The sequence below is a fragment of the Eublepharis macularius genome, chromosome 19 (genome assembly GCF_028583425.1).
Source record: "Eublepharis macularius isolate TG4126 chromosome 19, MPM_Emac_v1.0, whole genome shotgun sequence".
Classification (NCBI taxonomy): Eukaryota; Metazoa; Chordata; class Lepidosauria; order Squamata; family Eublepharidae; genus Eublepharis; species Eublepharis macularius.
In genome coordinates, this window is record NC_072808.1 from 2,856,196 (window position 1) to 2,978,091 (window position 121,896).

The following is a 121,896-nucleotide window of genomic DNA, read 5'->3' on the forward strand; positions in this document are numbered from 1 at the left end:
TATGGCCAAGGCAGACCTGACATTGTTAAATTTGGCAAGTTGATATACTGCGACATGACCTCAAAATGCATTAACATCACTCATTGTTTCCCAAGTAATTTTAGAAAATAAATGAAATCCAAAACTTTGAGTGTTATAAACCAAAATATCACCACATTTTATGTTGTTTTCCATTGCTATAGATTTCTGTATGGTTGGATTTCTGGAACATTAACAAATATCACTTTCCTTTTCTCTACAGGTTAGGCCATTCTACGTCTGTTAACATATGTAAGTAACTTATGCTGCAACTTTATATGTATATATTTGGGAATAAATCTCACTGGACATGCTGGGACTTATTGTTGAATAAATATGCAGGCTACATAAAATCCACATTATATTGTCATGAACACAGACTTATCAAGAGAAATGATACAATTAAGCATGACAGTGTTGTATAGTGGTTAGAGTGTCAGACTAGGATCTGGGAGACCCAAGTTTGAATCCCCACTCTGCCATTGAAACTCACTGGGTGATTTTGTGCCCATCACACACTCTCAGCCTGACCTACCTTACAGGGTTGTTGCAATGATAAAATGGAGGAAGAGGGACCACTGTAAGCAACCTTGGGTTCCTGTTGGGGAGAAAGCTGAAGTATAAATGAAGTAAATAAAGTAATTTTGTTACGTATGCTTAAAGTTAATTTAAATTGAATGTTAAGTAAAATGTGGACAAGTATACCTCTAGGCCTATCTTCTGACAAATGAAATAGCTATGAAATGGTGAACATAAGCATGGATACGATTAATGGAGTTGACTAACTCAGGGCCATTGCTCCAGAGCCACCTTACAACTTCCCGTTCTCCATCCCTTGAGAAGCAATGGGCAGAATAAACATACCTATTTCCCCTTATATCTCAGAAAGGAAAAAAGACTACACGCATATTTTTTTAAAACTCAAGTAATTCAGATAGGGCATATTCCTGAGGAAGCCATCCTCTCAAATGTCCCCCTGTAACTACCAGTCTACATGCTCAATGCTGAATTTCCCTCTTTGGGGCCTCAGACGCTTAAGTCTGAATAACAAAATATTTGTATTTCTTCTCTTACAGCTGTAACTGGCAGATATGATGGCAGAATTCGCGGAGATGGGTTTGGAGCGAGAGGAGATTCCAGAAATGGCAGCTTTCGCCACAGAGCTGGATTCAGTTCTAGGAGTGGAGGACACCTTTCGAGAAGCTCCACTGTTTCTGGTTTTGGGCACTCTGGTGAGGGTAGTTTCAGGCACAGGGGATTTACTTCCAGAAGTGGGGGTCATGCTTCAAACAGGGCACGCATTTCCTCTGCAGGTGATTCTCCAACCACCTCTAGGGAAATTTGCCGTACCTCTTCACGCGAAGCCTATGCCACTGACCCTACCAGAAGTGCCCCGGGTGCCGGTAGATCTACTGACTCCAGAGTCACCATCAGCAGAGATGGGAGTAGATGCCGGGTAGCGCATGAAGGGCGCTGCTCCATCATCAGATAAACTTCAGGCCCAGAGTGTTGTTTGGGGAGGGGGGCGTGTACTTCTGCTGGCTGATGAAAAGCAACTATCCATTATGCATCAGTACGATTGGTTAGGAAACCCATAAATGAGCGCTCTGCACATTCATTTCCTTTCAGGCTTTAGCATCTTTGCACATCTGCAGATACATTGATCTAGAACACCCTGACTGAATCTTCATTCCCCCTCTCCAATGCATTATGATTATGGGTGCAGGGAAGCCATGAGATAGGTTCTCCACCATGCCCAGCCATAACTTACAAGTTTTTAACATCCCATCATGAATATCCATAACTCTGCACCATGTCAGTGGACACAACGGGGACATGCACACGGGCATGCACACGGCAAACTTAGTGATGTTTTACCACATGATAAGAGCTTGAAAATGTTATGGTAGCACCCCTCCTCACACCGTGACCAGAATATACAGGCAAATTCTAAGCCGCATTACTTAAACAGTCCTTTGCAGAATCAAAGTACATGATGGGATTTCTGCTCAGCCTGTTTACGCCTCTTTAACTTGTTTTAAACTTTTAAAAGTATGCATTAGCCTAACACCTCTTGAATGAAAAAAAATGAAACCAATGTGACTTATTACAATGAGAAACTAAAGATGAGTTTATGAAGATTATTTACCCACCAGCACCTTTTAACCAGCCCCCTGAACTGACAACTAAAGCAAATTAAAGAATTGGAAAATGCAATTTCAAGGGCGACATGGGAGTTATAAATCTGTACTGGTGATTATGAACAAATGCAGAACTACAGAAACATTGTTTTTCCAAGTTAACTGCCATAGCATTCAGGGCTGTGATCATGGATACGTGGTTCCTATCATGCCCATGAGGTAGGCATTGAATCACCTTATCCCTAGATTAAAGGAGGGAGCTCCAGGCAAGTCCAGAATGCAGATCCCACAACCCACAATCCTTTTTGATAAAAAAAGTATGGTGAATGATGCTGGAGAACCAATCTGGTGCTATTGGCTGCTATAAAGACTCTGGTATTGGCTGCCTTTCTTTAACCCAGGCCCCTTGGGCCTTCCTCTTCACACCAAGCCTTCAGCTGGCTTGATTCTTGCCTTCCTGTCTCTAGAATAATCGTCTAGCCTTGGTTTCAAGTGCCCGATGGCTCAGCCCTCTCCTTGTGTTCCAATACTTCACTCCTGGTAGTGTTATTCCTGCTCCTATGCTTTGTGAAGTGCTTCGGGAACTAAATTTAATCATCTTTGCATGAAATGTCATTGACCTGTGATTATGGCATATGATGCAGCAACCCTTGCTGAAGCTGAGCAGGTCTAAATCTAGATAGTTTCTGGATGGGAGGGGCTACCTGGAAACCTTGTGAGTTCCCTGGAAGAAAGGCAAGAGGGGGATAGCTATATCTAATAACAAAGTCCTGGGCCCCTGCACAGGTAATGAAACCACTGCAATGTGGATTTTCTCCATCACTCCCCTATTAGAGGTATCCCCCTAAAAGAATCAGCCAGACAGTGTATGCATAGGTGGTAGAAGTCATAGCTTAGGACGACCCCTGGTGAGGTTTTCATGGCAAGAGACTAACAGGTGGTTTACCATTCCCTGCCTCTGCAACCCTATTCTTTGTTGGAGGTCTCCCATCCAATCACTAACCAAGGCCAACCCTGCTTAGCTCCTGAGATCTGACAAGATCAGGCTCACCTGGGCTCCAGGCCAGTGTGTCTATGCATAGGCCCCACAAAGAAACATGAAGCAGAGGCTACTACAGTAACCAAAATGGTGACATACCTCTCAAGGGTCTCTCTCTGGCGCCATTTTGGTTGCCTTAGCAACCCCAACAGACAGTGAGGCCTCTACCTTGTGTAAGTTGTGTTCTGTGAAAGGAACAGTTCAGTTCCCTCACTCAAGTTGTAGAGGTAGTTCAGGAGGATTGAGAGGGGAGGATGAAAGAAGTTAAAGGGAACAGGGGCCCTATAGGTTAGTGGGGAAGTGTGGGGGATGACAGAAAGGAGTCAAGCGCATAAAGGGAGTGCTGGGAGATGAGAAAGGTGGAAGGGGTACTCTTGAGGAAGGGGCAGGTGAGAATGATGCAGGGGAAAGGATAACAGGGTGATGGGTAGGGGAACAAGAAAGGTGGGGTCAGGGAGAGAGAAGAATCAGGAAAGCTGTGGTGGAGGGGCTTTTGTAGAGGGTGGATGAGGAATGATACGTGGTGATGGGCAGCGTGCAGAGAGAATAGGGGGATACAGTGTGGATGGTGACATGATAATCTGCGGTGGGCAGGAGGCAGTTTTAATTGTCACGGCTAACAAATTTTGACTCTTTAGCAGAGATACACTCACCCCTCTCCCTCTCCCTACACATTTATGCCACTCCTTTAAACTAATTTAATCGTCTCTGAATTTCACAAGAGTTATCAGTTAACCAAGATCATAAGTGTTTTGTGAAATTGATGTCAGTTGGTTATGTAGATACACCTCCCGTCTCTCTGCTGCAGCTGTCTGCCTTCTTCAGCCACAGGAGTTGCAATTGCTCAATCAGTTTCTGATCACCTGAACAAAGTACTTTGTATCTGATGTTTATTTCTGCTTTTCTGCTCAATATGCATGGAAGAAAGGTGTTTGATTTTTATGTATTTAAGCGGTTATTATTACCCCCACCTTTGCAAACCCATCACTTGTCGAATGTTTCTTCCCCCTTCCCTTGGTCTTGCAAATAAATAATAGCTGGAACTCATCTTGTGTCACGGACTCATTATTCAAGTGTGAGCTGGCTCAGGGCCAAGCTACACATGACGAATGACACTTGAACGGCAAGTGGATTGAGTGGAGGGCAAGTGAACAGGGAAGAATACACTTGCCGTTCAAGTGTCATTCGTCATGTGTAGCTTGGCCCTCAGTGTCAACCAAGTTTACAGGACTGGCTGTCCAAACTGCAGGATGCAACTGTATTTGTCAACCCATCTCTAGCAGTTTAGTATCAACTGAAATATGACAGTCATATAGAAACTAAGAGCCAAACCACAAGTGACGCCTGACACTAGTTGGACACTTGTCAGCTTCCCTCAAGTTTTGATGGGAAATGTAGGCATCCTGGTCTTGCAGCTTGGCTCTCCGACGGCTGTCCAACGGACTTTTCAACCATCACTTGTCCAACATTCCACCAAACTGCCTACATTTCCCATCAAAACTTGAGGGAAGCTGACAAGTGTCCAACTAATGTCAGGCATCACTTGCAGTTTGGCCCTAAGGCTATCATACTTTGGTCACATCATAAGAACAGAAGATTCTCTGGAAAAGTCAATAAAACTAGGAAAAGTGGAAGGCAGTAGGAAAAGAGGGAGAACTAAAACGAGATGGCTGGACTCAATAAAAGAAGCCACGTCCTCCAGTGTGCCGGATCTGAGCAAGTCTGTTAATGATAGGATGTTTTGGAGATCTTTCATTCATAGGGGCGCCATAGTTCGGAGGCGACTTGATGGCACATAACACACACATAGAAAAGTGCTTGGGGGGGAGGAGTGATATGTGAAAATTGAATATAGATACTGAGGATACTACTGCTTTGTTATTTTTATGGTTTGACAGTTATATGCTATTGATTTCACAAAATATTTTTTGTATTTGCCTACTTTAATGACTCTATCTAAAAAAGTGAATTTTGGAAAAAAAGAAATTTTCCTTCTGGTAAAAATGCTCACCCACGCAAGAGGCAGAACCAAGTTATTTTATCCCCCAGCTTTTCCACTGCAGCCTTTCAGCCCATGTGGCTAATCTTCCCTGTGGGTCCTGTAACTACAGTTTCCCAGAGTCAAAAATGGCTGCTGTGGGAGGAGGGAAGTCCAATGACTTAGACGTACCAGGTTGCCCTCTGGCAACCTCCAGTCATCACTGCTCCAGCCCCTGCCCTTGTTCAATGGAGCAGAGGGAGCAAAAATGGGGAAAGGGGGGCAATGGCATGGTGTCACACACAACTCTAGCAATTTCGTCAATCTCTATGGTAATAAACATAGAGTTTAGGGGAATTCCTAGAATGCTGTGCAGTGCTGTGACATAACTCCCCAGAAGTGACATCATTACATTGTGTGATTCTGTTTCACTCAAGTCTCAACCCCCCCTCCCCCAGTGCTTCTGCCCCCATAAGGCTTTTGGCTGGCAACACCAATACTTTCTGCACCAATACTTTCTGCTGACACATCACAGGATCCAACCCATTATTGCAAGTGTGAATAAAGATTGAAGCTGTTATAAGACAGTAATGTAATGGTTTAAACTAGCACCAGGGAGGCCCATGTTCACACGCCTACACTGCCACACACCTCACTGTGTGAGCTTGAGCCAGTTATGATTTCCTAGCTTAACCTACTTTACAGGGTTGTGGCGAGGATAAAATGGAGGAGGCAGAACTGTGCTGCCCTGAGCTCCTTTGGGGAAAGGGGGGATTAAAATGGAATAAATAAAATTATGTAGCGCATATAAATGGACAGTCAGAAAACTTCAAGAAAGATACCAATAGTTCACCCTCAACTTGGACAACTGGACAAAAGGCAACAATCTTGACCAAGATGGATGTAATTTTACAACAATGTTCATATATTACATGTTCTGTGTATAGAGTTATTGTACTATAATAGCAACCCTTACCTGGATAGCCCAGGTGAGCCTGATCTTATCAGATCTCAGAAGAGGTTGGTAATTGGATGGGAAACCTCCAACGAAGGTTGCAGAGGCAGGCAATGGCAAACCACCTCTGTTAGTTTCTTGCCATGAAAACTCTGCCAGAGGTCGCCGTAAGTCAGCTACGACTTGAGACATCACACACACACTACGATAGCAAACTATGAGATCAGTTTACAGACGCATCTAGGGGAAATATAGTACAAACACTAGAGACATTTACGCTGCCATTATTTTTACATAAAGTCCCATTGCTGCTTTTGAACCTGGGAATTTAAATAGAAACTCTATGGGGAAGCTTCGAAATAGAAAATTCTATCTCTTCCCCGCATCCCAATTATGCTGAACTGAGGGCCAAGCTACAAGTGACGAATGACACTTGAACAGCAAGTGTATTTCTCCCTGTTCACTTGCCCTCCACTCAATCCACTTGCTGTTCAAGTGTCATTCGTCACTTGTAGCTTGGCCCTCAGTTGAACAGTGGATCAAGAAGTCTCCAGTTTGTTTCCCTTGGACAATCCTTCTACTGCAACATTATTTTTTATTGACGCTTACAAAGTTCTCCCCTTCTGAATTTCTCCCTGGATTTTGGGATTCTGAATCACTTCAACTAGTTTTGGAGTAGCATTGATACTCAGGCCATCTTCCATTCATCTATTTCCTTCTTCTATTTCTGAAGTTTGTTTAGACCAAGAGCGAGCAGGCTTTAGGTTTCTGGGAGGTGTTTCAAGAGCCTTGGGAGCTTCCATTCATGAAATGGTGACTCAGTAGATGGAGGTAGTCACAAAATGACAATTCAATGGGTAGAGTGGTTTGGGTTTCTGAGCAAGTCTAAGATGCTTGGGTGTGGAAACCTTTCCAGGACCCGAAGGGGGGCCCAACCCAGGCTTCAAGCCTGTTACGATGATACTGCCCCTTTATGTCATTTCAGAAATGATGCTTCACTTTCACTTTTTATGAGATTGTATATATGAGGGATGACCCAGAGAAACAACGCATGTGTCCTAATCATATCATGTCATCAGCATTCTAACCCACACACCCTTTTTGCTTTTAAAATCGGACCTCTTCTCTTTCATTTCTATTTTAGAAGGCAGGTTGGCGTTTAAAGAGAGGGGTCTGTTGGGTTTAATTCCGAACCGGCTTAGATCAGCTCAAATGGAATTTAATGAAGTTGCAGTGGATTGTACCACCAAAGGAACAGGTTAGCACTGAAAAATAAAGCAATATTGGGACGGCCAAAGCATGTGACATTACTGTTTGCATGAAAACTTATTTATTGCAACAACCTAATTCCCCCACCCGATGTCGTACTGCGGCTTTTTCTTAAATATTCTATAGTTCTCTGAAGTAAAAATCCATTCTAATTTATTTCCTGGTTTCATTTCTAGATATAGAAATAATCGACATGTTGTGTTATAAGAATATAAAAATGAGGTCTGCTGGATCAGGCCAAAGATACACCTAAAGTCAGCATTCTGTCTTCTACTGTGGCCAGCCAGACGCTGCCAGCAAAGCATCTTGTAAGATTCACCATTCATTTGAGGCTCTTGCCAGTGGGCAGATGACAATGGACTGCTACGCAAGAAATGTAAGGTGCAATAAACAAGCACACGCAATAACAATAATAGAGTCAAGCAGGGATATTATGGCAGTACTTAGAATATGCATTGGCTAGCACCACCTAGTGCTAAGGGAGAAAGGTACACATCCCATAAGTTCCAAAATTAGGGCTGAAACGAACACGGAGGAAAAGGCCTTAAGCATACCTGGTTTGCTTACAGATCTTTAAACTGGAATTGACTTTCTCTTTTTCAACATTCCAAACTTATGGATTTTTAATTATTATTTAGGAATTTTTAGGAGTGTAAAAATATTAGATGGATTAGAGTTGTTGGGTCTCCCTGGCAAATGGCGGCGGGGGGGCGGGGGGTGCCCAGTATTTACTAGGCTTCTTTTTCCTCCTGGCTGGTCATGACAGCTTCACTTCCAGAAATGGGGCTGGAATCAGGCCTGCACAAAGTGCGCAGCGGGAGCACTCCTCGGTCCAGCAAGATGATATCACTTCCGCAAGCGATATAGGCTGATTCCGCACACGTTAGATAATGCACTTTCAATCCACTTTAGCAATCGCTTGGAAGTGGATTTTTTATTTCACACACGAAAAATTCAGTTCCAAATGATCTCTAAAGAGGATTGGAAGTCCATTATCCAACGTGTGCGGAATCAGCCATAGTGCAACTAGCAGGGAGTGTGTGTGCTGCACATTCCTCGAGTTGCCTGCTGGTGGCAGGTGATCACCATGTGGTTTGCCACCTCCTGCTAATCTTCAGCAATTGGTGGACAGAGGAGAAAACTGCTGACAGGCACCTGAGAACCCTAAATTGGATCTCTTGGATATGTTCCACTAATAGGTAGGGTTGCCCGGTGTCCAGTTTTCATCCGGACAGCCCAGTATTCCCCCCAAACAAGATACCTGGCCCCTCTCCTTTCCCCCTCTTCTTTTCCCCCCACCATGCAGCCGGCCTGGAGGAAAAAAACCAAAAATGTATCTCTTGAAGTTATTTCTAAAATTTAAAAATGAAGCTGCTGCAAAGACACTGGCTGCAACTTATCATTAAAAATTGCAAAATATATACCTTGTGATGGAGATGGGCAAATTCTTGTTTGAATTTAACTTATCGGCTCCAAAATCCCCTCCCCACCTCCCCGCAAGGAATAATTGTATAATTTGTATGCCATCGGGGAAACAGAATAAGTTAAGAAATCTTTCTCTCAAAAAAGTATCTGGAGCAGCATTTATGAAAGGTGGATTATGTATGAAAAATCCTTCAAATTCAGATTGATGACTGATGCACATGAACTTTGACAGATAACTCTCAGTTTTAATAGTGTCTGCTGGCTGGTTTTTGCTCACAAACCTGTTGGATAGGATGGTAATGCAAAGATTAGCATCTGATACATCAATGGGTATGTTTGCTTCTGGCTATCCTGTAGTGGGAAAATGCTTGCTTGAAAGAAAGTATAAATTGAAATTGAAAGGTAAATCCACTACCTTTGTATACCTGTGTGTATGGTGCAGTGCTACATTTTTGACATCAAAAAAGTGTGCCTCTTGTTCTACAGGTTCAGACGCCCAACAGCTGCGGCAGAGTCTCTAACATGGGTTCCAGCGCTTTTTATGATTGGTTTTGTATGTAGGAACAGGTGATAGACACCGGAGGTACCTGACAATTATACAGCAGGTAGTTGAGGCCTTAGCATTCCTGATCCAGTTGAAGCCATACGAGGTAAGGAGAGCATTCCTGCATTTTGCAGCAAGCCGATTGGGGCCCCAAATGAGCCAAATTGGGCCCATTTGGGGCTTAAATCAGCCTGCTGCAAAGCATGGGAGCACTCCTGGGCCCTGTGCGAGGATGTCACTTTTGAAAACACAGAATAAGGTACTACTGGGATCCCCCTTCCACCGGGAGGGTAAGGAGTAGAGAGGAGCACGAACAGCCATACTAAGCAAAAAAAGCCACGAACCGCCCAATCTGCTGTTCGAGAACAAACTGTTCCTGAGGCCCCATTCTAAATGAACAGGTGGTCGTTGCAAGCCTCGTTCGGTGCTGTTCGTCAAGCCGGACAGTCTGGCACCTGCAATCAGTTCCCTTGGCAACCAGAGGCAGGGATTGTCTGAACTCTGTCTGAACTCCTGCTGTTGCCCTGGAAACCCCAATCTAAGTCCAATTTAGCTTGATAGGCAGGTCTTCCTTCCAAGTGTGGCGCTCCAAATTTGTTACAAGACAGCAAAGACCATGGGGGCGGCAGGGGGCTCCCAGTTCTGGCTAGTCTTTGCAGACAGTGGAGAGGAAGAGACATTTTGATAGAGAGACAGGGAGAGTGCATTGGAGCTTGAATTTTCTTTGTGTGTGGTGGGATACCCCTTCAGGTTGTAGGGCTGCTGCCAGGCTCTGGGCCAAGCTATTATTTATTATTGGTACCTTTCCTGCTGCCTGCTCAGATAGGGTTTCTGGGAGTGGTGCAGTAGGGATTTTGACCAAACTTGGATGATGGCTGGAGGAGAGCCTGCTGGCCCCCACGAACATCCAATCATGAACATGTTCGAGAACAGGGTCATGTTCGTGGTTGTTCGTGAGTCCCTATTCGTGGATGGCAACGCACAACGAACATCATGGTCAGTTTTTTTTCTGTTCGTGCCCGTCTCTAGTAAGGAGACCTGTCAACCTCTAGTAGAAAGCCCATCCATCATGTCATCTGATATGAACATTATATTGGAGGCAAGCACCTTGACATTCAATAGCCTTATGCCAGTCCTGCTGTATGGAGCTCCCTCCATCAACATGAACTTTAGAACAGTGTCAAAAGCAACTCCAAGAGCACAAACAGATATGCATGCGCAGCAGCACTTTCAACTCAAGAGAACAGAAAAACTCAGATATACTTGAGTTCTAGATGTATGCATGAATTTCTGGATGAGGGCTCCCATAACTAATTGTATTGATGCTGATGAGTTAGAGGAGCAGTGGGGAATAAGTCATTAAATTATAATTATGCATTATTGTGATAGGTTATCCTAAGACAGAAAAGGCAAACCATGTTGCCGACGACTCAGTTTTTATCCGCACGCAGGCACACTCGTGGGGATAAAAACTGAGTCGTCGGCAATGGACTTACCTGGCTGCGAGAGCCCAGAGATGGAGTCCGTGCCCACAGACTCAGCCAGGGTGCAGAGAGAAGATGCCTGAGCATGTGCCACCACTGGAGCAGCCAGCAGAGCTGTGCTGGCCCCTCCTGGGGCTGGCACTGCTCTGCTTTGCCTGCCAGCCCAGGTGGCCACTGGAGCGGCCAGTGGAATTGCACCGGTCCCTCCTAGGCCTTGGCCAATGGTTCAGGTGCATGGAGGAGATGCACTGGCCCGAGCACCTGCCAGAGCAGCCAGCGGAGCCACAGCAACCTCAACCATCGGCCGGGGCACAGGAAGGAGATGTGTCAACCTGAGTGGCAGCCAGTGGAGCCATGCCAGTCCCTCCAGGACCTCAGCTGCCAACCCACACAGTGCCAGGGATGGTGCAGGCCACCCTGAGGGTGGCAGCAGATGAGGGAACAGCTGACCAAACCGCATCATCGCCACCCAAGCCACAGATACTGGCCTGAGCGGCAGCAGGGGCAGTGGGAGCCTCGGCATGGAGGGCCGAGCATGCAGCCAGGGCACTAGGTTTTCTAGAGTTCATTGTTTATACAATGGGCTTCATTGCTAGTGAATGTTATAATTGAGAGATGGATACATGTAAACAAGCAAGTAAGCAGAATGTAAGTTTTGTATTATAGCAAATATCTATAATTTTCAATAAGGAGCTCAAATGATACTCTCATTTGAACTACGTTGCTTGTCACATCGTATTGACGTTCCAATCAGTATCAACATTGCCCAATTTTTCTTTTTAAAAATTGACTTATACGAAACTCTGGAATAAATTCACTAAGCTATAATTAATTGAGAGAGAGAATTCTTCAAATGCATAATTTAAACCACACTTGGTCTGCAAACAAAGCATTTTTTAAAACAATTCCATTACCATTTCATTGGAGTTTTTTATGTTTACTTTGCTGTTTTGCAATGGTATTTATTGCTAGCAGGCAAAACCAAACCCCAAAAGAAGACCTCATATTACATTTTTGTCTGAATTAACCAAGCCCTGATATATAAAGCAGAAGTGTGAAGGTGCCATATCAGAGGGGACCCTTTCATTTTCTTCTGCTGCGCTAGTATTATCTCATCCAACTTCACTATGAGCCGACAACTGTATGTGGCAAACTCCATCCGTGGAAGAAGAAATTTCTCTTCTGCTTCAGATATATGTGGTCTATACAGATGTAGACCACAGGCCTCTGCCATATCTCAGCTGGGTGGAAGAAGCAGACTTGGTGGCTATAGCTCCAAAAGCCTCTTAAACATGGGTGGAAACAGAAGAATATCCTGTAGTGGAGGTTACCAGATTGGCGGTCAGCGCTATGGCAACATATATTATGGCAGTCCCAGGAACTACATTGATCTCCAAAAGTATCCTGGCATCTATCGAAATGACCCCTTCCATGGAGTCAACATCAACGAACACCTCTTAAAGCCACTCTGTGTAGGAGTTGACCCCGAGATCCAAAAAATTCGAATTCAGGAACGGGAACAAATGAAATCACTCAACACCCAGTTTGCCTGCTTCATCGACAAGGTTAGAGCTTGAATTGTTACACTCTTCTTCTCTCCTACAAAACGGCAGTAAAGACCACGAAATTGGATGAGTAGATTTGCACTATTCTTTGAGTGGAACACAAAAGAGAGAGAATGTCTCTCTCTTTTGTATTCCACTCTTCCTTAATTCTGGTTCAACTTGGAGAATTTCTATAATGAATTTTGAAACTGAGGGCCAAGCTACAAGTGACGAATGACACTTGAACGGCAAGTGGATTGAGTGGAGTGCAAGTGAACAGGGAGAAATACACTTGCCGTTCAAGTGTCATTAGTCACTTGTAGCTTGGCCCTGAGCTCACAAACTGCATGACGCCAATTTCAGTTCCGTCCGTTTACTGCCGTCTTTTTGTGCTTCCTCTGAATTAATGATGTGGATAGTATTTCTACCACTTTGGAATGCTCCAGTACATTTCCAAAAAGCACATGGAAAAGTATTTAGCATTTTACCATCCTGCTGCTGGGGTGGACTGACCCTTCGGCTTTTTGGGAAAGGTGCCGGTGGGCCAGCGCCTTATAAGCACAGCACTCCAGTTCACTTGAATTTAAACCACCAATCCTAAACACGGAAGTAAATTGCACGCATTGTTGGCTCCTATTTGATAGGCCTAGACTGTAAGTCCTGGGGGGGAGTTTTAACAGCCCCTTGGACTGCAGACTGCCCAGCTGAGAATACTAAAAATTGTGTATGCCATGCATCTTTCCCCCAATCCCATCCCCTGTTTGTGTGCCCAGATTTTTAGAATTTATTTATTTATTTGTTTCCTCCTTTGTTTCAGGTCAGAAGCCTGGAGCAGAAGAACAAAGTGCTGGTCACCAAATGGAATCTCCTGCAGGAGCAGAGGCCGCCAATGAGGAGAGATCTCCAACCGCTCTTTGAGAACTCCATCAGTGGCCTACGTAAACACCTGGATTTCTTGCGGAGCGAAAAGGCCCAGAGGGGCCCAGAGCTGCGGAATGTTCAGCAGTGCGTGGAGGAGTTTAAATGCAAGTAAGCATTAACCCTGCTTGATGTGGCACTGTTGCTGTTTTGCTTGAGGCTCTTTTCTGAAGTAGCTTTGATTGTTTAGAAGAATGGGCTGCTGCCTAAGCAGAAGAGAAACACACACATATTCTATTTTATCCCACTTTCCCTCGAGAGATGCTTAAACCTCACAAACAATCCTACGAAGTCGGTTAGGTTAAAAATGACTGGCCCAAAGTCACCCAGCAAATTCCATGGTCAAGCAGAGATTCGAATCTGGGGCTTCACAGGCTTGGTCCAGCATGCTAAGTACTGCCCTTACACCTGCTTTCACAGAAACCTGCTCATCCACATTTAGCCCATCTCTGGTCTTACATGGGAATAATGTATGTATAATTGCAGCCTAATTACATACTGTAGCCCTACAGTTATTATATATAATGACTACAGTCGATTTGGAAATGGTTAAGCCTCCAGGTGGGAGGTGGGGTGCACAAGTCCTCTAGCAAGAGGCTTGCAAGCAATAGCTGATGCAAAGGGGTTGCTACTTGGCAGAAGCACATACAAACACTGTGTGTGTACATTTACAAAAAATGTTGCAAAGTCACCCACAGGTCCTATGCAGTCTCGGGAAAGATGGGAAGGGTGGGGAGCAGGATAAGTAGTGAATGCAAATCTGCTTCCAGGCCCAACAAAATGTATTGGCAGGCATGGAAATTCTCAAGATTTTCTTTCTTGGAAAACTGCTGGGCTGCACTCCAGAGATTGCTCTTTATTTCAGTTGCATATTTACATGGAGATTTTTCTCCACAATGATGACCCAAAGCAGCAGACAGCAACACTCTCCTCTCCTTCATGTTATCTCCACGACACCCCTGTAAAGTAGGCTAGGCTGAGAGAGAGGGTTACTGGCCCAAGGACAATGAGCTTCCAGTCAGAATCAGGATTCGAACTTGGGTCTCCCAGACCTAAGTCCAACACACTAACCATGACATCACATTGGTGTATTGATGAAGAAGGAGTAATGTTTCATATTTTTAAATTGACCCCTCTAGCTGTCCCTTTAATATCAGTTTGACCTGAAAACAATTATTAGGAGATGTAGTTGAACTTTATGCCATGAAAATCTTCAACTGCCCGCTATTAGTAGAGAGAGCCCTCAAGTCAGAGTTGACTTATGGCGACCCCTGGTGGGGTTTTCATGGCAAGAGACTAACCTAGGTGGTTTGCCATGGCCTGCTTCTGCAACCCTGCTTAGCTTCTGAGATCTGACAAGATCAGGCTCACTTGGGCTATCCAGTCAGGGCCAACTGCCCATTACTAATCATAAAATTTCTATTAAAGGGCACCCCCCCCCCCCAGTTGGCAACCTTAAATGGAAGTTACTTCTTCAGTCCTGTTTGCTCCCTTTCCCCACCAGCTGCTGAGTGAATGGGACGACAGTGTCCAAAGCAATCCACTCTGTGCACCTTTGAAGCTATAAAGAGAGGGATCTGCACATTGCTGGATACAGTTCTGCACTTTCATAATCATTTGCTGTCTGGATAATAGTGCAATGTCCAAAGATGTGTAGCCCCCCTTAAACCTTTGGGATCTGGATTCAGGCAGCTCATTTATAGCACACTGTCTCTCTACCATATCCAAATAGGTATGAGGAGGTAATCAACCGGCGGACGGCAGCAGAGAACGACTTTGTTTTGCTTAAGAAGGTGAGATATTCAGGTTGCTGAAGGGAGATTTGTGTTGGCATCTCATAAAAGAGAACCTATGGGAAGGGTTCAACTATAATTAATATTAAAAAAGGATGTAGACAGGCTTACATTGAAATAAACCTTTGTGTTCATTTATGAGCACAGTATGCAACTTTTCTTTTCTGCTCACATTACATAAACACTTGTTTCCCCCCCCAACATTAAAGATTCACCTGCCCTTAGTTGTAATCACAAATGAAAACCTCTGTTTCTTTCACAAGCATGCTTGAAATGGTTGGAGAAGGTGAATGCAGCCCTTTAAACTCCTCGCCTGTGATATGGCAAGGTAGATTAACTGAACTATGTTCAGTAATTCATTCCATTCCACTGATTTCAAAGAAGTCTGCAGAGTGCATAGTCTTTTAGACAGGGGTCATTTCGTAGAAAAAGAGCTGGAGGAACACATTAGCACAACTCATTAGCATATGCCACGCCCCTTGACATCACCAGAAGTGTGTCATTAGCATAACTGATTTGCATATGCCACACCCCCTGACATCACCTATCCTGGCTGTTTTGGACCCAATCTTGGCCATTCAGGGCCAAAATTGGGCACAAAATGACATAAAGGGGCTGAAAGTGGCTGAAAAGGAGCCCAAAATGGTCAGGATCGGGCCACTGCTGAGTGGGAGAGTGATCCACCACTTGTCAGAGGCCTGATATGGGCCGTTTCGGCCACAATCCAGGCCAAAATGGGCCCAAAATGGCCGAGAGTCAGGTCTTTGGGGAACTGCCGGAATGGCGTTCCTGTGCGTTCCCCCTCGAAAAGAGCCCTGCTTTTAGATAAAAAGTCTGAATTACTACAGACATAGTTAAACCTTAAAAAAAACCCTAAAATTTCGGAAGAACTAAGTGTTCATGTTTAAAATAAATCTACCATAAAGATCAGCAATTGGTAATGCATTAAAGCAGGCCAGAGACAAAAAGATGGAGGTAAAAAAGAACTTACCAACAAAGGGTCTAGCGGGAATAAAACCCAGATGGAGGAGAGAACAAAATTTGTTTGGCATTTGATACAAGATGGCTCCAATCTAATAATTAGAAATGATTCTTATCAGATGGTTGTTGTGGATTTTCCGGGCTGTATAGCCGTGGTATAGCCGTTTCCAAAATACAGCCCGGAAAATCCACAACAATCATCGTTCTCCAGACGTGGAAGCCTTCGATGATTCTTATCAGATTACAAGCTCTAACTCAAACAAACCAAAACCAGAGAAATATTATACTACAATTTTGGAATCTAACAACTGACTCCAAGGGCTTACAAAGGAATCAGAGCATAGCCGGAACCGAAGGGAGTGTGTAGTGGTAGTGGAATTTGGAAAGATATAAAACTAATCTAAACTTTATGGCAGCAAACCAAGCAGAAGTTGCAAGCTAATACTGGGAAAGAGCTAACATATCCGAATCAACATATATACTACTTTATGATCCAACCCAGTTTTTCACTGATGAAGAAGGGAAGAAAGGGTCGATTTTGACTACCAAAAATGTATAGGACCTGGATAGACCCATGCCATGTGGAATGGGGACTCTAATAAGGACAGAGACTGGCTCAGATTGAGCAAAAAAGTGGACTCTATCTGACCTATATTCTTTCAATCAGGTGTTAATAAACTAAACAACTCCAAGGAAATTATGTAGTAAAGAGTCCAGTAGCACCTGACAACGAGACCTGTGGTTCTCAAAAGCTTATGCTACAATAAAGTGGGTTGAAGGTGCTACTGGACTCCTTACTATTTTGCAACTACAGACTAACACGACTAATTCCTCTGGATCTAAGGAAATTATATTTATTATTTGATTAAAAAATTCAAAACGCCAATCTTTCAAAGCCTACTTGTGTGGAGCGCAGAATATAAATAAATAAATACACAAATAAATAAATAAATAAGCCACATTTCACAAAATAGGAGCTCAGACCAATGAATATCACAAATGCTTTTGATTCAAAGTTTGAAATAATTCCCAATATCCAATTTTTCACCTTCCAGGATGTAGACTGTTCTTTCATGAATAAGAGGGAGTTAGAGGCCAAGGTGGCCGCACTGAAATTGGAGATTGAATTCCTGAGGTGCATTTATGATGAGGTAAGGATTCATCCCATTGCTCTCCCAAGGAAATCATCCCTATTAGCATATTTTGAAGGGCAGCACGAAGATCACCTCATATTTAAACCACAGTTTGAGAAGGATATTGACACGCTGGAATGTGTCCAAAGGAGGGCAAACAAAGATGGTGAGCAGTCTGGAGACCAAGTCTTATGAGGAAAGGTTGAAAGAGCTAGGTATGTTTAGCCTGGAGAGGAAGCAACTGAAAGGTGATATGAGAGCCCTCTTCAAGTATTTGTTGCCCCAGTGGGTTGGACCAGAAACAATGGATTAAAATTAAAGCAAAAGAGCTTTTGGCTAAACATTAGGAAGAACTTCCTGATAGAGTGGTTCCTTAATTAAACAGGCTTCCTCAGGAGGTGTGTGGTGTCCCACAGGGGACGACGATTCTCTCCCACCGGGGGACCTGAGATTCCTAGATTAGGATATAGCCACAAATGATGGTTGCTTATGAAAGCACAAACCTTTAGTATTTGAGCCATGTATGAAGAAAAGTGGCAGGAGGGAAAGAGGTGGGACCATGCAAGCCAGAAGATCGCCCAGATTTGCTCCTGCAATGACAAACCATGTGTATTTTTCATTACCAATGTACCATGCCAGTAAGAAGGAATCACCTACCTACTAAGATCTCATTCAAATTTTAGGAATTCTCACTGCTGGATCAGCAGATGCAGTGTGATACATCAGTCGTCGTGGAGATAAACAATAGCCGAGACCTAGATATGAACTGCATCCTCCAAAACATCGATTCCTGGTATCAAAACATTGTGCAGGGGAGCAAAGAAGAAGTGAATGCTTTATACCGAAGCAGAGTGAGTCATTACTAGAGACCGGCATGAACAGCAATACGAAAAAAAAGCCACGAACAGCCCAATCTGCTGTTCGCAAACAAGCTGTTTGTGAGGACCAGTTCTAAATGAACAGGTGGTCGTTGCAAGCCTCATTCGTTACTGTTCGTTGCTGTTTGTCAAGCCAGACACTCTGGCACCCGCGATCAATTCCCTTGGCAACTTAGGCAGGGATTGTCTGAACTCTGTCTGAACTCCTGCTGTTGCCCTGTAAACCCCAATCTAAGCCCAATTTAGCTTGATAGGCAGGTCTTCCTTCCAAGTGTGGAGCTCCAAATTTGTTACAAGGGAGCAAAGACCAGGGGGGAGGGGGCTCCCAGCTCTGGCTTTGGAGAGGGAGAGACAGCTGCTGTTGGCATTTTGATAGAGAGAGTGCATTGGAGCTTGAATTTTCTTTGTGTGTGGTGGGATAGGGATCTACCCCTTCAAGTTCCAGGGCTGCTGCCAGGCTCTGGGCCAAGCTATTATTTATTATTGGTATCTTTCCTGGTGCCTGCTCAGGTCAGGTTTCTGGGAGTGGTGCAGTAGGGATCTTGACTTGGATAATGGCTGGAGGAGAGCCTGCTGGCCCCCATGGACAGCCAACCACGAACATGTTCGTGAACAGGGCCATGTTCGTGGTTGTTGATGAGTCCCTGTTCGTTGATGGCAATGAACAATGAACATCACGTTCATGGTTTTTTTTCTGTTTGTGCTCATCTCTCGTCACTACACAGTGGCTGTGTGTGCAGGTGCTTCTAGGGCTCATAATACTCTCAGCATGCCAAAAGGCTTTGTAGTCTTTTTTCTCCTTTCTGATATAACACATTTTGCCAACAAAACTTGACTAAGGAAATGGAGTGGGAGATGTACATGAAGATGTAAGAAAATGGGGAAAATCCCATTTGCATCATGCTGAGTTGGAGGAAGGCTGGATACAAATGTGACTGATGGTGATGATGGTGGCGATTATGGTGATGGTATAAATGTGTCCCCCTTCTTATGAACATTTAGTTTCAGGAACTTCAGAACCAAAGACGCCAAATTAATGATGATCTGAAGATGAACAAACGGCAGGTTGCAGAACTGAGCCGGATAGCACAGCGACTGCTCTGTGATTTGGAAAAAGCCAAGAAGCAGGTGAAAAGAAGTAAAACTCTTCGGCAGTACTAAGGGTATTGGGAGGGGTTGTGTGATGTGGTGGTCTTGCATTGTTAACATGATAGCATCGATAGCGCCTTCTGTGTTCTGGAAAATGTAGTTCTTTGAATGCTTGATGGGTACATTTTCAAGAATGCATTATGTGCTCTGGGTGCTATCAATCCCAGCAGCTAGAAGTGGAGGTAAGGAAGAGAAAAGGAGAACAGAAGAAGATTGGAGGGCTGCTGCAAGAATTTCCTCTCTCCTCAGCTGCTTTCCACAACCACCACTAACTCCCCATCAGGAGAATGGATGGTGGGATGGTGCAGGAGGGAGTTATGGGGGGAGGACCCGGAATCCCCTGGTGGCCCTGATGTCATCCTCAGGTATGCTGTGATATTCTGAGCTCTCCAAAAGCAAAGATAAAATTCATTTTTCATTAAAGTGCTTCTAAGTAATCTTCTACTTTTGCTTTGGCAGCAGTCAAATGTTCACACAAACAGGAATAAGCAAGTCTCAGCAGAATCCCTATTGACTTCTAAATTGAAACGGGACACCTACCTGCCACAATCCCTTCAGCATTAGAGCTAGAATGAATTAGAAGCATGGAGAATGTTCCCACAAATTCTAAGATAGGGATGCAGAAACATTCTCACACTCAGACAGCTCCGATTTTGAACTTGCATCTTTGAGATCTCAAACACAGTGTGAGTTTTAACTAGAGATGGGCATGAACTGAAATATGAACCAAAATTAAGCACGAACCAGGCCGATTCATGGTTCGCGAACCGCGGTTCATCAGTTCCCATTTCTGACAAACTGCCACGAATTTTTAGGCTAGTTCGTTTGGTTAATTTTTTGGTTCATCACTGCAGACAGCCTGGTGCCAATCAATCAGTTTCCTAGGCAACAGGGGATGGACTTCCTGCAGATCTTCTGCTGACCCAGAAGTGACCTTCTGCTGACCTGGAAGTGATGATTTTCTGACCTGGATATGACATTTTCAAGAAACAAACGAATCAGTTTGCGAACCAGGGGCAGGTTCGTGAAAGTTTGTGGTTTGTGGTTTATGAAATTTGATGAACCACAAACCACATGGTTCATTTTTTTTCCGGTTCATGCCCATCTCTAGTTTTAACTTGAGTTAGTTTTGAGGAATGAACTACCAGTTCTGATGAGCCAGGGCTGGAGAGAAAGTAGAGATTTTTTTTTTTAACTGTACCGGCAGGTCACTTGTTTGCAGTCGGCCATTTTTGATACTGAGCACCATGGCGATTGCACTCTTAAAGATGCCCAGGACAAGCTGGATGAACTCCATGGTGCCCTGCATAAATCCAAAGATGAGCTGGCGTGCATGCTGCAGAATTATCAGGACCTTCTCAATGACAAGATGGCCCTAGATATCGAAATCGCTACGTACAAGTCATTGCTGGAAGGAGAAGAAAACAGGTATTTCTCTTCAACTTTTAAAGGTTTGTTTTCAGAGCCGAACTAGATGTTACTTTTTTCATGAGTTTGCCACATGGACTCCTAGCCATACTGCAACTTCCTGGGACAACTCATGTGTAAAAAGCTCAAATGAGCCCAATTATGGCCAGGAGAGTGGGACTAGGGAAGCAGGGACCCCTCCCATTCCTGCACTGTTCTCAGCAGCCAAAATGATCACAGGGCTGCAGGGGAGCTATTTGCCCCATTGGGAGGCTGCATGTGCATCAAATGCTTGTGCATGCAGCCTCCTGACTAGGTGAATAATGCCCACCACTGCAGCCTCTGCATTATTTTGTCTGCTAAAAATGGTTTGGGGGGAGGCAGGAGCTTTTCCTATCCTGTAACACCATCTCGATCAAAATTGTGCTTCAGACACATCAGTTGCTGTGGGGACTCGCAGCTGCACTATGGCTGCAATTCCCTGTGGCAAACTTGTGTGTATGTGTGTGTGTGTGTGGGGGGGGAATCTAGTTTGGCTCTCCATATGGAACTGTTTGGGTCAATATCTGAGCTGCCTGATTCTTCTGAATCCACTAGCACAGGTCTGACTCATAAACAGTTTAATGAGATTGACAAAACTCCGATCTAGCCACACAGTCAATAAATACTATTCCATATATTCAAATATATATAAACAAATACAATCTAAACAGTCATATCATCATGAATATATTTCTAGATAAATACATATATAATACAAAAGCCGATACAAAAGCCGATACAAAATTAATGAAATAATTTCTGGGTGATCATTCAAAAACACGACTCCATTCATTCATATTTCAGTCCAATGCCATATGTGACAACTATCCCTTGGAGCAATGAGGTAGATTACACAAAGGATATAAATGAAGGCTAAAGTGCAGTGCCAGTCCACAAAAGGCTTAAACTTCTTTTATAAGCTCTAACCTTTCTTTGAACAGACATCCATGCCTTATTCATCAATTTTCTATCAGCTTTTGTATCGGCTTTTGTATTATATATGTATTTATCTAGAAATGTATTCATGATGATATGACAGTATATATATATATATAGAGAGAGAGAGAGAGAGCACTTTTGCACTTTGAATATATTGAATAGTATTTATTGACTGCATGGCTAGAGTTTTGTCAATCTCATTCTTCAGGAATACTCCCTAAATTTCACCCTTTGATCAAGCTGTCATAAACAGTTTAACCAGAAATGGGATGGTACCACTAGATTTGGCAGGCAGGGAATTGCATACTTGAATGTTCACTTAGAGTTTTAAAAAAACTTTCATATGGAAAGCTAGTTTATTATAAGGTGAGGCTGAAATTAGTGATGCGCAGGGCTCATTTCGAGGGGGAACGTGTAGGAACATAGTTCTGGCAGTTCCCCAAAGAGGTCACATGTCACGAGGCCCCACCCACCTGGCTTGCGGCCATTTGCGGCCCATTTCAGCCTGGATTGGGGTCGAAACAGCCCGGATTGGTCCTCTGATGGGTGGTGGATCACTCTCCCACTCAGCAGCAGCCCGATCCAATTCCTGACCATTTTGGGCCCCTTTTCGGCCATTTTCAGCCCCTTTTTGCCATTTTGGGCCCAATTTTGGCCCTGAATGGCCAGGATTGAGTCCAAAACAGCCAGGATAGGTGATGTCAGGAGGTGTGGCATATGCAAGAATGAAGCTAAGGTGATGATTGCTGCCAAAAGGGAGATCTCTTTCCCTTCCAGGTGTTGGGATTCTTTGGAAATGTCATTTTCTCAGAATGCATGGTGTTTTTAGTACAGACGTCAGGCACCATAGAAAATATACACAAGTCCCTGGATTCTGGGCTGCTGCTAATTTAAAGTGATTCCGCACACGTTGGATAATGCACTTCCAATTCTCTTTATAGATCATTTGGTACGGATTTTTTTGTGTGCAGAACAAAAAATCCACCTCAAATGATTGATAAAGACCATTGAAAGTACATTATCCAACATGTGCGGAATCAGCCATAGTATTTGAGGTAGTTGGGTGGGATGAGGTGGGGCGAGTTCTACAGTGTGTACCAAGAAAGAACTCCTTTTCAAGCAAATGATCAAAGTGGGAATTTGACAGACAGAAACTTGAAAACATGTGTACCACCCAAGTGTACTCATTAGATTAACTGTAGCAGCTCCTGTTGAGCGTATACAATATTGTTATGCAATACATGAAAAGGCAAGTTTTGTTAAACTGGACTTACATGGGAGCAAATTCCATCATACACTGTGGCTTTCCTCTGAGATGTGACCCATGAAAACTCATTTTGAAAGAAATGTTAGTCTTCAAGGTGCCTTGGGACTTTTATTTTGCTATTGCAAGCAGAAGAAATCAGGAATGAGCTTGATTTACTCATTTTTTCCTCCTGCTATAACCCGAAATAGCCCCCAAATGCTGATCAGGAGACATTAGGGGCTGAAGGGGGAAGGTGGGGTGAGAAGGGTGAATTCCAGATGTGGAAATCATTCTACCCACAGAGTAGCTCCAGCGTATCCAAACCAATGGAACCTGCTTCAGAGTAAATGCACTTTAATTCTGCTGTAAATCCAGTAAACTGCTAGTTTATATCATGCCTAACTATCCTTTTTTATTATGATTATTTGTTACCATCTTGGTTTCGTTGTTTTACTTGCTATTTCAATTTGTTCACCATTTAGTGCATTTTCTAATTAGAAAAGTGATGTAAACATTTTAGGGATTGGCGGTGGTGCTCACTGGCACAAAATAGAGGCATCTTTGGGGAGCACCTTTGAGGGGCACTCTCCCGAGTCTTGATGGGGGAATTGGTGGAAGTTAGTGCAACATTATATATAAAACCTCACCAGGGGTCGCCATAAGTCAACTCTGACTTGAGGGCCAATTGATATTGATATTGATATTGATATTGATATTGATATTGATATTGATATTGATATTGATATTGATATTGATATTGATATTGATATTGATATTGATATAGAAGCACAGCAAATAAATATTATAAATATTTACTAAGAACATGACTATTGTCTGTATTTAGCTACCATCTTTTTGTCTAATCTAATCCAATCTAATCTATATTTTAATAGAAAATCTGGATAATCTCATGACTCAGCATAATTAATTTTCTCTAACAGGTTAATTTCAGGGAACCACGTGAGTATAGGTAAGTAACTAGACAGTTTCCTTCTTGGAACTCTGGAGATTGCACTTTATATATGGAGTATATGTGTATGCATTTGCCACAGAAAGCTGTTGGAAGGGGGGGAAACATCTAGAAAGGAGAGAACTAACCCAGAGTGAAGAGGACTGAGCTAGAAAATTTCCCCCTGATGCCCTAGTTTTCTACTTGCCGGGAGATTTTTATATTACATTCAAGCATAGCATCCTTCCTATGCAATCTGAAGTGATACATAATGCCATTCTATTTTGATATATATGTGCATCCAAGCTCATGGTTCATTTTCAAGCCAGCAGAAACTCTCTAGGATTTAAGGTTAAGGTCTGACCCAGGCCTGCTTTTTGAAACCTTTTACAGGAGATATTGGAAAGGAAACCTGATTATGCACAATGTATATTCAGCCACTTCCCAAAATACAATGGTCCTTTGTGGGATTTTTACTTTCGTTCTACTGAAATCATCAATTGTATCCTTTGTTGCAGCTGTGGTCCCTAACTCAAGCAAAGTAGCTGATGCCTCTGGAGGTGAACCTGGATATGGCTATCTAAGTGGAGGTTTCAACAGTAGAAATGGAAAACATAATCCTAGAGCTCCAGGGATGGGACAAACCCATGGAAATGTAGACTGCTACCCAGTGGGATATGCTTCTAGGAGTGTGGGTAAGCAGCACAGCCCTGGAGCTGAGGAGTTCAGCAGAAGTGGTGGGCACAACTCCACCAGCAGTAGCAATGCTTCTAGAAGTGCCCAGAGGCCTAGAGGTACCAACTGTGGTGGGCATCCCACTACTGATACAGCTAGATATCAGGGTGGCCACGCCAGTGTTGGTAATGTGGCTTGCATATGCTATCATCAAGGACTTTCATGCAACACTGGCACCTCATTCTACACAAGCAACAGGATATAAATCCTTCACAACAACGAACTAATGAACCAACAGACCAATGAACGAACGAACGAACGAACGAACAAACGAACCAACCAACCAACCAACCAACCAACCAACCAACCAACCAACCAACCAACCAACCAACCAATGCAAATATATTTTTAGATATAAGGACCACAAGAGCAAACCAAATGACATTAGAAATAAAACGTGAAAGAATATTTCCAAAAGTAAATAGTTGCATTCTGATAGCATCGAGCCCTTTCCTCTGGTGCACAGAATCTTGCATGGATGCAAGATAATTTTCAGTCGAAGAGTTTCTTGCATCAATGGGCAGCTTTCCTGTGCCAGAGGAAAGAGCCTCTGCTAGGAGAATGGAATGGCTCTGTGGGGTTAAGATTATTATTAATTTATGTCAGGGCTTTTTTTCTGGGAAAAGAAGTGGTGGAACTCAGTGGTGGAACTCAGGACCGCACAATGACATCACTTTGGGTCAGGTGGAACAAGGGGGGAGGGTTTTTTAAAGTTGAAATCACCCTTGGCAAAAATAGTCACGTGGCCAGTGGCCCCGCCCCCTGATCTCCAGACAGAGGGGAGTTTAGATTGGCATGGAGGACAATCTAAACTCCCCTCTGTCTAGAGATCAGGGGGCAGGGCCACCAGCCATGTGACCATTTCCAAGAGGTGCCGGAACTCCGTTCCACTGCATTCCAGCTGAAAAAAAGCCCTGATTTATGTCACATTTTCAAAGCGCACAGTGCAGGGCAATCATTATCTCATCTGCCTGCGCAACAAGTCTGTGATGCAGGCTTCCACTGGTCCCATTTTACCAATGAGAGGCACAGCCCGAGAGATTATGGCTTGAATCCAACCTAGATTCCTGCTGACACAAGGGAGGGGGTGATTTTCACCAGTCCCCCAGACCTTCTTCCCTTGTTGACCCCCAGGAGCAGTATTTTGGAATGGGTTTTTGCCTGCTACAGGAAGATGCATCTGACGAAGAGAGCAGTGGTTCTCGAAAGCTTACGCTACAATAAAGTTTGTTAGTCTTAAAGGTGCAACTGATCTCCAGATGACAAAGATCAGTTCCTCCAGAGAAAATGGCTGCTTTGGGGGTGGTCTCTCTGGCATTATACCCTGCTGAAGCCTTTCCACTCCCCAAACCCTGCCCTCTTCAAGTCTCCAGGAATTACCAAAGAGAGAGTAGGCCACCCTAGTTCATACACTGATAATGATAATGCTTATATTTTGCAATGGGAGATGCTGCCTGCATTTACGACATTCACTCCAGAGAGGCAGGCTTCCACTGTAAACACACCAAAAATGACAGTGTGCTGCCCCAGTATCCCTTGTACCCAATACTTTCCATTGGTACCAAGGCAAATACCCTCTGAGGAGCAATCTCCGCCAGCTCTCTTTTTAAACTACACTTCCCAGCTAACATTGCATCTCCCTACACTTGACGAACACACTCTGAGGCATCTTGTGTAGAGAGACTAGTAGTCACAAACACATGTTCAATGCACTATCAATTACAGAATGTTGTATTTGGGCTACTTGTGTGCATGTTTTGTGATGGAAAGGATGAAAATACAGAACTTTCACAGTGATGTTTATTGCAAAGAGGTGTGAAACAAATTATAAATAATTCAAGGGGAGAATTGCTTTTGAAATTATTTTCCTATCTAAAGATGTTGCATCATCAATTATGATCCTTGGAACTTGTATTTTTAAACAAGTTACTAATTGCCTTTAAACTTGCATAAAGATGCTAATAACCTCTCTATTCTTAATGTAGCCCCGTCTTTCTTCTTAATTACAAATGCTGTCCAAGTAACCCACTTAGAATGAATGATAATTTCTGTTGATGGCCATCCAAACTATGGATTACCTGGGCGAGGGGGTGCATATAGATATTGAACAACATTGAGTAGAGAATTGCCCCCTGAGGGATGCCACACATCAGGGGATGGAGTGACATCTGCTCGTCAAATGCTACTCACTGTCCCTGACCATGAAGAAAACAGACTAGCCACTGCAAGGCCATCTCACATATCCCATGTCCCACATCAGTGAGGTGGTCGGCCAAAAGGTTATAATCGACCATGTCGAACACTGCTGTGAGATCCAATAATAACAGCAGTGCTGATCCGCTTGACTTGCAATTCCCATGGAGGATATCCTTAGGTGGGAAATGGGTGATTTCCACCCCTGATTCTCTCCATCTTGCTACAGAACTCCAACTTCCCCCTCATGCCGTATCTGAAGGTTACCTGTCTCTCAGGAGAAGAATTTCAGTAGGCACTTTGAGCGGTAGGGGGAAGACAAGATGAGCAATTTATGCTCAGTCCACAGAAATCATTTCAATTCATGGAAATTTCTGGTGGATCCAAGCTAATACATTGTTTTCAGCGACTTGACATCTGGTTCTCATGAACATTTCCATTCAGGATTTATTTTTCACTTTCTAACCATAAAAACAATTTTCAGTCCATATTTTCATACGCTGTTTTGGTGAGCCTTGTTGCAGAGTATGTTGCCCTTCCCAAAGCTGTGTGGATGAGGCTTTTCCCATCCAAAATTACTTCTTGTGTCTCTCACAGAAGTCGAATGTTTCATGAATATTCTTTTACGATATTCCCTCATTGACTCGAATGTCTATTAATATTCCATGTTATCACAGAAGCTCAGTTGATGGGACTGAATGGATATTCATGTTTGCAGATCTGAAGATCTTCAGAGATCTCCTCAGAGTAAAGTCACTTACTCTGCTATTTATTGTTGTTATTCCTCCTCTTCCTCCTCCTCCTCCTCCTCCTACTACTACTACGACGATGATGACAACTACTACTACTACTACTACTACTACTACTAGTAGTAGAAGAAGTAGTAGTAGTAGTCCACTTTTCTCACGTTTGAGCTCCATGTTTCGCATCTGGCATTTATTTCCACTTTATTCATTTATCTAAATCTTTATGCCCCATTTTTCTCCTCAGGGAGGATCCTAAGCAGCTTACATTATTCTCCCCTCCTGTAGTCACACTGTGAGCTTCAATGACAGAATAGGAATTCAAACTTGAAATTCTTAGATCCTAGTCTGAAATTCCAACCATTACATCACTGGCTGTCTTCCATGGTTTCAGGGCAACACCAAACTGGCTCCAAACTCAGCCTGTATTGCTTCTGGCTTTGGTTATCCTGGCTTGCACATATAATTATGCTGAGGGGTGCCAAATGATATCTGCTCCCTCCCTCATACAATAAAGAACGTAGCTGATTCCATCAGAAAGAGTCCTCCCTCCCCGTCTTCACAGCTACACAAACAATGAGTGGCTGGCTTTGGAAAACGCCCTTCATCTTGAGATGCTCACCACACATCCCCTCCTGTTTATTAGTAACTGACACAATACCTGTCCAACCAGTTAGAGTCTAATCAATCTGAGACCAGGCCTACTTATTGCATCAAGGGTTGCCAACTCTGGCTTGGAAATTCCTGGAGATTCAAGAGTGAAGCTTGTGGTGGGTGGAGTTTGAGGAAGGGATGGATCTCTGAGGTAATTTGATTTTGAGGTAGAATTCAACCTCTAAAGCTGACATTTCCTCCAGGGGACCTGACCTCTGTAGTGTAGAAGTCAGTTTCTATAAAAACTCCAGCTCCAACTTGAAAGTTGGTAGCCCTAACTGTAACCTACCTCTGTCAATATTGAGGACCAGGTTTAAAAAACCCTTGTTCTGTACCAATCTGAAGTAGACCCCAAAAATTCCTACTCAGCTCTAACGTGATCAATGAGTCTTGCAATATTCACGTTAGGGTGGGCAGGTGGGGCAGCTGAAGAAAACCTACAGGCTCAAGGCCTTAGACGTCCACCAATTGTGTGGCTCACACAAGACCATAGAGTCTTATGATCTATTTCCCACAGGGCAAAGGATAACCTTGTGGGAAAGTACTCATGGCCCCTTCTTACATGTCCAGAGTAATGCTGATCATCAGCTTGAGGTCAGGTAGCAATTTTCCCTAGGCCATTTTGGCTAGGGATCTTGGAGGTGTTTCATCATCTTCTGGGCGTGGAGCAGGGGTCACTAGGGGTCTGGGGGGGGAGAAGTAGTTGTGAATTTCCTGCATTGTGCAGGGGGTTGGACTAGATGACCCTAGAGATCCCTTCCAACCATGTGATTCTATGATTCTATGAACCATGCCTCAGCTTTACATGCCACAGGAATCCCTGGGGGGGGGGGGCGGTAAAAGGGGAAGACAGCTGTGGATTTCCTGAGAATGGGTGATAATAGAGTAGAAATAACACAAGTAAAATGTCTTCATTTCGTGTCCTATGTCTATATTTTGAAATGTGGGGAAAGAACTCATCCACTGCTTTTGTGTACTGGTTTCTAAAACAGTGGAGAAGACTTTAAAACTGAACATCTCTCCGTGCTAAAAAGATGTGATGTTAGTTAATTTAGTTAAATGTTTCCTATATGTCTTTTTAACCTCTTTTTTCTGCATTGCATAATGTTTGTTATGGGCTACAACTAACATAACTTGTTTATTAACATGGATTTAACATACAGCTATTAAAGGAGTTTATTAATCCATTCTTACTCTAGCTTTTATTCTGTTCCCAGCCACATCAATGTCCCCACTTTACCTCGCCAAATGTGCTGCTGAATGCGTACAAAATGCTGCTTCCGATTGAAAGGATAGGTGACAACATGCACAGAACACCCATGAGCTGTGGTGTTGGACGTTAGCTAACTAGTTTAATATTATTTAACCAAATGTCAGTGATGCATAATGCTGATGAGAAAGTTTAGACTTTCACCACCATTAATGTGGAAGAGGGAAGACGGAACAATGTTTATAGGGACTCAAGCCAAAATCTCAATCATCAAAGCCAAATGGGACGGCCATTTTCCGAAACTGTGCTGTGTTTTCCTTCTAGGCAAGATGATAATACATGTCATAATGTGTCTCAACATCAAAAGCATGCTGCGCCTTTTCCTTTTTTCCAACCTCTTGCTCTACATCCACACCCATCAGTTGTCTGCAATAATATCCCAAAGATCAAGCTCGAGGCAGGAAAATGCCATATGTTTCAATTTTCCCTGCTTTCAAGTTCCTGATGACTTATTTGTCCCCTTAGGGTTTGCTGTGGCTGCAAACACAGAGAACTCTTTCTGTGTTGGGCCTAATAATGAATAAATGTCATGCGGAAGAAAGAGCTTGGGCCAGACATCAAATGCAGGGAAGTTATGCTGTTCTTATACTCTAGGGTCACCCCACCGCCTTCACAAAGCAGATTCATGCAATGACGATGCATCTGACGAAGAGAGCTGTGGTTCTTGAAAGCTTATGCTATAGTAAAGTTGGTTAGTCTTAAAGGTGCTACTGGACTCTTTACTAGTGGCATGGCTGGATCTGGCAATCCATCAATAGAAGGCACTGAGGCTTGCGTATCTTCTCTACAGTCCCCCTCTCCCAGGCAGTTCCACCATGGGGAAGTTGACTCCCAGGGTCATGGAACTTACATAGATTAATAACCATACAGGTTGGCGCACTGCCTGGGAAGAGAAGGAAGGTGGCAAAATTGCCTTTCCTGCCTCTTCAGTCAGTAGAGAATGAATCAGGTTTATCTCTTTTCTCATTGCAGTTCAACGACCCATGTAGTTACTGGTTACTGGTTATCGGGAAAGGGGGGGGATTGAGCCAGGACCTTTCCTGAAGTAAATAGTGGGATCCAACTCTGTACAAACAGACAATCCCACCTTGCACACAAAGCTTCTCATGACTAAAAACAATTTCTTTAGTGACTTACCCCAAAAAACAATTCCCCCCACCACAGCAAATATTCTTTTTTATCTTTTCTGCCCCCACCCCAACTGATTTTGACTCTTTTGGTTTTGTTTTGTTTTTTAAATAAATTTTATTCAACTTAGTTAACTGATTTTGACTCTTGAAAGTCAGCTTTTGTCTATGGGTGCCATAATTTCCCTCCCTTCACCTAACTTCCCCTTCCAGCTATTTCCCCTTCTGGGCAGGGTGGCAGGGTAAGAAAGACACAGTATTACAACAGGTTAAGGGACATTCTCTTCAATCTTTTTAAAAAGTGTGTGATTGATTAATTACCTTAATTCATTAGAACATTTTTCTCAGATGTACACACAATTTTTTTGTTAGCAGGAGATTCCCTGTTAATTTTAACAACAACAACAAATATGGTTGTTGTGGGTTTTCCGGGCTGTATTGCCGTGGTCTTGGCATTGTAGTTCCTGACATTTCGCCAGCAGCTGTGGCGAAATGTCAGGAACTACAATGCCAAGACCACGGCAATACAGCCCGGAAAACCCACAACAACCATCGTTCTCCGGCCGTGAAAGCCTTCGACAATACAACAACAAAAATCTTTGGACATACATTCCTTCAATTCAAATTAATGAGGAAACAAAACAAGGCCAGGTAGGAGAAGTCTGAGGGCCAAGCTAGACATGACGAATTACACTTGAATGGCAAGTGAACAGACTGCTGTTCAAGTGTCATTCGTCATGTGTAGCTTGGCCCTCACATGTATTCTTCTCTGTTCACTTGTGCTCCACTTGCGCTCCACTCAATCACTACGTGGCAGTTAAGGATCACTACGCAATCGACTGGAGTGCAAGTGGAGCGCAAGTGAACAGGGAGGAATACATGTCTGTTCACTTGCCATTCAAGTGTAATTCGTCGCTTCTAGCTTGGCCCTGAGTGCACAATGGTACTCTTGCATGGAGTGGATTCTTGCTGCATTGAGTTGTGCCTGCATGAAACCTATTAAAATAAACGGGGTTTAGCGTGTGAAACAACATAAGAATGCATCAGTTGACCTAATCCAGAGTTCTTTGTGCAGTACTCTAATGGGCACCTGGCATTTTTGGGAATCTTCCCATGTGTGAAACTCTCTTGATTCATTCAAAAGAACAGAGAAATGCTTGTAGATGGGCACACTGAACCATCTGAGAGCCAAGCTACAAGTGACGCCTGACACAGGTTGGACGCTTGTCAGCATCCCTCAAGTTTTGATGGGAAATGTAGGTGTCCTGGTCTTACAGCTTGGCTCTCCATTTAATTGAAGTTTATAGAAACCGCCCCCCCCCACACACCCAGTGGAGGGAAAGGGGGGCTCCTGGAAAGAGCCCAACGCCTGCACTCCCCTCCTGACCACATGTTCTCCTTCCCATAGACTGCCGCTCTGTAAACTTCAATTAAATGGAGAGCCAAGCTGCAAGAACAGGATGCCTACATTTCCCATCAAAACTTGAGGGAAGCTGACAAGTGTCCAACCTGTGTCAGGCGTCACTTGTAGCTTGGATCTCTAGAGTCTGCAAGAAATTGCCATGTTGGGGCAACTGGATATCAGCATCACAACAGTTTCTGATATAGCAAATCATACACTCCAGGAACACAAATGATTAGATAATTACATTTCCATTTTCCATTTTTATATTCAAATCTGAGAGCTAGGCTTCAGAATTATTTTGTGTTTTGCCATGTTGATGGGTCAAGAAGAGGAACAAATATGAGTTTCATCAGTTTGGTGAAGTGACAGAGAGGCATAAAGAAGATATTAAAACCACAGTTTTAACCTGCAGAACGTGGGCGCCCACATGGCATATCCATTGTGACCAGCAAAACTGGAAGACTCCCTTAAATAACTTTCTACTTTTTAATTAATACAAGCCACAGGAATAAATTTCAAGCATAATATCCATCAAATGAAGCTTGCAAACAAAGCAATTCCTTGAAATTTTTCATTATTTCAGAAGTTTATGTTTACTATGATGCTTTGAATGTGGAAAAGCATTTGCAATGGCCCTGAGGCAGACCAAACCCAGGGAAAGTCTAAATTAAAATGATAAACCAATCCAGCTCAGCTCTTCAACAGTATATAAGAGTTGGCTCTGAGGTCTCACGCTAGAGGGCTGCTCTCTCCTTTGTTTCTGCTGCACCTGCTTCTGTGGAACAACCTATTTTGACTCTGAGTAGGTCACAATGACACAACAGATGTCTGCTGGGAGGGCCTTCATTGGCGGAAGGGGATTCAGTTCTGTGTCTGCCATGGGTGGACTAGGCGGGCACAGAACCTACGTGGCATCTGTAGGCCATCCTATCGGAAATGGAAGTGGGGTCCGTTGCTTCAGCAGTCAAAGTCTTTCCAATTTGGGCGGAAGCAGAAGAATTTCTCATGGCGGCTACGGCGGTTATGGTTCTGGATATTATGGAGGCTACGGTGCTTATGGCTACGGTCATATAGGTTATGGTACTCTAGGGTTTGGTGGCAGGATGGGCCATCTTGGAAACGGTGGACTTCTTGGAGGATATTCTAGCTTCAGGGGGGATGGCATTCGAGGCGTCACGATCAACGAGAACCTCTTGAAGCCTCTTCATGTGGGAGTTGACCCCCAAGAAAACGAAGCTCGGAATCAGGAGAGGGAGGAGATGAAGACGCTGAACGATCAATTTGCATGCTTCATTGATAAGGTGAGCAAGCAAAGAATTCTAAATTTCTGATATGAAACAAATATGTGGACCAGGGCTGCAACATAAGCCCTAAAACAAATTATGCCACAACTGGCCCCATAACATTAATGTGTATATGGAACCTATGGGATTTATTTTGCATTATTCTTTTGCACATGGACCTTACACAGATGTTACAGCTGAGATTAATTTCAAAGGGAAAATATCTTAAACACTCACAAATTTGCGGGCAAATATTTTAATATAGTGTTTTCAAATTGATTACATTTTGGATACTGGTAAATTGGAGAGTAGTGAGTTAGCCCCAATTCAACTGCATTTACAATGCAATCCTAAAAACGCATTTTGCGGGGAGTAAGCCCCACTGAATAGATCTGGGAAAGATGCTGAGTAGATCTGCTTAAGATTGTTCTAACTGTTCAGGACTGCATTCATATTAAAGGATCGACTATATTATAATGGATTGGCCCAGGAAATTGCTTCTATAAGGGATAGTATTGTAGTATTGTGGTATATTGCAATGTTAATTGTACATACAATTATGTACATACACACACACATGTACCTTTTTTGCAGTTCAGTTCCTTCTACCTTTGTAACCCTTTCTTCTGTGTAGTATGTCAAACCTCAGACTGTTTAGTTATCTTACGCAGAGCTTTGCCTATACTGACATTTTATTTTTGCCTTAGACAAATTTTACTAGTGGCCTGCATTGTTTTCCAGTTCTTCAGTCCTGAACTGCATTGTTATAACAACAACAATAATCTTAAATCTATTAAGTCCAAATGAAATCACTTGGAGTAAGTTAATTGCAACCAACCTATCCTACTCATTTCAATGGAATTTAAGCATATCCAACTTTATTTGGACTGGTTCCATTGAACTGATAAATTAATGCATAACGTCACAGATTTGAACTTTGACAGCCAGATCTTCTCACTTTAGAATGTCCTTCAAATTTTATTCTAAATTCAATTATTACATGCCTGATTTTTTTAAAAAAATTATTAGGGATATTTAGAATGGATCCCTCCCTGCATAATGTCCTAGTTGTATCAAAAAATTTGGGGTTCACCCTTGAAATTCGTCATACGCTCCCCAAATTTGTTTTGAATCTTCTCTTAGGAGAAAACTTCAACATCGAATGAATTTAAGGCATTGCTTTACAGATGAAACCATTTAATTGACGTTTGGTGTATAGTGGTTTCTACATAAAAGTCTGAAAGACATTTATTTATCCGGAATGCTTTAGAGCTTATTATACTTTGTATTTATTGTGGATCCATTCCAAATACTGTTGTATACATAAAGAAAGGAGTCACCTCAATCCTTTGCTAGACATTTAAGGGATTGTCAGTGCAATCTAAAGAACATTTTCCTGGCAGTAAGTCACATTTATTAGACTTGTGTAGGATTTTGAGTAGACCTGCTTAAGATTGCTCTCCTAATTCATAAATCTGTATTTCCCAGAGCTGCTTCACACAGATCAGTGATCATTGTGTCGGAAAATTGTATAAACATGTATACTGCCACATATGTAGAAGAAGTAAGTGTGACTTTTGCTGCAAAAGCAAAAGTTGGGGGTTATTGCATATAGAGAATCTGACATGCAGCCCAAACATGGTGTGTAAAAGATGCATTTTAGAACAGATACGGGCATACCTGGATGAGCTGATGTAGCAGTCTATCCCGTTTATAGGAATTCCATTCTACGTACAGATCTCCCCTGCCAAGTACCCTTTTACCATTAATTCCAGCATGTACAATTTAGCTCCTGTGAAATTAATTACAAGCACCTTAGAAATTCATATGCATATCTTAGCAATCATTTCTGCTGAGCTGATGAATTAACCTCAAAACTGAAGTCTGTTACAATGTTGTCTTACATTTTAACATCTACTTGCTGAATCTAGTTTTCTTTCTATTATGAGCTCCAGAAACTTTTCCTTCCCAGAAATGCAGTGATGCATTTGAAGATGCAGCACGTAGCTCAGTGCAATGTCCACTCCTTGCAGGAATGCGGAACCGACAAAAAATTTAAGCATCTATTCGGAAAGCAGGCTTCCTTTTGAGATTATTTTCTAATCAAATGTCGTATCACCATTTCTAAATAACACAGGTGCGATACCTAGAGCAGCAGAACAAAGTTCTCGAAACAAAGTGGAACCTCTTACAGGAGTGTGCCGTGCCAGCAAAGAAAAGCCTGGAACCATACTATGAGAATTTCATCAGCAACATGAAAAAGCAGCTTGATTTCTTATTAAGCGAAAGAGACCAGCTAACCAAGGAAGAAGCCTCCATCCAGCACCTAGTGGAAGAATTCAAGAGCGGGTAAGATCATTTGGGCATTCGCTTCATCTCATCCCACAACGTGCCCAACACTCCCTGGCTGCTATATGTTGGTGTTAATCAGGGCTCATTTCGAGGGGGGACACACAGGAACGCAGTTCTGGCAGTTCCCCAAAGAGGTCACATGTCAGGTGGCCCCGTCCTGGATTGGGGTCGAAACGGCCTGGATCAGGCCTCTGACAGGTGGTGGATCACTCTCCTGTTCAGCAGCAGCAGCCCAATCCTGACCATTTGGGGCCCTTTTGCGGCCATTTTCAGCCCCTTTTTGCCATTTTGGGCCTAATTTCAGCCCTGAATGGCCAAGATTAGGTCCAAAACAGCCAAGATAGTGATGTCAGGGGGTGTGACATATGCAAATCAGTTATGCCAATGACACACTTCCAGCGATGTCAAGGGGCGTGGCATATGCTAATGAGTTATGCTAATGAGTTATGCTAATGAGTTCCTCCAGCTCTTTTTCTACGAAATGACCCCTGGTGTTAATCATGGATAGGGTAACCCCACAAACAATTCTTGATCATTGCTTTGCCTGTGTTGAAACTCCTCCCCAAGCGTGACGCGATGTGGCGGAAACACGAAAGGATCCTCCAGCATTTTCTTTAACTTTAAATGCAGCTTCAGGGGTAACATTCTGGGGAGAAGGAGTTTAACTCCCTGTGCCTTTTTCCCAGTAGAAGCTCCCTCCTATATCTTAAGCCACTGTTCAGTCCACTAGGGGAAAATAAATCAAGATGGGTAGCTGTGTTAGGCTGCTTCCACACACATTGGATAATCCACTTTCAATACTCTTTAGCAAACATTTGGAACTGCTTTTCCATGTGTGAAACAAAAAATCCAATTCCAAAGGATTGCTAAAGTGCATTGAAAGTGCATTATTCAATGTGTGTGGAAATGGCCTTAGTCTGTCTGTAACAGTAGAAAAGCGCAAGAGTCCAGTAGCACCTATAAGACTAACAAAGTTTGTGGTAGGATATGAGCTTTCATGAGTCACAGCTCACTTCTTCAGTTAGTCTGTCTGTAGCAGTAGAAAAGAGCAATAGTCTAGTAGCACCTATAAGACAAACAAAATTTGGGGTAGGCTATGAGCTTTGTGAGCCACAGCTTGCTTCTTCAGATCCATTCTGAAGAAGTGAGCTGTGGCTCACGAAAACTCACAGCCTTCTCCAATTTTTGTTCATCTTATAGGTGCTCCTGGACTCTAGTTCTTTTCTAGGGGAAAATAAAGTACTGTATACATATTTTTTTCCTACTGCAAATCAAGAAACTCGGGGGATTTCTACTGAAGATACAACACGGTGGGAAACAGTTTGCCCTTGTTATTCCAACTACCCAGGCCAACATTACCCCAACCCAATCCTCCTCAAGTATTTGAGACCCTTGCTTTGTATTTGAGTAACCCCTTTGTGCTGCTTTCTTTACCTCCACAGGGACCATACAGATACAGGTAGGTCATGATTATAGATTGCCAGGGCTTTTTTGTAATGGTGCTCATCACCAGTACTAAGTTTCGGCATCCTGGCAGAGGGGCTCTCCCAAGTCCTGAGGGTGGCATTGGTGGAATTTGGCATAACCTATATATAAGTACTGGCCTTTTTTAAAAAAAAAATGAAAGAGCGCTGGAGACTGCAATGAATCCAAAGTCCACATATTGCAATGGTAAACAGAACTAGAGAGATTCTCCATTTGCAAGAGAGATTCCGCCATTAGCTTTTCTCTGCTTTGCCAAAAGCTGTCCTATGCGATTTGATTTCATTTGCTTCTCAGTAAAAGTAGCCCTGAAACCGTCTATTTCTCATTGTGGTACAATGGCTTTGAGTTGCACAGAGGTCTTCTTAATCTGTGTTCCAACAGATACGAAAAGGAACTCAAAAGACGTACGGATGCAGAGAATGAATTTGTGCTGCTCAAGAAGGTAAGGAGATTATGGTTTGTTGCTTTAAACTTAAAGCCCAAAACTCTGTTGTGTCATTGGTTTACTTGCTTAAAGTAGTGAAAGTCAATGAAATCCCAGTGGGCCATATCATGGCATTTTCTGGACCTGTCTTTCCCCATGCCCCAGGTCATTTCTGTCTTGCATTTCTGTCTTGTTACCAGCAAGCAGGAAATGACAGGCGGATCCACATTTCCCACGTACAGTACTATTATGAAACCTTGAAAGCTACTTCTGACTTGGACAGCAACCTTTCCTTGCTTGAGAAGCAGCACTTGCTAAGCCCAAAGGAGCTTGCAAGAGTCACATTTTGCTCGTTCCCTTGCCACTGCATGTCCCACTTGTCAGGGGACTGAAGATCTCCCCAGAGCTGGCTTTCTCCAGCTCTCCTCACCTCAGAGAGCTTTTAGGCCTAGCGTTTCCATGCTGTTAGTCAATGCTCCCAAATTTCTCCTTGAAGCCTGCTATGGATGGCATGGTGCATGAATGTGTCTAGAGTGAGAGCTGGCACAAACACTCCGGCCCCGAGTCCTGTATGTTATCATTTGCAAGAATGAAGTCTGCATGAGCAGGAAGCATGTGTATGTAAGCTCCCTTCGCTTGACTGAAAATGTTTTTTTTTTAAAAAAAGCAGCATTCTCAATTCACACATACACACTTCCTGTGCATGCAGACTCTGCACTTACAAGTCGGCAATCACACATAGGTGTAGGTTGGACCATTGAAATTGTGCTCAGTTTCCTTTACACACATTGATTTCAATGAGCAGAATATCATCTGTATGGGGGCTTATGTCCCTGGAGATTCTTTAATTTCTCTTTGATCCATAGAGCAAGATCTGGGGCCAATAGCACCTTAAAGACCAACTGCTATCAGACCCTGACCTTGCTGATGACTGTAGAGCCCCCAAACATGGCTATCCACCTAAAACTCCTCCCTCCAACAATCTCAATAGAATTGAAAGTTGGCATAAGTTTGGAATTTGGTGCGTTCTGCAATAAGAAGTTGTCCTTGAAATATATAACTCCGCTTAGGATGCCATTGGTACATTGCTCCATTTGCCATTATTAAAGTTTGACCTTTACCGCCTGCCACCAGTTAAACACTGTGAAATATTAACTTACTACAGCCAATTTTTCGGATATCGAAAGTCGATGCCAAACATCAACTACTCATGCACCTGGATTTTTCCCCCCATCAACATTTGCAGAGAACTTTTGGAATTAGAGGAGCACATTTTCCCCCGTTGTATAATTTCTTTATGGCTCATACATACTTCATTGGTACAAAATAAAACAGTGTCGCTTTAACTCCCTGCTTCCTGGGTGTATGTTTAGATGCTTGTTCAAAGTATCTCCAAGCTTCAGCAGGTTTTGTCATGACACCCTTAGCAACTCGAGGTGGTTCATTTTTAATCTGTTGTTAAACCCTCCTTTAGGATGTAGACTGCATCTTTCTGAGCAAGGAAGAACTGGAGGGGAAACTGGATTTGCTTAGTCGGGAACTGGAATTCCGCACATGCGTCCATGCAGAGGTAAGGTTGAACCACACAAAGTCTTTGTTAAAGAGACTTGCTACCTCGCTGCCCTACCACCTGGAGTCACTTTCCCGCTCACTTCCTTATAGTCCATCCTCCAAAGCATTGCTCTCCAAAACTACTGACACCTTCACCTCCATTCCCACCCATATCAGCAGGGTCCAATTGCAGAGGAAAGATTCTCAGAATTGCAGCTGTCACGTGGCTGGAGGTATCTCTAAAGGGTACCATAGCAATCACGAGGAGAGAGTCAATTTAGATAACAATGTACTAAAAAGGAATATAAGATTGATATCTATTCAATGTTACAGAACATGCTTCACAAAAGTAGCGAACAGACGCATAAGGATGTGTTTTTCCCCTTCTTTTGAGCATATGTTTATTTCTTTAATATGTTTATATGCCACCTAGAGATGGGCACGAACTGGGGGGGAAATGAACTGTGCGGTTCGTGGTTCGTCGCATTTCATGAACCATGAACTTTCACAAACCTGCCCCGGTTTGCGAACTGGTTCATTTGGTTCGCGAAAACTTCACATCCGGGTCAGCAAATCGTCACTTCTGGGTCAGCAGAAGGTCTGCAGAAAGTCCATCCCCTGTTACCTAGGAAACTGATTGATCGGTGCCAGGCTGTCTGCAGTGAAAAAACGAACCAAACGAACCAGCCTAAAGTTCATGGCGGTTCGTCAGAAATGGGCTCTGACAAACTGCTGATTCGCAAACCACAAACTGGCCCAGTTCGTACAGAAGTTTGGTTCATATTTCGGTTCGTGCCCATCTCTAATGCCACCTTCCTGCCAATGCAGTCAAGGCAGTTTACGATTCAAAATAACTGCCTACAGTTTTGCCTCAGATCCCACACTAAATCTAGATGTCCACTAACAGAAGGCATTTCTGTGACTTCCTCACTTCCCCCCCCACATGCTACTTCTGAGTGCAGCATAAGGGACCCTCAAGAACAGCAAGAAGAACAACTTGGAGGTCTGCAGTAGGCGAGGACGATTAGACAATTAGATAAAAATCATTTACTGAAGGACCTGACTTAATAGAAACAAGGAAAAGTAGATAGGGAAGATGAAAATAAGCATATCTGGGTACCAATTCCTCAATAATGTTTTAAAACTTGTCCATAATGATAAGATGAAATAGTGGCTTCTGCAGGAGACAGTCTATTGGACTCATGGCTTAAATGGGGTGGGACTTTTGAACAATAGCAAGATTGTCCGAGCATGGAAAATGTACAAAGTAATTTCCCATTTTATCACTGAGTAACCCCAGACAGCCTCTGTTCATTTCACGTAAGGAGCTCAGAGCTTCCAGTTTTCCACCAAGTTGCTTCAGCCCATTTTCTGTTTTAGAAAACTGACCACAGAAGGGAGAGAAAAAAGTGGACTCTCTTGGATACCTGATTCTTACGCAGACCTTCATCTTGCAGGAACTAGCACAGCTAGACTCTCAAGTCTACGACACTAACATCCTTTTGCAAATGGACAATAGCCGAAACTTAGATGTTGACCTCATTATCAAAAATGTTGAAGCCTGGTATCAGAGCATCGCCCACAGGAGCAAAGAGGAAGCAAATGCTTTATACGAAAATAGGGTAAGAAAGAGCATGGCTGTTCTACACTTATTTGCAATGCAGTCCTAGAGAGAGTTGCACCTTTCCAAGTCAATGAAGTCAGTAAGTTTAGAACTTTGCTTAGGATCGCACCATTAGTGGATGTTCTCATTTAGTAAGTCCACCTGTTGCCACTGCACACAATCAACATACTTGTAGTGGTTTCATGAGCATGCACTGGTTCTAGTCTGTAACTATTTGGTGTGAACAACACAGGTACATTATGGGGAAAGTGTTGCTTATCTTTTCCTGGGGTGTTTTCAATTTTCCCACTTTGGCTGCAGAACCGGGATTTCTTTTTTTTAATTATTTTTATTTTATTTATTTAAGGAAAAGATAAGATTTAACAATAGAAAGAGCATAGAAAAGTTTATACAAACAGTACTTGAAATGAGTTTGAGACTTATAGTAACTTATACAAATAACAACATCTAAAATTAATTTATAACTTAAACAAGCACTACATTTAAAATTGAACTAAGCTGATAAAGGATATAGTAAAAGAATTTTAATAACAGAACTTCGTTATGTTGTAAACCTCCTTCTCTCCTTGGTTACTTATACAAAATTTAATATCAACTATTTTATTAATCATTCCCTGTGTTTCATCCTTTTATCTTTATAGTAAGTTATACTAAGTTACCTGGGATTTCTAGCATCTGCTGTGACCTTATGGCTTTGCTGTAGTATTTGACCAAGTTATGAGATGTGTGGGAACCCTGCTCCATCTTTTGGCTTCTCTCAAAATTTCTCTGATGTTTTGTTGAGAAAGAATGAATTCACTTCACATTTTGCTTCAGATGAAACCTGGTGACAACTTAGGCATGTGTGAAATCCCAACCTTGAGATGTTTTCCTAGATTCACTGAAACTCACTGACTTTTGCCAAAAATTCTTCAATTATTTCACTTGAGGAAGCACCTCCAAATTTCCCTTTAAGCAAAAATGTTAGTGAAGCCTTTTTCTTGTCTCTGAACATCAGTTCCTAGAGCTTCAGGAGCAGAGAGGGAAATATTCCGACGATCTGAAAATAAACCAACATGAGATTGCTGAGCTGACCCGGTTGCTCCATAAGATGCAGTCAGAACATGACATTGTGAAAAAGCAGGTAGGAGAGACGTGGCATATATTATTTCCTCTTTGAATCTGATGGATATATCCTAGAACAATATTAGGATGGACTGAGACAAAATTGCTTGTCATTTTGGAAGGTGAACCTTTTCCACATAATTGAAACATATCTTGTTTTGGAGTTTCATCAGTACTATTTGCCAAAATTCTTATTTGTTAAAAAGAGCCCAATCTGCTTTGGTTTCGATTGTTCTCAGTGCCATCATCATTTAGCCAAGCCCATCTTTTATTTATTCGCTGATGCCCACTGATGCCATGGTTTTAGGCTTAGTACCATTATAACGTATATACCAGTCTCGTTTCTCCTTTGAATCAACTCAGTTGTGGTTATGGTTTTATTATTATTGTTGTCATTATTACTACTACTACTATTACTACTATTTTGGACAGGTTGATTGTTTGCAGTCATCGATCTGTGACGTTGAACAGCGTGGCGATGTTGCTCTTAAAGATGCCCGGGATAAGCACACCGAATTGCAAACTGCCCTACAGAAGGCCAAAGATGACCTGGCTCGCTTGCTGAAAGACTACCATGAGCTTCTGAATACCAAGCTGGCCCTGGATATCGAAATTGCTACATATAAGACACTGCTGGAGGGAGAAGAGAGCAGGTGAATATGGATTACTTTAAAGATTTGCATGCATAAACACCCCAGAAATTTTGCAAGTCTTATTTTAGGCTCCTTGGAAACCCCTGCAGATGTTCCACCTGGGCAGGACCTTTCAATTTGACTGAGATTTCATCCTATGCCCGTTTTTAATTGATAGCTAGAATTCATTGGGCGCCCTTGAGAAATGTGGCCTGTATTACTGGCATTCTTTTAACTTGCCTTGAAAGTCTCTCTGATCCTTTATCGGAACAGGAATCTTCAAAGTCAAGTTGAATTTCTCATTAGGAAAAATTCATGTCATGTTGATGTCACTCCCAAAAGTGACGTCGTCATGACACCATGGGAGTGCTCCTGGGATGCCTGTTCCCTCACCTTTCCTCCCCTGCCAACCAGGTGAGTGGAGGCAGGGCGGCAGAGGATGGGAGTGGGAGATTCCCCGCCCCTGACCCCAGCAGGAAAATAGCATCTCTAGTCCCGCCTGGCATCTCCTCCATTCCTTGGAATTAGGTAGGGGGAACTGTGGTAACCCTGAGATAGCTGAAGGGTCTGACTCAGTACAAGACAGCTTCATATTTCTGTGGTCATGTGTTCACACGGAGGGTCATTCTCCAATAAAATCTGATTGGATTGGAGGAGGGTTCCACACCCTTATCCAACCAGCATTGTAGAAGCCAGCCCTCTGTTTTGTGCCGTCCTGATTTTCTCTGTCATGATTTTTTCAGACACAAAATGTATGATGGTTGCCATCATATGATAAGTCTTTCTCCCCATTTCTGTTCAGCTTCTCATCAGATGGTGCTTGCAGGGCTGAGGAAATTCACAAAGGTTTTCCTGGATGTTACATTATGCCTTCACCAATGTTCTTTCTCCCTCCTGATGGCCGCTGGAGTGCCAGCAGGCAATACCCACTGGGGTCTTGATATCTCCTGCCCTGAGTGGGCAATGGCAGTTGTATTTCTTGCCCATGCCCCATTGGATCCAATACAATGGGACTTTTCTGCAGTTCCCATGCATTACAATGAGATTTTCACAGGAGAAGTTAGTGAATTCTTCCCAAATCTACAGTCAACATAATCTAAAAGCAACACTAATCATTATCTTTTCTTTTTCCTGAATAGGATCTCCACAGGCAACTTTGTCAGTATTGGTAAGTATAAATAAAATTGTATTGTATTAGGGTCGTCTTTTTTGCAATGCTGTTATTGCCCTCTTTTGAGCTGAAGTGGAGCAGAAAGAAATATTTAAAATTTTAAAACAATTATTTTTACCTCAGATGTTGACTATATCATTTACTACAATTACTTCCTTTATTAAGTTGCCTTTCTCCCTAATGGGGATCCAAAGTAGTATATGTTGTTCTCCATTTTGTCCTCAAAACAACTTGGTGAAGAACCCAGAAGTGACATCACACCTCTCTAAAAACTGGCCTCTGCCCCGGAAGTGATGTCAGTCTTCTCTAGGAATCATTACAAAATCTATGTTTTGGTATTTCAGCCAATTCCTAGCGAAGTATGATGTCATTTCTGGGTTCTCCCGGAAATGACATCATGCCAGTGGCCAACAGCCTCCCCCCATGTCCCTATCCCTCTGGTATCCTGCTGGTTGCCTTTCAGAGGCATCTGATTTACCACTGTGTGAACCAGAATGTTGGACAGATGACCATTGGTCTGATCTAGCAGCCCAGTGCTTATGTTTTTACATGAGTTTCTTAATACAAAGGTCTACATTTCAACTGAAATTTCTGAGTATATTTTTTTCCTTTGCAGATGTTGTCAACCCTCCTTATATTGAAGACTCCCTTGGCTACCCAGCTGCTTGTGGATATGGTCCTGTTGGTGGAGGATATGGTGGAGATCATGGATTAGCCTTTAGTGCAGACTTCGGGAAAGGATACGGAGTATTTGGAAGACGTAGGAGCTACAGTGGTATATGTGGAGGAGGATATGGCAGAGACTACAGTGGTGGACGAGGTGGAAGAGACAGTGGAGGATATGGAAGACGTAGGAGCTGGAGTGGTGCATGTGGAGGAGGATATGGAGGACCATGGGGTGGAGGCTATGGTGGAGGCTATGGTGGAAGCAGTGGTAGAGGATACAGTGGAGGTGGATATGGTGGAAGCAGTGGTGAAGGATACAGTGGAGGCGGATATGGATATGGTGGAAGGACTGGTGGACAATACAGTGGAGGCGAATATGGTGGAAGGACTGGTGGAGGAGACAGTGGAGGTGGATATGGTGGAAGGACTGGTGGAGGAGACAGCGGAAGTGGATATGGTGGAAGGACTGGTGGTGGATACAGTGGAGGCGGATATGGTGGAAGCAGTGGTGGAGGATACAGTGGAGGCGGATATGGTGGAGAATCTAGTGGAAGGCGTAGGAACTGGAGCTCCAGAAGTAGTGAAAATCGCCCAAGGACTGTAGACAGTAGCACAAGTGCGGGTCGACCCTCTGGAGGGGCAGAGAGCTCAGGAAGGGGATACGGTTCTAGGAATGCATCTGGCTCTTTTGGCCGTGGTCAAGGATTCAGCTCAGGAAATGCGCAAGGACCAGCTTTTTATCCAGGCATGCGACGTGGGAGTATAGTTGAAAGTATCCCTGGTGGAGGCTGGACTTCTGGTTGTTACCCGCCAGCAGGTGGCATCCCATATGGGAGTGGAGGGTATGTTCCCAAGATTGTAGGTGGCCCTGTAATTGTGGGCGGAGGTCCTGGTATAGACGTGGGCTGTGTTCCAGCTGTAGGAATACCTGTTGGAATCCCAACTGTTGGTGTCCCTGCTGTAGGTATTGGGGGCATAGGCATCAGGAAAGAACCCTATGTAGAAGTAGGACCCCCAATTGGTGTGTGTTACCCTGCACCTCCTGTAGGATCCCAAATAGGAGTATGCTACCCTGGAGCTGGAGGCCCCATCATTAATGCTTAAATGTAAAAATTAGAGATGGGCACGAACTGAAATACAAACCAAAGTTTGTCACGAACGTCGTTTTTTTGGTTCATGAACTGGCAGTTTGTTAGAGGGCATTTCTAATGAACCGTGACAAACCGCGGTGATTTTTAGGCCGGTTCGTTTGGTTTGATACTGCAGACAGCCAGACACTAATCAATCATTTTCTAGACAATGAGGGGGATGGGCTTTCTGCAGACCTTCTGCTGCCCCGGAAGTGACATATTCATCATGAACCAAATGAACCAGTTTGCAAGCCGAGCAATTTTATGCTGGTTCGTGGTTTGTGGTTCATGAAACACGATGAAGCATGAACTGTAATGACTCAACATGTTCCCGGTTCGTGCCCATCTCTAAAAATCTTTATACCCTAACTCAACATCTTGGAAGTAATTAGGACTTGCAGCAGCAATCAGAATCTCTACCAAAGCTACAGGAAGGCAGAAGTGGGGTCTCAATTCCCCCCCCCCTCAACATTAATGCTTTTCTGCATTTGCGTTCCAGAGAGTTTATTACTTCCTTCAAGCAAGGTTGTGTGTACGCACTAGTATCCTCATGAAACATAACCTTTGGCTCATTATTAATTTTTCCTACCGGTTATCTCCGAAGCAGAGAAGCAATTCATAATCTTTAGTAGAAGGGGCTTTGCTAAAGTATTTTTTAAAGTTTCTCTTCAGAACATTAATTAACTGTGCAATCCTAAACAGAGTTATACCATTCTAAATCCATTGAAGTCAGTAGGCTTAGAATGGTATAAATTTACTTAAGATTCCATTGCAAGAAATTTAGTTGGCTGTTTTCATCACAATTTTACTGTGCTGGGTGTTACAAATATATTTGCAGCATTTTTTTTTTAAAAAAACCCCTCTTTGTTTCCATCCTATGCATTGATTACATTGTACAATGGCAGTGCTAACACACAATGTCAACTCATTCTAAACAATTCAATAGGTAAGCTGTACTAGCATGAAAAAGCAAACTATTGAGCACATCTTCAACAATCTCACTGTACCAAATCAACAAACATTGTATAGTATTTCTGATCAATTTGGCGTGCAAATTAAGTGGGGTGCAAAACAGAGAATTTATTGGCAGGTGGGTAATGAATATGAATATTCTGGAGATGAATGGGTGTGCCAGGGCAGAGGGGAAAATGTACTTTTTTGTCTATGGAGAAGGATGTAGTGTTCAGGAGCCCGTTCTCTTGACTAGTGTTTTAATATGTGGAGTCAGGATGGAACACCCAGGTCATCTGCCATTGCCACCATTGCCCGAATCCAAGATACTTGGGTGCTGTGACTTCTTACATGAAGGACAGAAGTCATGTCTGGCGTCAAGCTCAGTCAGCTCACCTTGGAAAGGAAAGCCTGGAGGAAAGACCTCCCTGACTACAATCCAGAGGAGTCAGCTACCGTAGTCTGTAGCTGCAAAATAGTAAAAAGCTGAATAGCACCTATGAGACTAACCAACTTTATTCTAGCATAAGCTTTCGAGAACGACAGCTCTCTTCATCAGATGCATCTGAAGAAGAGAGCTGTGGTTCTTGAAAGCTTATGCTACAATAAAGTTGGTTAGTTTTAAAGGTGCTACTGGACTCCCTGACTGTAAAGACTTCTGAATGCTGATCCTCAGATAGAAACTCCCCCACCCATTGCTATGAAGCAGGGACCCCCAATCATTTTTTAGCCTGTGGGCACCTTTGAAATTCTAACACAGATTAGTCGGCACAACCACAAAATGGCTGCTGTAGTTTACCTTCAGTTACACAGTGGACATTTTTGTGCTGTGGTGCCACCAAAACAACATTTTGAAAAATCTGCACAACCAATCAAATTTCCAATGGCCCATGAAAAGCCCCACCTAGCCCTGCCCGCTTTCTAAAAATACTTGTTGGGCACCAGAAAAGGTGTCTGTTGGCACCACGGATCCCCTAGGCATCATGCTGGGGACCCCTGCCAGGAAGACAAGAGATCAGCTTCTTTAAAAGAAATAGAAACTTAGAACTGGTATTTCCGTGATATTGCTTGAGCCGCTGGATTTTACACCAGCTAGTGTGTTGGTAACTGTACAGCCATTCAAATTCACCAGCTGTGTGTCAGCAGTAGATCCTGTCATTTATGGGTGTGATTTCCCAAGCAATAAGCATATTACACTTAAGCTGAGTGTTTTCATATGATATCACCCTCCTTTTTTGTCACTGTTGAGTATGTATCAGATCTCAAGCGCTGTACTTTTTCATACAGCTGATGGTCTCAGGTGCTCTCCCTCCAGCTGGCATGTTTGGGATCAGCTGGTGATTCTCATCTCAGTGCATGAAATTGTCACAGCATTACATTGCACTTTACGGGTTGTCAAAAACATCAACGTTTCTGCTGTTCTGTACAATAAAATGCACAAAGGATCAAAATGTTGTCAGTGATATTTTAGCAAGAATGCCTTGCAGAATAAAAGGTGGCCAACAGAATTCTTCCTAGAATCACATTCAAACCAAAAGGACATGTTGCACCAACTCTGAACTTTGCTAAACGATCACAATTCAGTTTTCCACTTTAAAAAAAATGGGGGGGGGGGGGTTGATTACTACCTTCGATGGGTAAACTTTTAAAAATGGAGATCCTCGTTCATTTTAATAAAGTTAAGTACCAATTTGCCTAATTTGAGAATTTTAATACTTTTTTTAAGCCCCTAAAACTGACAACATCCCTGAAAAAGAAATTGGATTTCTTTAAAAGAAAAACTGAATTTGAAGATGCTGGTCTGGAAAATCCACCCTCCCGTCCAATTCAAATGTCAGTGTCAGAAAAAGTCTGGAATCCTTTTGAAACCTTAAAACCATCATTTGGAGATGATGGGCTGGAAAATAGATCTCTTCCACTGAGAGCCAAGCTACAAGTGATGACTGACACGGGTTGGACACTTGTCAGCTTCCCTCAGGTTTTGGTGGGAAATGTAGGCATCCTGGTCTTGCAGCTTGGCTCTCCGACTGCTGTCCAACGGACTTTTCAACTGTCACTTGTCCAACATTCCGCCAAGCTGCCTACAAGCTGCTTGCTGGGGGCACGGGATTCCCTGCCCCCAGTAAGGGACTGGCAATCCTACAGGAGATGTGCCAAGACTTGCAGTCCCTCAGGACCCTCTGCCAGTCAGCAGGAATGGCGGTGGCTGAAGGCCCAGGCTTAGGTGGCACAAAGGGGGGGGGGATGTCATACTAGGTGCACACAACCTTCCTGCAAACCCAGAACTGAGTGCTGAGAGTACTGATTCTTCACAGAATCCTGGCCAGAGCCCAGCACAGCCCCCAGAGCCTCTACACTGCCCACTGATGCAGCTGAGCTGGATCACCGCTCAGCCTATTTAGGATGAGGCTTGAGAAGGTTGCATTGCTGGATCAAGTGGTTTAGAAGGTGTTAGTCCTGTGCTCCAGGGCCCTGCTGCTCTGCCCTTCTGATCCTCGCTGGCTGAGCCACTCACTTATTCCTGAGGAGTCCATCCCTACAAAGCGCAGGGCAGGTCCCAGACCCTGGTCATATCTTTTATTGCAACCAGCCAAAATACTGCAATATCACAGCTGGAATTTGCAAGAAATTTCCTCTGACAAAAGGCAAAGACTCCCCACCCCCAGTCCAGAATGCCACTTGCGCAAGAAAATGCGATATTTCGCATTTTCCCCATCGCGATCCGGAACATGGCGGCATGCAGTGCCGTCAAGTTAGTCATCTGGAATCGGCCCTGTTCTGGCCAAGCTTTTTTACTGAGATTAATTCTACTGGCATTTTTCCTTCAGTTGGAAACAGAGTATTGTGCCTGAATTTAATAAGGGCTCAAATCCATTTCCTCAAACTATTGACAAATTAACTTGCTGAACGTAGGGCCAAGCTACAAGTGATGAATGACACTTGAACGGCAAGTGTATTTCTCCCTGTTCACTTGCCCTCCACTCAATCCACTTGCCGTTCAAGTGTCATTCGTCATGTGTAGCTTGGCCCGTAGCCTCCAAGTGTAGAGCAAACTGGAGGTCCCACCAAGTCACTTCCAGATTTTGACAGAAGTAAGGTCAGTTCAGCGGCACAGAACTGGTGTATGCTCCCCCTCATTTCATCCTGTCAGCACCTGAGGAGACCTGGCATCCTATAGAACAACTCAGATACATGAGAGAAGATAGAGTGTGAGGGAGGTCACACAAAAGTGACTGAGGGCCAAGCTACACATGACGAATGACACTTGAACGGCAAGTGTATTTCTCCCTGTTCACTTGCCCTCCACTCAACCCACTTGCCGTTCAAGTGTCATTCATCATGTGTAGCTTGGCCCTCAGAAGAGAAGAAGAGAGAAAGTTCCGGAGTTAACAAGCAGATTTGTTTAATAGACTTTTCCTTATTACAGCTGCCCGGCCCTCAATTAATTACTATCCCACTTGAAACAATAAACAGCCACCACAGTTTGGGCAGAGGGAAATCTGGAACAGGTTTGTGGCACAGCTGTGTTCCATTTCCCTAATTAAAGATGGCTGCTTTAAGCCTCAATGTGGAAAAATGCAGAATCAACACAAATACTTTTTTGCCCCCTCAGTCAGAATGAAAGGCAGACACAGTATTTTGGGTTCTAAAGTGGGCTGCTTTATTAAAATTACAACAATCAAACATCAACTATGGCAGGGGACTAACTAGCGGTACAGGTCAGGCACTAGGGCCACTCCTGGACCTCTGCCCTGACCTGTCTGGGCAAGACACCCACCGCCCACCCAGGTGCGAGCCATCCATTCTATGGCTAGGACCTGGCCTGGCCAGGCGTGGTGGTTCACCCCCTTAAAGCTCCCCCACCCGGCCGTACAGCAGCGGGGGTGGGGGGAGAGACTGGCTTGTCCAGGGGTTCTCCACCCAGGGCGTCTGTCCTCGCAACTGGGCCGTACAGCAGCCAGCCGCTCCTGACAGACCCCTATTCCCCACCAATGGGGAGGTGCCAAGGGTGCTCACCGGCCCGCTCAAATTTCCCCCTAACTTAAATCCTGCCCCCAAGGAATTACCTCAGTCTCACCTTGCCAATTACCTCCCTCTTCTCACAGTGCAAGGTAGGTGAAAAAACTCCCTTCCCAAATGCCAATCAGGGTAGGAGAGAAAAATTCCTACCTGGTCCCAAAAGGCGACCGGCTAATCCTGCACTGCAATAGGGTGAGTGGGTGGGCTGAGCACGAGGCGCAACTGGACACTAAGGGGGCGGAGAAGACTAACAAGGTTGCCAACTCTGCCCCCATGTGAACGCCCCGTATGCCGGTGGTGCGCCTCCTGCCTTCCTCCATCCAGGGAGGCAAAGTACGGCCCCCTGCCTGAGTGGCTGTTGCCATTGGTCAGAAGGGCCAGATTTTTTTCTTATGAGGGCATTACAGCCATTTTTTATTGGGAAAACCAGAGGGGAGCATTTTCAATCTGGAAACATGGCAAGAAGGGAAAGGGGCTAAATCTCCCTGCCCCCCATGACAGTCTTGCTCCACCCATGGCCCATTTTTTAGGGCCCAATTACACATCTAACCCCAGAAGTGTAGAAATTTTGGCCCTTTGATAAAGGTCATTGTGAATTCTTTTTTCTTTGTATCTTCTTGATGATAAATCCTGTTTGTTAGGAGTTTGTTGGGAGACACCAATAAAAGCATTTGTAATTCATTCCTGGCTTTTGTTACTGATTTTTATCTAAGGAGCTTTTAACAAATTACATACTTGGGATGATGGTTACATACTTGGGGTGATTACTGTTCAGATGGTAAGAGATGAGATGCTGAAAAACATTCATTTTCTTAATTAAGGAAGAATATATGACTCACCTATTTGTACAGCTTTTCAAGATGGGCTATTTTAAGGGCTACTCAACAAATTATATGTAGTTATATATATAATGAAAAATTGGGCTAGACTTATATAAACTCTTGGCTTGCTTGAATTCCTCAGATGTTTTGCCTGAGAAAGAATCTCAAGTCTATTTTGAATTTCACTTTGGGTAAAATAAAATCATATAAACATACGAAGCCGCCTTGTACTCTTGGTCCATTGGTTCACTCACCTCAGTATTGTCTTCTGGCTCGTAGTGGCTCTCCAGTGTCTCAGGTGAGAAAGGTCTTTCTTATCACCTTTCACGTCAGAAAGTTTTAATGGGAGGTGCCAAAGATTGAGCCTGGGACCTTCTGCTTGCTAAGCATACATTCTGACACTGAGCTTATGAACATGCCAGACCTGAGTCACACCACAGGTTCAACTAGATGTGCGTTGTTTGGAGGAAATTCTTAAGGTTTTCCGGCAGAAAGAGATCTGCTCAGATGCCTGTTAGTATGATTCTTTTCTTTAAAACAGGAAATGCCAGGAATGGAATCTAGTACATTCTGCATACAAAGCATGTATATTATAATTGAGCCATTGCCCCAACACAAAAACTACCATGTTAGACCACCAGTCACCCAACCCAATATTGGCTACTTTGACTGACAGGATTTCAGGCAGAAAAGGGGAAAGTCCTTTCTGTGGTCAAGACCCTCAATGTAACTCAACACCTGTACCTGATGTCCTTTAATTAGAGGTGCTGAGCATTGAACGTGTGACTTCTTGAACACAAAGTATGCGCTCCACAACTCTGGCTTGGATCCAGGGATTCTCGAGCAAGACAATTGAATGGTGGCTGGACAACTTCAAAGATTCCTGGATGGATCTGATTGTTTAAAACCGTCCCAATCTGGTTTCGGAACTGGTAATTCAAGTATCATTTGTTACTTGTAGCTTGGCCCTAAAACAGTCTTAGAGCCAAGCTACAAGTGACGAATGACACTTGAACAGCAAGTGGATTGAGTGGAGAGCAAGTGGAGGGCAAGTGAACAGGGAGGAATATACTTGCCGTTCAAGTGTCATTCGTCACTTGTAGTTTGGCCCTGAGTCACCACGATGGATGACCTGTACCATTGACTGAAAGGGCCTTCTTGGTTGTGGTGCTGATGTTGTGAAATTCTCTATAAGGAGATTCATCTTCACTAGTGGGCGAAGTCCTTTCTGTTTCATTTGTTTCCCCCTTTTTAGCCCTCCTTCTTGTTTGTTTTTAATTGTTAATTTATATATGTGTGGGTGTATTGTTTTGAAATTTGCAGTTAATGTTTTTTAGCAGCTTGTTGCCTGAAGTGCCCAGATTGTAAGGAAAGGCAGCATAAAATGGGCTTAAATAAATAACACGTTGTGTCTTGGTAAAAATAAAAGCTTCCTCTCCCCCCCCCCACCTCCCTTTCATTCTCTCAGACTTCCTCAGATGTTTTGCCAGGAAAAGACAAACAAGCTCGAGTTCGCTTTGCATTTTGCTTTAGGTAAAATTTCACTGCAAACCAACAATTCTAATTGGATTTATGACATGGAGCTACTTGGAAGCAGACTTCGTATAGCAGGTGATACCTGCCGTAGCTATCATGCCTGAAGCTGTTTATGATATGAATCCCTGTGTCATGTGTAGATTTTCCACCAGGGTTCAAGTTATAGAGGGGCCAGGCGGTCCAGTGCCTTACCTCTTCAGATGGGCTTCCTTAGCTCTATTTAGAGTGATCCAGAGAGCATCACGATCCCTACTCCTTTATTTACACCCAGGGACCTTCTGGACAGCTCTTTCACCCTTCCTTAGAGCACCCTTTGCTGGATCTCTCTGTTCAGCACAGCTTGCTCCCAGGAACGTGTCCTTAGGATGGCAGATAGTGACGCTGGCCCACCCGTTGTAAGAATCTCTGTGATAATATATGTGAGTGCATATAAGGATTATTATTATTATAAACTCCATTCCTGAATCCTGATTCAATTATCATTTCAGCTACAAACTCACTAAGAGTGCTGTTCCAAGCAGAGTTACGCCCTTCTAAGTCGTTGACTTCAATGGGCTTAGAAGGGTGTAACTCTGTGTGTTGCAGTGCAAGCCTAAGCAGAGTTACTCCAGTCTAAGTCCTAACTCTGTTTAGGATTGCACTGTGATTCTACTTTAGGCGAACCACTATTTTCTTAATCCCCAGCTTCCCATGTGCCATATGGAGCTAATACTGCTAGACTACTTTACAAAGTTGTTATAAAGCTTATTGGTACTGTATGCAAAGTGTTTTGACAACAAGTTGACTTGCAGTAAATAAATGCTTAGACTTTTATGTGGTTCTTTAAAAGCAAACTTTCCATTGCTGCTTTCTACACTTCACATTGTGAGAATATGTCAGAGGTGCCAAGCTGCTCAAGAGTCACAGGCTTTGCTTTTATCTCAACTCATCAATCAAACCCACAAGACTCTCTTAAGTCGCTGAGCCATGAGGAGCAGCTGTGGTTTAGAGGCAGAAACAGACACTTGCCTCGAAAGGTCTACTCCTTCACCTTTCCAGTTAGATGTTCTCAAGGAGCAGATCTTAAGGCAGATCATTTGGAGAGCTGGCGCCAGCAGAGGAGTCCATATTAAGGTAGATGGATTAAGGGTCTGACATGAGCAATTATGGTCTGTGGTTCAGTAGCAGATTCTGGAGAACTGGGCTGATTTCACAAAGAGGGTTTTCTCCATTTCGGCAACTCTAGTTGTGTGCCCCCTTTTTGTTTCCACGTGACATCATCTTCTATTCCTGTACAAATCATGAATACTATGTTTTCCCTGCTAAAAGCTCCACTTTTTTAAAACCTGAAAATATCTGATCTTTCCTGGCATGGCACTGTTGGGATTCTTCCTGACATGGCGCTTTTTCATGTGTCCAGAAGGAAAGAGAAGCTTTGTGTGTGAATGAAAGGAAATTCCCCCTTCCTCTGCATTTTCAGTGACAAAGGGAGCAAATCAACACAGCTACCCACCCCAAACCAACAAAACAGAAAACTTTAAATTTTATTGAGGGGAGGGTCTGGGCAACTTGTAGTTCTGTTACTACATTATGACAATACAAAGGCAAGTGATTTTCCTCCAAGCAATAGAAGGCCAAATAGTTCTTTCAATGCAGATGACCACATGGAATACCCCGTACCTTCCAGCAATTAACATTAACAAAGGATTCAAGTATTGTGTTATACTGGAACAGTGTTATGGAAATGCAATTTTTTAAAAAGGAGGGTAGAGAATTGTGACAGTGGCGTGACAACAGGGTGTGAGTAGGTGGGTGCTTTCCGCATGTAGTGTGAAAGGGAAAACACAGCTAAGCAGGGTGTAAAACCCAGTTACCTCGTGCCATGTGACACCTCTGTTGCAAATGCAAGTTGAGCAACAATTGCACCAGTACCACTATGGAAAGCCCCCTCAGGTGGAATTAGCCCATATGATCTTCTGATTAAACTAGAGAAGCGGTCTGACAGCCCACGGCAATGTCAAGTATCTCCCTAACCTTCCAACTAAGAATCTGGAACTATCTGCTAGTATGGGAGACAGAAGTCCACTGGTGAGCCACATTCTTGGAATTCTTAGTTCAAGGTAAGAAAATGCTGACAGTTTAGAGACAATGGATATTTTACCAGATATTCTCAAAAAATGGTGACATCTGCCAAATATTTGCTGCCTATTTTTCACATAGGATGATTTTGTATTTCAAGATTTATTTCAAGATTTGGGCTTGAACACTGACATTTTATGTCAACATTTGTCTATTGGTAGTATTAATTAATGTGCAATAGTATTCATTTTAGAAAATATTTAGATAGTAATTATTTTGAAGATTTGTATGCTGGCTCTCCCGAACAAACTTGAGGGAGCTCACTATTAAAATACTATGAACTAGGACTACCAGTCAGTGGCTAGCAACTAGAGATGGGCATGAACCAGAAAAAAACTGAACCATGTGGTTCGTGATTTAGCAAATTTTATGAACCATGAACTTTCATGAATCTGCCCCCGGTTTGCAAACCAGTTCATTTGGTTCATGAAAATGTCACATCCAGGTCAGAAAGTAGTCACTTCCAGGCCAGCAGAAGGTCACTTCCGGGTCAGCAGAAGGTCTGCAGGAAGTCCATCCCCTGTTGCCTAGGAAACTGATTTATTGGCACCAGGCTGTCTGCAGTGATGGACCAAAAAATGAACTAAAGAACCAGCCTAAAGTTTGTGGCTGTTTGTCAGAAATGGGATCTGACAAACCACGGTTTGCGAACCACGAACCGGCCTGGTTCATCATGAATTTTGGTTCATATTTTGGTTTGCGCCCATCTCTACTAGCAATCAGTGGGAGTCTTGGGAGGGGGAGATAGGGTGTGCCATTGCCATGATGGAGAGAGGCTGTTGCACCAACAGTGATATTTTACATTACTTTTCCCCTGCCAGCTGCCAGAGCAGTGGTGGATGACAGGACAGGAGCTCAAGGCAGGCTACTGGTAATCCTATTCCCAACAAGTAAAATCCTGAAAGAAGTCAAGCCAATAAAAACAAGTCCGACTGATAAAAATAGATAAATAAAACAACCCAGAGCATAAAAGCAGTATAAAGCAGACAAAGCAGACTAAAATGATGCTGATAAAACAGACCTCAGGCTTAAGGCAGACAATGAAACTGCAAAAAAAAAAAAAGGATAGGTCCCCTTAGTTAAAAGCTTGGTTTAACAGAATATTTTTTGCCAGGCACCTAAAGGAGACTAAAGTCTTGCAGTCAACATGTTAATAGGTACGTTTAAAATATTGAATATTTGTGAATACCTGCTCTCTACTCTCTTAGACCCACTCTCCACATTTCTATTTATTTATTTATTCATTTATTGAAATATTTCTATCCAGTTTTTCTCTAAAGACTCAAGGCTGAAATGTTTCCTTACCCTCTTGCCTCTTCTAAAAAAAAAAAAGACAGATGTTTAATTCCATTTATCGAGCATGGTCTTAACCTGATTAGTAAGTACACTACTTAAACTACATTTTCCCCCTTGTAATTTCCAGGCAAGATGTTTGCTTGCTTAGCAATTACTTCAGCTGCTTGATACATGACAGCCCTGATTTTCAGGTAGTTTGTTCACCTTGACCAAGACAATTATCTTCAGGACTGGAACAACCATCAGGATGCTGTAGAGCAAGAGACTCTGCCAAATTGGCGCTTCTTTTGTCATGTAAATATCTGAGGGCTGTTTCCTCCGTGCTGTTTTCAGTCCCTGCTTGGAATTTAAATATTGTGTTTTGAGTGCTCCTACAAGTTGACTCCCTTGCCTCAAAGCATGATGTGAGAAGAGTGTTCTGTGCCACTCACAAACACTCGGGATCTTAAGGAATGCGAACAAGTGGAGAAGCCATGATGGAGAGAGTTTTGGAAAAGCCATGTTTTGGAGAAGCCATGATGACGGAGAGAGTAATCTTGAAAACTCTCTGATGAAAAAAACTGTGGTTGAAAACCATGGGACAAAAGTAAAATTTGAAGTAATTTGTGTGAAATACTCGAAGGAGGCCAGAAGTGTTTCAACGAGGTCTAGTGTAGACACACAGTGGAAAGATGTGGTCATAAAGTTGTCAGAGGGCTGAGATGATAGAATAGACTGTTCCACATCAGACAGCAGGGGAGAGATTACATTGTTCACAGCTTGTACCATTTCCTCCAAATAAGGACACGAGAGGCCAGGATGTGGGTTAACTAATTTATTAAATGGCTGATCTACATCCGTTAAACACCCATGAATCAGTGAAAGGTGCTGTGAACAAGGAACCTACTGTGGCTATCATTATTTTGGGCAAACCTACCCTCAACTGCATTACTACTGCCTTTGTTTAACCCTCATCCCCCCATGTGGTACTCCAGCAGGGAAGGGTTCAATTGATGCTGTTCATTCACCAAGAGCAATCCCTCCCCAGCCCACCCAGCCACTTAAGCCGCTGATGGGTTAGCTTGGGAACAGCCACATCCTTAAATGGCTCAGGTTGCTTGCCATTTGCATTGCAACTCACATTATTCCAAGACTTGCCAGAAGGATGAGAGGGAAAGAGTCAGCGAACGGAGCTCGAAGATAGCCAAGTCCAAAGCTGATAGGTGGCTAGCAGTGACAGAAAGAGCTTTGCAGCAGTTTGTCACACTGGGAGTGGACAAACAACAAACTGTTTCAGTAGCTGCCAGCTGCTCATGGGCCCAGGAAGAAGCTAGAACCAGGTAGAGCTGGAAATGATTATTTGGTTTACACATTCATAGGGCCAAGCTACACATGACGAATGACACTTGAACAGCAAGTGTATTTCTCCCTGTCCACTTGCCCTCCACTCAATCCACTTGCCATTCAAGTGTCATTCGTCATGTGTAGCTTGGCCCTTAGTTTTTCCAATGATCCTGCAGATGGAGTTTTTGTCTGGTTTTGTACCTAAGTAACTCCTAATTTGCAAACAGATAATTTCAAATGTGTCCGTGTCCATTTGTTGTGCTGTCTTTACAACAAAATAGAAAATCAGTGGATTTTTCTTAAAGTATTCCCAATATCGTACCACTATACAATTAAAATAAAGAAACTACATGAGAGGATTATGTAAAAAAAATCTCTGCAAAACAGAAAACTAGCACAAAAAAGGAGAAGGCTAAGTTAAAAGCCTTTACCTTGACATGCTAATTTTCTATATGCAAGGAGGGTTATTTTTTTTAATGCGGAATCAGAATGATAAATATCCCCAATGCCATTTTGTATAGCCCAGGAAGTGCCATATATGTAGATTCTTCTGAGAGTGTAGACTCCATTTGCTAATTCCATGTCTCTGGAAATCTTGTATTGCCTTTCCCAGAATGGACAATGAATCCATTTCTTAGAAACAATTGACTGCTGACCCAGATTTTCCCTGTAAACCAAAGAACCTGTCCACCGAAACAGCTTTAGGGACAGTTAACCTTTGAGAAGTGATAATGAGGCTTGCTATAGTTTAGCATAACGTTCACAGATCAAAGCTGCATAGATGTGGTACTTCAAAGGAACTAGAGGGAGAGAAGCAGGTTTTCAGGTAAGGCTAAATGAGTCAATATACCAAAACAAAGGAGTCCACTGTAACAGTGCCATTATAAGCAGTGTTGCACTCTTCTAAGCCCATTGACTTCAATAAATACAAAAGGTGGAATGCTGATTAGGTGGGACCATAAGGTATGAACTGGTTTCACTTAAATAAGGGTTTCCCATATACACAACCAGGGCTTTTTTCTGGGGAAAGAGGTGGGGGAACTCAATAGGTTACCCTCGGAGAAAATGGTCACATGGCTGGTGGCCCCGCCCCCTGATCTCCAGACAGAGGGGAGTTTAGATTGCCCTCCGTGCTGCTGGGCGGTGCGGAGGGCAATCTCAACTCCCCTCTGTCTGGAGATCAGGGGGCGGGGCCACCAGCCATGTGACCATTATCAAGAGGTTCCAGAACTCCGTTCCACCACGTTCCAGCTGAAAAAAGCCCTGTACGCAACTATCTGGTAATGCCAAGGGACACTGGATGGGCTAGAGGTAAAATGGATATTTCACAGGAAACCAAAATTTGGGTTTTTTTAAAAAAAGGTTACTGATGATAAGACTGGGAATTTAGCTTGAATATTCCAGTCTTGGAAATTCCCTGTTCATTACAGATTGGGTTCACACAGATGACTATGCCTCATCAGAAATAAGGGCCCCAAAGATGGCAAACATATACATTCCGGGAATACTGACACACACAGATCCTGACACCCTATGTATGGAAACCCTGTCCACTGTTGCTTCTCTATAAAGCAAAGCTGGGCCAGAAGAACTTGCAACAGAGAAATTTCCCAAGCCACCACTTTTCCTCTGAACTCTGCAATTCCTTCCCTTCCCTCTTATCTAGGGTTCCAGATCTGTGCTTCCATCAGAATACATGGATCTAGAACCCACACTAAATGAAAAGGGAGGAGGGAGGGAACTGTAAGGGGAAAGCGGAGATCAAGGCAAGCAGGGCACACTCGCCTTGAGTCCACCCCACGGACTATGCCCTCCCAATGCTTCTTTGCTTTGAAGCAGCAGCAGCCACCTGGGTAAGAGGTAGTTCTGTCAGGGAACAAAACTAAAATCCTGTGACCATAATCTGAGCACCTCTCACACATATACACCATACCACCACCACTACCGAATACCCAAATGTAGAATTTGGGTATCTGCATTTTGAGATCTAAATAGCTGCTTCTTTGTGGATAGATGTGAATTACACTGGTGCTCACTTGATACATCTCTAGGATTCCAAAGCCCACATTATCAAATAAGCTAATCGATACCCCAAACAAGCATTTAATCTCCTTTATTAAAAATCAACGGAAATTTTCATGGTCCCATTCAAGGGAAACCGTTGCAAAAGATTTGCAAAAATTTCTCAAGAGTTCCGACTCATGTCTGGCTGCTATCCAGCCTGTCTTTGAAGCCAATTATATTGACTAAATATGGTGATCCCCATCCAAGGGGCATTTTAATGTATTTTCTGGAAAAGCATCTGCTAATTCGGAAGCCTAGTAGGTAGGACATTGTAGACGTCAGCAATCAGCATGTGACTTTTCTTGCCATCCCAAAACACAATTTTTGATGCATTGCCTAACCCACTGCTAGGTCAACACTCTGTACCACCTGACATGTGGAGCATATAGGCTCTCTGCAGATCTTCTACTGACTTGGAAGTGACGTTTTCACAAACCGAACAAACTGATTTGCAAACCGGGGCAAGTTTGTGAAAGTTCGTGGCTCATGGTTCGTGAAACGCGAAGAACTATGAACCGCATGGTTCGGAATTTTCCTGGTTCGGGCCCATCTCTAGTTCAAACATTTAGAAACAATTAGGATTAGAAAGGCTCTCTCCTATGATAGATTTTTTTCTTTTTTACAGTTCCAGAAAGAAATGTGAGAAGCCCAGGGCTTCTTCTCAGTGGGAACGCGGTGGAATGGAGTTCTGGCACCTCTTGAAAATACTTGGCAATAGCACTTGAAAATAACATTGTTTCAAAGAATTCCGTGTGTTTCTTCCTCATTTCCCTCTTGAGTGTTCCACCACCTCTTTTCCCAGAAAAAAAGCCCTGGAGAAGCCCGCCTAAGAAATATTGGTTATCTTCTTAAAATTCGTTTGACTTCCCTCTGAGGAGAAACCGCCACATTTTGTTTCAAAATCTCATAAAAACTCATGATTTTGTAGACATGCTCCTCCCAAAACCCATAAGAACTTCCACTGGCTTTACTGAGAGTGCTTGTTGTGGTTTTCGCAGGTAGTTTCTTCTTAGGGAGGTGCCCATCAATTCATTTCCAATTGTGCTTTGAGCGCAATTTCAGTGACAACTCTCCAAGCAATCTATAACCTCTGTCCACTCCTAGATTCAAGGAGAAAAAATGATACCCTGAAAAAAAAAAGTTCCTCATTAACACTAAGACTCTTTGGAATTTTCCTTTCCATAATTAAAAATAAGAATGGGGTGAAGCTGTAAGTGAAACTCACCTGGGAACAAGCCATTTGAAGCATTTTGCTGAAAGATAATTACACATTGAGGAAGCAGATTAATTTAGACAAAGGCCTCTCTCTGAGCAGAGCCTGCAAGCAAAGCAAGTTTTTTTAATTCCACGCTATTTTGTATACGATAAGCGTTTGCTCTGGAGCACAGGTTGCTCTGGAGAAACCATTTCTAGCTGCCAGGCAAACCAAACCCATGCTGTTTCATTTAATTTTTCTGCACCTCATGCAGCTCTCGAACCATATATAAGAGAGAAGCACCTGTTTTCAAATCAAAGGAATTCCTCTTTCCACCCTTTGCTCTTCACCTCGTTCCAACTGCTTCACTAATACAGCTTGCTTAACTTAACCCAAAGCTACCATGAATGTGTGTGCCGGTCCGCGGTACCTTGGTGGACAAAGGTCTTTTTCTTCTGTTTCTGTCATGGGTGGCCTAGGTGGTGGTCGTGGCAGTGTGTGCCAGCCGGTTGGAAGGCAATGCGGAGCTGGCAGCTATACCAGCATGAGCCTCAATAATTATGGTAGCGGAAGCCGAAGAATCGCTTACAGTTCAGGCTATGGAGGACATCCGTATGGTGGCATGAGCACACAGAGCATGGGGATGGTGGGTGGCTATGGAGGCTTTGGAGGAGGCTATGGTAGGATGGGTGGTGTACCAGGCAGAGGCGAAGGGATCCGACGGGTCAGTATTGACGAGCGTCTCCTAAGGCCCATTTCTGTTGGAGTCGATCCGGAAGAGCAAAAAGCACGAGCGCATGAAAAAGAGGAGATGAAGACACTCAACAACCAGTTTGCTTGCTTCATCGACAAGGTGAGAGCATGGGCATTATCCAACTTTCTTGTCTTACTTGCTACGAGTATGGAAGATGTAAATGTAGACTGTGCTTCCTCCCAGCTTCCTTTCGGTGTGGTTCCTTCCTTCCTTCCTTCCTTCCTTCCTTCCTTCCTTCCTTCCTTCCTTCCTTTCTCTCTCTCTCTCTCTCTCTCTCCCGCTCAGGTCTTGCTGCCATCTGCCATGATGCTCTCTAAGGGCCAAGCTACACATGACGAATGACACTTGAACAGCAAGTGTATTTCTCCCTGTTCACTTGCCTTCCACTCAATCCACTTGCCGTTCAAGTGTCATTCGTCATGTGTAGCTTGGCCCTGAGCCTTCCATCTCCTAAACCTCAGTAATGTCCCTAAGCCCACCACAACCTGTGTGCATTTCAGTCACAATGCTCCCTCAGTTAAAACACAACATTGAAGCGCACTTCTAAAATCTCTTCCTGCAACCTTGCCCTTAGCATTTATATTACACTGTAGGGTCCAGAGCTCTTTTTCTCTTTCCTGATATTTTGATGGCGCTTTAAAGGAGACCATATTTATTATGCCTCTGCTGCAGATAGGGATAGAGCTGATTGTTTAAGGTCTTTCACTGAAGGGCAGGACTTGAATCTGGTCATTATTCAGGAATCATTCTGTCATTCATTCCTTCTCCCCACCATACAGTTTCTTCAAGTGAGGGCCACCTCTGCATTCTCAAATAGTAGTATACAAATATGCTTTTTGTTCCTTTTTTATTTTATTTCTTGCAAGCCTTTTTGCTTCACCCATCTGTCATTACTGGGGTTCCCATCTTTCTTTTCTTTCTCTTATATACAATTATATCCATTTCTTTTAAAATGTGTTTTATTTTACTTCATTTATATTCCACCTTTCTCCTTATTAGGGACTCAAAGCAGTATACATAGTTCTCTGCCTCATCCAATTAATTCTTACAACAGCCCTGTGAGGTAGCTTAGGCTGAGTGTGTGTGACTGGCTGAAGGGGGATTAATTTTAGAGTACTCTGTGTTTTAATTCAACCCTCCCCTGTTCAGCCAATAACTTCACACACCAAAAGCAGTGATATATAAAGAAATATGGGTTTATTGTTTACAGAATAATCCCATGACATATCACCATTTCAGACAGAAATGTGTAAGGACCAGTTACATTTGAATGCCTTATATACTCTAATACCAGTTGTTTACAGAATAAAAGATCAAAAGGTCAGTATAAACACCTGGTCAGAATGACGCAGAATGACACATTTCCCAGAGAACATGACATCTGACAAGCTTGAGTGACAAATGAATTATACAAATATTTGAGAAGCTGGAGCCATATATCTGCTATACTCTTGGGAAGGAATTCATTCAAGGTTAAAATCTTACTTATCAAAACAAGAAAATGTTTATACTTTGCTCAGTGACCCTTCTCATCTACCAGAGACCCATCTGATGAGCAGGATATCTCAGAGGATGAATCTTGACACTGGAGCAAGGCTTTCTTCCGTGTTTATATGCTTTGTGTGCTGTCAGCTTTGAATGTACGCTCAGAACGAGATTTTACCTAAGGGGGTATAAAAATCCCTTCACACTGGCCAAAGGTCACCTACAAGCTTCTATTTTTTATGATATTTTTATGATATTTTATGGTATTTTTATGATATTTTAATGGTATTTTTATGGTATTTTAATGATATTTTTGTATGATGCTTTTAAATGTTTTAATATGGAATGTTTTAAATGTTCTTAATGTTGTTATCCACCCTGAGCCTGCTTGCATGGAGGGCAGAATACAAGTACAATATAAATAAATAAAATAAATATGGCAGAGTGAAGATTTGAACTTGGATCTCGTAGGTCCTAGTCCTATACTCCAGCCGCTACACCATGCTGGCTTTTTTATCCTATGTATATATTGTATGCCATTTTACCTCCATTTTAGGCCTTTTTTACACTGTTTCTTTGCAACCAATATATCTATTTATTTAAATATTATATATCACATTTTGCACAAAACTTTAGGCTCAAAGCAGTTTACAGAAAAATACAAATAAAATTCTCTCATTAGAAAACCCCATGTTAGACCCCTCTCCCAAACTAGGAACAATCAATCTGCAGGATTTTTTAATGGCAGTTTTCAACCAGAATCAGCAATTCAATAGAGCCTCCATAGATGCCGTTTCATTCCAAATGTGGAGAAAATATGGCAGAAACTGTTTTGAATCAAAGGTGTATCATGAAACTCAGGAACAAGAGGGTGGGCATATAGAACTCTCCATTTCTCTCAGTGCAGAAAATGTTTTTCCTGGAGCAGCCGTACATAGAACTCTGTATCAGAGGCATTCTTCTACAGTTACCAACTTCCAGGTGAGACCTGGAGATCTCCTGGAATTATACCCGATCTTCAGACTACAGAGATCAGTTCCCCTGGAAAAAATGGCTGCTTTGGAGGGTGGACTTTATGGCATTATACCCCACTGAGGTTCAGCCCCTCCCCAAATTCTGCCCTCCTCTGGATCCACCCTCAAATCTTTAGGAATTTCCCAACTCAAAGTTGACAACCCTTTTCTGAATGTTTACATCTCACATACAGAGGAGCCCTGGAGTTTGTGGGAATATTTTTTTTCTTTACTGTCTACCCCCAAAGAAGCATACTGAACCTGGTTTGCACAGGCACTAGAACTGAGAGCCAAGCTACAAGTGACGCCTTACACAGGTTGGACACTTGTCAGCTTGCCTCAAGTTTTGATGGGAAATGTAGGCATCCTGGTCTTGCAGCTGTAATGGAGAGCCAAGCTGCAAGACCAGGACGCCTACATTTCCCATCAAAACTTGAGGTAAGCTGACAAGTGTCCAACTTGTGTAAGGCGTCACTTGTAGGTTGGCTCTGAGGGTGTGGGATTGCTGAGATGCACATCACTTGAAATGAGGGGGAGAATACTTCTGAACGTTCCCTCTGTAATACATTCCCTGCAAACAGAAAAATGTGCCTGTCTTGCACTTCATTCTGTATTATGTACAGAATACACACGTTCACTAGAAGCTAGATTTAAGAGTCACTGCACATACATCAATTATCAGCGGTATGCCTAATTTTTTTAAGTATACACCTAAAAAAACACTTGGAAACACACATATTTGCACACGTCTGGGTGCTTTGGCTGCAGCACAAGCAATTCTCTCAGGTTTGTTGCTGCCTAGCATCTGAAATGTCCCTAAGCTATGACCATTAAAAGAATCGGGAGCCACCTTGAGAGAGATTACAAATCTAAGATAACAGCCAATTAGAGCTTCAACAACACACAGATTTTAGAGCATGCCTTTTTGAAACACGTGCTAGAGTGACATTTCAGATACTGCTGAATTGCACTATGCCTGATGCAATGAGAAATGGGTCTATGTTGACAAACTCGCTATCGTTAAAGCATTCCTGGAGTAGTCGTCTTTGCCTTTCAGGTCCGATCTCTGGAACAACAGAACAAGGTGCTCACAACCAAATGGGAGCTGCTCCAACAATGTGTCCAACCTTCAAGGAAGAACATTGAAGCCTACTATGAGAACTTCCTCGCTACACTTAAAAAACAGCTGGAGTGTGTCTTGAACGAGAGAGGGAAACTGCAACATGAACAGAAGAACATGCAGGAACTAGTAGAGGAATACCGGTCAAAGTAAGTAAACCAACCAAGGGGAAGAAAGCTTGGCAGTCAGCCGAGCCACCCACCCCCACAAATCCCACTACAACAAGTTCTCCTCCCACCACCATTACCCTTGACAGCTGACCTTTCACCATGTAAAGGCTCATGGTGTAGAATATTCCAGCCTCCGCCACTGTGCACCACTGAAGGGTTATGCGGCACCCTTAGCAGCAGGCAGTGGCACGTGTAGCCCTGGTTGTAGCGCCGTGCAGGCTTGATGCTATTAAGCGGCTAATGGAACCTGGCATGAGTGCTGGATGATGACATTACATGCTGGCAGCTACTCACCAGCATGGTTCTGTAGCGGCAGCCCCAGCCACTCCATCCCCTCTCCCATCACTTCCATGTCAAGGTCCCATCACCTTTCCCCTCCCCCTTCAATGGTGCACAGAAGAGGATGATGGGATATTCCTTGCACCCCACTCTAAGAACCAGCATATAAGTGGCAACCATAGACTGGAGACAGCCAGTAGTTTTTAAGAGAGCTAAAGATAGTCTGATAGAGGCGCACTGCATCTATACTGAATGTTCATCCATTTTAATTTGGAGGCACAAAAAAAGCTTTTGTTTGCTTGTTTACTTAGTATATATATCCCCTGCCTTCTTGCATAGTTAGGCGCATAAAGCAAAATATTTAATGAAAAATTCAATTCTCTAAATAATCTGTGCTGGTTTGTTGCCATTGTGATCCTCCTGGCTACTGCTGTGTCCATGACAGCACTTTCCAGGTACCTGCCAGAAAGACTTATAAATCTTTTAAATAAATGCATATGTCATTCCTCAATTTACTGTGTCCTTTTCTTCTTTGTTCAATCACAGGAGAGATTCTCATAATTAGGGGTCATGTGGTGAGCTGGACGATGTCATCATACTAAGTAGCCAATCAGATAGGCTATCAGTATTACTAAGAATAAACAAAGGCATTGATTGCAGCCTACTGTATCCCCAATTTGCTTGACTCTGCAGGGGTGAACTTTGGCTGTTTCCACACATCCTTATAGGGAAGGCCCACTCACAGAATGCTGGCAGATTTCCCCAGGAATCCAGACGTCTCTGTTTGCAAAACAATTACAGGCTGTTTCTTTTCCATTTTTTGGTGCTTCTCTTGGACCGTACTTCCAGAAAAGGCGCCGAAAAAACGGAAACCAAACAGTCCGCAATTGTTTTGCAAATGGACCTGTCTGGATTCCTGTGGGAAAGCCACTAGCATTCTGTGAGTGGGCCATCTCTATAAGGACATGCAGAAATGGACTTTCTCAGCGCATTTCAATGCTTACCTTGAAAAGAGTTCACTAGATGGAAAGGGGTACCCAGTGCTGCTGCAAAAAATGAAACAAAATGATATTTCTCCTCAGGTTCAATCCAACCGTGCTATTTCTATCTTTTTTACAAAGCCACATGTTTATGGTAGGAACAATGACTTGGTCAAAGCTTGTCAACATGAACTGCTTTCTGTTTTGATTTCTTGGTCATCAAGAGAAGACCATTGAATTGATTATGGTTCACTCCCTCTCTTTTCGAAACAGATATGAGGAGGAAGTAAACAGGCGCACATCTGCAGAGAATGAGTTTGTGGTGCTCAAAAAGGTAAGGCTGTGGACTGGAAAATACAGAACAAAACCAGGGCAAATGTAACAGTTGAATGGAAGTCCTGCCTGCAGAACAGTTTCCGCATGCACTTCAATGGAGAGGGCAGCACGGGGCATGCAGACAAATGTATGTGTAGAATGGCCTTCTCTGAAGCAAATGAAGGTGGCAACAGCTTCCTTAATTTAGGAGCATCAGGTGGCCATTTCAATCTTATTACAGCCAAGAAAAAAATGATGTATTTCTATCCATCAATCACAATTCATTCAATGAAATTTACAAATGGTGGTCATATCTACCAAAGAGGATTTCTGTAGCAAGTTTCCCGATGCTCCAGATATAATAAATAGTCTTGTGAGTTATGGATAGTCTATTTGGCCATAATAACATGATGTAGGTCATATTCATTGATACAGACTTTTAAAAAAAATTTACAGCTTGGGTTGTATCTTTTTTTATGATAAGCTTCAGATTGTTCAAAGGACTCAAGATCAGAGACTAATTTTTCATTTGACCAACTAGTCATTCAAAATATTTTCAACACGTTTCGCATGAGACACAAGTGAAGTTGCCTAATGAGTATTCTTTCAATAAAAAAGTGGAAGTAAAACAAGAAATAAGGATATAGCAGTTCTGGAAGAAGTGAGAATCACAGTATTTGTATGAGAGAAGGAATAGCCAATCTGGAAGTCTTACTGGCTAATGGGGCTTGCCTCCTGTGAATGTTCAGTAACGAATAAGCTTCATAGATTCCACTGGAACCAACTTCTAAGTAATACGCATGAGACCAGACTGCAGCTGAGCTAACTTCTTTCACATTGGAGTATGAAAAGTAAAAATCTGCCTGCAGCATATTGTAGCTTCTGTTTTATAAAAGAATGAAAAAAAGACCGAGATAGAAAGAATTAAGTCTATCTGTTGAAAAATTCGCCACCTGTCTTCTTAAAAATCCATTTTCTAACTCGCTGTCTGTCACTCTTGGTCCCCAGGATGTGGATTCTGTGTTCCTCACCAAGGAAGAGCTGGAAGCTAAAGTAGATGTGCTGGCACAAGAATTGGAAGCCCTGAGATGTGTCTTTGCAGAGGTAAGGTTACATGAACTGAGCAGGAAATTTGTCCTTCAAGAAACAGGGCCTTTTTGGACCTGGCACCTACCTGGTGGAACTCTCTGTCTGTGGAGGCCCAGTCTAAGCAGGACTTGTTATCGCTTCACCGGGCCTGTAACAACAACAACAACAACAATAATAATAACAATAACAACAACAACATTCGATTTATAAGATGGAGATGTTCCTCCAGGCTTAGGTGGTTGAGGCTGGTGGATCACCCAACAGGCCCCTCCCAGAGAGGAAGACAGGAAAGCTTCATGTTTCATTCAGAGTGGAAGGATACATCCCACTATGTATTTATTTAGGTTGGAAGTTATTCCCCACAACAATTGTCCTTGGAAAGGTTTTGAAAAGTGCTTGTCATTATTACTCCAATGCCTCAACCCAAAATTTATCATAATAAAAATTTGAAATTTGAGTAGCCCAATGGTTGGCCCTTTTAGTCTACCTTTTAGTCTACCTTTCATTTGAACTTTACCTATAAAATTTGCTGAGAGAAATTATACTTATGTTAGTTCAAAGACACATGTCAGCCATGTAGGGCCTAACAATGAAGATTTACTGTGTTTTGCAGGAGTTTGCTCAGTTAGACCACCAAATCTGTGACACTTCCGTGATTCTGAAAATGGACAATACCCGAGACTTGGACATGGACCTTATCCTAAATAACGTAGAAGCTTGGTATCAGAATATCGCTCAGACCAGCAAACAAGAAGCCGAAGCCTTTTACCATAATAAGGTATTTCCTTTGAGGATCAGAAGGCCTGTTTTTAAACAGAAATGATCCATACTTTCATCTTCTCCAGAGATTGAGTTTATCCTGTGAATATATACAATTGCACTGTATTTGTTGGATGGGATCCAAAGCCTACCCTCCAGGAAATACTTTGGGAGGGGGAATCATATTTTTGTAGTAATCAATATACTGCTATTGAGAGGATATGATTTCTTCACCAGAAAGGCCTAGGAAGCCCTCCTCCAACCTACATGGCTCTTCCTCTGATGGAAAAGCCTCTTAAATTAGAGGAAGCCTCCTTAAGCTGGAAGAAGACCTCAAACTTTGCTCAGTGGAGTGGTAGGCCATTGTGATAAGAGGTATCACCCTCTATGTGACTACAGCAGTGTCACAGGCCTCTATTGGACAATGCCCTCTGAGTGTGACATCACTGATTATAATGACAGGGACTCCTGGGGGGTAGAAGCTGTGTTGGTCTGATTTAGCCATGGCAAAAAAAAGAGACTTGTGATTTATTCAAGAATAAGCAAAGCTCCTTAATGAGCCGAAGACTGCCATGTTTGTTGTGGCTAACATAAGTCTTCAACGATATTTTTATTTATACCGCATCATTTTAAAAATTTTCAATCCCACTGAATAGATTATGCCAGTTAAATCCAGGTAATCAAAACGCACTCAATTAAGCACCATTCCATTTCAGTGGAGAAGAAATACATAAATTTTGTAAAAAGTCAAAGCTATGTGTTTATAAATGTTGGTCTTTGTCAATAAAATAATTAACATGTTTGGGAGTCAGTGATCTTTTATTTTTGTCACTTAATAGATTGCAGAGATTCAGAATCATCGGGGCAAATACAATGAAGAACTTAAATGTAACCATCATGAGATTATGGAGCTGAACCGAGTACTCCAGAGACTGCATAGTGATACTGAAACTGCCAAGAAACAGGTAGGGTAAATCTTGTTTTCCTACAGCCCCCTGAATGGGCTCTTCTCATGGCAAAACTGTAGGTCATAAGCTATGATATACAAAGGTTTAATACAGTAAATTCCCAAGCGATGAAAGAATGGCTAGTGTGCCACAAGAGATAAATAATCCAAGGCTTTTCTCAACCACCCAGATGAGGATGCATGCTACATCTCTGCAATGATTTAATGCTCTAGCATGACTTACTTTCTGTCTGGTTTAGGAGTAGAGATGGGCACGAACTGGGGAAAAAATGAACCATGTGGTTCATGGTTTGTCAAATTTCACGATCCACAAACTTTCAGGAACCTGCCTCTGGTTCGTGAACCGGTTCATTCAGTTCATGAAAATGTCAAATCCAGGTTAGAAAATCATCACTTCTGTGTCAGCAGAAGGTCAATTCCGGGTCAGCAGGACTGCAGGAAGTCCATCCCATGTTGCCTAGGAAACTGATTGATTGGCACCAGGCTGTCTGCAGTGACAAACCAAAAAGCAAACCAAATGAACCAGCCTAAAGTTCGTGGCAGTTCATCAGAAATGGGATCTGATGAACCGCTGGTTTGCGAACCACGAACTGGCCTGGTTCGTGCCTATTTTGTGTTCGTATTTTGATTCGTGCCCATCTCTATTTAGAAGTGACTGGATCATTCGAAACGTCAAAATTGCTCACCCATAGGGAAGGTTAACCATTGTGCATGAGCATACTTAACTGTCATCCTGATTGAAAGACTCCACACCTACTGTTTAGTTTTTTCTTAAGTAGCAAACTCTCAGTTGACAGCCATCAATTCATGAGAAATGGATGTCAATTGAGAGTTTGTTGCTTAAAAAAACACTAAGTGTGGAGTCTTTCCATCAGGATAAGAGTTGTTGAATATCTTTTCCACCCTTGAAAAAGTTATTAATATGAAATGAGTTAAATGGGCTGTCTGCTCGTCGGGTGAGTGGGGTCTCTTTGGGCCCAGTTTGCAGTATCTGACCTGTAGAAAGATCATAAAGAACGTTATTTTCGAAGTGGAAAGTTGGTCTGTCTGTCTTCCAAGGATGGTGTTTGTCACCTTAAGACTTCATTCTGGTGTCTCTGCAAGAGAAGGAAAGAAAAGTTATTCTTGCTTTATTCTTGCTTTGGACTAATGGCCATACACAGGCATCCATGAATGTGTTCTGAAATTGGTGTTACTTACTGTATTTATTGCATTTATTATGTGGATTGGATGTATTGGATGACATTGTATACGTATATTACAATTACTGCTATCACTTTATGCACTTGTCACTTCATAAATATATGTACATATGATTTATTATAACATTTCTGTATATGCGATATTCCTCTAGTGGGTGGAGTTTCCCTTGCTGGTTGTAGCTTTTTTATTGGGCAGCAGCTACATTTGCAGCATAACATGATGTCCCACCAGCCCCATCTTCATGACTGGCTCTCTTTTTGATCTTTTCCCAGGTTGCCAGTTTGCAGGCCGCAATCTGTGATGCTGAGCATCGCGGTGACATTGCCCTGAAAGATGCCCGGAGTAAGCATGCCGAACTGCAGACGGCCTACCAGCAGGCCAAGGATAAATTGGCTTGCCTGCTCCGTGATTGCCAAGAACTGCTAAACACTAAGATGGCCCTGGATATCGAGATTGCTACCTACAGAGCGTTGCTGGAAGGAGAGGAAAGCAGGTGGGGTCCATGTGTAAATACACGGACACTTGGACAGAAACAATGCTCAAAGGGGAAAGCGATGTATAGAATAGAAACCAGGGGAGGGAAATGGTGACATGGTAGATTCAGAGAAAGAGTAGGGAATCATTGATCCTATCAATGCAATCCTGAATAGAGTTACACCCTCCTAAGTGCATTGAAGCCAATGGGTTTAGAAGGGCATAACACTACTTAGGATTGCACTGTAATACTAGAGCTTGGATCTTGTACTGTTATTCCATCAATACAGGGACTCAGCTCCTCTGATAGAACAATGTTTTCTTCTGCGAAGAAGGGAAAGGGGATCTTTGCCGATTTCTCTTTCTTGCTACAGACACCCTTCCCCCCAATTCTGTTCCTTCGAGTCCACTGATCCATAGAAACCAAGCTGGGGTGGGGGCACAGAGCATAAGAGGGCAAGGTGGGAAGTTGCCTTCCTGTAGCAATACTCCACTTGTTTGAGGATCCAAGCCTGGGTGTATTCTATGGTTTTGCACAAAAGTATAATGTATTAGTACGAGGCACAACATTCAAAGTCATGAAATCCAGTCTGTTTTCGATGGTCTAAGCCTCATGGATGTGACGATAGGCTTGGAAGGGTTGGTGACCTCTTTAGAAGCCAAAGCAGCAACTTTGCGGGGGCAGAGCTTCAGTTTCCACCACTACCTTTTGCATTTCCTTAGGACCAAAGAAGAATTATCTGAATGATGCCAGCAGCCCATTTGTACCTTAGATTAGGTGCATGGCAAAATTCGACTATCTGTTTGATTTCATGTACAAATCACCTTTCTGTCCCAACAGAAAGCAGTTTGCAATTTAAAATAATGATCTGCAATGCAGAAGGCATCTTATAGACACATTAGGAAAGGGAAGAGGAAAATAATCAAACGCACAATGCTATCCAGGATCCCTAGCCAAACTGGCCTGTGGAAAATTGCTACCACCGTGGGGTCAGGTAGCAATTTTCCACAGGCCAGTTTGGCTAGGGGTCCTGGAGGTATTTTGCCATCTTCTGGGCATGGAGCAGGGGTCACTGGGGCAGTCGAGTGGGGGGAATTGTGAATTTCCTGCATTGTGCAGAGGGTTGGACTAGATGACTCTAGAGGTCCTTTCCAACCCTATGATTCTATGATTCTATCCTATGCAGCAACTCCAATCTATCCTCATCAAAATCAATGGGGTTAGATTGAAGTAGCTTTGCATAAGATTGCACTGTCAAGATACTAAGAGCCAAGCTACAAGTGACGAATTACACTTGCCTGGCAAGTGAACAGATTCACGTGTATTCCTCCCTGTTCATTTGCCATTCACTTGTGCTCCACATGATCACATGGAGCATAAGTGGAGCGCAAGTGAACAGGGAGGAATACACGTGAGTCTGTTCACTTGCCAGGCAAGTGTAATTCGTCACTTGTAGCTTGGCTCTAAGTTGACCATGATAACAAGAAATTTTGTAATGGAAACTGCAAGAGGCGGTTATGGGAGAGGAGGTACCAAGAGGTAGTTGGCCCCTGATAGCCCCCATCTCATCTCTGTCTTATAACATATTAGAAGTGACATATCTATCAGATTCTTAGGTGTGGCTGTACGTGCAATCAGACGTGCAATCAGTATGCACAATTATTTATTTGTTTATTTGTTTATCTATATTTCGCCGTCCCCACACCAAGCAGGCTCAGAGACTGCTTCTGTCATTTAGAATCAGGGGTCTTTTATCCAATGGCTCAGATAAGAAACTTGTGGTCTCATTCAGCTCTCTGGATTGTCCTTTTTCATGATCAAAAGTACATATGAACTACTACTTACAGTTTCATAAAAATGGATCTGTTTGGCTTTTCTTTCCTAACAGGATATGCACAGGAAACCCTGTAAGTGTAGGTAAGTATATCCAAAATGGACATTTAAAAAAAAATTAAGCATCATGGTGGAATTGGGGGCTTGGCTTTTGTACCCCCACCCTCAAATCTGCCACCAAAGTTACAAAAACCTCTTTGGTTTGCTTTCCCTGCAGCTGTGATGAGTGGAGGATACCCAGTTGGCGAATGCGGACCTGGAATTGGAGCTGGAATGGCGTATGGTGCAGTAGGGAGAGGAGCAGACCATGGTGTTGGGGTTTATGGCGGAATGGCTGAAGGGTTCACTAATGCGAGTGCAGGATGTGTCCACACCATGGGCTCCAGAACTGCAGTTAACTCAGTAGGCAGGGCAGCATCCGTAGGTCAGGGGATCGGACATGGCCCGGGTGTAGGCAGTGGAGGTGGTTTTAGTCCCACGAGTGGTGGCTATTCCTCCACTGTCTCCACCAAGCATGTGGTGACCTCTGGAGGTGGAAGACACAGCTCAGGCAAGTCTGGAGATAGCAGTTGCGCGAATGTGCATCACGGTGTAGGTGGAATTCATCATGCAGTAGCAGGGACTAGCAATATGGGAAAATCGGGGATTGGGAAGCACAGCCCTGTTGGGTCTGGACCTGCAGGCATGGTAGGAGCTGTTCTCAGTTCCCGAGGTGAAGGCAACGTTGGTGCCAGAAGTGTGCATGTCACATCAGTGAGTTCTACCAGAAAATATATCCATTAAAGCCCAGTTAGTGGCCCAGTGATCCCACCTGTATCACAGTTGCACGAATCATTCAATTCATGGCTGGTAGCTAGAGAAACAGCCATCCCCAAGTGCATTTTGTGGTTGGAGATGTTTTTGCCACAATGATTTCTTGTGGGTTGCATGAGTTCAAATGGCTTTGGGAACGATATTGGCTGTTCAACACACCCCCATCTTCCGTTTTCTGATTTTCCCTCTTTCCCCCTGGGTGTTCTTGAACTGTCTAGATCAGGACCTCACAGCATTTGAATCCAGACCCCCACCCCCTTGTTCCCCAGGGCCCAGGAAAGCATTTCAGATAGGGAGGCAATGCATTAACTGTCCAGGGTGGGCTTGCAAAAAAGACATTTCTCTCTTGCTCTCTTTGCACCCAGAATTAAATTCAGAGATATATTCTAATATTTAGCTGTTGTCAACTCATGTGTATGCCTCACACCAAAACAAGCTAGAATACCCTTTGGAATAAATTAGAGTTGTTACAGCTACATGTGTAACAAAGTTAGGAGGAGATTGGCATTTAGAGTCCCACATGACAGAAACTCAGGTTGAAAATCCAACTTTTCAGTCCACAGTGAATTTTCAAGATTTTGGGGAGGAAGAGAACCTCTGGGGGTGCATCAATGTTATGTCTGTATGCATTTATCAGTGCTCAGATTTGGGTGGCATGAGGGGATTTTCAGCCACGAAAAAGTGAGTTATTCAAATAACATTCAAAACCTTTGTAAAAATGTTTTTTTTTAAAAAAAAATCTGTTTCTGCTTAAATTACAGTAATCCAAGGATTTTATATGCTTTGCCCACAGTTCAATGCATGCATTACTGTTCCATATGAATTCTGGTTGTAGTCCTCCTGTGCTTTCTATAGTTACACAGGTGTAATGACTGTGCTACATTTTTCTTCTTATCAAGACCTCCAAGCCTCTTCTGTATTTCTAATAAACTGCATACATGCGCCTAGCATCCTGTCTCACACAAACTTTTTTCCCTTCTCTCTGTAAGATCACAACAGATCACCCAGTCGTAACATAGATTGGCACAGCTGCTAGAATTGTCAGGTCCTTACTGGAAACTGGCAGAAGTGGGGGTGGGGAGACACAGGAGGGGCATGGACACTTACCGGCCCCCTCCTTACGTGTACGTATCAATGCACAGGTGTTCCGATGGCACACTTCAATTATGTCACTTCCAATGTGACTGAAAGCAAAGCCATCATGCTAGGACTAATTCTTTAATGTTGTTGCCATGTTCGGGGCCAATTCTGGCCCTCACGTGACGCTATCACTTCCGATCACACCAGAAATGATGTCCTCATCTAGTGCAGAGGAGCATACATGTGTCCATTTCCCCAGCCTGCTAGTTGACAGTGGACAATCTTCAGGGATCTGCCTCCTCCTGCCAATTGCCAGCACTTGGTGGGCAATCGCTGAGAAATTGTCCACCACCAGCAATTACCTGGGAACCTTAATAGCTACCTGTGTGAGACCTGGTCTACATAAGTGGTAGAGTTCTAAAGTGGAAAAATGGACTGCAACACTTAAGATTGCAGGTATGGGAATCATATTTTCAATGTTCCTGTACATGAAATTTCCTGTATGTAGAAAAATGGTAAGCAAGGAGCAAAATTTCCAGCTCACCTCTCCCTCTGATGTGCTAGGGACTTGCTGGGATGCATATTTTTGTTAACACAGTGGATCAATAAAAATGGTACCCTCACCTGTAGCCTGAAATGGTACAATCTGTACTATCACCTCAAGACTCTACCAACCCACTGGCTGTATAAGCAGACTAGGCTGGAAAACACTACAGTGACATACTGCAAGACACTGATGTTGTTGTAGCTATTGCTACATTCCATCATAAGAAAAGAAGTGATGGAACTGCAAGTCTAAGGAGAGATTCACACAGTCAAAACCAGCTCTGTACAATGTGGCTTCAGCTTTCCTCCGTTACGTGTATGCTGGCAATTGTGAAGAAGACATCGGATTTCACTCATTCTGTTCATGGATATAGCCACAACAATCTGACAATGTCTAGGAACCATGAGAGGGTCCCTGTAACTCTGTTGGTAGATGTGCCAGGTCACAAATGTCTGTGCAATCAAATAGAGGCATTTTTTACTATATGAGAGCCTCAAGGAAAATCTATACAACTAGTATGGACTTATCTTCCTGTGTCTGAGAACAGATATTGGGGAAGGATGGTTTCTGTTTTGATTTTTTTAAAATTGGAGGGATGGATTTTAAGAGAGTATAGCGATGCTGAGTATTTGTGTTAAAAGTAAGAAGCAGCAAATAATGACATCCAGTGACAGAACATATCATTAGTCTTCTGAGGACAGAATATAGCATTAGCTTTCCTAAAACAAGAAACTGCAATACTAACACCTAGTGACAGAACAAAGCATTAGCCTTCCTAAGACAAGATACTGCAATACTGACATCTAGTGACAGAACAAAGCATTAGCCTTCCTAAGACAAGATACTGCAATACTGACATCTAGTGACAGAACAAAGCATTAGCCTTCCTAAGACAAGATACTGCAATACTGACATCTAGTGACAGAACAAAGCATTAGCTTCTTTTTGTACATAAAATAAAAAGTGGTGAACAAATAGAAAGTCCTCAAAGAGCTATTCCTTCAACATAAATTGGTGGAGTAGAGCAGAGTAAATTGTTCTGATCATCTGGAAGCAGAACAGTAGCACAAATCAACATCCACAGAGGGGAAGCGGGGGAGGATAGAAAAATAGCAATCATATGGTAGGACCTACAGGAACAAATCATTACTTTTGCACCAAGATGGAAAAATATTTACCCGCATGGAATTTAATGCAAAAGAATATCAAAGGACATGTAGAACTGAGATAAGGAAAATAAGTCCACGCTGGCCTTTGGTTACTGCATAAGCTTATTGATTCCTTATGTATCTCATTGCCGTGGAAATGTCATCGAAAAATTATTAGACAAATACGTGAGAAGTATGAACAATAATTGTTAGGGGTTAGTTTAATGAAAACCACGAGCATTTTCCAGGTCTTACTTGTGACTCTCTAGAATGGAAGCACTAGTCGTATCTGCTAGATAGTCACAAAACTCCTTCTTTATGAGAGCTGGGGGGGCGGGGGGGGCATTGAGTTCCGGCTTGCATTTCACTGTGAATCTGTACTGAATTTCTCCCTTCCAATTAGATTATTGCAATGGAGGAGCAAAGAGCACTCCCAGCCAATCTCAAAAAGAACTGCCATTCTCTTTCTGTGGAAAGGTAAAACATTTTTATTGCCAGTCAATCTAACAGAAATGAATGAGGACAGGTCTTTGTTTCTTTTTAATTCTGATGACTGGCTGAAGCTCTTCTGTTGGCTGGCTGCTGCTTGATGGCCATTTAGGAATTTCTACTTAGTGCAGCTGTGCAGAGAGAGTCCTAATTTGGGGTCTGTAAAATCGATCCTCCCCCCAAAACCATTTGTTCAATCTGCTTGAAATTTAGGGGTTCTTTAGATTAGCAGAAGGACTGTGTTCTTTGCTATTTTGGTGTCATTAAGGGTAAAAACATCTGCCCCAGAGCATCCAGTCAGTCCCATCTCCCCTTCCCCATTGAAAAGAATGGGCATGAAATTCATGAGAACAGAAAAAAAAAACCTGACTAATTTTGACCCAGTCACAGTAACGCCCCAATGGAAAACTACCCAATCATGTTAAACATTTTACTCAACAGCCTCGGATATGAAACTACAAGAAAAAAGTCTAGATGCACACCCCTAGTATTTATCTATCATAGCTAAACATGGTCCTTCGTGCCCTAGTTCTCTCTTTTGGAAACAAGATGCTGGACTATTTTTTTATATATTTATTTTTATCGTATTTGTATTCCGCCCTCCCCGCAAACAGGGTCAGGGCGGATAACAACAGACTAGCTGATCTTTAGTCTGATCCATCAAGACAATTTTTAATGTTCTTGTTTTAAAGCCATAATGTTAAAAAACTGTGGTTCTTGTAATGAAAGTGACTCAGAAGTGGAGTTTCAAGTACTTGATTTTCAATAAAAGCTGAATTGTACTAGGCGCTCTACATGATATATGAGTAACTGAGCCACTGTCAAAGTTAGGTAGAGACAACATGGAAACAGGTAGGGGGAAATGGTTAGATGATGCTTTCAGGCCTGCTGAATCTATCAGTCTGTTGTAGACCACATGGCTACCCAGCTGAATGACACAATGTCTCTGTAGGTTATCCTGGAAGAGTTTCTCATGACCAAGTAAACTATACCCACAGCTCCAGGGGGCATATGGAGGCAGTCCTATGCAGATTCACCTGGAAGTCAGCCTCATTGAACAAAGTGGAATTTACATCTGAATGAAAATATATATAGGATTGCTCTGTAATTTTTCATTACAGTCAATTCACACTTGCAAGTAATAACTCGATGTGTCAACCAAAGTGATCCCACTGAAAAGCCCTGTGCCTGAGGCAAGGTGAAGTCACGTGAACGTTTTAGGAAGGTTCATGAAAGGAAGCGTGTACAAAAAACAGGGCTCAGTGATCCCCCCACGTCAATAACACTGCATAAAAATCAATAGGCTTACAGGGAGACCTTTTCATTACATGGTGACAGCAGCAAGAGTGCTGTATGCAGAGAGACAGAAATCCGATGTCTCCCCTGAGGTGTCAGAGTGGATCGATGAGGTTTCTGAATATGCATCAATGGCCAAATTAACTACTTATGTACGTAATAGACCAATAGCTGAATTTTGGGGGAAAGGGAAGGATTTCTTTGACTCCTTAAGACAGAACTAAGATTTATTAAGATAACTCAGTACAAAGATAAGAAGATAAAACACAGAGAAATGATTAATCAAAATATTAATTTAATATTTTACAAACTTTCAATGTTAATATTTTACAAATATTAATTTAATATTGATATTAACGTTTGTATAAGCAACCAAGGAGAGGGAAGGAGAGCTATTACATACTTAAAAAGAGTCCAGTAGCGCCTTTAAGACTAACCAATTTTATTGTAGCATAAGCTTTCGAGAATCAAGTTCTCTTCGTCAGATGCATGGTACAGAAACTGGTCAAATATAGAAGAGGAGTGGGGAGGAGGGGAGAAGAGAGAAGATGCAGTTAGGGGGGGAGAGGGAGGCTGCAACCAAAACATTCCTTTGCTAGTAAAGGTAAACATCTCCTTTCAGTGTGAGGCTTCAAAGGAGTTTGCCGTGTTAGTTTGCAGCCGTAAAACAGCTAGACCATCCAATTCCTATGTAGTATAAGCCTTCGATAACCACAGCTCTCCCCGTCAGATGCATCTGACAAAGAGAACTGTGGTCCCGGAAAGCCCACGCCAGGCCCACAGTTCTCTTTGTCAGATGCATCTGACGGGGAGAGCTGTGGTTATCGAAGGCTTATACTACATAGGAATTGGATGGTCTAGCTGTTTTACGTCTGCAAACTAACACGGCAAACTCCTTTGAAGCCTCACACTGAAAGGAGATGTTTACCTTTACTAGCAAAGGAATGTTTTGGTTGCAGCCTCCCTCTCCCCCCCTAACTGCATCTTCTCTCTTCTCCCCTCCTCCCCACTCCTCTTCTATATTTGACCAGTTTCTGTACCATGCATCTGACGAAGAGAACTTGATTCTCAAAAGCTTATGCTACAATAAAGTTGGTTAGTCTTAAAGGTGCTACTGGACTCTTTTTGATTTTGCTACTACAGACTAACACGGCTAACTCCTCTGGATCTATTACATACTTAAGTTCTGTTATTAAAAAAAAATTGATTGTATTTTTTATCAGTCTAATCCAATTTCAAATGTTGTGCTTGTTTAAGTTGTAAACGAATCTTAAATGTACTGTTTGTATAAGTTAGTATGAGGGACAAGCTACAAGTGATGGATGACACTTGAATGGCAGGTGGATCGAGTGGAGAGCAAATGGAGGGCAAGTGAACAGGGAGGAATATACTTGCCGTTCAAGTGTCATTCGTCACTTGTAGTTTGGCCCTAAGTCTCAAATTAATCTCAATGAACTGTTTGTAGAAGTTTATTTTTATGCACTTTCTTCTGTCATATCTTTTCTTTTAAAATAAATTTTTATACTTAAAAAAAGAAGAAGAAAGAAGACATATCTCTGTTAGGGTTTAAAAGGCTAGACAACCAGGAGACTGGGGGCCAAGCTACACATGACGAATGACACTTGAACAGCAAGTGGATTGAGTGGAGGGCAAGTGAACAGGGAGGAATACACTTGCCGTTCAAGTGTCATTCATCACTTGTAGCTTGGCCCTGGGAGAGCTTGCAAGATCAAGCATTAGAGTTTTGCTCTCTATAAATGGTCTTTTTCTCAGCTGGGGAGGGGCTGTGTCTTAGTGGTAGAGCCTCTGCATTGCATCTCCCGTTTAAAAGTATCAGGTCGTAGGTGATGTGAAAGACTTCTTTCTGAGACCCTGGAGAGCTGCTGACAGACAGAGTAGATAATCCTTCCTGACCTTGATGGACCGATGTTGTGATTCAGTATAAGGCATCTTCTTATGCCCATGTGTCCACATTTGGGGAATCTGGATTACATTTTCCTCTCCTGGACGAAAAGGACAGTGGACTAAAAGGACAGTGTTTAACTTCCTTGGCTAGAGTCCTCCCTTAAGAGGCATAAGAGGGCAACTGACATTAAAAACCAACAACAACCAGGGCCTATACCATGAGCTTTCACGTTGCCTAGGAAAGGGTTCTTAGCAAAGCAACAGAAAATAGAAGGTTGTGCCTGTCTGACCTCTAGCATTGATAATAAATTTCAAAGGATGGGACTCGAAGCCTCCAGCATTGCACTGATTACAGTAATGAACTGTCATTTTGGTTCCTGGCCCGGTCAAAATAAACCTCAGGGTCAGGGAAGAGCTCACCTGCCCTCTGGAATCCGCTCATGCATTCTTTTGGAACGCTGTCCCATTCCCTTCGTGAATCAGATCTTCACCATTTTCTGTCCAGGGTAAGTGATATCAAAAGGTGACATGAAAAGAGGGTCATCTGATGGATTGCAACCATTTATTTCATCGACATCCCCCTTTTCTTTCATAATGGAATTCAAAGCAAAAAAGAATTAAGAGTTCCTAGAAGCAAAATAGTAAAGAGTCCAGTACTAGCACCTTTAAGACTGACCAACTTTATTGTAGCATAAGCTTTCGAGAACCATAGCCGCCTTTGCCAGATGCATGCATGGAGATGACAAAGAGAGCTGTGGTTCTCAAAAGCTTATGCTACAATAAAGTTGGTTAGTCTTAAAGGTGCTAGTACTGGACTCTTTACTATTTTGCAACTATAGACTAACATGGCTAACTCCTCTGGATCTAGTTCCTAGGAGGTATTTCATCCAGGCACAAGGTTAAATAGCACAAGGACCTTACGAAGATTACAAAGAAGCCCCAATTGTCTTGGGTCTCTGTACCCCTAGCAGCCACTTCCAACACTGGGAAAGTACATTCCCAGGGTCACAGGAATCATATGGAGGAATATCCACTGGCAGAAGATGCAGAAAGAAGCAGTTTCACCCCTTTCCCATCTCCACCAAGTTGCTGTTGACCCACATGGCAATTCCTCTGCATGAGTTCCATGATCTTGGGAATAAACTTTTTCAAAGTTGGAAATGGCTGCTGGGGGAGAGCCAAGTAGACCCATGGCTATCCATGCTTTCTGCTTATGGATCCTGTGATCCAACCTGATCACCATGCTATCTTAGGGCCAAGCTACAAGTAACGAATGATACTTGAACGGCAAGTGGATTGAGTGGAGCGCAAGTGGAAGGCAAGTGAACAGGGAGAAATACACTTGCCATTCAAGTGTCATTTGTCACTTGTAGCTTGGCCCTTAGATTAGGCAGGCCCTTTGACCCAAACCTGGAATTCTCGTAGATTCTCTAGTGTACCATAGAGTTCACCCTCTAAATCTGCCGTTTCCTCCAAATGGACCCTGGTCTCTGTAGGATTACCAACCTCTTTCTGGAGGTTGGTAACCCTATTTAAGAAGACAGAGATGGACATCCAATGTTTACATGTAAAGGTTACTCCAACCCATCATGGTGGACTGTGACCAGGACAGCATCAGAATGTGCTGCTCCATCTGTGTCACTGACTATCCACTTGAAGCATGGGAGTGTCCCAGAGGAAAGAACAGCTGTCTTTTCTTGGAAATGTCATGTGCCCTCAGGTGTGTGTGCCATACTGAACCAGATGACATGTGTCTATGTCATAATTAGGCCCAAAGGAAAATCCACTGGCTGTCAACATCTTGTTGCTCTGCCATACAGTTTGTAAGCTTGGAAGAAAGCTCTTTTTCAGCAGCACCTGAGATGGGCACTTGTCAATCCGGAATGAAATTATGGAGGTTACCAGTTGTGATTAATAAACACAAGAGGTAAAAACTAGGCGGAGGAAAAAAAAATTCTTCTCTCTAGAAAATTGCTGTGCATGAAGGGAAGGGGATTTCTATGTCTTTCCTTGAATGGGACTCAAAAGGCCAATGGATAATTGCAACTTGATTCCTGACATCACCGCAGATGGATGAGTTGACCCAGTTTTTTTAAATAAATTCATATACTTGCTGATTCATCTCAAACTTGGGTGGTACTGACTGCTTCTTTTAACTTGAAGCATGACCATTGCAACTACTGAACATAGGTGCGAACTTACGGGGGGGAGGACATCAATTTTGGCATTAAAAAGCGTTTTCCCATAACCTGCACACCTGGCAGATCAAACTTTTATTATGCTAATAACTCAAGATGGCTGGGCAACGTCCCCTGATTTGGAAGAGCTAGAAGGGCAGATTCTTTCAGCAGTTTGGAAATATGTGGTCTAAATGAAAGCAACTCACAGTTAGCTTGAGTTTTTCTATCCCCTAAATCACAGAATCATCAAATCATAGGGTTGGAAAGGACCTTCTAAGGTCATCTAGTTCAACTCCCTGAACAGTGCAGGAAATTCACAACTACCTCCCCTCTCCATACACCCAGTGACCCCTGCTCCAGGCATAGAAGATGGTTAAAAAACCCTCCAGGACCCCAAACTGGCCAGGGGGAAATTGCTACATGGACGGACGGATGAGATAGATAGATAGATAGATAGATAGATAGATAGATAGATAGATAGATAGATAGATAGATAGATAGATAGATAGATAGATAGATTTCCCTTACATGTTTCTCACAGTGGCAAACTACATGCTTCCAGGAAGTCCAGAAGCAGAATACGAAGGCAACAGCAAACCTCCATTCCCACTGCAGCCCTCTTCTTCTTATAAGATGAGCTGATCCTATCAATGGTTCTGTGAAACAGAATTTTCAAGCACCTGCTTTGTACCTAATGGCACGATTACACTAATACTGGACTTTTTGCAACCTAACTAATATAAGAAGCTGAGAGATGTTGAAACAGCACCATTTTTAAAATATGCAGAGATTTATAGGGAGATTGCTTATCTGCACACATTTACAGCAACAATTAAAGTGACTTCCTTCCTTCAAGTATTTCCTTTAGTCTTTTTTTCTAGTTCACTGGAAGGGTTGATTAGCATGAGGTTATCCTGGGGCAAAAACCTGCCTTTTCTCTTTAACCGACTCTTAACTGTTGTCAACAAGCAGCCTTCCTCGATCATGTTTAGTCCTCAAGCCAGCTTTTAAGCCAGTTTTTCCCCAGTTTGGCTTAATTTACTGTCATATGTTTCTGCATACCAATGTCTATCCCTGATGTCAATATTTAGGATTGTTTTGCACAAGCAATCCTAAAAGGGCCTCTCCGTCCATTTTTAGAAGAAAAAAATATAGCATGAATACAACAAATAATGTAATAGCAAGTATTGCATACGTGTGCAATCTTTGAGGGAGTTACCACTGCCCGAATGTGCAAACCTGGCTTTGTCTGTGCCTAGGATATAACATGGTTGTTATTTCTGAATGGATGGAAGGAAGAAGAGAACCCTGAGGAAGATTTGCAAGAAATGAATGGCAGGAAGGAAAGAAACCTGAGGAGGGGGTGAGATTTGCGTGAACTTTCTAAAATCTGCAGCTTTCCCCTAGAGCATTGTAACTAATGTCAGTCTCTCCACCAACAAGTAAATTACTTGTACCTGTTTACAGCACTTCAAAAGAGCACGACAAAGATTTATTCATTTGCATTTGATTTCTTTTTGCAAGCGCAAAGTGACAAGTGTAATGTATCATTACAAGAATTGGCATTTACGGGACATAAATCATAATACATGCTCTCGTTTCTAACCACCTACAATTTTCTCCCTGCACCTGCTCCCACATCTACTTTGCAATTGTATCCTGCTATTCATTTCGAATAAATTTATAAACGGCATGGCAAAAACGTTGTGAAAGTTTTGCAAAAAGGAAAAATACGCCATCTTAATTGCATTCGCTTGAGCACGCAAAACTTACACATGCTGAGTCACGCAAAATTTACACATGCTGAGATTGAACCCAGGACATTTTACATAAAAGCCTATGCCATCGCCTCACCCCTAATGAGAAAATGTTCCACTGCTAGCATTCCAGCTGTGTGTGTGTTGATACAAGTGACAGAACTTTCAGTTTATAACCAATCAGGGCCGGATCTAGGGTTGCCAGCGCCCAGGGCAACCTAAGTCCGGCATCGCACGTACACAGGGCATCATCACACAGGGCAGAGCGCACCGCCCCGCAGAGCAAGCCAGCTGCCCTGGCACACTGCGGAGCTGGCGGCAGCGGTGTGGGTGGCTGGGAGGCTGCCCATGCCGTTTGCCTGCACCACTGAGGGGGGCGGCCAGCTTGCTGCAGGCCTTCTGTCCTCTGGGGCAGGTGAATGGCGCGGGCGGCCTCCCAGCCACCCACGCTGCCGTGGCCAGCCCCGTCATGCGCAGGGGCAGCCAGCTTGCTGTCTGGGGCGGCACACTGACGGGGCGGCAGGCTTGCTGTATGTCCCCTGCTCTTGGGGCAGGCGAATGGTGTGGGCGGGCTCCCACTGCCCTCTGCTCAGCTGCCCGTGTGCTCCCAGGGGCTGGCAGCTGCACCTGGTGCCCCCTCTTTGACGGCACCGGGGGCAGACTACCCCCCCTGCCCCCCGTCGATCCGGTCCTGTAACCAATCACCATCAAATCTCTCAAATAGTCACCATAAATCAGTGACAGTATTAACAGTCTTCAGAGGAGGGTGCTATAAAAAGGAAAACTCCAATATTACCTACAATGGAGGAACAGTGGATAAAAGTTTTGGAGTTTGCATCAATGGTAACGCTTACTTCACTGATTAAAGAAAAGACATATTTTTAGCTGAATGGAGACTATTTATAGACTTTTTACATTAAATAGATAACAATGATATGTTGATACGTGGATTTATGGATGAAGAATCATGAACAATAGAAAAATGAGGTCTCTTATGTTTAACAGAATAAGCGAGACTGAAAACGATGCGGTGAAAATTGGAACTCAACTTGTAGTTTAGTTTTTTTCTTTCTCTTTTTCCTATCTTTCTAAATTGTATTTTCTTTTTGTTATTATTAGTTGCTTGTTATTTCATGTGTTTTTTTAGATTGTTGTGCTTTTCCTTATATTTTATGTTTACTTTTTATTGCTTAATTTTTTGAAAAAATTATAACCAAAATCTCTGTGATTTCTTGAAAGCACATTAACATGTGTATCACACTTGCTAGTTTACCAGGTTTTTTGTAGTATTATTAGACAAAGAACGTGCTTTTAAATGCCATTTAAAAGTCAAACAAATGGGAATAAACAAAAATTGCAGGTGGCCATCAATAGTCTGGGGAACACATCCAAAATCAACAGATGTTACGCCATTTTACAAGGTCTAAATAAAATAGCACAAAAACACCAGCTTTCAAGATCCCCAGAATTCCACATCAGGTAGGATGTTGAGAACAAACAAAATATTGCAAAGGGAGAGAAGTATTATGGTTCATGATGAGAAAGCTCCAAAAATGTTGTTTGTAGAATCTTAAAATGGAGCACAGGATGTGCTGTGTATTTGATTGAGTTAAATACTGGATGTCAAACCAGTTTTGGCACCAAACGCTACTGAGCCAGAGAAGTAAAAAAAGAAAGAAAGAAAAAGCTGCTTCCCCTTTTGGGAATGTAAAAGCCAACAGTTAATAAAATAAATAAATGTCAGAAATATTCATGGCAATCCACGCAAACTGCAGTAACCGAACAGGTTCAATTTCCAATGTGGCTATTGTAGTTGGCTAAAGTAGAACATTATCTTGGAGGTCCAATTCTATGCTGCCAGGCCCTCCCCAAAAAAATCATCGACATTTGGCATAAGGTGGCAAAAGAAAATCCAGATGTGATTGAATGTGCAGAATTATGTGAAGAAATGCTGCGAAAAGCAGAAATGCTGCAAAAACTAGCAGTGATACCAGTAAGCCCCCCACATACAATACCTTTGTGGCAAGCCAGAGGGCCAAGCTACACATGACGAATGACACTTGAACGGCAAGTGGATTGAGTGGAGGGCAAGTGAACAGGGAGAAATACACTTGCCATTCAAGTGTCATTCGTCATGTGTAGCTTGGCCCTAAATTTCTCCCTGCTTTGAAGCGGTGAAATTCACCAAGGACTTGAAACTTTGGGGTCAGTTTTAGTTCCATCTCTAGCGGGGAGAGGATTCTCGTCACTCCCTGCAAAGGTGGAAGATAATGTGCAACTAGAGCTCAAAAAATACAATACAGCATGAGCAACCTGCAATATTTTGCACACATTTGCACAAAAAAAAAATGCCAACACGCTTCCACTGACCCTTCCATGCCTATTTGAGAAGGTTTTTAAAAAATATTACATTAATAAAACTTGTTCAGAAAAGTCTGTTGACTTTCTTCACGTATCCAAGAATACAGTTCAGAAAACTGGAAAACTTCACAGAAATAAAGGGTCTGGGTTCATTCCTGATCCAGGTGGCCCTTTGAAAAAAAAAATAAAAACAACAGCAACAACAACAACAAATACCACTGTTTGTTTATTTCTTTTATTTTACTTAAATACTGCCTCTCCACCATATTTGGTGCTCGAGGCAGTTTACAGCATACATACATTAAAAAAAACTTAATAAAATAATATCAATGCAAACATTAAAATGGGTAGTACAACATTAAAGCAGAAATACAAATGTTAAAAATCAACAATGCAATAGAATACAACCTTAAAACCCATATATCTAAAAGAACAGCACCACTAAATCCTACTCATGCCCATTGTCTATAATACACACACACACACACATCTGAATCAGCCTCCAAATGCCAGACAAAACATCTTTGTTTTGAAGGCATTCCTCCCTGCAAAACTTCTTATTTTCATAATTCCTGCTCTGATTGCGCAGCTCTGCTGATCTCATAGACAATCAAATTGGGGGCACTGGATAAATTCTTCCAAGCACTATATAAAATAATCAGCTAAAGACATTTGTGTATTAGTCATAGATTTCACTTTATGTATGCCAAGCCTTCCATTCATTACAATCCAAACATTCTAAGGGGCCAGATGACATGCTTACCTCCCCCAATGGACCTTTTCCCATGCCAGAAAAGCAGATGCACATGTAAACCCATCTCGCCTATGGACTTCACATGTGTAGTGTTTTAAGTAGCGCTTCCAAGATTACATGTCACATTCTGGTGTAGAGATGGGCAGAAACTGAAATAAGAACCAAAATTGAGCACGAACCAGGCCAGTTCGTGGTTCGCGAACCACCACGGCCATTGCAGACAGCCTGGTGCCAACCAATCAGTTTCCTAGGCAACAGGGGATGGACTTCCTGCAGACCTTCTGCTGGCCCGGAAGTTAACTTCTGCTGGCCCGGAAGTGATGGTTTTCTGACCTGGCTGTGCCGTTTTCATGAACCAAACAAACCGGTTCACGAACCAGGGGAAGATTCGTGAAGTTCGTGGTTTGTGGTATGTGAAATTTGACAAACCACAAACCACATGGTTCGGGTTTTTTTCAGTTTGCGCCCATCTCTATTCTGGTGCATAAAGGAAGGGAACACAAGTTTCAGTTCTTCTAGAGAACTGCTGAGCCAACATGGCATAAGATAACCCTCAGGAGAAAAGAAGGTGATTGATGTAGTCGGAGATGGTAAAAATCAGAGAGTGGCTTCTTTTTGACAGGAGTGACAGAGCAAGAGACATTGGCAAGCAGCATGCACAAGGAAGTAGCAAATATTTTCGATCTTTGTAACATGACTAAAGAGCAGCCAATTTAGTTAATAGAACCTAAATGCTTCTGAATGAATTTTGCAAATAGTGATTTAAAAATAATGCTTCCTGTCTGATTCTATTCTTGTCGAGGACTATTTTCTGTCTCACTCAACCGGAGGAGGTCAATGTCTTGCTGCCAGGCAAGGCAAACCTAGTAATATCCTAAATTAACATTGTTGATTTCAGACTGCCAGACTGCCTCCTCTACTGCATATAAGGAGGAGCTCCAAGTCTTGCCTCAAAGAAGCAACTTCATTTCCCTCTCCTCCCGTGTCCCCTGGTTCTTTTAGCACAGCCAGCTCTCAGCAACGGAAGTCTTGCCTCAACAACGGACACACAATGAGCCAACAAGTCTTCAATTGTCCCAATAATAGGAGATCGTTTACTTCGGCCTCTGCCATCGATGGCAATGTCGGATTCAGAATCAGCCAGCCCTCGATGTGTCCACATATGGGGTCCACGTGTGGGATGAGAGGGAGCAACACCAGCCAAAGTTTCCATAACTTTGGCGGAAGGCAAAGAATTTCCTGTGCTGCCGGAAGTCTTGATGGCTCTTGCAGGCTCAACGGCATCCGTGAGGTTTGTGTTAACAAGCATCTCTTACAACCTCTCTATTTGGGGGTTGACCCAAATGACCATCATATAAAAGCACATGAGAAGGAGCAGATGAAGGCCCTCAACAACCAGTTTGCCTGCTTTATTGACAAGGTAAGACGGTCCAATTGTTCTCTCTCTCTCTCTCTCTCTCTCTCTCTCTCTCTCTCTCTCTTTTGTTGGAAATTGCAATGTCTGGTGTACTGCAGCAGCAAGAAGAGCCTTCTATGCAGGGGGCAGCAAGGATCACTTAGTTAGGACAGTGAGAGCAGCATCTCTCTTGTTTCCTGGGGGTCATTTCCTTGTCTTGTCTCCTATTGGACTAAACAGGGCAATATCCTGCTTCTTCTCTTTCCTGCCTTATTCACTCTTCTACAAGATGTAGTCAGATAGCAAGGACCCTATCTCTATCCCTTTCTTCACTCTCAAGCAGGGCTCATTTCAAGGGGGAAAGCGCAGGAATGCAGTTCTGGCAGTTCCCCAAAGAGGTCACATGTCAGGTGGCCCCGCCCACCTGACTCTTGGCCATTTCGGGCCCGTTTCAGCCTGGATTGGGGCCAAAACAGCCCAGATCGGGCCTCTGACGGGTGGTGAATCACTCTCCCACTCAGCAGTGGCCCGATCCTGTCCATTTTGGACCCCTTTTTGGCCATTTTTTGCCATTTTGGGCCCAATTTCGGCCCTGAATGGCCAGGATTGGGTCCAAAACAGCCAGAATAGGTAATATCAGGGGTGTGGTATATGCAAATCAGTTATACTAATGACACACTTCTGGTGATGGGAAGGCATGGCCTATGCTAATAAGTTATGCTAATAAGTTCCTCCAGCTCTTTTTTTACGAAATGACCCCTGCTCTCAAGTATGTATTTCTTAAATAAACTTTTTAGCCACTTTAATCAGCACAGCGTAACTTCTCTGCTTTGTTTGCAGAGCAGAGAGCCACTTACAGATTGCTTCAGAGGAGTTAGCCATGTTAGTCAGAAGTTGCAAAATAGCAAAGAGTCCAGTAACACCTTTTATTTATTTATTTATTTTATTCAATTTATACCCCGCCCTCCCCACAGATGGGCTCAGGGCAGCTAACAACATTAAAAAATACATTAAAATCACAAAAACATAAAATCAATAATAATTTTTTAAAAATCGTTAAAATAGTCCAGGAGCAGACTATTTAAACAAATATTGGGAGTCTGTATACGGGCATAGCAGATGGCCAAGGGCAGCCCCAGAAGAAGTGGTGGTCTTAGATGGAAGAAGGAGGACACCCACTGGCACTCAGCTGAAGGCCCGGCGGAACATCTCCATTTTACAGGCCCTGTGGAACTGTAACAGGTCCCACAGGGGGCGAATCTCCAGCGGGAGAGCGTTCCACCAAGCCGGGGCCAGGGCAGAAAAAGCCCTGGCCCTGGTAGAGGCCAGACGGATGTCCTTCGGGCCAGGGACCACCAGGAGCTGCTTGTCTGCAGAGTGCAACGCCCTGCAGCGGACGTAATGGAAGGGGCGGTCCAGCAGGTATGCAGGTCCCAGTCCGTGAAGGGCTTTAAACACCAAGGTTAACACCTTGAACTGGATCCGGAACTCCACTGGAGTTGTTGTTTAAGACAACTTTATTGTTGTCTTAAAAGTTATTGTCTTAAAGTTGTCGTCTTAAAGTTGTTTAAGACAACTTTATTGTAGCATAAGCTTTCCAGAACCACAGATCTCTTCATCAGATGCATCTGGCAAAGAGAGCTGTGGTTCTCGAAAGCTTATGCTACAATAAAGTTAGTCTTAAAGGTGCTACTGGACCCTTTACTATTTTACACATTGCTTGTTTGCCCGGCTTGTATGCTACTATCCTACTTCTCCATAGCATTGTGGTGCTTCCACGTACCTCCTGGGTTTTCCTTGTCTTTCCTGCAATCTTTTTGCAAACCTGCTTTGCTGTGATGTTTTGCGAAAGATCTCAGCATAGCCAGAGTGGCGTCCATATGGACAGGAAAGTCCCACCAGTGCTATTTTTGTGTCCTAGTCCCCTGCAGCAGCCATTCCCTGCCACGAGGTTTTTATCTTTTTAAATCAGCAATTGCATATTGTTATAGTAACCCTGTTCACAAGTTAAAATGAACACGCATGCAATTGGTTTGCACTATACACTTGATTTTTCTTTTTGCATGTGCTGATTAATTCTCATGTTACAGCCAATGAATGTACAGCTGAGCATGTCAGTGAAACAAAGCATTGTCTTTTGTACTTGCTGGATTTCAGGTACAAAACCTGGAACAGCAGAACCAGATGCTGCGTACCAAATGGCAACTGCTGCAGAACCAGAATATTCCAGCCGGGAAGAAAGATCTTAAGCCTCTCTGTGAAAATTACATCACCAACCTGAGGAGGAAACTGGACCTCGTATTGTGCGAGAAGAACAAACTCGAGATCCAGCACAAAACAATGCAGAACCTCGTGGAGGACAATAGAAGCAGGTCAGCAGCACCATCAGAGTTCCCCTGTTCCTTTGTCCCTGCGTTGGTTTAGGTGATATGAGCACACAATGTGATACTTGCATATTGCCTTCCCATTTGCTCAATTTCATTTGCTCCATTTCTTTGGGTGGTTTCGGGAACTAGCAGAAAACTGCAGCTTATGTTAGTTCATTTAATAAGTTCATTTCGTCCCTAACAATGGCCATGGTTTAGATCAACAGAAGCTGCTGGGAAGAGTGGGAAAAAGAGAAGCAAGACCCCCGTTTCCAACCACAGCCCCATCTCCTCCATAAAGTCTAGTTGTTGTGACTTGAGGACATATCAATAGCCAGATTAAAACCAGTTCAGCTGCCATGAGGGCGCCCTTCCCTCTGTTCTCCTCATCAAACATCAAACCTAGTCTTATCATTGCCTAAATAGTTCAGCCTTCAGAATTTTGCAAGAAAGGAGAGGATAAAGTTTTCTTCAAAACTCCACTGTTCCGTTTGAAATTCAGAACCAATGAGCACAGCCTTAGAAAAGGTCAACCCTAACGAAGTGGCCAGTGCAGAATTGTTATATGTAGTTTGTCCCTCAGAGACAGACTTCTAGGTGTTGTAGCATTGTAGTGTGGTTCGTATCTGCTTAGTGGGTTGTGTTTTTTTTTTTAAAAAAAACCCTCAATTTCTCCCCCCCCACCACCTTTTTTTCAAATCATACAAGGTATCAAGAAGAAATGAACAGACGGACAAATGCCGAAAATGATTTTGTCATGCTGAAGAAGGTAATTGATCCCATTGGAACTGTTACATTAAATGTGACCCACTGTGTGGTCGGCAAGGAATTGTAGTAGAGATGCTTTTGAACTTTGCATTGTTGGTGATTCAATAATAAATGCTCTGACCTGGATAGCCCAGGTGAGCCTGATCTCGTCAGATCTCAGAAGCTAAGCAGGGTCAGCCTTGGTTAGTCATTGGATGGGAGACCTCCAACGAAGACCAAGGTTGCAGAGGCAGGCAATGGCAAAACCATCTCTGTTAGTCTCTTGCCATGAAAACCCCACCAGGGGTTGCCATAAGTCAGCTATGACTTGAGGACACTCTCCACCACGATATAAATTAATAGAAGCATGTAACAAGGATTCTCTGCCTTTGTGAGAAACTGGCAAGGCTAAGAGGAACTGATATCTGAAAGCTCAAAATCACTTGGAATTCTAGGAGAGCTCCAGGCTACATCTGCATTATGCACAATGTCTTAGCAGTTGAAACTAAATACAGCCGGGAAAAATCTTGGGGCTGTAATACTAGGGAATATATGGGGAAAGATGAAAATGGAGCAATCCTTTCATAATTCATTATTTTGCCAAGGCCATCTTGCCATATTTTATCCATTTGTTGAGTCACTTTGGGAAAAGCAGATCTATGCTCTCTAGAAAGGCCCATCTTCAGAGATTCGGCTTTTTTCAAAAAACTAATTTTCACGAAATGTAGTCCAACTTGTACCCTCATTCTTCTTGATTTAGCAAGTCATCTTCTTTTCTGTTTTTCAGGAAGTTGACGCTACATTTCGATGTCAGAAGGAACTGGAAACAAAGCGGGAGCTGTTGAAAGAAAATCTTGACTTCTTGAGAGTTTTCTGCACAGAGGTTGGTAGGCTTCGTATTTTGTTAAGTTGCTTGCAACATGACTTTGCAGCTGGACAACCAGCTCTCACACTAGTTTTTTTTCCCAACTTGAAAAAGCTAGTTGAAACTTGAACTTGAAACTCACACTATTTTAAACTCACACTAGTTTTCTCCCAACTTGAAAATGTGGTCTCTAGATATGAAAGTAGTTTCAGGTGGGTAGCCATGTTGGTCTGTAGTAGAAAGCAAGATTCAGGTCCAGTAGCACCTTAAAGAACAACTAAATTTCTAGGATACGAGCTTTTGAGAATCAGAGCTGCAATAAGTGTTATCGAGCGGAAGTCAGGACACCTGATATCTCGCTTCTTCAACAAGCATTAATTGAATGTTGTCATAGTTTTTATCACCATCTGTAGAAGGGGACACAGCTCAGTGGTGGAGCACATGCTTTTTAATGTACGCATGAGGTCTCAGATACAAACTCCAGCATATCCAGTTAAAAGAAGAGCTGGAACGGTGTCAGTGTTGTTACATGATTAATGTTCAGTTACATAATGAATACTGGGCCGTTTTCACACTGCTTACCTTCCCACGCAACGACCTGGAACATCGCACAAAAACAGCGGAAGATCGTGTTTTCTTGCGCGAGATTTGCACGACATCGCGCAAATCTTACGCGAGGAAATGTGATCTTCCGCGGGTTTTGCGCAATGTTCCGAGTCATTGCGAGGGAAGGTAAGCAGTGTGAAAACGGCCCCGTATGCCCTTTTCTCATCTATATCACTGTTATGTACTTTTGGGAGGGGTGAAGGTTCAAATCTTGCCCATTAAGGCTGTACCTACCTCTTGCTGGATATTGTGCTAGTCATTGTGATACCACAGTCATTCACTTCCTGGTTGTCTGCCCAGGAAAATCCAGTTGTGAATTATTGCTATAGCATAAAAGTAGCACAATATTTATCAATGTGGTGATGCTGCCTAAGCGGTCAAGTGAGGGCTCTACCAATTGTAAATAGCAATAATCATTACACTTCTATAGTAAAAGTAAAGGTAGTCCCCTGTGCAAGCACCGAGTCATCACTGCCCCATGGAGAGACGCTGCATCATGATGATGTTTTCTTGGCAGACTTTTTGTTACGGGGTGGTTTGCCATTGCCTTCCTCAGTCATCAACACTTTACCCCCAGGAAACTGGGTACTCATTTTACCAACCTCGGAAGGATGGAAGGCTGAGTCAGGTAGCTGGCTCACGGTTGACTCAGCCTTCCCTCCTGGTTCCATCTGGTTCGAATTCTGTACCATCTGCAGGAACTTGCTGCTTTGAATCGTCAGTTCTATGATACGTCTGTTGTTCTCAATATGAACAACAGCCGCCGCCTGAACATGGATGGCCTCATTCAGAGCATCGAATGCTGGTATCAGACCATCGCACAGAGAAGCAAAGAAGAAGCTAATCTCTTTTACCAGAACCAGGTATGAACTAGAGACGTGGTATGAGCCATGGTAATGAAGACTCTACAGTCCTGCTACTCCAGAATCCCACTATGAGACATTTGTTAAAAATCTTGCATAATGAACGAAAAATGAAATCCGGCCCTCAAGTCATAGTTGACTTATGGCGATCCCTGGCAGGGTTTTCATGGCAAGAGACTGAGGGCCAAGCTACACATGACGAATGACACTTGAACGGCAAGTGTATTTCTCCCTGTTCACTTGCCCTCCACTCAATCCACTTGCCGTTCAAGTGTCATTCGTCATGTGTAGCTTGGCCCTGAGAGAAGTGTTTTGGCATTGCCTGTCTCTGCAACCCTGGTCTTCGTTAGAGGTCTCCCATTCAGTTACTAACCAAGGCTGACCCTGCTTCTGAGATCTGATGAGATCAGGCTCTCCTAGGCTATCCAGGTGCATAATGAACAGCCCTAAAGAAAGAGAGATAGGGCCAAGCTACAAGTGACGAATGACACTTGAACGGCAAGTGTATTTCTCCCTGTTCACTTGCCCTCCACTCAATCCACTTGCCGTTCAAGTGTCATTCGTCATGTGTAGCTTGGCCCTGAGATACTTCCCTGCTCAAAGCTCACACTCTCAACCCCTGAACGACACCTTCTCTTGTTTACTTGTCATCATTTTCTGAGGGGCCAAGCTACACATGACGAATGACACTTGAACAGCAAGTGTATTTCTCCCTGTTCACTTGCCCTCCACTCAATCCACTTGCCGTTCAAGTGTCATTCGTCATGTGTAGCTTGGCCCAGAGACAGAGAGTGTGCACCAGTATTATGTAGTGTTGGATAAAGACTGAGGGCCAAGCTACAAGTGAGGAATGACACTTGAACTGCAAGTGTATTTCTCCCTGTTCACTTGCCTTCCACTCAATCCACTTGCCGTTCAAGTGTCATTCGTCACTTGTAGCTTGGCCCACAGGAAGACAGGTTCAAAAACCCACTTGACCATGAAGTTCAATGGTAATGCCATCCAAAGCAGAGATTGGGGTTACTAGGACTCCCAAAATAGAGACTTTCCACACCCAGTTCCCATCACTGCACTGGGCAGCAGTAGGAGAAAAATGGAGATGGAGTGGAATTGCCATTTTTCTATGTGAGAGATTGTTAGCATATCCCTCTGATGTATATAAATCTAGAGGAATTAGCCATGCTAGTCTGTAGTTGCAAAATAGTAAAGAGTCCAGTAGCACCTTTAAGACTAACCAGCTTCATTGTAGCATGAGCTTTTGAGAGCCACAGCTCTCTTCGTCAGATGCATGCTTTCTTCACCATGCATCTGACAAAAAGAGCGGAGGTTCTCGAAAGCTTATGCTACAATAAAGTGGGTTAGTCTTAAAGGTGCTACTGGACTCTTTACTGTGATGTATGATGTCACTTCCACTTATGCAACCCCAAGTGGCAACCCCGACAGAGTTACACTGTTCTAAGTCCACTGAAGTCAACGGGCTGAGAAATCCTGTTTTCTGGGCATTAGATTCAGAATCTTCAGAACAAAAGTTGCCAGTTCCATGAGAACCTGAAAAGAAACAACAACGAAATTACAGAGCTGAACAGGAGGATCCAAATATTTCAGTGCCAGGTGGATACTGAGAAGAAAAAGGTAGGTAGCTCTTTTATTCTTTGGCTTGAGTCAGCTCTGGTTTGGTGCGTTGTTGGGCCTTAGTGCTCTGAAAGAGCAATTGCAAGTGTAATTGATGGTAAAGAACCACTTATATACCTAAGAAACCTGGCAGACAGGTCATGAAGATGAGAATTCGGCAAACTAGAAGTGAAATAATAGAAGGCAGTGAACAGCCATAAGGAAGGGAAGACATGAAGAAATGTTAGGGTGTGCTCAACAGCATCACTGATGTTTACTCCGATGGGCAGCACTCCGGGGCATTTCAGGTCAAAACAATGACATGGGGACAAAGCTTCAAACTTGTTTCCTTCCACCCCAGAGCAGTGATTAAAGTTCTACTCCTGCACGTCTAATTTTTACCTGGAGGGGACCCTCTGGGAGCTCCATATACAGAACTCCAGCCTGTGAACATTGGCTATGGAACCCCAGAAGCTTGAAGAAGATTCTGGTGTATGTACTGGGGTTAATTTAGATACTGGCCAAGCTCACTGGGTTTGATGGTTGATGTGCATGAACCAGCTGTGATCACATATGTTCAACTCCCTCATTCTGCAGTCCTAATTGGAATTGAGCCTCATGCTGCTGCTGTTGTTGTTGTTACTGTTGTGCATAAACTGCTTTTAAACATCCACACTAGAGGCAGGCACGAACTGGGAAAATGGCAGTTCGTTGTGGTTCGTGGTTCATTGCGTTTCACAAATCATGGACCATGAACTGCCATGAACTTGCCCAGTTTGTGAACCAGTTCATTTAGTTTGTTGGTCCATCACTTCCAGGGCTGCAGATGATCTGCAGAAAGCCCATTCCTCCCCCCTATTGGCTAAGTAACTGATTGATCAGTGCCAGGCTGTCTGCAGTGAAGAAGTGAAAAATGAACCATATGAACTGTGCTAAAAATCATAGCTGTTCATCACAGTTCATCAGAAATGAGCTCCAACGAACCGCCGATTTGCAAACCAAACAGCAGCCCAGGTCGTGAGAAACTTTGGTTCGTATTTCGGTTCACACCCATTTCTATCCACACCCAACACCTGCATATTTCAGAGGGAAGATCAATAGCAGGCAGACAAGGTGTCTTTTAGAGAACCCTTGAGGAACCCCAAGGATTTATGAAAACCACTGTTGCAGAGCGAAAGCGCATAGACACATTTTGCTGGGAGGTTTTTCGAAGGTTGAATGGAAGCATATTTGTAATTTGGTATTCGGTTTAAGAATGTTATCTATTGTTTTCACAGGTTGCTGCTCTGCAGGCTGCCATTAGCACCACTGAACAACATGGCACCTGTGCTGTTAAAGATGCCCAAACTAATTTAATGGAACTTCAGACTACTTTGCAGAATTCCAAAGATAAGCTGGCTGCCCTCTTGCGCGATTACCATGACCTAATGAATACCAAACTGGCCCTTGACATTGAGATTGCCACATACAGGACAATGCTAGAAGGTGAAGAGAACAGGTGAGTTTAATACGTGGCTGTCTCCAGATAGGACACGTTGAGTTAAAAGGCTGCTAAAAGCATACATAAGCATGGATCTCAAACCCAAATCACTGAATTGGTTTACCTGCCTCTGTGTACATAATATTTTTACAGCTGAAAGAGGCTTAATTTACTTCTGTGCAGAGTTTTGTAGAGTTGACTCGTGAGCATAGTTCACCCGGCACTTAACAGAAAACACCATTACCTTTGCAGCCTCAACATAAAAATGCTACCTGCTTAAGCAGCTCACCATTGCAATGCAAACACATCCACTGGGGCTTTGCATATAGATCTCAAATTCACCTTCCTGAACCTGTTGAGTTGTCAGCTGACCTTCCAGCCAAAATAGGATCAATCCCACTCAAGACAAAAGGCCAGGCTCAGTCAGCTGTGGGTCTCACCTAAGCCATAAACTGGCTGAATAGAGTTACAACATCTGAAGAAGTGAACTCTTGACTCTTGAAAACTCATGCTAGAACACACATCCTTCATTTTTAAGGTGGACCTCTGTTTTATGTAGATAGCCTTAGGGCCAAACTAGACGTGATGGCCTCCTCATGGCTGCCACAGGAATGCCACCACTATTTTAAAGTCATTTTAAAGTGCTGCAACCTAAGGCACTCTTGTCCCCTCCCTCTGTCTTATCAAGTGCTGAAATGGCTGTACATCCCCCCCCCAGCCTGTTTTGGCACCTGAACAGGTAGACGGAGGAGTGGGGAACAAGAGTTCTGTGCTGCTCACAGCATTTAAATTTTTTTTAAAAGGCGGCGTTGTCCTTGTGGCAGTCATGAGGGTGCCATCACATCTGGTTTGGCCTGTAAGCAAAGCAGTATCTCTCAGCCCTTTCCCTCCCCTCCACTTGCAATATGAAAATGACCAGGGCCACTGAGGGCCAAGCTACAAGTGACGAATGACACTTGAACGGCAAGTGGATCGAGTGGAGCGCAAGTGAACAGGGAGAAATACACTTGCTGTTGAAGTGTCATTTGTCACTTGTAGCTTGGCCCTCAGAGGTGGCAACGGGGCGGGGGTGGGATATTCTGGGGGTTCTGATCAAGACTGGAATTCCCATCACCACTGATTGAAAGCTAAAACAAACTGGATATCTGATCACAGCTCTTCCGTGACACATCCGCTGCAAATCCAAATAGAAAGAAAAAACAACCTGTTAAGATTTCATTCACAGTTCTAAAAGCTTCTGAAAGAAAACCACATCTATATAAATATCTCTTTCATTGCCAATAATTTCTAAAGATTATACTGCATCCATAACTACAGCAGTGATCTATGAAATGACCAACCATTCTCACTGTCTTTCTCTCATAGAATACGTGCCGGACAGCCTATGAATATGTGTAAGTAACTTGTTGATTCCTTTTATCTTTCTACAACCTATCCTCATAACCTGAAAGATTCCTACCAATAAAGTTGTCGTGCAGCTACAGATGGGATTATTAGAATCATGCAGTGGTTGAAACCTGAAACAGGACTGATTTTTCACGATCAAAACACAATATTGAGAGCTGCAGTTAAAAAAACCCATCGAACTTAGTGGGAATAAAAATCCTGTTGAACTGAGTGGGAAGTTCTGAGTAAATGACAAGGCTGCAATCCCAGAGCCCTTCCCTGTGAATAAGAGCCAAACTACAAGTGACGCCTGACGCAGGTTGGACACTAGTCGGCTTCCCTCAAGTTTTGATGGGAAATGTAGGCGTCCTGGTCTTGCAGCTGTAATGGAGAGCCAAGCTGTAAAACCAGGATGCCTACATTTCCCATCAAAACTTGAGGGAAGCTGACAAGTGTCCAACCTGTGTAAGGCGTCACTTGTAGTTTGGCTCTCGGTCTCATAGAACTCAGTGGGATTTACCTCTAAGTAAACATACATAGGCTTGGAATGTAGAATGCACAATAAACTGTTTGTAAGAATTACAGACTGCGTGTACAATTCTCTTACAGCTATGGTCAACGGCGGTTGTGGAGTCCACTGCAGGAAACAGTAATATAAAGCGGAAGTAAACATTGGATGCTGCCTGTCTGGAATCTGTGCATTGCTTATAGGACATGATGGAAGCAATTCAAAAAGAGGGACAGCATGTGCCCAGTATTGTCGCTAGAATATCTGCAGCGGTTAGCGGTGCAGATCAGCACTGAGTTAGGCATTTGCTATTAATCAATCATGAGACAATATAGTGCCAAAAGAAGGTGTACAGAGCCAATGGCATGGAATTTTCATATCCGCAGCATCAAAGGATGCATGTCCTTGTCCTCCATAAGTGCCATGAGGAAACACCACAGACAAAGCTGTCATCCCACCTCAAATCAGTGTTTTTCAGTGGGGTGACTCTACATCTTTGGTGGAGTATAAGATCTCAAGGGATGTATATGTCTGTGTGAATGAGCCTTCTGAACCAATGCAAAGTTAAAAGCCACTCCAGCTATAACCATACAGTTTGGAAACGGTATATTTACAAGGCTGCTGAGAATCCTCTCTGTTAGCTTCAATCACTCTCGCTTCAGTATTTAACTCGATTATCCAGCCCTTCAAGCAAGTAATGTATCCTGTGACATTAGCCAACAATCAAGCTGAATATTGAATTAAGCTCTATTTTAGCTAATATGACGGGTTCTTCTAATTCCCACAAGGTCTACTGTCTTCTAAACGATTTCTCCTCCAATATAACTGAGAAGGTAGCAAAGTTTTTACAACTCGCTATAAAGCTGCGCCAGGAGAAGTCTCAGAAATAACTGTTGATATCACTCAACTGTTTTATATTATATTTTGTCCTTTTTTCTCTGTACCATCCTGTTTTCTTTGTTATATGCCAATAAAGGCTGATCAAATCGAATTAATGAATAGCAAAGACTGACGTATCGAATAACAAAGAGAAATTTTCTGATCAACTTTCTTCCTATCCTATGATGGATTTATGGGTAATGACTAAAAGAGCTGTGCTAATTTAAAATCCATGTGTGTTTTTGTTGTTACTATTTAAGATGCAGAGGAGTTAGCCGTGTTAGTCTGTAGCAGCAAAATCAAAGAGAGTCCAGTAGCACCTTTAAGATTAACCACCTTTAGTCTTAAAGGTGCTACTGGACTCTTTTTGATTTTGTTACTATTTAAATAACTTTTAATGCTTTCTGTCCTGAAGATGTGTGTGTGGGAGGGGTGCACGTGAGATGTGGCTATTATGTGTATGGAGGAAGAAGGTCAATTTTTACATCGGCCTCAGCACACGGCAGGAATAGTTTTCAGGTAACCAGTTCTGACATGCAGCCATGTTCCCATAATAAGGTTCTTCTTGTGCAAGCTAACAGCTTGCACTGATGTCAACTAGATCAGCAAACCTGGTATCCATCGCATCATGTGTCTCCATAGAACAGCATCTGTTCTGCATGCAGAAAGTTTCCAGTTAAATCCTAGCATCTCCAATTAAAAGGATCATTTAGTAGATGATACCCCCTAGACCTCTGCTCAAAACCCTGAAGAGCTGCTGCCAGTAGGAGTAGACAATACTGACCTCGATTGACCAATGGTCTGGCTTTATGAGTTCACATGATCTCCAACATTTTTTTCATCACATGTACTTTGCCAGTGGGAGGAGTGTGTGTGTTTGTGTGCGTGTGCGGGGTGGGGTGTTACCATCATCCAGCACATCTTTTGCAGAAAGATACAAATGCATCAATTTCACATTAACCTGATTGACATTTGTCACAGCCAAGTCTCTAAGACCTGTTTATGGAGCGACCTCCGCAGACTACAGGAACATTATAAGACACCTCATGACGGTCATTCTTATGTACCGAGCACTTCCTTCTTTTCATGGCTGCTGTGGTTTTATTCCCAAAGGCGAGTTTAACATTCTTTGGAAAGAAATCCTAGCTTAATTTAAACAAATGAAAGTTTCCCACGAAGGTGGGAAAAAAACAATTGTTAAAAATACTGAAGCAGCAAAGGATGGAAAGTTATTACTCCAGAGAGTATAATTACAGGTGTGCACGTTAATAATAATTGTGTCATGGATAGATAAGAAAATACTATAATATTTTATTAAACTTACTAAAATCAAAGATAACCATAACCATCTGTCAAGTCTGTGTCTTTGTGGGCCAACTGCCTCTAGTATTAAGGGATAGGTTGCATGCGGCTACCCTCTTCTCTTAACTGTTGACTTCTGGTAACTCCAGACACTTGGAAGTCATCCCAGTTGCCACGCCGGGGAAGCCTGACCTTGGCTTGCCTAAGGGCCAAGCTACACATGACGAATGACACTTGAACAGCAAGTGGATTTAGTGGAGGGCAAGTGAACAGGGAGAAATACACTTGCCATTCAAGTGTCATTCGTCATGTGTAGCTTGGCCCTAACATTCCATGTGGGAGAACCACATCAGCCCTCTGTCCTAGTCTACCTTCCCAGATTCATTTGTATCTTTGGGCTAATTCCATGTCTAAATTGTCTTATAATAAGAGGATGACGAAAGGTATCTTCAGATCACTGTGTTCCACAATGCATACATTCATCTAAGGAAGCAGAAAGGGACATCAGTTTCTAACGGAGGAACAAAGGTTTTGCTTCCTATGGATCTCCTGTATCCAAATGATTATAAACACCTTCCCTGTGAAAGTATTAAGCTTAGTAATAATATTTGTGGTTTTTAAAATCCCTTTGACTGCTACTTCACATTCTTAGTAAATTCTAGCTCTTTCTTATGTAAGCCTGCATATTCTGATCTGGAGAGATTCTTATTTGCCTCAATTTGTAAACTACTTTGCTGAACATTTGGTTGAATGGCAATCTAGAAATACCGCAATTAAAAAAAAAAAAGAGGAAAGGGGAGGGGAGGGGAGAGGGATGGAAAAGAGAAGAGGGAGTGGCTGGACAGATATGACATTTGAGTAGCCAATCACAATGAAGTGGGCTGGCAGAGGGCGGGAGATAGGGAAGAGGGTGGCAGACCCCAAAACGGAATAAAGAGAATGCACAAGGAAAACGCAGACTGCAAATGGATTTTAAAAAATCGTGGTATAAGCACTCCCCGGAATGCTGCAGAAAAGCCACATAGTGAAAAGCCACCTAGTGAAAAGCCACTAGTGAAAAGCCACCTAGTGACTACTCACGGTGGCAAATCTGGCACAGATGGTCAGGAAAAGCAACAACAATGGTGCACCAGCAAAATAGACCCACGTAGACTCCGTTTAAATCTACTGAAGTCAATTGCCTTGGAAGGGTGTTGCACTGCACTGTAAGTCTTGCAATTGAAGCTGAGCCAGGCCTAGAAAAGCACCCATTGATGAAATTGTTCATGCTTCCTAATCTGTGCATTGCACACATACCTTACACACAATGAACTGCATAAGGGGCCGATGTGAGAGCTGAAGCATATGTTTCCTCTGTTTTGTTAGCCATCAGTCACACCCTTAATCTCATTATGTTTGAAATGTGACCAGAACACAGTTATCTACCCAAGAATATTTTGCCTTCCCTAGGAGGTTAATGCACTGCAGGAAATATACAGAACTGGCTCATAGTTACTGTGAGTGTTGCTCCATCTCTCCTAGTAATGAATATCCCAATGGACAGTGGCCTTCCAATTTCCCAGACTTACAACCTCTTTTTTTAAAGTCTTACAACCTGAGATCCTTCTAGGGGACCTACCAAGGTTTATACCAAGGTTTAAACGTCAGCACAGAAGGTGTGTTCTCCTTTGTCCTTATTACTGTAAGAATCACATTTGTTCTTCTCTAGTTTACTGGTAACTGTCTGTTGTAAGCAGTCTCTCCAACAACCTTGAGGCTGCCCCTGAAGACTGTCCAGAAGCTACGGTTGGTACAGAATGCTGTGGCCAGATTGTAGACTGGAATGGGTCATAAGGACCATATTGCTCCAGCCTCATTCCATCTACAATGACAACCAGTTTGCTTCTGGACTCAATTCAAGGTGCAGGTATCACCCTTTAAAGCCATAATTCGGGGTGGCAACCCGTGAAAGGGCCTTCTTGGTTGTGGCACTAAAACATTGGAATTCCCTCCCCAGGGAGATTTCTCTATCTCCCTCTATAGTTTTCTTGTGTCAGTGGGGTGAAGACTTTTTTTTGTTTTGCTTTTTAGGTTTTTTTAAATTTGTTTTTATTGAATCATTTAGGTAAAAATGCTTTATTTTAATTGCTGTTTTAATGTTGAAATGTTTTTATATTTTGATGCAATATGGAACTACTGAATATGAGAGCACAGATGACATGGTACTGGATAAAAATTATTCCATTATTCTTTCTGTGGCAAAATATGGCAGGGCAATAATTATACATCAGAGAAATGACATTAAATAAGTTTCTTTCCATTTTAATCTCTGCCTGAGTTGGGCCCACGCATGCCTAGGAATCATTTCAAGCAAAGACCAGACCGGAACGTATAGCTCTAAGTCTGCGTGGTGGACATGTGTACTCCACATGGACTGTGTAATGTGTCAATCAACCTTCAGGAGAAAGACAGGAGAAAGGCGGAGGAAGGCTTCCTTGCATACATGGGGCGGGGGGAGTAGTTCTTTTGCCAGGGCACAGAAAATAGCTTGGGATTTGCTGCTGTAGATCTGCTATTCATGTAGAAAACTGGAGGCAATTACCCAACCAATAAGCAAAGGCATGAAAATCTTGTCTGCTGAGCCCTTTGAGCCTTGCACGGGTATTTGTGGTGCTTAGTGGAATGTAAAGAATTTCAAATACGAGCCTCTAGAAGACCAAACCCTTCAAAATAAGGTGCATACATTTCTCTCTTTCTCACGTTGCCTGATTTTGGACAAATGAAAAGCTGTATGTATTCTCAAACACTGGTGCTTGCCTTAGCTCATGGATGGCAAATTGCATCATGGATGCCACATGCAGAATTTGTTTTTGCCATGCCTGGGCAGGAGTGGTGACCTTGCCTTGGCTCAGACCTCCAGCTCTACCAGTCTCTTAATGAAGGTGGCCAGATCTCCTTAAGATAGTTTTGGGTGGGTAGCCATGTTGGTCTACGGTAGAAAAGCAAGATTCAAGTCGAGTAGTACCTTTAAAGACCAACAAGATTTCTAGGGTACAAGCTTTCAAGAGTCAAAGCTCCCTTCATCAGATTGTCTGAGTATCAGAGTCAAACTTACAAAATGGATTCTGGAGTGGTGGCGGCATTGCAAAACTGTATACTGGCAGACAAATTGGGGCCAACCCCCATGATAATGGCGATCGTGTGATCGGGACCCAGCGGATCGTGCTCGGGCACGGCCAACGACCCAGCGGTCAGGAGGGGGGCTGGATCGGGGCTGGATCAGGGCGATCGTGTTCGGATTGGGAAGCCAGACAATCTATTCCCCTGGCAACGGAGCCAGGGGAATGCCTGAGCTGTGTTTGCCCTCCTTCTGTCGCCCTGGAAACCCAAATAGAAGACCCTGGATCAGCCATGATGAGAATCTGGTTGGTTGACAGGATCTGGTGATTCCTGTTGCCTGCTTTATTTTGGCTTGGATCTTTGTTTCCCAATGGTTGTTTCTTCCTTACTCCTGGTTAGTAGCTATGACTGACTCTCCTGTCCTCTTTCCCTTCCCCTCAGCATGAGCAACTTTTTAGTAGAAATGAGGAGTACGGAAAATTTGATAGACTTAAAACTATGCAATGCTAGAAAATATAGTGAAGGCAACCATCGGGACTTTGAAACTGATGTGCTCTACCCTTAAGCTGTGCAGTTCCTAGACAGATCTGTTTACACAAAGGAGTTCATTTCCTTTCTACATAAATTGAAGCCCAAGGAATGTGCACTCAATCCTCTGTTTTCAGGCACCTAATTAGCAATGCATTTCTGGAATTTCTTCAGACTGGAGCTTCCATCCAGTGATCTATTCCTTTTGCAGCTAAAAATTCTAATGCCCACTTTCGAGCAAGAGAGGCTATCTTCATGTGGGAGCAGGCTACCATGTATGGAGCTGATGCACAGTTCATCTGGCCCACTCATAATTGGCTGCATCCAGGGCTCATTTCGAGGGGGAACGCACAGGAACACAGTTCTGGCAGTCACATGTTAGGTGGTCACATATTAGGTGGCCCCGCCCACCTGACTCTCAGCCATTTGGGCCCATTTCTGCTTGGATTGGGGCTGAAACAGCCCAGCTCGGGCCTCTGATGGGTGGTGGATCACTCTCCTGCTCAGCAGCAGCCCAATCCTGACCATTTTGGGCCCCTTTTCAGCCATTTTCAGCCCCTTTTTGCCATTTTGGGCCCAATTTCAGCCCTGAATGGCCAGGATTGGGTCCAAAACAGCCAGGATAGGTGACATCAGGGGGTGTAACATATGCAAATCAGTTATGCTAATGACACACTTCTGGTGATGTCAAGGGTGTAGCATATGCTAATGAGTTCCTCCAGCTCTTTTTCTACGAAATGACCCCTGTCTGCATCTATTGATGCTCATCCTGTACCATAATTCAATGTTAAACACTTCAACTTGTGTAGGACTACAGCCAGATCAGAGCAAATCAGCCGAAATGAATCAAGCCTAGTCTTTGAATAATATTAGCAGCAATCATTTAGTTTGGTTAAGAAATATTTTATTTAAATTGTGTGGTTGGAGAACGTGCCCTGAACCACTGAACTGACTGTGAGATTTACGGAAGCTACAACAAAATTACAACACACTTGCTGGGGAATGAGTTGTCTTGAAGTTAGTGAGGATTTTCTTGAGTAAGTGAATAAGCTTCAAGATCCCTTCCAATCAATGAAAATGGAACCTTTCTTAAATATGGGCAGCCACTGGCAAGATTATGAAGCATTCGATAGCAAAACTGCAGGGGTTAAAGCCTCCAGGCAATACATACACAGATCGTTCTCTGTAGGTGTGTGTTGTGTTCAATTAACATTGAACAAGTCCAATTAGACACCTGCCTCTCAGGAGTGTCAAAAGCATGAATGCACTAAATTGATTGCCCGATTCCAGATGCAGCCCAGCCCAGGTTCCCCCAAGGATAAAAGAGGATGGAATCTGGTGTTCTCCCCCCAGACTTCTGCTCTTTAGGTTTCTTCCTCTGCGGCAACATCTCAGAGGCCAACCATCATGATGAATCGGCAGTCCTACAGCATTCGGGCAGGGGGTGGAGGTGGTGGTGGCAGGAATTTCAGCACATTCTCTGCCATCGTCCCAAGTGCCAACCGAGCTGCTTTCAGCTCTATGTCTGTTGCTCGAACAGGTGGAGGCGGTGGCGGCAGCTTTGGAAGGATCAGTATTGGTAGTGGTGGCGGCGGTGGATTTGGCAGTAGGAGTCTCTATAATTTTGGTAGCACTAGGAAAATTTCCATTGTCAGAGGTAGCAACTTGCGCAGTGGATTCTGTGGTGGTGGATTTGGTTCTGCCGGTGGATCTGGTAGTGGCTTTGGTTTGGGGGGTGGTTCTGGGGGTGGTTTTGGTATTGGAGGAGGGGGTGGTTTGGGTGTTGGAAGTGGGGGAGGGGGATATGGTTATGGTGGGGGTCTTGGTGGAGCTAGAAACTGCATAGGCTTTGGTGGTGGTGGACCTGGGGTTGGTGCAATCCAAGAAGTGACCGTTAACCAGAGCCTGCTAGCACCCTTGAACTTGGAAATTGATCCAGACATCCAACAGGTGCGAAATGAGGAGAAGGAGCAGATCAAGTCGCTCAACAACAAATTTGCCTCTTTCATTGACAAGGTAAGAGTTTCTTCAAATATTGAAAACCATTACAAAAGAGAGGGAAAAATGGTGCCTCTTTTGCAATATGTGTGGAGATAAACAGCAACACCAACCAATATATATAGAGATAGAAAGGTTGATCATTATAGAGTAGGGGTGTTGCAGAATTTCGTGACAATTCTGTTTCCATTTGAAAACTCAGATTTTTTTTTTAGTTTCTCCGCACATAGGTCAAAATTGTGACCATCCATTCTCCCAAGCGTATTTACAAACTCAGGGCCAAGCTACAAGTGACGAATGACACTTGAACGGCAAGTGGATTGAGTGGAGGGCAAGCGAACAGGGAGAAATACACTTGCTGTTCAAGTGTCATTCGTCACTTGTAGCTTGGCCCTTAGATAGAATACTAAACTTGATGCCTATTTCTGCATCAGTTCAATAGATGGTGTATGAATGGTATAAAATAATATATAAATGCCATTAAAATGGTGCGGATAATTCCATCCACAGGTCAAAAAATCAACATGAGAAGTCAAAGAAAACAACCAGGACCAAAATGGTCTCTCCAACTATACATAACAAAAGAAAAATATACACTTTTATATCTTTATCTATCTAGCACTGCTCATACGGCTGTTGCCTTAAGCGGAAATTAAAAATTGGAAGAACCTTATTGATATCATGTCCCTGATGTTTAATTATTGCCCCTATATATTTTGCCACAGAAAGAGTAATGGAATCATTTGTATCCGATAGTAACCACATCACCTGGTCATTTGTAGATCATCAAAATAGATAAATTTGCATTATCTAAGCAAAGAGAAAAGAAAGGTGGAGGAATGAAAACAATCGCTGTGTTTAAACATACCAATGCTTGAAAATATGTGGATCACCCAATTCATACAAAACAGCAGGTGTGTGTATGAAACAATCACACAGTGCTTTCTTACAGTACGTGTAGTAGAAGAGCTAAAACTGTTAATACCTAAATGAGGATGTGGTTAATTGACCATGTGGTGCTTTTAATGTCTCTCTTGTTAGACCGCAACTGATCACATGCTTACTTAGTATCTGAAGAAGGGAGCTTTGACTCTCAGAAACTTATATCCTGAAAATATTAGTCTCTAAGGTGCTACTGGGCTCAAATCCTGCTGTTCTACTACAGAAAAATGCAGCTACCTACCTGAAACATGCATGCTTAATGTACCTTTGGGAGATTTTAGAGGGTATCATTTGTAGTTTGAAGATGTAAGAAAATAATAATGGCTCATTCCCATTTAGCAATTTTAAAATCATGGGGAAAAACTCCTACTAACACAACACTTACTAACAAAGAGCGATCCATTTGGTAAACTTAGTTTTAGTTTTAATCTGTTGCTAAGCAAGAACAAAGCCCGCACCAAATTTTTCAACAATATTATCTCTTGTTATACTAGTCCAGACAATTTGTTGTGATATTCAGGGAATAATTTCGATTTGTGGGAATGGGTGTTTAATGGGGACACTTTAATCGATTATTTGTTAGTAGTTTAATCAAAATTTGCTCCATGGTATAAAACGTTTTTTAAAAAGCCTCGTACTTGGTAGATATAACAGCTTACAACCTCAGAACAGTGTTTACATTGCTGCACTTTCGTACTATGCCAACGGAACTACTCGCTGGATAATATTTAAAAATACCCCAGGATAACAACTCATTTGTATATGTGGAAGTTCAGTGGAAGATCTTCCCCACTTTGTTTTGGTTTGCCCTTTATACTTGAAGCCCAGAAATAAATTTCTGGCAAAGACATTAGAGAGCTTTGATTCCTGTTCTGATTCCGACAAACTAGAATTTATGCTATCAGATGTAGATCGCCGTGTTTCCAACAGGACAGCACTTTTTGCTTTAGCTGCCACAAAAATCAGAGCAAATATTGTTCTTAAATAAGTCTGTTGAAATGAAATGTAATTTTTGTGTCTGGATGTGAGTTTTTAGAGATAGACATAATTTTAGAAATTTTAAAGTTGTAAATATGTTTTTAACTTGTAAAGGCCAGCAGGTGAAAAAATGGCAAGAAACGTGTGGGAAACATTCACAGCATTCCTGACGCACAGATGCCACTCCCTGTGTGCCCACAAGAGATGTCAGTGTGTTGCTAGCAAAGTAGTATCATTGCTAGTGAGCCCTCTGCAGTTCATAGATCCAGAGGAGTTCGCCGTGTTAGTCTGTAGTAGCAAAATAGTAAAGAGTCCAGTAGCACCTTTAAGACTAACCAACTTTACTGTAGCATAAGCTTCCGACGAAGAGAACTGTGGTTCTCAAAAGCTTACCCTGCAGTTCAGTAAGGTCCGCCTACCTTCCAAGAGTTGTGGGGGGACCTGGTAACCCTGCCTGAAGAAAACAATATTGGCCTGATTCAGTAAAAGATCCCTTCATGTATTAAATTTCAGGTCCGTTTTCTGGAACAGCAGAACAAGGTTCTGGAAACCAAGTGGACTCTCTTGCAAGATCAAGGCTTGAAATCCGGTGCCAGCAAGATCAACATTGACCCACTCTTTGAGGCCTACATTAACAATCTAAGAAAGCAGCTGACTAGCCTCAGCAATGAGAGAGGAAGACTGGATGGCGAACTGAAGAACATGCAAGAGCTCGTCGAAGACTTTAAGACAAAGTAAGCGAATATTTCAAAGCTGGGAGCCCGCAGTCTATTTATCATTTCTGTGTGTGAGACCTGGTTGCAAAGGTCATAGTAATGTCCATACGAAGGTGCCATATTTGATTCTCTATAAATAAAGGGACTACATATTTAATTTTTAAAAAGTAATGTTCCTTTTACCCAATCTGCCATAATCTTCCACTGAACTCGGCTCCCAAGAGATGCCAAAGAGAAGAATGGATGGATCTCCTAAATGTTTTTTAAAAGGAAAGTGCTGCAGGAGGCCCTGATTTGGATTACAGTTCAGTGTAAGAGGGGAGTCACTATTTCACTAATGCAGTTGTGCCCATCAAAACTGACACACGTATCCGTAAACTATTATTAGCCCTAAAAGGTGGAAAATTCAGGCATTTTCTCTTAGCCTGTCCTTTTCCATAACAGAATAGTAGTAACATGGGAAGGAGTTGGTTTCAGTCTGCTAAATCTCATGCACAGTAAGGAGTAGGCCACATGCTCAGTAGGTCTATACGCCACTCTGAATTAAGACTCTATGCAGCTGTTATTTCCCTTTTTAACATTCCGGGAAGATCCATTCAGGTTCAAGGAACTCCTAGCGTCATGTCTAATTTGGCCTCCAGGCAACACTGCAATAGACAAATGAGGCCTGTCAATGGAAGGTGAGATTAATGTGAGAATTATTTCCCCCCTCCAGGTCAGATTGGTTAATAAGCATTTGGGCATTTATTGCCTACCATGGGAGCTCGCGGATTGCCTCACTTGTTTGAGTCATCTGGAAGAATTCGCTTTGCAGGCAGGTTATTGCATTTTCTGCGAGGTGCTGATGTTGTCTTTTGGCATGACATAAAATTGGACTCAGTGCCCTTTCCTCTCTACAAGTACATGAACAGTAGTTGCAGCACACAGAAACCTGGAGGGGGGGGGAGCTACTCTCTAACAGCCCAGTTTTAGTGCCTTTTGCCGTCTCTGCTTCCATCTCCTGCAACCAAGGTACATGTGCCACTATTAGTGTTTTGCACATTGTGTGAATCAGAAATAGGATATAGGTAAAATTAATTAGAGATAATTTAGGTTAATCTGCACTAGCAGTAAAACATAAAAGTTGCTGTTGTTATTGTGTGCTTAAAGATACAGTCTTGTTCCAATAGATATGAAGATGAAATCAACCGGCGCACATCTGCAGAGAATGATTTTGTCATACTCAAGAAGGTGAGCTTCCATGTTCCCAAGGTCATTTGGGTTAGCCTGAACCCAAGATAACACTCTCTGCATCTGATCAAAAGATACTGTTACTGACTCACTTGCAATGAAATCCCTGGGGTTAGATGGGAGTTCCTCTGCATAGGCTTGCATTATTTCTTTCTTCGTGTCTCTTGGTGATTTCTCCCTCCCTTGGATAGAAATAATTACATACAAGAAATGTGCATATTTTGTCAGCTGTGAAGAGCAAGTACACCGTTTAGGGAGAGTGGTGGACCACTACCTCGCTCTCCTGCGTGGTTCATGCGATTATTCCTCTAGCCCGCTCACCTACCAGCTTCACTGTCATTACCTCACCGGCAACATGCTGACATCCAGGGTTCATTTCCTAGAAAAAGAACTGCAGAAACTCATTAGCATATCTCATTAGCATATGCCACACCCCCTGACATCGCCGGAAGTGTGTCAGAAGGCACCAACCACCCCTGAGGCCCCTTTCCCAAAAAATCTCCAGGTATTTCCTTAAAGCAGAATGAACTCAAAGCAGCTTGCCCTCCTCTGGAGAGCCAGCCCTGCTTGCTTGCACACACACTCTCTCTCTCACGAGTCACAAATGAAAATAAAGCAGGCAGAGCAGAATGAATTCAAAGCAGCTTATGTTCCTTTGGAGCCCAGCCCCACTCGGCTTGCACTCATTCACTCATTTTCTCTCCCTCTCCCTCTCTCTCTCCCACGAGTCACAAATGATTCAGTGGGAATACAGTGGAACGGAGTTCCAGCACCTCTCGTGTCCCGTGGCCCTGCCCCCCCCGATCTCCAGACAGAGATTGGTTCCCCTGGAGGAAATGGACGTTTTGTAAGGGGGTCTGTGTGTTTCTCCCTCATTTCCCTCTTGAGAGTTCCACCACCTCTTTTCTCAGAAAAAAACCCTCTGGGTAGATCAATCAATGGCTATTAGCCATGATGGCTAAATGCAACTTCCATGGTTAAAGGCAGCGTCCCTCTATATAGCAGAGCAAGAACAGAGGAAGTTTTTGTCCTCTGTGTCCTATTTATAGGTCTTTTACAGTGTTCCTGGTTGGCCACTGTGTAATTAGAAGCTGGACTAGATGGGATGATGTTCTTAGGCATCACGGCTGCTCTTATGTTCTTATGTTCTCACATTATCCACAATGATACCCCCATGAAGCCATTCCTGGACCCAGTTTAAACACATATAAGACAAACAGAAATGTGCAATATTTCATGCTTATTTAAATAGAGCTTTCAGCAGCTACACCTACAACAATTTCAGTATGCCAGTGCATAACCTATCTGGGTCACAGAGACCTGGCAAGACAAGGTGACTTGGTTTAAACAAGATGTATAGAATGCAACCCATTTTTTTTTGCACACTGTCACATTTAAATCCAATCTGCTACCAAAATAATGACAATGACACGTGGTTCTTAGATCAACTTGGTTCCTTTTTCAGGACGTGGATGCTGCCTATATGAATAAAGTGGAATTGGAGGCAAAGGTGGACTCCCTGACAGATGAACTCAACTTCCTGAGAGCTCTCTATGATGCGGTATTCACTTTTCTTTGAGTACTGTAGAAATTAAGCACAGCATTTTAAATATCATAATGAGGTACACAAATCACAGGCAGAAATGTGAAGGAATAGGTGGGGCTACTGTGGGGACCTAGCCAGCAGGGGGGGAAAGGCACTGGAGTGGGCCTCCCGCGTGCGCTCCTGGGGCAATGCAAAGATGTCACTTCCTAGGAGTTACATTATTGCGCCACTCCCATGCTTCACAGCGGGCCGATTTGGGCCCCAAACAAACTGAGTTGGGCCCATTTGGGGACCAAATCAGCCTGCTGTGAAGTGCTCACACTTCTGTACCTGAGCGATGACATCATATGGAAGTGATATCATTGCGGGAGCATCCAAACAAGGAATGAGGAGAAGGTGAGTACCAGGTCCCCCCTCTTGCCAGGACACCTGGCAACCCTCAAGCTAAGAGAATAGGTATAATGTGCACACTCCATGTAGGTCCCAATAGTGAATGAGCTTTGGCATTCTGTACCAGGTAGAGTTTACGAGACCTATGCAGAGCACTTTTCAGTATCCCAGCCTCAAGGTTACCATGGCATGGATCCATGTAGCCAGATTGGTGTGGTCATAGTAGGGAGTTATTCTCTGAGCTAACTGAAAATGGAAGATAGCTAGTGCCAAAATAATTGACACACCTCTGCAGAGTATCAGTACCACATTTATCCATTACCTGGGAAATCCCAGGTACCTAGTCATTCACTACTACTCTTCTACAAATGTATAGAACTGAAATTGGGGTGGGAGGGGAATCCGCAATCATTTTCTGTTAATGCAGATTTGCTTGCAAGAATCAGACAATGTTCATTTAATCGTTTTTTTTCAAGATTCATAATTAGGATACTATTAATTAGGAATTTTTAAGGGAAAGTAAAATAACTCTGACATTTAATATCCATCAGCCAGACCTAAGTCAATTTTAAGTCAGATTTCAAAATCAAAGTCTGCAAGCATTCCAAATTTTAAAAATGAACTTTGAAATAATTGGATGCTGTTCTACTAATGGTTGCATATTTTACACAATTCCATGCATGTGTGCAGGAAGAGATTCTGGCTTCCAAGCAAATTGAGATCCACAAAGCTGAAAAAAAATTCAACCCTGATCTTTTGTGGTGTATTTTTCAGGAGCTGTCTCAGTTGCAGGCCCAGATGTCTGACACAGCTGTCATCCTCTCGATGGATAACAACCGAGACCTGGACCTGAACAGCATTGTCGCTGAGGTGAAAGCTCAATATGAAGACATTGCCAACAGGAGCCGAGCAGAAGCAGAATTGTGGTACCAAACCAAGGTGAGTAGATTTGTTAACGGAGGTCCACCGGAAGTCTAGTTTTTCCACGAGCTGTTTCTTTCCACATGACCTTTTCCTTAAGTAACATGAATCCCAAGATCTCAACATATTTAGGGATAGGAAGCTATCTAAAAAGAATTGGAATTAAAAAATAAGTGAAGGTATGAAATGCTTAAGCGAAGTCTCATGACTCAGATTTGCATATAAAATAATTTGAATAACGCCCCCCCCAAAAAACATTTCCAAATATGGATACCATTGCAGTTCAAGGTTTTAAAGAGTAGAGGAAGCTGTGGATTTGGCAAACTGTTTAGCATCATTTTCATAAAGTTAGTAAAGACTTAAAGATGTATATAGCACACTACAAGGCCCATGCTCATTTGCATGGGGTGCAACCAATTTTTCTTTCTGGATGCAAATCCTTAAGAGACACCAAATGTCATTCTGAAAAATTCCCCCACCTTCAGCGCCTTTACAGGGTTGGAGGCAAAGAACATTTAACTACATTGAGAACTTTATGAATAGCCCGTAGAATCCTGGATGTAGGTTTGTTTTTATTTTTTACACTATCAGAGTAAATATTTTAAAATAAAGTATGAATATTTTCAAAATTCAAGCATTTGAATTAGAACTGTGAAATGTTGTCACCATACCCCTTGTTGTGTTGTCAACACTCAAGAAATAGCTCAATTCCTAATTTCTCTTAAGGCCACAATCTGTCACAAAAGCCTACAGAAATCAGGTGAATTAAATATGCCTAACCCTATGTTGGATTGTGGCCAGCATATTCCCTCGTCCTTCTTCCTGATGAGAATCAAAGATCTGTACTGGTTTGGCCAGTGTTTTATCATCGTCAATTTATTCTGCTTATATGGCAATAGGCATATAAGCATAATTAACCATGATTAAAATCAAATACAATGGCAATGGCCAGCGTTTTAATTACTCAGCTTCCTTAACAGCCACTGAACTCAGCTGTCTGGAGAAAGAAGACTCATTCAAATGTCAAGGGTTTAAAGGGGACAAAAGGTTGAGTTTATGTGCAATTAGTATTTTCACATTTGTGATACTACCTTACTGAGAGTTGGGAGCGTGAAGCTGACAGCTGCTGGGCTAAATTTAGCCTTCTATGGGATACCATCCTATAGCCCATCTTATGGAAGTAAAGAAGTGTGCATAGGAGAAGTATCTATGATTTTCCAACTGGCTTTTGGGGGGGTCATATTTCTTATTATTTGCTTAGCATCCCTCTGGCAAAACTAATTCCTGACCAGGAATGTGATCCCCCTGCTTTTCTCTGATTTATAGTTTGAGGAGCTCCAGGCCACTGCAGGGAAACATGGAGATGATTTGCGTAATACAAAAGGAGAGATTTCAGAGCTCAGTCGGATGATCCAGAGGATACGGGCTGAAATTGAAAATGTCAGGAACCAGGTAAGGATTCGGAAGCCCAGGGGTCATTTCGTAGAAAAAGTGCTGGAGGAACTCATTAGCATAACTCATTAGCATATACCACACCCCTTGACATCACCAGAAGTGTGTCATTAGCATAACTGATTTGCATATGCCGCACCCCCTGACATCACCTATCCTGGCTGTTTTGGACCCAATCCTGGCCATTCAGGGCTGAAATAGGGCCCCAAATGGCAAAAAGGGGCTAAAAATGGCCAAAAAGGGGCCCAAAATGGTAGGATCGGGCTGCTGCTGAGTGGGTGATTCACCACCCATCAGAGGCCCAATCCGGGCCATTTTGACCCCAATCTAGGCTGAAACGGTCCCAAAATGGCTGAGAGTCAGGTGGACGGGGCCACATGACATGTGACCTCTTTGGGGAACTGCCGGAACTGCATTCCAGCATGTTCCCCCTCTAAATGAGCCCTGCGGAAGTCTCTAATATCATCCCCTCAAAAAAGCAGAAGTGAGTGCCCTTCCCTAGAAAGGTGCCCCTTAGTTCAGGCTCACCTGAAAGACTGAGCTGCTTATGGCACCATAGTCACTGCTTTGTTGTGTAGCAATGGGAGAAAAGAAATGTATATAAAGACTTTTTTTTCTGGTAAGCTACTGTTTGGAAGCAGGGTGCTGGGGTTGACTGATCCGGGGCAGCAATGTTCTTCTTATAACCTTCTTATAACCTTCTGTTTCTTCTGGTGGACAAACATACGGCGACATTAAAGGCTAATTTTGTTTTCCTCTGCATACACCAATAGTGGTGTATATAGAGTTGTTACCAAATTCTGAAAATATCTATCATGGCAGCAGTTTTGGGGTCCATTCTTGTGGATATAGGAGGTAAGAACATAACTAGAGTCCCTCTGGTCCAGCAAGCTGTATCACGAAATGGCCAACTGGTTGCCAGGGAGGGCCTTCTACTGATGCTGCCCATAACACCGGTATTCAGTGGTTTGCTGCCTCTGTATATGGAAGTTCGCTTTACTCACCATGGCGGTTTCTACACGTCTTAACTGTCGCACAAAATCACACAAAACTCGTGGAACGACAGCGTCTTCCCATCATGACTCTGTTTCGTGGCACGATGATGTCAGAAATTGTGCTACGAAACAGAATCATGATGGAAAATCGCACCATGAAGACACTGACATTCTGTGAATTTTGTGCAATTTTGCACGATGATTAAGACGTGTGGAAACGGCCCATGACTAGTAACCACGGGTGGACCATAGATTCCCCACTTAACAATTCTGTGCCTTTTACTCAGAAAGTTATCCTTATTGCCGACTCCGAGTGTATGCTATGGAACAATAATAATAAAAATTTAAATCCTATGAATGATTGGAAGAACATAACAATGGTCTTCACTCTTACAGTGTGCCAATCTGCAGACTGCCATTGCAGACGCTGAAGAACGTGGTGAATTGGCTGTCAAAGACGCCAAAGCCAAGCTCCTGGAGCTGGAGGATGCTCTCCAAAGGGCAAAGGAAGAGATGACTCGCTTATTGCGGGAGTACCAGGAGCTGATGAATGTCAAGCTGGCTCTTGATATTGAAATTGCCACATATAGAAAGTTGCTGGAAGGAGAGGAGAACAGGTAGGTACAAAGATTAGTATCAGTGCTGCTGACTACAGTTACAGCTACACACATGTTGCAACAGTCAGAAAACTTTCTACGTTGAAAGTCTCTATGGAAACAGCCACATACAGGAATTAATTTATGACTTGGTGTGACCATAACAATTAATGCTGGTAACACTGTTTTCTTTGACATGAAACCAGTCTCATTTACGTTTTATGTTGTGAAGGAGGGTGAGTTCAGTGTCCATTAGAAAATTTGAGAATCCTCCTTCCAAAGAGGTCACGGATTCTGATATATTAAAGCAATGATCTTCAGTCTTCCAGACCATGGGCTCACTGAGTGGGGGATGCACTGAGGGCCAAGCTACACATGACAAATGACGCTTGAACGGCAAGTGGATTGAGTGGAGGGCAAGTGAACAGGGAGAAATACACTTGCCGTTCAAGTGTCATTCGTCATGTGTAGCTTGGCCCTCAGGTGCAAGCCCATGATAGGAAGTCATGTGACCTCAGGATCATATGACAGGAAGAGGAGGAGACAGATTACCTGACCTGTGTCAAGGCTAGGACAATTATTAATAGACCAAAAGAACTGGGGATGGGAAACACAAGGCAAACATCACAAGGGGTATTGGATCCATAAAACAGATGAAACCATAGACTGACCATTAATACAGTTCTAACGGCAGATTTGTGGCATGCTGAAGTACGTGGCAGGTACTGCCCTCAGATTAGAATTGGGCCAACATTCCATCAAAGCCTGAGCTTGGATTTTGGCTCTGAATATGAAGCTTAAAATAATATTTTCAGAGAATAACAGCCTACTGAAGTACGATTACTCCTCAAGTGTGAGGAGCCAAACAATAAAAGAAAATTTGAATGCCATACAATGCTCAGTGGATGTCATCGTTGCCCAAGGATGGTCTTCAGCTTGTAAAACCATTAAGAAATTAATTATGAAGACTAATGTGAACAGCACTATTCACAGAGCTAGGAGGGTTTGCTCTTCCCTATCTATATGGGGATTACACCATGTTTTACAATCCCAGTGTGTCTGGTTAGCTTAACTGTTCCTAAATATAGACGAGCAATTATGCTCGCAGGATTAAATGCACTACCCTCTGCAGTTTCTGGGTGTATCTTCCTCAGATAGATAGATATTGTGGCTGTGGCTTGGGTGCTATTGCATCTGTAAGTCATATTTTATTCGAATGTGCTTGGGACAACAAGGCGAGGCAGAAATGGATTGAACCCTTGATATTACAATGAACAGTGCCTACAGCAGACATTTTAATCCCTAAATTACTAGTAAATCCAAGAGTAGAGCATTTACTTATTTTAGCTAAATTTTTAGTTCAGAGCATGAGAACTCAGACAACTCAAAGGAAGTCAGCTTTTTAGGTGGCTTCTTGTTTTGTTTTGTTTTTAACTTTCTCAGGCTTGAATCCTTCCTTTCTTCGTCATATTCCCAGTCGCAGGCTGAGAAATATTAGTTAAGACCTATAGGTCAGAGAGGGAAAGAAAGAAAGATCAACTTATTGTCCTGCTGTGCTTCTCGGCATGCATGCTTGCTTTCTATGCAGCAGATCCCTCTGAAAGGCAGTGGGGGAAAAATGGCCATTTCCGGGGGCTTATATGATACAGTAGGAGGGGCTGGAGATCCTGCTCCATAGGTTGAAGACAACTATATTAAAGCATAACAAGTATATCGCTTCTCATGCAATACGGAAGTCTTTTCCAGAGGATGAAAGAATTGTACCATCACATTAGGCTTTCCCAGAGAGGATTAAACTTTTTAAATTATTGTTATTATTCCAAAATATCTTTGAGGAGTCACAGAAATACCAGGGTGTTGAAGGCTAAGGTTGTCTATGGGTATGGAAGACCACTGGAAGAGCAATAGTATGCAAGTTAGATGTCTTCCAGGGCATAAAACTAGCAGAAGGTGGCCTCTTACACCTGAAATGTTCTTTTAATGTTGATGTTCTGGAATCCGTGCTGAGTTTACCTTCCAATTCCTGGATTGTCTTCCATTCCTTTTTTTTTTTTGGCACTTGTGGAAATGATGCCAGAGAGAAGCACCAGTCAGTCAGTCTGAGTCAGACATGTTTTCCTTTGTGTGGCTGTAGCCATGGAGATACCTCAAGTGTGGCGCCTACCATACTGTCTTGTAGATCCTGGGCCAAAACGTTTCTTTTCATCTAGGCTTTTAACAAAGGATTTTTGTTTATCTTTTTTAGCTGTCTCTGCTTCTAGCTTGAGGTCTGTCTTATGGATTTTTAAAAGCTATGCATTGGTTGTTTTATCTTTTTTAAATGCCCTGGCTTCTTTTTACTGGCTTGTTTTTAATATCGATAAACATTGCTTTTATGGTTTTATGGTGTTTTCATTTGTAAGCCACCTCAAGCAGGTATATCTGAAGAGGTGGCAGATAAATTCCCTAACTAAACAGATCAATCATTTTGAGGGCTTTTGAGGGCCAAGCTACACGTGACGAATGACACTTGAATGGCAAGTGGATTGAGTGGAGGGCAAGTGAACAGGGAGAAATACACTTGCTGTTCAAGTGTCATTCGTCACTTGTAGCTTGGCCCTGAGTGGATGAGCTAGCCTGGTGCAACTTAAAATGGCTGGAGCTTGGTAAGATGATGGTAGAGCCAAATGGCTCAGGCTTCAGGCAGCTGAGGGAAACAATATGAGACACCAGTTGTGACTAACCAGTGGTATCTGAGGGCCAAGCTACAAGTGACGAATGACACTTGAACGGCAAGTGTATTTCTCCCTGTTCACTTGCCCTCTACTCAATCCACTTGCCGTTCAAGTGTCATTCGTCATATGTAGCTTGGCCCTGAAAGCCAAGCTACAAGTGACGCCTTACACAGGTTGGACACTTGTCAGCTTCCCTCAAGTTTTGATGGGAAATGTAGGCATCCTGGTTTTACAGCTTGGCTCTCCATTACAGCTGCAAGACCAGGATGCCTACATTTCCCATCAAAACTTGAGGGAAGCTGACAAGTGTCCAACCTGTGTCAGGTGTCACTCGTAGCTTGGCTCTGGGTCTCAAAGTCAGAATTCAGCCTTAAAGTGCAGTGTGCCATATTTACAGTGGTCAATTGACTTGTTTTCATTCAGTTTTAAATTCCTTCTTGAACAGGCTCAGTGGAGAGGGCGTCAATCCAGTGAGCATCTGTAAGTACCTTGAATATTTATATTTTTATTAACATGTCTCTTTACTCGCCAGTCTGGCCAGTAATAATATATTAATACATATAGTTGGCCAGGCCAGAGATTCCCTAACTGTACACTGGTATATACTAGCGAGTGGTGAAGGAAGTTGGAGTATCTTTGAAAAAAAAATCAGATGTATGTTGTATGCACAATCACTATAGCAGAGAAGCCATTGGTTCTGCTCAGTTTGCCATTGCATTGCCAATGCAAACTGAGCAAGGAGCTACAGATGCACTGAGACTCCCTGACACAATAAACTCCAGAGGCGTCACAATTGCCCAGGGTCCAGCATACCTTTGGGGCCGTCTCTCCCCATATGTTCCCTGGAGGTCAGCTAATAAGCAGTTGCTGATGGTCCTTGGCCCCAGGGAGGTCCGTTTGTTCTCTACCAGAGCTAGGGGCTTTTCAGCCCTGGCTCTGACTTGGTGGAACTCTGTCTGAGGAGACTAGGGCCCGGCAGGATTTGTTATCTTTCCACTGGGCCTGCAAGACAGAGATGTTCCACCAGGCGTTTGGTGGGGGCTAGGCTGTCCTCTTGCCAGCCATACCACTGAAGACCGTCCACCACCCATGCAGGAGCTCATAAAGTGTGACACATACTTATATCCGCCATCTGAGAAATTTTATTGCACATGGATAATGTTTATTTATAATGTTTTTATTGTTTTAAACTGTATGTTATAAATTGTATGTTGTTACACCACCCTGAGCCCGTCCACGGGGAGGGTGGTCTAGAAATGTAATAAATAAATAAATAGACCGGCGAAGAAGACCAATGAGCTAAAACAGCAAGCCCTGCTCCGTCCCCAGTCTGATCATTTCTTTAGTTTTTATAGAAAGTACAAAGGCATCTATCAGGCAACTAAGCAGTCTTATGTTTTCCTTACAGCTGTTGTCAGTTCCAGTGCTGGAGGTGGTGGAGCTGGCCTAGGAGGAGGTTATGGCAGTCTTGGAGGAGGAGGAGGAGGGTTTGGAGGTCTTGGCCATGGTGGAGGAGGGTTTGGCCTTGGAAGTGGCTTGAATTATGGAGGAGGAGGAGGAGGAGGGTTTGGAAGCAGTGGCTTTGGAAGTAGCTTTGGAAGTGGTTATGGTGGAGGTGGTGGTAGTACTGGGTTAAGCTTTGGAGGAAGCAATTTCAGCTCAGGGAGTGGAAAAGGCATCGGGACAGGGAGCAGCTATGGTCTGAAAATTATCTCCAAAACTTCCTTCACCCAAAAGAGCACCAGAAACTAAAGCCTGAAGAATGCCCAACAACCCAAGCAAGTATACAATATCCGCATACGCTTTTTCCATTTTCTGTCGTCATTACCACAAGACTCTTTTTTTCTAATTTCCTCAAATAACTGATATTTCAAACAACAGCCCTGTATTTAACTGAGAGCGGAACTACAAGTGACAAAAGGCACAGGTTGGACACTTGTCAGCTTCCCTCAAGTTTTGATGGGAAATGTAGGCAGCTTGGCGGAATGTTGGACAAGTGACAGTTGAAAAGTCCGTTGGACAGCAGTCGGAGAGCCAAGCTGCAAGACCAGGACGCCTACATTTCCCATCAAAACTTGAGGGAAGCTGACAAGTGTCCAACCTGTGTCAGGCGTCACTTGTGGTTCCGCTCTGAGATCTTTTTTGTAACCAAACTGACAGAAGCCTTAATACAAAATTATTACATGTGTTGAGTGGGGAAAAAATGTATTCATGTATCAGAAAAAATTGCCTGATGTTTAGCGTCTTATACTGTAAAAATAAAAAGGAACGCCTGAACATGTCTGTATCCTGAAGAATAAAAGAA

At 43.0% G+C, this 121,896-nt stretch overlaps 6 protein-coding genes across 8 annotated transcripts in view; all 6 read left to right on the forward strand.

The window, feature by feature from the left end:
- LOC129346413 (keratin, type II cytoskeletal cochleal-like) overlaps nucleotides 1-1,478 on the forward strand; it is a 9,601-nt gene extending 8,123 nt beyond the window's left edge. The window contains exons 8-10 of the mRNA XM_055003766.1: nucleotides 242-270; nucleotides 1,095-1,250; nucleotides 1,354-1,478. Of these exons, the coding sequence (XP_054859741.1) occupies nucleotides 242-270; nucleotides 1,095-1,250; nucleotides 1,354-1,478 (310 nt within the window). The remainder of the gene's footprint in view (nucleotides 1-241; nucleotides 271-1,094; nucleotides 1,251-1,353) is intronic.
- Nucleotides 1,479-11,980: 10,502 nt separating this feature from the next.
- Nucleotides 11,981-29,951, forward strand: LOC129346414 (keratin, type II cytoskeletal 73-like). The gene is made up of 9 exons (XM_055003767.1): nucleotides 11,981-12,418; nucleotides 13,215-13,426; nucleotides 15,048-15,108; nucleotides 17,145-17,240; nucleotides 17,906-18,073; nucleotides 19,103-19,228; nucleotides 20,457-20,677; nucleotides 23,825-23,853; nucleotides 29,893-29,951. Exons 1-9 carry the CDS (start codon nucleotides 11,981-11,983, stop codon nucleotides 29,949-29,951), a joined length of 1,410 nt encoding a protein of 469 aa, XP_054859742.1.
- Nucleotides 29,952-32,771: 2,820 nt separating this feature from the next.
- LOC129346416 (keratin, type II cytoskeletal 7-like) lies at nucleotides 32,772-44,855 on the forward strand. Its single transcript, XM_055003768.1, has 10 exons — nucleotides 32,772-33,260; nucleotides 35,380-35,591; nucleotides 37,461-37,521; nucleotides 38,978-39,073; nucleotides 40,512-40,676; nucleotides 41,676-41,801; nucleotides 42,215-42,435; nucleotides 43,554-43,582; nucleotides 44,202-44,266; nucleotides 44,325-44,855. The coding sequence occupies exons 1-10, from the start codon at nucleotides 32,772-32,774 to the stop codon at nucleotides 44,853-44,855; spliced, it is 1,995 nt and encodes a 664-aa protein (XP_054859743.1).
- Nucleotides 44,856-61,108: 16,253 nt separating this feature from the next.
- Nucleotides 61,109-73,930, forward strand: LOC129346417 (keratin, type II cytoskeletal cochleal-like). The gene is made up of 9 exons (XM_055003769.1): nucleotides 61,109-61,558; nucleotides 65,015-65,226; nucleotides 66,780-66,840; nucleotides 67,830-67,925; nucleotides 68,524-68,688; nucleotides 69,509-69,634; nucleotides 71,112-71,332; nucleotides 73,203-73,231; nucleotides 73,365-73,930. Exons 1-9 carry the CDS (start codon nucleotides 61,109-61,111, stop codon nucleotides 73,928-73,930), a joined length of 1,926 nt encoding a protein of 641 aa, XP_054859744.1.
- Nucleotides 73,931-88,639: 14,709 nt separating this feature from the next.
- LOC129346418 (keratin, type II cytoskeletal 1-like) lies at nucleotides 88,640-97,433 on the forward strand. Its single transcript, XM_055003770.1, has 7 exons — nucleotides 88,640-88,897; nucleotides 91,031-91,245; nucleotides 91,948-92,008; nucleotides 92,774-92,869; nucleotides 94,156-94,320; nucleotides 95,827-95,952; nucleotides 97,209-97,433. Exons 1-7 carry the CDS (start codon nucleotides 88,640-88,642, stop codon nucleotides 97,431-97,433), a joined length of 1,146 nt encoding a protein of 381 aa, XP_054859745.1.
- A 9,090-nt stretch (nucleotides 97,434-106,523) lies between these two features.
- LOC129345932 (keratin, type II cytoskeletal 5-like) lies at nucleotides 106,524-121,343 on the forward strand. Of its 3 annotated transcripts, none has more exons than XM_055003170.1 (10): nucleotides 106,524-107,129; nucleotides 109,545-109,765; nucleotides 110,917-110,977; nucleotides 112,443-112,538; nucleotides 113,688-113,852; nucleotides 115,161-115,286; nucleotides 116,678-116,898; nucleotides 120,037-120,071; nucleotides 121,000-121,194; nucleotides 121,267-121,343. In XM_055003170.1, the coding sequence occupies exons 1-10, from the start codon at nucleotides 106,524-106,526 to the stop codon at nucleotides 121,341-121,343; spliced, it is 1,803 nt and encodes a 600-aa protein (XP_054859145.1). The 3 variants fall into 3 exon arrangements, with proteins under 3 accessions (XP_054859145.1, XP_054859146.1, XP_054859144.1); XM_055003171.1 differs by having other exon boundaries at nucleotides 121,000-121,167; nucleotides 121,255-121,343; XM_055003169.1 differs by having other exon boundaries at nucleotides 106,524-106,893; nucleotides 106,960-107,129; nucleotides 121,000-121,343.
- The last annotated feature ends 553 nt before the right edge of the window (nucleotides 121,344-121,896 follow it).

What these genes read in the sequence shown, in the direction of transcription:
- LOC129346414 (XM_055003767.1), top strand. Translation starts at nt 11,981, where the DNA reads ATGAGCCGACAACTGTATGTGGCAAACTCCATCCGTGGAAGAAGAAAT. An exon ending in TGAGGTGCATTTATGATGAG is followed by an intron (nt 17,241 to 17,905) that starts GTAAGGATTCAT and finishes TTCAAATTTTAG; the next exon opens with GAATTCTCACTGCTGGATCA. An exon ending in TGGAAAAAGCCAAGAAGCAG is followed by an intron (nt 19,229 to 20,456) that starts GTGAAAAGAAGT and finishes CTGTACCGGCAG; the next exon opens with GTCACTTGTTTGCAGTCGGC.
- LOC129346416 (XM_055003768.1), top strand. Translation starts at nt 32,772, where the DNA reads ATGACACAACAGATGTCTGCTGGGAGGGCCTTCATTGGCGGAAGGGGA. An exon ending in TTGCATGCTTCATTGATAAG is followed by an intron (nt 33,261 to 35,379) that starts GTGAGCAAGCAA and finishes TAAATAACACAG; the next exon opens with GTGCGATACCTAGAGCAGCA. An exon ending in CTGCTTGTGGATATGGTCCT is followed by an intron (nt 44,267 to 44,324) that starts GTTGGTGGAGGA and finishes ACTTCGGGAAAG; the next exon opens with GATACGGAGTATTTGGAAGA.
- LOC129346417 (XM_055003769.1), top strand. Translation starts at nt 61,109, where the DNA reads ATGAATGTGTGTGCCGGTCCGCGGTACCTTGGTGGACAAAGGTCTTTT. An exon ending in TTGCTTGCTTCATCGACAAG is followed by an intron (nt 61,559 to 65,014) that starts GTGAGAGCATGG and finishes TTTGCCTTTCAG; the next exon opens with GTCCGATCTCTGGAACAACA. An exon ending in AGGAAACCCTGTAAGTGTAG is followed by an intron (nt 73,232 to 73,364) that starts GTAAGTATATCC and finishes CTTTCCCTGCAG; the next exon opens with CTGTGATGAGTGGAGGATAC.
- LOC129346418 (XM_055003770.1), top strand. Translation starts at nt 88,640, where the DNA reads ATGGGGTCCACGTGTGGGATGAGAGGGAGCAACACCAGCCAAAGTTTC. An exon ending in ATTTTGTCATGCTGAAGAAG is followed by an intron (nt 92,009 to 92,773) that starts GTAATTGATCCC and finishes TCTGTTTTTCAG; the next exon opens with GAAGTTGACGCTACATTTCG. An exon ending in TGGATACTGAGAAGAAAAAG is followed by an intron (nt 95,953 to 97,208) that starts GTAGGTAGCTCT and finishes TTGTTTTCACAG; the next exon opens with GTTGCTGCTCTGCAGGCTGC.
- LOC129345932 (XM_055003169.1), top strand. Translation starts at nt 106,524, where the DNA reads ATGAATCGGCAGTCCTACAGCATTCGGGCAGGGGGTGGAGGTGGTGGT. An exon ending in TTGCCTCTTTCATTGACAAG is followed by an intron (nt 107,130 to 109,544) that starts GTAAGAGTTTCT and finishes ATTAAATTTCAG; the next exon opens with GTCCGTTTTCTGGAACAGCA. An exon ending in GTCGAAGACTTTAAGACAAA is followed by an intron (nt 109,766 to 110,916) that starts GTAAGCGAATAT and finishes TTGTTCCAATAG; the next exon opens with ATATGAAGATGAAATCAACC.